This window comes from Aquarana catesbeiana, linkage group LG03, assembly GCF_042186555.1.
Source record: "Aquarana catesbeiana isolate 2022-GZ linkage group LG03, ASM4218655v1, whole genome shotgun sequence".
In the NCBI taxonomy this organism is placed as follows: domain Eukaryota; kingdom Metazoa; phylum Chordata; class Amphibia; order Anura; family Ranidae; genus Aquarana; species Aquarana catesbeiana.
In genome coordinates, this window is record NC_133326.1 from 687,654,161 (window position 1) to 687,798,339 (window position 144,179).

The window sequence follows — 144,179 nt, forward strand, 5'->3', positions numbered from 1 at the left end:
TGTGCTTCAGACTTTAGGGGGGCTGGACCGTGACCAGTAGGAGTAGAAAACATCCTGGTGTCAATGGGAATAAACAATGTCCCATCTTTGGTATTAGGGGAAATATTAGTGCCCCATCATTGGTGTTAGTGGGAGGAATAGTACCCCATCATTAGTATTGGTGGGAGAAATAACGCCCCATCATTGCATTGGTGGTATCAGTGGGAGGAATAGTGCCCCATCATTGCTTCGGTGATATCAGTGGGAGGAATAGTGTCCCATGGTTGGTGCCATTTGGGGGAATAGTGCCCCATTGTTGGTGTCAGTAGAAGTAATAGTGCCCCATTGTTGGTGTCAGTGCAGGAACTATTGCCCCACTGTTGGTGTCAGCAAGAGGAATAGTGCCCCAAGGACCAGATAAAGGTATGCAAAGGGTCACATTCACCCCCCTGGCGGCAGTTTGGATACCACTGGTCCATAGCAAAGCAAAAGAGAATGGTCATACGCCATGAAGCAACATCCACTTTGACCAAGACCACCTACCGGGGGCCGGTGGAATGCTATGCACACCACATTTCTCTTTTCAATCCCCTGAAGATTCTATTTCTAAATTTGTTGAAATTTTGACACCTATGGTTTATTTTTAAACCCACTGACACCAATCACAGGGCTGATTATTGCACACGCTGACCAGCAATTTAAGAAACACTGTTATATACACAGCAAAAAAAAAAAAAAAATATTGTCTGGTGCCACCTTTAGGAAAATGACAGGTTTTTGTAAAAAATTTTAACGCAAATCACAGGTCATACTCATTCTGTATGTATAAAATATTTTATTGTACATTTATATTTAATACAAATTAGATGAACACTTAATTACATAGAAAAAAGCAATTTTATTTAATATCTTAATCTTACACCATAGACACCAGTCTGAGTGTCCCTGTTATTAACATCCCAAAAACATCAGAAATGTGATGACAACATTCCTTAAAGGGTGACGGAAAAACAATAAGTCAGCAAATAGAGAGCTTGTAGTAAGCATGGCTAGTGATGGATGAATTTGCCCAGGTTTGATTTGCCAAGGTTTTGGCGAATCCTGTTCGAAATTTGGTGAACCCAAACTTGGCGAGGGCAAGTCATGTTGTTAATTTTTGGCCAATTTTATGGCTAATGGAGTAATAATTTTAAAAAAAGGCATGGGAAGTTGGGCACTGCAATGGGGGACAAAAATAATTTAGAAACATTTTGTAAAGGTGAAGGTCTTTTTATGTGGATCCGAGACCAAAATTGTAAAACACAAATCTTTTAAATAACGTACTTGGGGATGCCTTAAAGTATAAAAAAAAGGCAAAGGTTTTTTTTTTAAATTTTGGTGTGAAGAGTGTTGTCTGTGTCCCAGTTAAAGAGATTCACCCTCTTTATTTGTCCTGTTTGCCATTATCACAGAGTGAAGGAAAGTCCCACATTTTGGGTGGTCCCCAGAACAGTAATAGAGGAGAAATCTTCCAATGAGGACAACCAGGAATTTCCTCACTTTCCTGTTGCAGCTATGGGACAGGATGTGAAGGAAAATCTCCCCTTATGGGACACAGAGGGCAAAAAAAACTAACAGGGATAATAACCCTCCTTTACTCTATCCAAAAAAAAAAAAATGCCTTTAGTTCTACTTTAAAGCTGTAGGTGGTGTTACAGAACAGAACAATTTTTACAACCAGTCTCAGTGACAGCATACACTGGCAGCACATATTTGGCTGTGAAATTTTATTTATTGCGATACAATTAGTTTGGCTTACATACAGCAACAGCATCCCAATCTGAATCCTTTCAAAAACATTTTTTCCATGTAGTTTTAGCAGCAACACTTGCTGTTTTATTCAATGTTAATAGGCCTACCTTGACTGGTGTTCTGCCAAAAACTGCAACTCGCCAAAATCTCCAACCACGTCACTTCCGGTGACTCTCCAGCAACAATAATTGGAGATTTCGACGAGTTGGCTGTTTTGACAGAACACCGGCAGCGCATACACTATGGTACACAAAGAGTAGCCTTTTTTGACAGAACACCGGGTAAGGAGGAAAAAAGTTGTCACCGCCGTGCTGTTGGTTACTAGCGAGCGGACTAACAATATGCAGTCATTATATCATGTACCGCAGTGTATACGCTGCCGGTGTTCTGTGAAAACAGCCAAGTCGTCTAAATCTACAATTCCTCATGCTGGAGAGAACCGGAAGTGCCATGGTTGGAGATTTTGGCGAGTTGGAGTTTTTGGCAGAACAGAAAGAAATTGGCCAGAAATTCACTGTGTCCATGTTCTTGCTGATGGAAAACTTCTGCCACTGGCCAATTTCTATCATGTTCTCTCCTATCAAGACTGCAAATGGTACAGCAGTGTAAGATTTGTCAGCAGCAGGACATTTTTAATAAGGGAGAAAAGGCTCAAAATGTACTAGAGACAAAAAGTACAGGCAGGGGCTTTACTACAGATAATACAGTGGTATAAAATTGGCCAGCAGCAAGACCATTTTAAATAGCAAAGTTTGGCCCAAATTTACTAGAGACAAAAAGCACAGGCTGAGGTTCTACTACAAAAACTAAGACACGTCAAAGGATACCGCAGCAGGACAGTTTTTTTTATCAGGGATAATAGGTCTAACCAGTGTATGCCTAACTTTTTATTTATCTATGAAATAGGGAGGTGTGGTCAATGTGAGTGATACAATGTGAGGTGGTCTAGGTGCACCCTATTCTTGCACTTAGTTTTGTTTTTCTTTGAAATGGTACAGCAGTGTGCTGCGAACAATAGGCGGCTCAAGCTGCAGATGGTCATTAACAAGGGAATGCTGCCCTTTGAGCACCCCAAACTAAAGAAAAGACCCTTTCAACAAAAACAAAACTGTTTAACCTAAAATTAAAGGCCCTATCAACATGTATTAATAAAACAATAAACCCCCAAAGCAAAGGAAAACTCCAAAATATCACTCCCCAAATCCCCTTTTTTTAAAGGGAAGCCATACAACAAAAAAGTTTGCTATGGATAGGACAGCAACTGACATTTATCATTGACCTCCAACCACAAATTAAGATGGAGGACAAAAAAGAAGCAAAAAGGTTGATTGACCAAAGAGCTAACAATCAGAATTAAAGTATTGTTTCCTAACACTCCGTAATCTCTCTCTATGCGGTTTTTCAACTTTCCCCCCTATTCTTTCCCTAAAACAGCTTGACACAGCGCGGGAGATTTACTAAAACTGGAACACTCAGAATCTGGTGCAGCTGTGCATGGTAGCTAATCAGCTTCTAACTTCTGCTTGTTCAATTAAGTTCTGGCAATAAAACCTGGAAGCTGATTGGTTTCTACGCAGAGCTGCACTGGATTTTAAACTCCCCAGTTTTAGCAAATTATTATTATTATACACGATTTATATAGCGCCAACAGTTTACACAGTGCTTTACAATGTAGAGGGGGGGAGAGCACAATTATGCATTATTTCCACTGAGCGGATCGGTTCGGTACGGTACGCTATTTTGGGTGTTTCCATTATGAAAGCGGCCCATACAACCGAACCGAACCGTTCCATTCAGGGTCCTGCTTCAGATGTGGGGCCATAGAAAATGGAACGGTTCGGTTAGGGCGGAGCTACGGTCCATTCCACTGATTGGTGGACGTGTGACGCCATGCTAGGCATTTTTTCTAAACCCACGTCTGGCCCCTGTCGGTCCGACTTGCAGTGGAAACGCTCGCCTGAATAGGCCGGACCATTCTAGGCCTTCCAAACCGATCCGACCCAAAACGATCCGCTCGGTGGAAACGAGGCATTACAGTACAGTTCAATACAGAAGGGACAGGAGGGCCCTGCTCGTAGAGCTTCCATTCTAAAGGGAGGGGGTGGTGGTACAAAAGGTAATAGATGCGGAGAATGATTTGATGGGGGTGGCTTGGGGACAGTAGTTAGGTGGGTGTGGGATACACTTCCTTGAATAAGTGAGTTTTCAGGGATCTCCTAAAGCTGGACAGGTTAGGGGCTGATCAGATATACCGGGGCAGGGAGTTCAAGAGGATGGGAGAGGCTCTGGAGAAGTCCTGAAGGCGATCATGAGAAGAGGTAACAAGGGAGCTAGAGAGCAGGAGGTCCTGGGAGGAGCGGAGGGGGCGATTTGGGCGAGATATGCAGATGAGGTTGGTGATATAGCTGGGGGCGATGTTGTGGATGTCCTTGTATGTTGTGGTTAGCATTTTGAATTTTATATGGTTGGGTAGGGGAAGCCAGTGAAGGGATTGGCAGAGAGGAGCAGTAGTCACGGATCGATTAGTGAGGTGTATTAGTCTAGCAGCAGTATTTATAATAGCCTGAAGGGTGGATAGCCTGAGTAAGGGTAGGCCATTAAGGAGAGAGTTGCAGTAGTCAAGGCGGCAAATAATCAAGGAGTGAATAAGTTGCTTTGTGGTGTCATTAGTCAGGAAGGGTCAAATTTTGGAGATGTGGAGGAGATAAAGGCGGCAGGATTTAGCCAGTGATTGGATGTGGGGGCTGAAGGAGAGGTCAGAGTCACCCAGCGCCCTGGCATGTGTGGAGGGACCAATGGTTGATCTTAATGGTAAAGTCATGGGGGGGGGACCGGGAAGGAATAAATATAACAAGCTCAGTTTTAGAAACACTGAGTTTGAGAAAGTGATGTGACATGCATACCGGTATGTCATTCAGTAAGTTTGAGATCCGTGAGGAGATCGAGGGGGAAAGTTGAGGAGTGGAGAGATAGATCTGGGTGTCATCAGCGTAGAGGTGGTATTGGAAGCCATGGGAGGTTATCAACTGGCCCAGGGAAGAGATATAGAGCGAGAATAGGAGGGGCCCAAGGAGGAGCCTTGGGGTACCCCAACAGAGAGTGGAAGAGGAGCGGAGGAGATGGAGTTGTAAGTGACACTGAAAGTGCGCTGAGATAGGTAGGAGGAGAACCAGGATAAAGCAGAATCACAGAGGCCAAGGGAGTGTAGTTTGCAGAGGAGGAGCAGGTGGTCAACTGTGTCGAAGGCAGCAGAGAGATCTAAGAGTATGAGTATGGAGTAATGGCCATTCGTTTTAGCATTTATTAGGTCATTGGTGAGTTTTAGTAGGGCAGTTTCAGTGGAATGGTGTGGACGGAAATAGTAAATATTCCCCTATGGTTGCTTTCCTTTTATAATGAGAGATCTGGCTTAACTAATAGCCCCTTATTGCCCTTGCTAAGTCAGCTGGTCATAGTTCAAAGTACTTTGCCTCTGAGTACTAGTTGCCAGATTTGGAGTGCAATTTGATAATGCCACTAATGTGCTGCTCACTGTATTCCCTTGCTGGAGAGGAAGATGTACCTTAAGACCTGCAGTGCAAGGATCTCCCTGCTTCTGTTTTGTCCATTCTGTGGCTCTGTGATACTTCCACTCGCCTGCTGCTTCTTGATCACTACCCGACTAGTCATGCGATTGGCAGTCATCAGGCAGGCAGCTCCGATGTGAGGAAAAGAAAAGCCCTGCTCCTCTGCCAAGATGGCCACCTCCCCACAAAAGCACAGGGACAGATTAGCTACAACAGTAGTCTCCAAACTGCAGTCCAGGATGCAGATGCAGCCCTTTGCCTGCTTTTATCTGGCTCCTTGGGCATTCTTTCATTCACTGATATCAAAAATGGGGCACTCTGCCCACTGACACCAGTGAAGGGGCACAATTCCTCCAAATGACAACAATGATGGGGCACAATAAAAAATCTAAAAAGAAAGGCTTCTGCGCTACTACCTAAAACTAAGTGAAATAATGAAATGAAATAATAGTGGTGATGTATTCTTAGTGATGCTGCAAAATCAAATAGTGAACACCTTACACTACTAATAAACTAAAAAGGGCACAATCGTAATGGATTGTGTAAGTGATTCTGCGCAACACAAAATGAAGTAAATGAATAAATGCATAAACTACACACCTGTAAAATGAAATATCAATCCCCTAATGGGGTAAAGCAATATGTGCAGATTAAAAAACATGTAGCAGGTGTATCATAGTGACAAAGTGCTAATCAAAATAAGAATCACTCAATAAAAGCACAAAACATAACATAAACTGTGACTAGTGGGTGAACATGCGTTGCTAGGTGATCTGGTGACTGTTCGTGGTAACGGATACCCACTCGGGGCTCCCAGAACTCTCACCTCTATGGCACGATAAAAGTGCCTGTGTGCTTCCAATAGGTCTGTGGTCACTCTGGTGCAGTGATGACAATGGCGTCCTACTCCTTCCGGAGGGAGGGGGGCGTCACTTCCTCCACTTGGTAGGGCCTCTGTTCCACAGTAGGGGTGCCTATATACTTCCAATGGGTCTGTGGTCACTCTCGTGCAGTGGTGGTGATGGCGTCCTAATCCTTCTGGGGGAGGGGGCCGTCACTTCCTCCGACTGTTAAGCTCCATAAACGTAAACAAAAAACGCCAAACAGCGAAGGGAACAGCGTTATAGCAATACTCGCTACGTCACTTCCGGTCCGCAATGACGTATTTCCGGATGCGTGCCTACGCGTTGCGTCAAATCACGTGACTTCTTCAGGCCCTGAAGAAGTCACGTGATTTGACGCAACGCGTAGGCACGCATCCGGTAATACGTCATTGCGGACCGGAAGTGACGTAGCGAGTATTGCTATAACGCTGTTCCCTTCGCTGTTTGGCGTTTTTTGTTTACGTTTATGGAGCTTAACAGTCGGAGGAAGTGACGGCCCCCTCCCCCAGAAGGATTAGGACGCCATCACCACCACTGCACGAGAGTGACCACAGACCCATTGGAAGTATATAGGCACCCCTACTGTGGAACAGAGGCCCTACCAAGTGGAGGAAGTGACGCCCCCCTCCCTCCGGAAGGAGTAGGACGCCATTGTCATCACTGCACCAGAGTGACCACAGACCTATTGGAAGCACACAGGCACTTTTATCGTGCCATAGAGGTGAGAGTTCTGGGAGCCCCGAGTGGGTATCCGTTACCACGAACAGTCACCAGATCACCTAGCAACGCATGTTCACCCACTAGTCACAGTTTATGTTATGTTTTGTGCTTTTATTGAGTGATTCTTATTTTGATTAGCACTTTGTCACTATGATACACCTGCTACATGTTTTTTAATCTGCACATATTGCTTTACCCCATTAGGGGATTGATATTTCATTTTACAGGTGTGTAGTTTATGCATTTATTCATTTACTTCATTTTGTGTTGCGCAGAATCACTTACACAATCCATTACGATTGTGCCCTTTTTAATGATGGGGCACAATTTCTCCCAATGACACCATCAATGGGGCCCGATGACACCAGCCATGGGACACAGATCCTCCCACTGACACCAAAAGATAGGGGAGTTGTTTTTTTCCCACTGACGGCAAGACCTTTTCTACTCCCAACGGTCACAGTCAGGCCCCCCAAAAGTCTGAAGGACAACAAAATGGCCCTTTGTTTAGAAAGTTTGGAGACCACTGAGCTACAGGAGGCCTATGGGCAATTCTGGTGACTAGTCTTTTGACCTGTGCTTGTCTTTTTTTTTTTTGGTCACACCTCCCACTGCACCATCCCTCTTTAAGGACCACCACAGAAACTTGTTCTGCCATGAACAGATGATGATCTTTTCCAGAGACTAGGAAAGGATCTCTCTAACGCCTTGTGTATTGCAAGTGTGTTCCCGGATACAAACAAAAAGCAGCAACTACACTAAAAAGTATAATGCAGCATTCACCTGTGCCCCTACGTCAGCTCCATCAGCCGTTGAAAAATGAGGAACCCTCTTCTTGTGAAGATCACTTCACTATGTAACCAACTTATTTTTAGAAAACACAATGAATATTCATCACAGATAGAAAAAAACTGTGTGTCAGTAAATTTCCCATATATTAATTATCAATCGTCATTATGTAATTAAAAAAAAAAAATAGTAGACAAAGCAAACAAACTATCACAAACTATCAATACAATTTCTGGATCTATGACACATGTAATCCTTTTGACTGGCAAGTTCAATATGGAGGAACATGGGTGAACTGTATATGACCCCTGCCCCACACGTTCCTTGTTGGATGCTCGCCATCTGTTGTCATGATTTTGCCAAGAAAATTGATGCAATCATTCATTCCAGGACCAGCAGAATTACTGTGAAGATATCTGGATGGTGTCCCTGAGTAGAGGGCCAAATCTGTACAATATAATGTTGATTGATTTCACTTTAAGAAGCTTACCATGGAGTCTTTGTGTTCAGTCCATAAACAAATGTCTTCACAGCTAAACCGGTGCTCTACTAAAATGTACTTGCACAAACACCTAAAAAAACTGGACATCCTTTGCATTTGAATGTAAATAGCTAAATATCTATTCCCCAGGTAGGAGGATTTTGCCCCATTTTCAGGAGCAGGAAGAGGTCTTGTTGAATTACAGGTGGACATAATAGACGAGATGAGTTTTTTTTTTTGGCATCAAGCCACATTAACAGACATCGAAATGATAAAAGATTCCAGGAAAAACACTGTCTCCTTGGGGTTTGGTAAGTGCAGTGATGCGTTGACGCATGGTGGTTGAAAATGAAGGCGGACCAATGATGAAAAGTGAACCTTGAGATGAGTGGGCATGACGCAACGGCACATAATGGCAGAAATGTACATTCACTGCAGTAAAGTCTCAGAGCTGATAGCTAATGTTAGACGTAGGCGTTCTTGCCATATTTAGAGATGCTGTTACTTGACTCGTATCGCGGGAGGGCAGTTTGCGGTGCGGGCCTTGCTGATGACGCCGTGTTTGGAGCGCGGTAATTATAGGAGTACCCTCTGTAAAATAAATGAAATAATCAAAGATTTAATAATCAAACATTTATTAATTTAATGCCCTATACATTGCATATACAATACATATAACAAGCTCAGTGCTTACATTAACCAGTTGCCTACTGGGCACTTTTACCCCCTTCCTGCCCAGGCCAGTTTTCAGCTGTCAGTGCTGTCACACTTTGAATGACAATTGCGTGGTCATGCAACGCTGTACCAAAATTAGATTTTTGTATTTTTTTTTCACACAAACAGAGCTTTCTTTTGGTGGTAATTAATCACCACTATTTTTTTTTTTTTTTTGACAAACAAAAAAAGATGGCAAATTTTGATTAAAAAAAATAATTTTTCATAGTATGTTATAAAATTTTGTAAACAGGTAATTTTTCTCCTTCACTGATGTGTGCTGATGAGGCTGCACTGACGGGCACTGATAGGCTGCACTGGTGAGCACTGATGAGGTGGCATTGATATGCACTGATGAGGCGACACTGATGGGTACTGATAGGCGGCAATGAAGGGCACTGATAGGCAGCACTGATGGGCCACTTTAAGGGAATCCCTTGGGAACCGCCAGGTCACCAGAACTAGTGTCCACATTGGAAGATTTCCCTTCAATTCACTTTTCTTGGGACAACCCAAACTTTGAAATTTTCTTTTGCTTTCAATTTCAATGATAATGGTAAACAGGAGCAAAAAAATCACTTGCACATTCAGCAGAGGAACATTTTGGCAGAAAAAAAAACACTAGATGTACCTAAACACATGTAAACACTTCTAAATGCCCCTAAACTCTAGGCACATTTGGCGTTTGAGTGTTTATTCGTTCCAATAAATATAATAGATTAATATTCTGGTCAATCGAATGAATGAATGCCAAAACACATGATGCGCCTAAACCCGTAGGCATGTTTTTAATGCTGCTTTTTCCTCCCCTAGAGCAAAGGCATCCAGGGAGGAAAATAAATGTGTTGTATGCACGAGACCTAATAATGACATCTGCATATATATATAGAATATGTACACTATGTGGCCAAAAGTTAGGAGACACTTGATACTCACACATATACAAGCTGGACAAATGGACATCCCATTTTAAAACCACAGGCATTGATATGGTTTTCCCCCTGTCATGGACAGGTCAACCAAGGGTACAGGGAGACGATATGCAAGGGATAGCTGTAAGTCACGTGTCCTTGGAAATCGACCAGCAGGCTGTCAGATTTTCATGAGGACCCACACTCTCACAACTGCCACCAGATGTGAAGGACATGACTTGCTAACCAGAGAAAGCACTATGCTTGGTGGAGGAGGAATGAGCTGAGTGCTTACTTTGGGATATTGATCCCTAGGTGGTCCTGTAGAACCAGAACATACAATTTTTGCATCTGCAGGAAACTCACACTGTGTACTAGGGATGAGCTTCGTGTTCGAGTCGAACCCATGTTCGACTCGAACATCGGCTGTTCGATCGTTCGCCGAATTGCGAACGATATGGGCCGTTCGCACCAAATTCGTGTGGCGCGTCACGGCCCATAATTCACTGCGGCATTGCAGTGCATTGCTTGCTGATGATTGGCCAAGCATGCACTATGACCCGCATGCTTGGCCAATCACAGCGCCGCCTTAACAGAGAGCCATAATTGGCCAAAGCCAAGGAGGCTTTGGCCAATTATGGCTCAGGGGATTTAGTACACGCCCCACACTATATAAGGCCGCCTGCACGGCGGCCCTGTGCAGTGTGTTCCGGTGTGCTTAGAGAGAGAGAGAGACAGTGTCATTTCATTTGAGTTAGCTAGATTAGGCAGGACAGTCAGTCAGTTAGCTGCACTTAAAGTGTATTGTGTATATATATGCATCCCAGGTGTTGCATATATATATATATATACACTGTATTCAGTTTAGCTAGATCCGTTCCTGTTATCTTCTAGACTATTTACATTTAGTGCAGTGCGTCCTGCTCACAGTGTTCAGCTAGATCCGTTCCTGTTATATTCCTACTGACAGGCAGGCTTGTCTTGTTACAGTATTTTGAAGAAAATTACTGGTGTTCTTTTGATCCTATTAGTACCACAGTCAGGCAGCTAGACTATTTACATTTAGTGCAGTGCGTCCTGCTCACAGTGTTCAACTAGATCCGTTCCTGTTATCTTCTTACTGACAGGCAGGCTTGTCTTGTTACAGTATTTTAAAGAAAATTACTGGTGTTCTTTTGATCCTATTAGTACCACAGTCAGGCAGCTAGACTATTTACAGTTAGTGCAGTGCGTCCTGCCCACAGTGTTCTGCTAAACCTACAAGTAAGTGGGGTGCGTCCTGCTCACAGTGTTCAGCTAAACCTACAAGTTAGTGGGGTGCGTCCACCTCACAGTGTTCAGCTAAACCTACAAGCTAGTGGGGTGCGTCCTGCTCACAGTGTTCAGCTAGATCCGTTTCTGTTATCTTCTTACTAACAGGCAGGCTTGTCTTGTTACAGTAAATACAGCTACCTGAAGAAAATTGCTGGTGTTCTTTTGATCCTATTAGTACCACAGTCAGGCAGCTAGACTATTTACAGTTAGTGCAGTGCGTCCTGCTCACAGTGTTCTGCTAAACCTACAAGTTAGTGGAGTGCGTCCTGCTCACAGTGTTCAGCTAAACCTACAAGTTAGTGGGGTGCGTCCACCTCACAGTGTTCAGCTAAACCTACAAGCTAGTGGGGTGCGTCCTGCTCACAGTGTTCAGCTAGATCAGTTCCTGTTATCTTCTTACTGACAGGCAGGCTTGTCTTGTTACAGTAAATACAGCTACCTGAAGAAAATTGCTGGTGTTCTTTTGATCCTATTAGTACCACAGTCAGGCAGCTAGACTATTTACAGTTAGTGCAGTGCATCCTGCTCACAGTGTTCTGCTAAACCTACAAGTTAGTGGGGTGCGTCCACCTCACAGTGTTCAGCTAAACCTACAAGCTAGTGGGGTGCGTCCTGCTCACAGTGTTCAGCTAGATCCGTTCCTGTTATCTTCTTACTGACAGGCAGGCTTGTCTTGTTACAGTAAATACAGCTACCTGAAGAAAATTGCTGGTGTTCTTTTGATCCTATTAGTACCACAGTCAGGCAGCTAGACTATTTACAGTTAGTGCAGTGCGTCCTGCTCACAGTGTTCTGCTAAACCTACAAGTTAGTGGGGTGCGTCCTGCTCACAGTGTTCAGCTAAACCTACAAGTTAGTGGGGTGCGTCCACCTCACAGTGTTCAGCTAAACCTACAAGTTAGTGGGGTGCGTCCACCTCACAGTGTTCAGCTAAAGCTACCTGTAGAAGGTTGGTGGTGTTCTCATACTACAGGCAGGCAGTTGATTTTGCTAGCTGCAGTATCAGTACATATATATATATATATATATATATATATATATATATATCCCAGCTTAGTGCAGCTACAGGCCATTAGTATGTCTGGAAGGCCAAGAAGGAGAGGCAGACAGTCACAAGCCAATAAGAGAGGGCAAGCAGGCTCTGTGTCTAGTGCTGGTCGTGGAGACGGTGCATCCTCATCAGCACCTGGCCATGGGACACGCTTGGCCTTTTTTTCGGCAGCTGGCCATGTTGAGCCGCAACATGCGGAAGACTTGGTCGAGTGGATGACCAAGCCGTCCTCATCCTCCTCATCCTCTCTCACCCATGCCCAGGGTACTTTGTCTGGCAAAGCAGCGGCCTCTTCCCTTGGCTCAATGTCATCAGTGACTCCTTCCCTAGCCCCACCATGTCCTCCTGAGGAGTCCCTCGAACTGTTTGACCACAGTGTTGGGTACATGCTCCAGGAGGATGCCCAGCGTTTGGAAGGCTCTGATGATGATACTGAGCTCGATGAAGGCAGTAACACGAGCACGGACAGAGGGGGTGCCCAAGAAGGACAGCAATCTGGCAGTCATGCTCCCCCTGCTGCAGCATACTGCCAGGTTTGCTCCAGTGATGAGGAGGGAGGGGATGATGAGGTCACTGACTCAACGTGGGTGCCTGATAGGAGAGAGGAGGAGGAGGAGGAGGAGGAGGCGGCACATCACCAACGAGGCAGGATGCCCTTCAGGGGCCAGCCTAAGGGCAGCACATTGACTGCATCACACCCCAAAGCTCCACATGTGCAGGGCGCTGCAGTCTCTGCGCGTTATTCAAAAAGTTCTTTGGTGTGGGCCTTTTTTGAGACGAGTGCATCAGGTCGCACCGCTGCTATTTGCAACATATGTCTCAAGCGTATCTCGCGTGGCCAAAACATCTCCCGCTTGGGTACCACATGCTTGACCAGACATATGTTGACCTGCCATGCAGTTCGTTGGCAAGCGTATCTAAAAGACCCACACCAAAGAACAAAGAGGACCTCTGCTTGCTCCTCATCAGCTGAGATTTCCAACCCCACTAGACCTTCAGTCCTCTCTGAGACCTGCACTGAGAGGAATGAAGGTGTAGAATTAGGTGTGTCACAGCCACGTACTTGTGGGCAATCTGATTTTGGTACACCGACGTCAGATTGTACCAGGCAAATTTCCCTGCCCCAGCTGCTGCACCGCCGAAAGAAGTTTGCTCCCAGCCATCCACATGCCCAACGGTTGAATGCTAGCTTGGCAAAATTGCTAGCACTTCAACTGCTGCCTTTTCAGTTGGTAGACTCTGCCCCCTTCCGTGAGTTTGTGGAATGTGCGGTTCCTCAGTGGCAGGTACCCAAACGCCACTTTTTCTCACGGAAGGCAATTCCGGCTCTCTACCAGCATGTGGAAGGCAATGTCCATTCCTCGCTGGACAGGGCGGTCAGCGGTAAGGTGCATATTACCGCTGACTCATGGTCCAGCAGGCATGGACAGGGACGTTACCTAAGTTTCACGGCGCATTGGGTGACTCTGCTGGCAGCTGGGAAGGATGCAGGACAAGGTGCAGTAGTGTTGGAGGTTGTTCCGCCACCACGCCTCCAAAATGCTAATGATTGTGACACACCTCTCTCCTCCACCCCCTCCTCTTCTTCTTCCTCCATGGCCTCTTCCTCGGAACCAGCGGTGCTCCGTAGTCGTTCAAGGGGCTACGCAAGTACGCAGGCCAAAAGATGCCATGCGGTGCTTGAGCTGGTGTGCTTGGGGGACAGGAGCCACACTGGGGCAGAGGTTCTGTCAGCTCTGCAGGGGCAGGTTCAGAGGTGGTTGACGCCACGCCAACTTAAGGCAGGAATGGTGGTTTGCGACAATGGCACCAACCTCCTCTCTGCCCTCCGACAGGGACAAATGACCCATGTGCCCTGTTTGGCTCACGTCCTTAACTTGGTGGTGCAGCGGTTCTTGGGCAGGTACCCGGGCTTACAGCATGTCCTGAGGCAGGCCAGGAAAGTCTGTGTGCATTTCCGCCGGTCATATAATGCCAGTGCTCGGCTGACGGACCTCCAAAAGGAGTTTAACCTGCCCAAGAACCGCCTAATCTGTGACATCCCCACCAGGTGGAACTCAACGTTGGCCATGCTGCAGCGGCTGCACACGCAGCAGAGGGCCATCAATGAGTACCTGTGCGACTATGGCACCAGGACAGGGTCAGGGGAGCTTGGTTTTTTTTCCCCACGCCAGTGGGCCATGATCAGGGATGCATGCACTGTCCTGTCACCATTTGAGGAAGCCACGAGGATGGTGAGCAGTGACAGTGCATGCATCAGTGACACTGTCCCCCTTGTCCACCTGTTGGAGCACACGCTGCGTGGAATAATGGACAGGGCACTTGAGGCAGAACAGAGGCAGGAAGAGGAGGACTTCCTTAGCTCTCAAGGCCCCCTTTATCCAGACAGTGTTCCTGCGTGCCCGCCGATCACACAGGAAGAGGACGAGGAGGAAGAGGAGGAGGAGGAAGATTGTGTCAGTATGGAGGTGGAGCCTGGCACTCAGCATCAGCAGCAGTCTTTAAGGGATCAGTCCCAAGAAACACATGGACTTGTACGTGGCTGGGAGGAGGTGGCTGCGGACCATGTCGTCCTTAGTGACCCAGAGGACTCCGGACCGAATGCCTCAGCAAACCTACGCTGCATGGCCTCCCTGATCCTGCAAAGCCTGCGTAAGGATCCTCGTATTCGTGGTATCAAGGAGAAGGACCAATACTGGCTGGCAACCCTCCTTGATCCACGTTACAAGGGTAAGGTTGCGGACCTTATCTTGCCATCGCAGAGGGAGCAGAGGATGAAACATCTTCGGGAGGCCTTGCAGAAAGGTCTGTGCAACGCGTTCCCAGAGACTGGGAGGTTACAAACTCCTGTTTCTGGACAACGTGTTGCTGAGGCTTCGGTCAGTCAAAGAAGGAGCGGTGGAGAAGGTGGCCGTCTGACCGATGCGTTCAGACAATTTTTTGGTCCGCAGCCCCAAGGTATGATCGGTTCCAGCAACCATCGCCAGCGTCTGTTTTACATGGTGCAGGAATACCTAGGGGCAAGATCAGACTTGGACACCTTTCCCACCGAAAATCCTCTGGGTTACTGGGTCTTGAGGATGGATCACTGGCCAGAGCTTGCACAGTATGCAATTGAGCTACTGGCCTGTCCTGCATCCAGCGTTCTTTCGGAACGCACATTCAGTGCTGCTGGAGGCGTGGTAACCGATCACAGGGTGCGTCTGTCCACTGACTCGGTCGATCGACTGACCTTCATAAAAATGAATGAGTCTTGGATCACCACCAGCTACCAAGCACCTGATGCTGATGTAACCGAATAATTTTTTTTGAAATCTCAGATCCCTTCAAAGACTGCCTATGCTGATGCTGAGTGACTATCCCTGAGTAATTATCCTCTTCCTCCTCAATCATCACGCTGATAGCTTGTAAGAACATTTTTGGTTCTGGGTGCCACCACCAGTGCCTAAGGCACAATTTTTCAGCCCCTGTTTAACAGGGGCGTGTAATTACAATTTTTGATGCAATACTTTGCAGCAGGGCTCGTTCCTGCATTCCAACTAGAGTGTCTGTGAGGGGTTGCAGTGTTGTGGCACCAGCACCAGTGCCTAAGGCCTAATTTTTCAGCTCCTGTTCAACAGGGGCATGTAATTACAATTCTTGATCTAATATTTCACAGCAGAGCCCTGTGAGGGCTTACAGTGTTGTGGCCACAGCAACACCTAAGGCCCAAATTTCTGCTGAGTATATAGGGCAGGACCCTACTTTCAAACAACTAACTTACAAATGACTCCTACTTGCAAACGGAAGGAGACAACAGGAAGTGAAATCTACCCCTAGGAAGGGAAATTCTCTCCTGTAAGAGTTAATATGGGAAAAACATTTCTCCTTTCCACTGATGCTTTCCAATCCATTGGGACAAAAAGTGAGGTGAAATCTTCTGAAGAGGAGGAAAGACAGCAAAACAAATGTCACAGGGGTGATAACCCTTCCCTATGTTTTCCAAAAAGCTTAAAAAAGATTTTTTGGCTGGAGCTAAACACGTTAAAAATGTACCCGTTCAAAATTACAAAGAGATTCTACTTAACAACAAACCTACAGCCTGTATACTGCTGTTCAGAGTATATAGGGCCTGGTGGCCCCACACCTTTCCTTATTTTAATTTGGGTGCGGGGTTCCCCTTAATATCCATACAAGACCCAAAGGGCCTGGTAATGGACTGGGGGGTACCCATGCCGTTTGTCTCACTGATTTTCATCCATATTGCCAGGACCCGACATTACATTAAACCCGCAAGCAGTTTTAAATGAGATTTTTTCCTTTAAAAATGACATTTGGTGCAGGGACTGTTCTAAACACGGGAAACACGCGTCACTTTACAGGCATACTATAGACACCCCTCAGGTACGATATTTAAAGGAATATTTCACTTTTTTTTTTTTTACTTTAAGCATCATTAAAATCACTGCTCCCGAAAAAACGGCCGTTTTTAAACGTTTTTTTTGCATTGATACATGTCCCCTGGGGTAGGACCCGGGTCCCCAAACCCTTTTTAGGACAATACCATGCAAATTAGCCTTTAAAATGAGCACTTTTGATTTTGAACGTTCGAGTCCCATAGACGTCAATGGGGTTCTAACGTTCGTGCGAACTTTCGGTCCGTTCGCAGGTTCTGGTGCAAACCGAACCGGGGGGTGTTCGGCTCATCCCTACTGTGTACCATCGGAAACAATAGGATTCATCTCCCTGTTTCTAATATTTTGGATTTTTTTAATTAATATAAGTGTTTTTTTTTTTTCTCCGACGGAACTCCGATGGAATTCCACTCAAGCGGTCTTGCATACACACGGCCACACCAAAATCCGACCGTCCAGAACGAGGTGACGTAAAACACGTACGACGGGTAGGGCTGGGGAAAAAATTGATTTAAATCTTGAATCGAGTTGAGAGGTCAAATCGATTCAAAATTTAAGAAAATCGATTTTTAAAAATTTTTTTTTTTTTTCACCACACTGGTCCTGAGGCGCTGCGGGCATAAGTTTTTAGGCGAGGCCGCGGCTTCGGCCGGATGGCGCGGACTAGGCCGAAGCCGCGGCCTCGCCTAAAAACTCATGCCCGCAGCTTCTCAGGACCGGCGCTGACACCGCGCCGGCCCTGAGGAGCTGCGGGCAAGGAGTTTTATGGTGAGGCCACGGCTTCAGCCTAGTCCGCGAGGCCGGACGCCACTGACTAGGCCGAAGCCGCGGCCTCACCTAAAAGTTGTGCCAGCAGCGCCTCAGGACTGGCGCGGTTTCCAAAGAAAAAAAAATACTCGATTCGAATCGTGAATTGAGTGTTTTTAAAGAGAATCGAAGATTTTTTTTTTTTTTAAGAAAATCTCCCAGCCCTAACGACGGGACTAAAAAAAGGAAGTTCAATAGCCAGTAGCCAATAGCTTCCATCTCGCACTTGCTTCAGAGCATACGTCGTTTTTGGTCCATCGGAACAGCATACAGACGAGCGGTTTTCCCGATAGGAAATGGTTCCGTCGGAAATATTTAGAACATGTTCCACTTCTAGGTCCGTCAGAATTTTCGAAAAAAAAAAAGTCCAATGAGACATACACACGATCGGAATAGACGATGAAAAGCTTCCGTCTGACTTTTTCTATCGGACATTCTGCTCGTGTGTACGCGGCATTAGTATTGATGGGGGAATCCCTCCCACAGAGCTATTGTGTTCTTCCGGCAGGGGCACAGAGAGCCTTTCAGCCCAACAGAACGGCTTTAGCTAGTCAATGGATCAACTTCAATACAACTAGCCTGCCCATACATAGATCAAATCTCGACCGACCCCTGCTGAACCGACCGAGATTTGATCCATCAATGGTCAGCTTAAGAAATTGACATTGATTGTAGAAAGTCTGAAGTCTCTGTGTATACAGCCCAATTCTCTCCTGCTGGGTTTTGCAGCCAACAGGTTTAAAATTGTCCCCCATTATCTGCACACAAGCCTACAGGACCGGCCAGAGACTTGTTAGGAGCTGACTGTTCGTTTCTTCAATCCCCAGGCACAATCCCCCTATTCATATTCAATTTGTGGACATCTGCTTACTCTGTTTACCACTGAATGAATAAAATATGTGTAATATCACTGAAACAAGAGAATACCTGTGATATCATATCACTCGATATATATATTGTTACACCCCCCATTTTAACTGTGTGGCTATAACAGTTTCCATGCTTCTGGGAGGGTCTTAAAGAAGATTTTGGAGTGTGTGTAAGAATTTGCGTCCGTTCATAGAAAGAGCATTTCTGAGGTCAGGCACTGATGTTGGATGAGAAAACCTGGATTACAACAGGTGTTCAAGTTTATTTTAAAGCTACTGTGTTCAGTAGGGTTAAGGTCAACGCTCTCAAGGTAAGCTGCTCATGTTCCCCTACTCCAAAGCAGTCAAACCATGTCTTTCTGGAGCTGGGAACTAACAGAAAAAGTAAAGGAACACTAAGAACCAGACTGGTTAAGAGGACAAGGACATCCCAAATAAATGGTAAAACAAACCATCAGCCATCTCTTGAAATAATAGTAGAATGTCCCTGAAGATTGCTGGGAGATCTTCTCCCGTCCCTGAGAAGTGTTCCATATGTTTTCATTAACAAACCTTCACCACAGCTATTGCCTCTAACCCACTTTTGGCTTCTATGCACACTCCAGTCACTCAACTGCTCAACCTGTATAGCGCTACCCTGTAGCGGCCTCTGGTTTTAGCTGCTTCTTCCCCAAAACTGTACCCAAACAACAGTCAATTCACTCTGGCTCCAAAAAAAAACAGTCTAGGGGTTGTCTTTTTTGTAATTTATTTCTTGTAAAACAGGTAATGGGAGAGGGATTAGGGGATGGGATACTCCAAAATGTTTAGTAGCTGGCCATGGGAGGACAATTCTCTTCCTGAAAAAATGTGAATGATAGACACAGCTGAGGACCATGAGTCATGTCTCCGAGCAGTCTAAGGTTCCACAGCTGAGGACCACGAGGCATGTCTCTGAGGAGTCTAAGGCTCCACAGCTTATGACCCAGAAGCAAGTCTTTGGCAATTGGTTACCTTGCACATATGCACAGCAGCCGATACCCTGTGAAGTCTCCAGGAATCAGTAAAGGGACTTTACTCACAAGTCTCTAGGACATCTGCCATTTTCCAGCTTCCCCCGGACATAGCCCAGTGAGTAAGACAGTCTTTCTCAAGACCAGATCCTTTATGGTGAAGTCCTGCAGTCAGCCCTGATACTGCTGAGGCCTCCAGCACAGCTATACAACTGATGGCCTGCCTGGGAGCAGCAGCCCAACAGGCCCTGGATCCTCCCTGAGAAGAAGGAACCCAGCTCACCAACCCTCCGGACTGGACACTCTTTCTCTAGAGATTGGTTGGAGCATGATAAATATTCAGGCTAGTCAAATGATTGTCCTGCCCTAGACACTGGAAACCTCTTCCAAAGGCAGGGGAAGCAATCAAATTCCCAGCCTGTGAAACCCTGAACAGACCAGGACAAAAAAAATCACTGATCAATAGCAACCTATGCAAGACGGGTGCTACATGTGAAAGTTATGACTGGAGGAACGTAGGAATTATCCCAATGTATACCTGGAAATCTTTAACAGTTCAGTGAGGTACCAACTCAGCCTCAACCCAATATGCTGCTACGGCTGTCTGGCAGCTCAACCATTGCAGTGAACTATAGGAAATGTTGACTCCTTATAAATAGATGTTTATAATGGTATTAAAATGGATACCTACTTTTTGGCTTTGGCCACCTGAGATTTATATGAGCAGCACATGAGTGACCCACCAACCACATCTAGAAGAGCTCCTGACCAGCCCAGGTAAAGAGCCGGACCGATTTCATATCTAGTGAGGAAAGAATTGAGAAGTCATATTTGTCACTGCAATTTGTGTTTCATAGTTGTATTCCACCATTAATACTTAGCTATGGGAATCCATACGTACTTGGTTCCTGGATACAGTGGGTTGAAGAATTCCTTGGTGATATTGAATGCGTACCAAGAGACAGAAATTCCAGCACAGATACCTGAAGAAGAAGAAGATCATAAATTGAACAAGAGCCTTATATTACATAATAGGAAGTACTCATATCTACATCATAGGAAGTACTCATATACACATCATAGGGGGTATTCATAAGGAGCCTACTTGTAACAGGAAGCAGATATCGACACAACAAATGCTCTCAAGATGCATCTACAATCTCTATTTTCAGTCCACATTGCACCTACATTTACAAAAAAGTAATAAAATGTGGCTTCATTGTAGGGCCTGTGGCGTCCCACTGATTTCTCTCTACATAATGTAGGAGAGAAACTTCTGAGATTGGAAGAAAGGCTGATTACAATCGTCATAGGTCACATAACAAGGCTGACCTCCTCTTTTTTTTAATTCATTCATTAGAATGAATAGCGCTGTTGGGTAGGTGCAGCCTGGTGTGGTGGCAGTGAACATACAAAGGCCCAGAGTGCACTTGCAAACAGTACAACAACAAGGCGGGGGAGCTCACCTGACCGGGAACTTCAATCAGAAAGTCAATCAGTCAATGCAGCGAAAAGTCAGCAGTGGTAGGCCCGAATTGAAGACATTGCTTGCCAAGGGAGGTGGAATGCGGCCTTGCCGGTCCAACCCAAAAGGGAGCTTGCTGAAGTGCAGATGTAGGCCCTGAGCTTGAGCTATCCCTACACCTCCAGAACCTGTCCTTACCGCAAGTGCTGTTCCTGACAGTTGGGTATGCTCTCCCTACACTAGCCACTTTACAAATGCATGCCAAAACCTGGGGGCACAGACTTAAAAAGACTGTGTGACCCAAGATGGCCACTAGGGTCACCTGGATGCAGTGTAGCCAACCAGAACACTGCTCCAGGAAACCAAGGGAACCATAGAGAAACCAAGGTTCTCTAGACTTCCCCTCCCACTGCAGTACAGCTCTGGACAAGCGCCACCTGCAGTGAAGAAAATAGACTGCACCTGCCTACAGCTCCACTTGCTCTGTTCCTAGGCAAAAGAGTAGCTGCAAAATAGCTACTCTTCGAGGGATGTAGCAACCCATTACTCCTGAGAGGTGGATGAAGACCTCCAGGTGGCTTGGTGGGCCAGCATTTCAAACCTCACTTGACTCTTTACGGGGTAAAAAATAATTGCACCCGAAGTACTGGAGGCGGGATAGGAGCCCGTCAGTCATGGAGTGGAGAAATGAGGTTAACATAATAAAGGAAGCGGAGAGGTGGATTCATGTGGTCAAAAATCAAAAAGAGAAATTTGAAATTACATGGGCAAAATGGGAACAGTGCGCCAGGGAGATAATGGAATAGGGAAACACCAATGGATAATGGAAGTAGAAATGGTATAGTCATTAAGAATTAAGAAATAAGCCCAGAAAGAGAAAGCTAAATATTAACATGACTTCTCCAATGCCAATTAAGTAAAGGGGGTGGGGGGTAAGATAATGAATGGATGTATGGTCTCATTTTCCGAGGGGTGTTTTTTTTTTTTTTTTTCTTCCATTCACTCTGATTCCCCTAATTAACACTGAGTGGTGAGGGTGATGTGGGGTAGGGTGCTGTGTGTTTTTTTTTTTTTTTTTTTTTTTTTTTTTAGGAACTACAGTGATTTATGACACGAGTCAGAAGAAGGGGGAATTCACTTTATAATTAAGTTTCATCAGGTTTGTACATTGGGGGGAAAGAGTAGAGGTAAATTAATACTAAATATAGGGGGGGAGGGAAGAAGGCACAATTTATTAATTATGGATTATAGTGATTTATGACACGAATTAAATAAAGGGGAAATTCACTTCATAAATTTAGTTAAGCACGTTTGGATATGGGAGGGAGGAGTTGGGTAAATTGATATTAAAGATGGGGGGGGGGGGATCACAGAAGGGGTTTTTTTTTTTTTTTTTTCCTCACATATGCACAAAAAATATAATTATGAATTATAGGGGTTTATGATACGAATTAGAATAAGGGGGTATATTAATCTATAATCTCATTTAAGTATGAATACACAGGAGGTAGTGCCGGAAGCAAATTACATTAAGGAGGGGGGTGAGGGGTAACACGGATAGTTCTATAAAAAAAAAAAAAAAAAAAGATTTATTTTATTTATTTATTTTTTTTTTTTCCACATTATAGTTTGGGGAAGTCAATTATAATATTGTTAATCACGTTTGTACGTTGGGAAGAAGGAGTTGGAGTAATTAATACAAGGATAGGGGTGGAGGGAGGAACTTCAGATTTTGATAGAGAGGAAGAGGGAAGGAAAGAGAAGGAAAAAGAAGGGGAAAGGGAAAATAATTTTGTTTTAATTTTTTTTTTTTTTTTTGAAAAACCGGCTAAATGGGATACATGGGGTAATTGGTGTTCTGTTATTGGATTGAATGTAGGGGTATAGTATGTTGTATAAATGTAAATGCACTGTGTATTATATAAATGAATAAAAATTTTGATTATTAAAAAAAAAACAATTGCCCACCAGTTACTTGAGAACATTTAGGAAAGTTTTTTAAGGTACAAAAACTCAGGAGAAAGGTCAATACAGAGATAATGGGTAATGGCTTTTAAGCCAAAACTGGCAATCTGAACTCTTCAGACTGTAAAACACCACCAGGCAGCAAAAACACCTTCCGGGAACAAATAGAAGGGACCCCCTACAATGCCCACCAGCAGCAGCTTGTACAACTCTCCATGACTTTCTTTAGCAGGACACTTCTTCTTCAGATTCTCCAGCGTGGTAGCACAAACTCTTTCAGGCCACTGACCCTGGCCTCTCTTCCATTACAGGCCCTCCGCACTCAGCAGGTTTGGGAGGCACAAACCTTCAACCACTCTCTCCTTTCCAGGCAGGCGCCTAGAGTGTGAGGATAAAAGACCCTTCTGGAAGGTCACCGCAAATATTAATATCCTCTCCCAGCAGGCACCATTGGCAATAAACCTTCTAGTGACGTGCCAGGGAGATATAACCATTCAACTCAGCACTATTGTATCTTACTGATGTCTCCCCAGAAATAAGCAACAGTCTAAGCATAGGGTAAACTCAACGGAAGTAGAACTATAACAATTCAAGCTCAGGTTGACTACAACCTGGGTACAACGCTAATTTTGAGCTAGCGGCAACTTCTGCTTAGAACAGTGTCCCCTCAGTGATATAATTCACAACTGTTTTATCTGGCACTGTTTAAAGGATAAGGTTGTCTCAGTTTAGATCCAATGAAAGAAAACACTGTCACTTTGATCAGCAAGGCTTTCCGAGAAGGGGAACACCGGACCTCCTCTATGAGACTCTGCTCAAGCATGAGCATCCCTGAACACTGTTCGATGGGTAGGACCATGATGTCATCCCCTTGTTTAGGCTCCAACACCAAGCAACACTGGATCTTTGATAGAAGATACTGCAGTTGGGGGATGTGTAAGCATACATGCCTGTAGGGGTGGGGTTTGTTCAGATACAGGGCAGGAGTTTCCCTTTAAGCTTCTTCATGTTGGCACAAACTGACACCCATCTCTGTCAATACATCTAAATCCCTATTGTGGGGGCACAGTTCTGTGATAACAATAATTTAAAATCAGCAATTTTAATTATGATAAATCTATTATAATTCAAATCGCATAAGTCCCACTGTGATTCCTGTTCCTTGTGAACACGCTCAGTGCCACTTCATATACATCCACAATAAGTGCTAGAAAAGTGACAGCTTCCACATCAGTGTCTTCCACTCGGTGTGCCCAAGACCTCTCTCCCTACTTAACTGATAGGGTTGACTCCTCGAGTGAGGAAGAGGGTCACAATGCTCTCAGGGATATCCAATAAAAAGACTCTAACTGGCCCCCTGTTTCTTCTGATCTTTTAATTCTCACAAATAATGGTCATGAAACACATGGTCCATAAAGAGAAATGGAAATTAGCCTTTCATAGTGTAATATGGTTTCTTTTAACAAAAGATACAAAACCAATGCACTTGCATGTGTAGATATTGAGATCTCCCTTCAAAGCAGGAAGCGCCGCTGTATATATCCAGCATGTGCTCCAACAAGTGGATGTGAAGTCCCGCCCTACGTGTTTCGTCATCAATTCATGACATCTTCAAGAGCCCTCTCTCTGTACTAGAGTCCTCATCCATTTATCCGACAATTCAATGCCAAAACCTCAGTGATAGTAGAGGTAACCCGCTGGCACCGGCTGCATGCAAATATGCAGCCTCTTGGCGGTAGGCCTTGGCACTGAGTGGCTGCACATTTATGTAAATTGGTGAAATACAGCTGTGCCAAGAGCATGTGCCCTGTGCACTCCCATCAAAGCTGACAGCGGCTAATGGACGGATCAAGATTGCTGCTTGCGTTTGGGAGTTTTCCGATCATGTGACAGCCAATCACGGCGGTCACATGCTCATAAACCCCGCCCCGCCTCCCGGTCACTGGTTCGAATCCCAACCACAACACTACCTGCCTGGAATTTGCATGTTCTTGCTGTGCCTGTGCGGGTTTCCTCCGGGTACTCCTGCTTCCTCCCACACTCTAAAGACTTGTTGGTTGATTAATTGGATCCTGTCTAAATTGGCCCTGAGGTATGTATGTGAGTTAGGGACCTTAAATTGTAAGCTCCTTGAGGGCAGGGACTGATGTGAATGTACAATATATATGTAAAGCACTGCGTAAATTGACGGTGCTATATTATTATACAGGATTTATATAGTGCCAACAGTTTGCGCAGCCCTTTACAACATTAGGGCAGACAATACAGTTACAATATAATTCAATTCAGGAGGAATCAGAGGGCCCTGCTCGTTAGAGCTTACGATCTAGAAGGGAGGGTCAAGTGATACAAAATGTAATAACTGTGCTGATGGATAAAATAATGATGAGCTGATGGATAAATAATGATGAGCTGATGGATAAAATAAAAGTACAGTTGTTAGGTGAGGACAGGATAGGCTTCTCTGAAGAGGAAAACTTTCAGGGATCGCCTAAAAGTGGATAGAGTTGGAGATAGCCGGAGAGATTGGGGTAGGGAATTCCAGAGGATGGGAGGAGGCTCAGGAGAAGTCCTGGAGGCGAGTATGAGAGGAGGTGATGAGAGAGCTAGAGATCAGCAGGTCTTGGGAGGAACGACAAGGACGATTAGGTTGGTATTTTGAGACAAGGTTAGTGATGTTGCTGGGGGCAGAGTTGTAGATGGCTTTGTAAGTTATTGTAAGTATTTTGAATTTAATTTGTTGGGTGATATATAATTATCTGTAATAAATAATAAATAAATCAATGTAGCTAGAATCCAGATGCTTCACAAGGACATAGGAATTGAAAGAGGATACTTTACAGGAACCACAAGGTGGCAGCATTTTAGCAGCATTGTTGGCTTAGACCACCAAAAGGTTGACTTTAGTGGCACGCTATAGAAGATACACCAAGAAGTCCTTGTTTATTTTGGGGATGCCTACCTCCCAACATTTTGAGATGGGAATGAGGGACACCCACTAGCAAATGTATGTAGGCATAGCACACGCCCCACAGACACGCCCCCTGCCACACCCCCTTAAAGGAGAATTAACCCCAAAAAAGGTTAATTAAATCCACAAGTGCTTTTTTTTTACCACTACTATTCCTTTATATTGGCTTTTAAAATGTACAAATGCAGCATTTTTGAAATTGGATGAAAAGTTTAGCACTGGGAAACACTTTTTGAAAGATAAAAAGTGCATTTTATATACAACTATATAGATCAGACCAAAATGAGGGACAGATGAGGAGGAATGAGGGACAGAGGGACATTGCTCCAGGTCAGGGACAGTCCCTCAAAATCAGGGACAGTTGGGAGGTATGGGGATGGTATGTGCCGACCCAATCTGGTTTCTCAGAGACATTGCCAGACATCTCCCTATTGTACTCGGCACTCTACTTACATCAATTCATATATTGTAAAATCACAACTGACACCATAGTGGTGATGTGACCCACCATCATTGTTCACGGGGAGAGGTTCTAAGAAACAAACAATATGTAACTCACCTGCAAATATGGATAAAGCTCCGGCTATGGTTGCAAACTTGCCCTTCAGAACAGAATTCCCCTCAGCGACCTTCGTGCACTGCAGTCCGATCATCCCGCTCAGACATGCGAACAATCCGAAAACCAACGCTGAAATCATTAGGGCCCGGGAAGCCTGAAGGTAACCTGCAATGGCAGACGCACAAATGTATAAAATAATGCACCAAAACAGTGATTCTCTAAACAAATATGTCTACCATTGGTCAGGACTAGATGAAGCCAGCAGGGACTAGATATTTCTATTTACTGAAAACAATTCAGGCGATTTTAGTAGTCCTGCCCCTTCTAAGGGGTCTATATATACAACATTTGTTGTATAAATGTGGAAGTTAAACAAAATGCCCCATGTTTTTTCTAAAAGATAAAACATTTGCTGCATTAATGTCAGAAGCATTCATTCAAGTTGAGTGAAACGTCCCACAATTTTGTTAATGCCTGTATTATCAGCTCCACCTAGTGGCCAAAATGCAATATCGTTTTCTGAAATACCTCAGTGAGAAAAATATACTTGCATTTTGGCCACTAGATGGAGCTGATGATACAGGCATTAATCTCTTAATAAAATTGTGGGACATTTCACTCAACTTGAATGAATGCTTCTGACATTCATGCAGCAAAGGTTTTATAAACCGACTCCCTAAGTGTTTTCTCACTTTTATTCATATTAAAACTGTTTTGAATTTGCATTCGATTGTCTCTTTAATTTTCAGTCCTTTTTTTAAAATAGCGTTTTTCATTGATCCTTGTACAAGGGTATAAATATGGATTAAAAATTGATTCTGTCTTCTGTTAAACAAAAAAAATGGGTTCAAATTATACTGAAAAAAAATAAAAAAAAATAAAAAAATTGGCATCTTCTATCTATTTCCACTTACTACAATGTGTAAAAAAAAAAAGCAATACACTGATAAAGTAACATCTGCTGCCCTCTTGTGGCAATATTTCAGTATGCAGTTCAGAATCTTGTTTTATCTTGGGATATAATTCCCACATATGAAAGGAGTTTAGGAATATATAAGCAAAGTTGCTTATTAAATACATGCATATTATATTTGTAATGTTTTCCTCCTGACTGAAACCAGATTTCTGACATATATATATATATATATATTGTACAACACCATGCTGCAGCTTTAAGCCAGGAAAGAAAACACTAAGATTACACAGATTACTAATTAATTAATATGCGTAATGCTGTATTGATATAAATAAAATATATATATATATATATATATATATATATATATATATATATATATATATATATATATAAAATATATATATATATATATATATATATATATATATATATATATATAAAAAAGACTCCCATGAGCACATACTGTGATCTATTACAGGTGTAGTACTATATAGGGATTCTCCTCCACATTTTTCAGAGTACCCTTATGCCCCCCCCCCCCCCAATTATTATGTTCCAGACACTCTGGAGCTCTTCTCTGTGTCACAGTGTTATGTTGTCATTGTTATGACACCATCTCACCCCTAAGCCTTTACAAAAAAAAAAGCTCTCCTACTACTTCTGATTTTTTTTCCTGTGATAAAGATTCTTTTCACCATTTTATATTTTAAAAAAAATCATGCAGCAGATAACATTGATAAACTGTAGTTTACTGCTGTTATATTTCTAAACTTTTTTTGTATGTGTACAAATAGACTGTACATTCCAAGGAAAACAGACTCTAAACTGCATATTTAAAAGTTACCACAAGAGGGCAGCAGATGTTACTATATTGTTCTATTCCTATCTCAATGTTCTTTTGTAATGATTTCACAGGATCAAGGAAAGCTTTCAAGATATAAATAATAAGGGAACTGTTTGTTTTTGAAGTCGTATGCTTTGGGCTGGCATCCTGATCTTGCTTTTCTATTCAACAAATCATGGACTATCAGACTCCCTAAGGGGTCTATTTATAAAATGTTTAGGAAACAAACATCTCATACCTCCGAACATTTTGAGATGGGAAACGAGGGACACCTATTAGCAAAAGAATGTAGGCATAGGACACGCCCCCTGCCACTACACCCCTTAAAGGACAATTATACATAAAAAAGATTAGTTAAACCCACAAGTGCTTTTTTCTTAACCACTATTACTCATTGATACTGGCTTCTGACATTTACAAATGCAACAATTTAGAAATTGGATGAAAGTTTTAAAGCTTTTTGAAAGATGAATAGTCCATTTTGTATATAACTATAAAGATGAGGCCAAAATGAGGGACAAATGAGAAGGAAAGAGGGACAGAGGGACTTTATTTCAAATCAGCAACAGTCCCTCAAAATCAGTTGGGAGCTATGATGTCTGCACAATGTGTAAAATTGCTGTATTCTCTCTAGTATGTGTAGTTCCTATATCTTTGGCACCATCTAGTGGTCATAATGTGTTTTGTTTTTCTTTTTTCTTAAAAGGGAAAAGGGTATGGGATTTTTATTTTTTACCTTTTGAACCATACTTTACCTAGGTGGATGCAGCATTGGCAAAATACTGCATCTGTCCCCCGCCGGCTCTGAGGTCGAGAAATCAGCGATCAAACACAGCCGATTGCTCGGTTTTTAGAGCTCCCTGAGAAGAAAGCTGATGACTGTCAGTCACCGCCTCTCTGCTCTGCCCCCTGCGCTCACTGGAGTGCCAGGCTATAGAGTGGGTGGGAGTGGCGGGCTCAGGCTCTCAGTGGCACGCTGAGCTGGGTGCTGGTCCAGGCATGTGGGCGGATTTGGACCATATGGTCCCGATTTTTCCCGAGCCTGGACCGGCTCTGTGCAGCTGTATGCTGAGAACGGGTCACAGGAGTGCAGAACGAACTGTACTCCGGTGATCCACAGGAGAAGTAGAGCCAAACGAGATTCTTTAATCCAGAACAAAGATCTATTTTGGCCACTAGATAGTGCTAAAGATATAGAGACTGCACATATCAGAGAAACGACAGCACTTTACACCCTGATTGTGCAGATGTTTGTCATTTGAACATTTTAGACATAGACCCCTTAGTGAGTCACTAAGTCACATTAAATAGAGTAAGTACAGCAATTTTCATTCTGATATAAACCTTTTGTACATAGACACCTAAGTAAGGATGAAAGCCCCTATGTAAACCTGGGTTTTTAAAAAATCGTGTTTGACTTATTTTTTCCAGAGATTGCCCAGGCTTTTTTACCCCTTTTACAGCATTGCCCCTTCTCTGGGACAACTTGGAGAAGGGGTAATGCGGTGTGTCCACAATGCTATGGTGAAAAGTGTGCCTATCTACATATTACTCATTACCGGACTTGGTTTAAAGGGGTACGGTTAAAAAGAGGCTACACACAGTATAGATTGCACTTTTGTCACAGTCCTGTACTTATACTGGGCTACCTAGTGACCAGCAACTCTTTGGTCAGGAGTATGTAACATACAGCACAGCAAAAGATTAATGTTAAGATTATGTAACAGTGCTACCTTGAATTGCTGGTAAAATGGAAAGGAAAAACAATGTCCCACCGTTGGTGGTCAATAGGACCATCTGCCTGGCGTTACTGGACAGCGGAACAAAAATGCCCAAGCTTCAATGGCCAAAAAATGGGAAAAATGCCCCTAGTCATTGGTCAGTGGAAAAAACTGCCCAACATCATTGGTCAGTGGAAACCAGCCACCATTATTGGAAAGTGGAAGAAATTGGCCAACATCATTGGCCACTGGAAGAAACCAGCCAACATCATTGGCCAGTGGAAGAAACTGGCCAACATCATTGGCCAGTGGAAGAAACCGGCCAACATCATTGGACAGTGAAAGAAACCGGCCAGCGTCATTGGTCAGAAGAAGAAACCACCCAACATCATTGGCCAGTGGAAGAAACCGTAAAAACATGATTGGTCAGTGGAAGAAACCAGTCAACATCATTGGTCAGTGGAAGAAACCAGCCAACATTATTGGAAAGTGGAAGAAATTGGCCAACATCATTGGTCAGTGGAAAAAAACATACAACATCATTGGTCAGGGGAAGAAACCGGTCAATATTATTGGTCAGTGGAAGAAACCAGCCAACATTATTGGAAAGTGGAAGAAATTGGCCAACATCATTGGCCAGTGGAAGAAGCCGGTCAATATCATTGGTCAGTGGAAGAAACCAGCCAACATTATTGGAAAGTGGAAGAAATTGGCCAACATCATTGGTCAGTGGAAGAAACCAGCCAACATTATTGTTCAGTGAAAGAAACTGGCCAACATCATTAGTCAGGGGAAGAAACCACCCAACATCATTGGCCAGTGGAAGAAACTGCCCAACATCATTAGTGGAAGAAGCCATCCAGCATCATTGGTTAGTGGAAGTAAAAAATGCCCTGGCATCCATTGTAGTAAAAAAGCCTGACATCAGTGGAGGTGGCAGTGGTCAGTAACCCCCCTTAACATTCAGAGCCCAGATTGGCCTCTATTAATTTACTTTTCAGACACCTGGTCAGCCCACAGGCTCAGTGGTGAAGCTAATATACATGCACATTATGGTGACTCACACTCTTCTGGATAGCAGGAGAGGCTGAACACTCTAGCTACAAGGACAGATCTCCCAGCCAAACTGGTACTTGCAGTTCCTTTAGTGCTAAAGGTGGTCACAGCTTCATAAATATGACCTTTACAAGGAAATTATGTCTAGCACGCTTGTATCCCCACAGGGATGAAACACTGCTAAGTCATCCAGATCAAGGGTAGTTTTTAGATCTTCCAGAACAAAGATTTCTCTACATAATACTCATCACCATATATGGATCCATATGAAAGAGAAAAAAGGTAGTTAATAGAATTAGCTTTTTCTTGGAGTACACTCCCACTGTAGTTATGCCTTGGATCTGGACTAAGGGAAGACAGAATCTCTCTCCAAGCACAGCAAACTCTAATATATCTACCCATAGGCTCTACCCATAGGCTTTTTGATTTCCAAAATATGCTGGGACCCAATGCAGCTTTTATCCCTGATTCGGCCATTGTATGGTTCAGTAAGCACAAGGCGAAGAGCCCATTTCTATAGAGAAAAATATTGGACAAGCTGAATCACATGTCGACTTATAATATTTCTGAAGGAGTTGTGGCCAGCTTCCCACCAGAATTCCAATTTGACCATAACAAGGTCAATCGGTGGTGTCACACTTCCCTGGTAGATTGGGGAGTCCAGCTGACAGAATGATGACTTTGTAATGGTAGGAGATCTTGCCATTGGAGTCTTAAAGGTAAAGCCAGAAGATGATTTAGTCCTCCAATGCCCACTAATGACCAATCAAGAAAATCAAAGCTGAAGGCCCAGGTTACCCAGAAGCCAAAAGTATGCATGCTTCATCTGTAAAGGAACTGCTGTAGGTGAAGCTGCCATTTCTACTGCTCATACAGTACGTGCCGTCCCGTAAAAAAGAAGGATTAAGCGCCACTTATTCTGATGAATTGCCTCATTGAAAACCACTCCACTTTCAGAACTGCAAACCTCAGATATAATAAGATGTAAGTATACATTGGGACGGAGTGTCTCCATTTCTAACTGTGATTGACATCGCTGCTAATGGCCCGTGTAAAAACCCGTTACCACTTCATATCAATGTCTCAGCAGTCATAAAATCTGCCATCCTATTACGGCATTCTCTGGCCTTCATACCGTGGAGGACATAAAAATAGCCAGGAGTTCAATACGTTCAGTAAATTACACAAAAAAAAGCCTTAATTCTGACACCTGAGATGGGTTACATAATCGAGCACACATAGTGAAAGGCAAAACACACGTGCCTGGTAATTTGATATAAATCTTCAGTACACCTGTCATATATGGAGGGGGCTGCTATTGCTGATCTCGTCTTCTGCAAATGGTACTTGTCAGACTGATAATGCAAATTAAAAACCTTCTGAGAGTTTTGAATTCCCATCTTATTATTCACCCATAGAAAGGTTACTCTACTATAGTCAACCAGGTCCTAGATGAGCCGATATTAGCAGCTTTCATAAGTTTTTGTTTAGCTTCAAATGTTTCTGGGCTTTATTCGTGTTTTTGATGTTATATTCTTGCCTTTAGCAGTTCATTAAACCTAAGGCCGGAGCGGTCTGGCCGCCCGTTGCACAGAGAGATCCCATTTGGGGTGCGAGGGGCGGCAGGACGGTTCGCTGACAAAACGGCAATGAAGACTACATAATAAGATCTGTCGATCAAGGCTGATTGTTCACATATATCACAAAGCCTGTATTGTTCTGGATTGTCTCATGTCTGTATCTATGCATTTATTTAATAAAAACAATAAATAAAAAAAAAAAAAAAGAAACCTTCTGAGACAATGACCTACAACAATTAAAAGCAATGCAATGTTTGCTTGTGATGACAAAGGTGTCAGATCCCAGCCCCTGCCACGAATATATGTAAGGAATGCTGGGTCACTAACCTGCTGCCATACTCGGCCTCATCCTGCACAGAGGTTTTCCATCTTGCAGGACAACAATCTAAGTGGCAGCAGACTGAAGGCACTCGTCATTGGGGTCGGTTAACTGCGGAGTTAAAGAACTGTGGCCGACCTCCCCATTTTTTTTTTATGTGTGCCCTGCTTACCTAATGATGGTATCTGGACATTTCAGATACTCACCCATCCAGTGAATCCAGCGTTGACTCGCTGAGATCATCTCATGCCTGGCCACAGCTCCGTCCTGCGCTGCCTATATTTTCTCTGATGCCATCGAGAGGCTCGCCAACTCTTTTGGGTTTAGCGGGCGGGACTCTTGAGAGTGCGCCAATAGATTCGCCCCCTCCTCCTGTGCTTGAATGAAAGACTATGCCACCTGGGATATGTGACGTACAGCAGGCAGTGTGCCGTCATTCACCTAAGGCAAGGGACATTAATGGGGAGGCAGGGTGGACTTAACATTAAAAAAAAAAGAGGTGGGATAGTCTTCGGGATGGTGAAGGTCCACTTCAACCTTATAACGTATTTTATCGGAAACATACGCCGTTCACAGTGTCTGCTCTAGCAATTCTGCCTTCTAAGAAAAAGGCTGTAATACATGCTGTCACACCAGACAGGAATACCACAGAGGTAAATATACGGAAGCGCTCTTCAAACAGACAGGGATTTTTTACGTTTTGGTTTAGAGCCAGGGTGTCAAACTCAATTTCATTGTGGGCCACATAAGCACTACGTTTGCCCTCAAAGAGCCACTTGTATCTGTAAAACTGTCACGTACATGGTAGCAGAGCCTGATATGATAAGGAAGGCCATTCTTACACCTCTGACTCGGAGCCCCTGATAGTGTAAAAAGAAGGCGCAGGAGTACAGAGTGGCACAAGTGCCTGTAGGTCTTCCTAGCAGAGCAGGTATCCACAACAGGCAGGGTAGTGGCCAAAGGTCTTCATAAAAGCAGGCAGGCAGGGTGGCAGCTGGTGAACAGCAGACCAAAGCAGGCTGGTACTGGCAATATGAACAAAAAAAAGAGAAACAAGGGCCTTAACTTATAATATCCACGTAACACTGTTTACCGAGTGTTGTCTTGTGCTGTGTGTTGCCATATCTAGAGAAGTCTCTGGATATTTGTCATGTTATCAGTGTCATAACCATCATCTCCCATTGGGGAGAATAATGATATTTTAATTCATTAATAAATATATCATATTTTTCCCTACGATGTATGCTGTGTCACTCATTTGGTCTTCTGGTTCCTTACACTCTTGACAAGGACAACCCTGTTTTTTTTATACATGGTACTGGCAATAGCAGGCAGGCAAGGTGTACTGGTGGCAGACAGTGGGTAAGCAGCCACAGCCGATAGACAGGTAGGTCATGGTGACAGCAGGAGGAATAGTAGAGTCAGGCAAGCCGGGTCATACACTGGCAAGACAGATCAGGTACAAGGGCACAGGCAGGAACATGGTCAAGGTACAAGCAGGGTCAGAAGCCAATCAGCGGAACAGTAGCAAATGGAGCAGGCAGAAGTGGTGGTCAGGAGGCAAGCCGAGGTCCGTACAGGCAGAGTTCAGGGAGTAGTCAGGCGCACTGGGTTAGTATACTGGAAACAGAATACAGAATCACAAGTTCTCAGGACACAGAAGGCTAAAGCCAAAGCAACATTGATCCTGAGCACTGGTCAAGTCTAAATAGCCCGTTTGGTGCCAGCATCTATCACAGGTGCACGCAAGCACAAAAATGCGTGAGGGCACATACACGCGCAAGGACCTATACATTAGCCAGTGCCCGATTCCTGTGAGCAGGAAAGGAAACATGTTTTAGCCTGTGCACAAAAGTCTGTCCAGAGGAGTTATCTTGTCTACTGGCACGCCCATCCTGATAAAAGACTATATAAATGTATTTACTCTTTACCATATTAAATATTTGCCTCTGCATTTGATTATTACTGGGATTAGTAATAACTTAAGACCTAAGCTGTGAGGGGCAGATGATGCTGCAGTCTGAAATGGAGGGTCACGCACCACTGGTATCATCCACAAGAAACTTTATTGGAGACTGCTCAGACAGAACGTGGTTCTGCCATGACACCAGTGGTGTGCGACTCGCTTCTTCAACTGGCATATAATTGTATTATTCTCATTATAATTAAAGGCAGATGTCCAGAGCACCCCCCTTACATCAGATGTCTTCTGAATGCTAATACCATGGGCGGCAGAGACGAGGGGGTGACACGTATCTGGCAGAGGAGTTCTGTCCTCCTCTCTGCTACCGACTGCTAAGACAAAATGGGTGAGGAGATGAGGGGGCGCCGCAGCTGCAGGAGAGGTGTAAGGGCCATATAAAATAGCCTGGCAGGCCGGTTTTGGCTTGCGGGCCTTGTGTTTGACGCATGTGGTTTAGAGCTTTATAGATAAAGCTTAACAGATTAAAATATGGAGGAGAAAAAAATAGTGCAAGTAAAGTAATTACAGAAAACAATAATAAAAATAGACAATAAGCAACACAAAATAAATGGGAATTTAAAGGGAAAGTACTTGACAAGGTTTCTTTGATCTTTGTTTCTAGTCTAGTTCAATGTAGTCCAAGTCTGATCTGGTGTATCAGAATCATTTACTCTCAAAATACCATTTTAAATGAAAAAATGCCCCAGAGCTGCAATTGTGACAGTTTTTTTTTTCTGGAACTTCTAATGGCATCACTGAGCCCTCTCCCTACCCAATCAAAATAGCGGGTTTGAAGTAGGAGTACTTTGATTATACCTCACTGACCGGAAGTCAAGAGTGTACACTGCACTGTGCATGTACAACATGTAGACAAGTAAAGAGGTTTTTCTCATGTAGCACCCCCTAGCTAGTGTGCTAGAGTGCTAGGTTTTTGATAGTGTAGGTAAAATGTTCAGGCCAAACACAGGCAGCCAAGCCTGTGTTTTATCTGGGTCGGGGCATAGACTCGAGGAGGGCTGGACGACTCACAAGCAGCATCTCTAATACCTCCCCCTACTTCTAGAAACTTGGAGAAGACTCTAGAAGAATGGAAGCGGAGGTGAGGAGGAGCTGCCTGGAGTATTCATTAGGGCCCTGACCAATCCCCTATAGATGGGTTGGCCCCCTCAAATACTCAGGGCCAGCCCAGCTGGGGCAGTGGAGTTTGGGTGGAAGATGGAGATGGAGTGTTAGGAGGTTGTTGTAGATCCTTGAGGGTAACCCCCTAGTCTGAGGGGGTTGACCTTGGGGTTTGGGAGCTCGGATGCGGAAGGGACCCTCTTCATGACACACAGAGGTAGAGCAGGAGAAGGCCACAGGGGAATGTTGCCTGGCAAATCTCCAGGGAGAAAAACAACCGGCTGGCAGGTGAGTATTACAGTCAGGAGGACTGAGAGGCAGCCTGAGGAGACTGGGTGAGAACAGTTTGGGATGGATGCAGAGTAAGCCTTGGAGGACTGTGGAAGATTAGCCAGGAAGGCTAGTGAAAGGGGCAGCTGCAGCCAGGCGGGTTGGCAGTGTCTCAAGAGGTGGTGCTGGGATCAGTAGCCACAGAAGGACAGCTGGGACAACTAGGACTTTGCTGCACAAACAAGTCCTCGCCTGTAAAGGGCATTTGCTACCAATCTAACAGTGCCAGCTGGTGCTGGAAGTTGCAGTGCTTCAAGCAAGTGTTGTGCTGGAGGAAGCTGAGCAGTGTAAATAGTTGTACAGAAGAAACTGTCCCTGAAAATTTCTACTGAAGTCAAGTGGGCATCCCATATTACCCTTTTCCCCATCCAAGTTAAACCCCCTAATAAAAATACAAAACAAAGCATTGGACTGTTCCTTGCATCAAGTGTGCTGTGAAAATGTGGTGTGCCTGGCTGTGCAGGGTGGGGGATCCCTTTGTACTTGCGGCTCCTTAGGGAGGGAGGGTTGGCGCTACACTCAGAAGAGACATGGCTGCATACAAGAATATACATGAATCAGAATTAAAGTCCCAAACCAATATAGAGCCTTGCGCCCAAAAAAAAAAAAAAAAGAAACCATTTATATTGGAAAGAGCGAGGCCAGGGCTTTATTGGAGTTAAAAACACCGCAACGTATTTTCAACAGCAAAAAACAAAGATATTAACATTTGAACAAAAACTCATGTTAGTCATACAGATGGACTGTGAACTATATAATAAACTTGCTTAAATGCCTATCTTACCTATTAGTTCCAGACTGACAACCAAGGAACCAAAAGTCCAGATGGCATAAAAGAAATGATGTTATCATGATGATAAAGTAAAACCCACTGATAAAGCTGTCAGGATACTACAGGGAGCACAAGGAAAAGAGGTTTAACCTTAAACTGCGTAGAGGGTTCTTTACTGTAGTGTATCCATGAAATTTATTGTAAAAATGTAGCAACGCTTACATCCAAGAACACGGTAAAAGATAAAAACTTTCAAAACAGCCGCGGCTCAGACCAGCTGGGTGTTTGCGTGGTGACATTGAGGATTAGTGCTCCACCCGACGCGTTTCCCCATACAAGACATCGACTGGGAACAGAGGCTATCTATGTTTTGAAATTTTTATCTTTTACCGTGTTCTTGGATGTAAGCGTAATTTTTATAATAAATTTTGTGGATACACTACACCATGAAGTCCTTCTCTTTTATCCTTTACCAATGAGACCACCCAGTACCTTGGCTCCTAGGCTTGTGCACAGGCGTCTTTGATCCCTATAATATGAGATCCTATGAATATGGTAAGGGGCATTGATATCATCATTCCCTGACTTCAGAGCATTGGAAGATATACATTGTCTCACATCGTGGTCGTTTAAACTGTGGACTTTTAGTTCTATAAGATTTATGAGCACATGCCATATTTTTCTGATCACCTTTTTACATTGATCATTTATTAACTGCGTTATTTATGTGCTCTGTTTTGATCTCCTGCATTTTTCATGCATCTTTTCATTTTTGATATGACAAACTTAACCCTTAACCTTAACCCTTTTTTGGTATCACAATTTTTTCAATTATTATTTTTTTTAACTGATTAGCAGTGGCTGTGCGCCTGTTTTCACTACTTTAAATGTTTTCTAGCTTTAAGTGTTTTTAGGCTATTTTTGACCTGCAGCACCCTGTTTCATACACTCTGTAGGGGTTAGCGCAGATATTCACCCTCTTTATACATAGTTCAAAAGAGGTATCTCTTATGTGTTGGAGACCACGCTGGATTGACTGAATTGGTTGCTGGTCCTGGGTGGGTGGGTATGTGGGCGGATTGGAAGGATTAATTCTGGTAGGAATGTGACTTAAGGTGGAGAGTGGTCATAGACCCTCTTGGGTCTAGGGCTGCTGACTTTTTGGTATGACCTTAAGGTCCATTTCGCATGTAAGAAAAAAAAAAATTGAGGAGAGGAGGAGAGCCATGTATCCAAAAGAATTGAAGCTGGAAGCTGAATAACAACTACATCAAGGCAATGCATTTCGGGAGTAAGGATTCCCCCTTCTTCAGGGCTGTTGCAGGGACTAGCCTACTTCAGACAACCTCATAAACATACATCTGGCCTGAGGTTTACTCCCAGTCAACTAGCATGCAGCAACAGCCCTGATGAAGGGGGGAATCCTTTTTCCCGGAAAGCATTGGCTTGATGTACTTGTTGCAACTCTCAATAAAAATCCTTCAACTTCGACTTCCTTTCTTTTGGATACCGGGTCCTCCTTTTTTTCGACTTTCTGATCAGAAGTTCAGAACAAGACCTGGGATGGTACCAGAGAGCGTGCAGAGGACAAAAGACAGAACTGAATTTCTGACATGAACAACTTTTTTTTTAGTTTTTTTTTCAATCAGAATAAAAAAATGCTTCCAACTGTATATTAAAGCTGAACAAATAAAAAAAAAAAAAAAAAAAAAAAGAAGCTGAAGTTTAGGTTTTTACATAATTACATTGGTCCACCTTGGACCGATGTAAGTACGTATGTGCCCTACCTGGGGGTCTCTCCAGAAGCTGGAAATCACTGTAGTAGACACCACTTATCTAGTCTTCTCCACTGGCTCCTGAGTCCTGTGCCGAGCCGCCATCCTGCTGCATTGTGAACACAGGAGCTCACCTATTCCTCACATGTGCCATTTCCATTTTATCTGATAGTTTCTGTGATGTGTCATAAATTATCGACCAAAAGGATATAGAGAAGGACATCCAGTAAGGACAGCTGGAAAACCACAGATGTGGTATGTATAAAAAAACAAAAAGGAAAAGATGATCCATTATTTTGGGCCAGACAGACCTTTAGGGCGGTAGTCGCCAACCAGTGGTCCATGGACCACTGATGGTCCACGTGAAAATTTTGGTGGTCCTCAGGGGTGCTACCGCAAATCAACATTGTGGGAGATGTATATCGCCCAATGTTGTTTCCAGTGTTGTTCTCAATGCGAGCTTACAGTCAATACTGTTGCATTATTCCGGCTTCTGAGAACACAGAGGGAGGTGCTGGGATTAGTGCAGAGAGCGGGAGGTGAACAAGGGGGGGACTTTCAATGGCAGCACTGATCTCAGACTGAGAGGCAGCACAGAGCTCGAGCACATGGCTGAGTAAGGGGGTAAGTTCCAATATTGAGTCTGTGTAAGGCAGCAGTGTGAAACAGAGTGCGGGGTGGTGGGGGGGGGGGGGCAGGGAGCCAGAGCATTGTGTGTATAAGGCAGCAGTGTAATCCAGGGGTAAGGAGACAGAGAGCCAGAGCATTGTGTGTATAAGGCAGCATTGTGATCTAGGGGAAGGGGAAAGACGGAGCATTGTGTGTATAAGGAAGCAGTGTGATCTAGGTGGAAGGGGAAAGACGGAGCATTGCCTGTATAAGGAACCAGTGTGATCCAGGCTAAGGGAGGCAGAGAGCAGGAGCAGTGTGTGTATAAGGCAGCAGTGTGATCCAGGGAAAGGAGGGCAGAGAGCCTGAGCAGTGTGTGTATAGAGCAGCAGTGTGATCTAGGGGGAGAGGGCAGAGAGCCGGAGCATTGTGTGTGCATAAGGAAGGAGTGTGATCTAGGGGGAGGTGGAAAGATGGAGCATTGTGTGTATAAGGAAGCAGTGTGATCTAGGGGGAGGTGGAAAGATGGAGCATTGTGTGTATAAGGAAGCAGTGTGATCTAGGGGGAGAGGGGAAGATGGAGCATTGTGTGTATAAGGAAGGAGTGTGATCTAGGGGGAGGTGGGAAGATGGAGCGTTGTGTGTATAAGGAAGGAGTGTGATCTAGGGGGAGGTGGAAAGATGGAGCATTGTGTGTATAAGGAAGGAGTGTAATACAGGGGGAGGGGGAAAGATGGAGCATTGTGTGTATAAGGAAGGAGTGTGATCTAGGGGGAGAGGGGAAGATGGAGCATTGTGTGTATAAGGAAGGAGTGTGATCTAGGGGGAGGTGGAAAGATTGTGTGTATAAGGCAGCAGTGTGATCCAGGGAAAGGAGGGCAGAGAGCCTGAGCAGTGTGTGTATAGAGCAGCAGTGTGATCTAGGGGGAGAGGGCAGAGAGCCGGAGCATTGTGTGTGCATAAGGAAGGAGTGTGATCTAGGGGGAGGTGGAAAGATGGAGCATTGTGTGTATAAGGAAGCAGTGTGATCTAGGGGGAGGTGGAAAGATGGAGCATTGTGTGTATAAGGAAGCAGTGTGATCTAGGGGGAGAGGGGAAGATGGAGCATTGTGTGTATAAGGAAGGAGTGTGATCTAGGGGGAGGTGGAAAGATGGAGCATTGTGTGTATAAGGAAGGAGTGTAATACAGGGGGAGGGGGAAAGATGGAGCATTGTGTGTATAAGGAAGGAGTGTGATCTAGGGGGAGAGGGGAAGATGGAGCATTGTGTGTATAAGGAAGGAGTGTGATCTAGGGGGAGGTGGAAAGATGGAGCGTTGTGTGTATAAGGAAGGAGTGTGATCTAGGGGGAGGTGGAAAGATGGAACATTGTGTGTATAAGGAAGGAGTGTAATACAGGGGGAGGGGGAAAGATGGAGCATTGTGTGTATAAGGAAGCAGTGTGATCTAGGGGGAGAGGGGAAGATGGAGCATTGTGTGTATAAGGAAGGAGTGTGATCTAGGGGGAGGTGGAAAGATGGAGCGTTGTGTGTATAAGGAAGGAGTGTGATCTAGGGGGAGGGGGAAAGATGGAGCATTGTGTGTATAAGGAAGCAGTGTGATCTAGGGGGAGGGGGGAAGATGGAGCATTGTGTGTATAAGGAAGGAGTGTGATCTAGGGGGAGGTAGAAAGACAGAGCATTGTGTGTATAAGGAAGCAGTGGGATCCAGGGGGAGGGGGGCAGAGAGCCTGAGCAGTGTGTGTATAAGGGAGCAGTGTGATCTAGGGGGTGGGGGAAAGATGGAGCATTGTGTGTATAAGGAAGCAGTGTGATCTAGGGGGAGGGTGAAAGATGGAGCATTGTGTGTATAAGTAAGCAGTGTGATCCAGGGGGAGAGGGACAGAGAGCCGGAGCAGTGTAAAAGGCAAGTAAAAATTCATGTTAGTGGTACACGGGATTTAAAACTGTGAGTTTAGTGGTTCGTAAGGTCTGAAAGGTTGGCGACCACTGCTCTGGGGAGGCACATAAAGAATTCAAATTAAACTCTCTCCCTCTGCCTCAACCACATCGTAGCTCAAGGTGCTACGCTCCAAAATAACTGAACATCATCACAAAATACTCAACGTTAGGTAACAAATGTGTATACTAAAACATATATTTTTGGAAAACATCTAAATTGTGTTATTCAGGTGTGAAAATTTTTATTGTATTTAATTTTTCGGCTCTCAAGCTGTTTGGTGCACAGATGTAAAGCAACTACATTTCCAAGGCTGAAGATAAACCCAACTTTATCTTTGTCTTTGATCTCAGGGGACCGATGCTGCATCCTCCTAGGTAAATATAATTTTTTTTAATTTATTTTTAGGAATCCTGAATTTCTCTTTTAAATACTGAAAATGTTGATATTTGTTATCCATTTGCCAAAAGTCCCACACAGCTGGGACCCAACCATTGCCCCAGCTGTGTAGTGATTTATTACAGCTCAAGCTGATCAGTGGGTGCCAGCCAATAATTGACTGCCGGCACCCACTGATCGGCTCCGTCATTCAGGGAAGGGAGCTCTGTGTTGTAAAAAACACAGAGCTCCGAACACTGACAGGCGATCTTGCTGTTTTTTATTCCCAGCAAGGCAGGGGAAAAAAAACAACAAGATCACTTAGTAAATGCTCCACATTACACACAGTAAACATTGTCGGGCACTCATTTAACCCCTTGATCGCCCCTAGATTTTAACTCCTTCCCAGCCAGTGTCATTAGCACAGTGACAGTGTATAGTATTAGCACTGATCACTGTAGTAGTGCCACTATTGATGTCGGTGTCAGTTAGTCAGTTAGTGTACTACCCTGAGCCAGAGTCAGTTAGTGTCAGATTTTGTGCTGCACTATCACAGCCCCACTATAAGTCATTGATCACCGCCATTCCTAGTATATAAAAAAAAAAATTCTATCATCTATACCAGACCCTATAACTTTCACGCAAACCATATAATATACACTTACTGGGATTTTTTTTTTTACCAAAGACATGTAGCAGAATACATTTTGGCCTAACTTTACGAACAAATTAGATTTTTGATTTTTTTTTTAATTGGATGTGTTTTATAGCAGAAAATAAACAATGTTGCTTTTTTTAAAAAATTTTCCGTATTTTCATTTATATCTCAAAAAATAAAAAACGCAGTGCTAATCAAACACCACAAAAAGAAAGCTATTTGTGTGAAAAGAAAATGAAAATATCATTTGTGTACAGGGTTGCCTGACCGCGCAGTTGCCAGTTAAAGTAGACGCAGTGCCGAATAGCAAAAAAAAATGCCCTGGTCATGAAGAGGGTAAAATCTTCTGGATGTCAAGTGGTTTTTCAAGCAAATTTTGCCTAAACAGCTATATTTTTCCAAAGTCGTTTTTGGAATCTCATCTAGTTCTGAATCTCATACGATGTATCCAAAACCTAACTGGTTTCCCATCAACATTTCTTCTTTTAGGTGTGTTGAAGAGACATTCAACTGCCATGCTTTTTAGCACCACCACGTTCTCTGCCTTGACCTCTTCTAGAAAATGCTATGTAAGATGCCAGTCAGGTCACCAAGAACACAATCAGTGTGGAAATCTAATAGTCATTATTGCAAGATCGCAATGTTGCCCATCCAGCACTGGCATGCCAAGACTGCAATGAAGATAATTACATTAATAGGCTTAATTGAGCTCTGGAAAAGTGCCTCACTCTATACACAGATTGAGTCCTTTCTCAGAAACAAATTTGGAGCCCAAGCCAAGGTAGAGTTACATGGATTGGTCACTGCCAGTGTCGTTACCAGGGAAGGTACACTTTACTGCTCGTTGGCTAACAAACATCCACTTGACAAGACCAACAAAGTAATAAGTTGTGGCCTGCAATGGAATGTGCTGGAGAACTGCCACGTGTCCAGGCCAGTCCCTAATGATCTCCAGTAATCTTATGTCTACACGACCAGCGACAATAACACCTTCAACATAAATAGGGAACCACCATCCCCTGACAGGTATCCATACTACTTTAATACCCATAACCAATGGGATTACCACTTTTCCTCAGGTATAGCTATTGCCACTGTATCCAGGTAAGATGTCATGCTTGTAAAGTCTGGTGTTTGTAAGACATGTTGTAACTCTATCCTTGGCATCACCGCGTTGTCATGATTTGAACCTTAGAACCGCTGGCTAGGGACATCATATCCATTGTGGTGGTTTGACCAATGACAGTAGTTATCTGTTGTTTCGGCATAATTAACCTGCAAGTGAACCCCTAATGCTCCATACACACAATCAGAAATTCCGTCAGAAAAAACTTGGATGGTTTTTCCGACGGAATTCCGCTCAATCTTGCCTTGCATACACACGGTCAGACAAAAGTTCTCTGAACTTTCGACCATCAAGAACGCGGTGACGTACAACACTATGATGAGCCGAGAAAATGAAGTTCAATGCTTCTGAACATTCGTCGAATTGTTTCCGAGCATGTGTGATTTTTTTGCGCGTCCGAATTGCATACAGACGAACGCATTTTCGAATAGGAACTTTTTCCGACCGAAATATAGAGAACCTGCTCTCAATCTTTTGCTGGCTGGAATTCTTCCAGCAAAAGACCGATGGAGCATACACGCGGTCTGATTTTCTGGCCAAAAGCTCACATCCGACTTTTGCTTGCAGAATTTCTGATCGTGTGTATGGGGCATAAGTCACTTTACAGTGAAAGTTTTCATTTACAAATATTATGAAGTTGGAATTCTGTCCCTATAAGTATTGTTTTGTGTATTCAACCACACCTCCTGTTGTCACACATATTTTGTTCAAACTTAGATATTCACACTTTACACATGAAAACCCACTTTTGGTTAAACGTCCACCATGTGTCTTGTTTTCTTTTGCCCATCCAGCACTTGACTAGGGTGCCACAGATGTCCCCCAACCGTAGTGCACTTGTGCCACTACATATACCACTCCTCCCAATTTACTTTAAAAAAAAAAAAGGACGAAACAAACACAAATTTGGAGAAAAATTTGGCCATATTGGCATTTATTAACAAACATCCAAAGATAACATTCGTTAAAACAGAAACAATAAACATAATAAAGTAACATAATATAAAAGTTGCCAGTCTTGGGAAGCACTGAAAAACTAACATTAGGTTGTGTATCTGCATTAATATTTAACGATCCCCAGCCACACAACATCAGCTCGGGGACAAACCCAGTTCTCCGCAGATAGCTCCTTGTTATCACTTCCCATTTAACCCACCATTAACTGGGATCCCACACAGGACGCCACATACCTTAGATGGGTCCTTACTAACAGTTGTTACCAAAAATGTGAATGCCCTCGAAGACCCTAACCGCCAAGGCCCCATGGCCATCAGTAGAACAGATCCAATGCAGGGTGGGAAGATTCCTTCACATCCGTTGGCTCGAACTGATTTGCCACCTTACGTATCTCCACCCTGTATACCCCTTGCAGCCCATCTACTCTTCATAAACTAGCCAATCAAGGTAAGTAACCAGCCTCCTTGCTATTGCTAATTTAACCTTATCCTTCCTTGTGTCTCCTGCCCCCCTAGTCATGCAGCCCTTCACCTATTTCTTATTTTGCTTTGGGCTTATCTTTACTGACCTTTTACTAACTTGTCTACCTCTTCCACCTGCATCTCCACCCATCCTACCTCCTGAATTTGACTGAGAGCATAGCCCCACCTTCAGGAATCCATACTCAAGATGGCAGATGGCAAAAAGGAAATACTAGCTAGATTCTAGTTGACTAATGGTTGACTTTTGAACAACAATTCAGATTCACTTCTTTAGCGATAACTCCCTAGGGAGCCAATGGAAATAATTAGGCTCCTCTACCTTTGGCTACCTGCTCTGAATCTTTAATAAAGGGCTCACCAATAATCAAGCCCCAGTCAATAGGGTCTTTTTATCATTTATTGTAGTGCTTAAAACTGGAGAGAGGGTTTAAGGGTGCAGGATACCATAAGATGGTAGGATGGGTATACTGAATCAGCAACAGGTCCTACGAGAGCGACATCAAAAGGAGAGGCTGAGAGTCAGAGGACAGCCATATAAATCTGTGATTTCTGTCCCTCTATAAGCAGACAAAAATATCTCAGTCCAGGGGGGTCAAACTCAATTTCATCGAGGGCCGTATTAGCATTACGGTTGCTCTTAAAGGTTGTATCTGTATAGCGAGTGGTACAAATCTAAAAAGGAGGGATGCACACCGCTGGTATATCAATAGAAACTTTACTGGTGACTCCTCAGACAGAATATGGTTCTGCCACAGTGTTCTGTGTGAGAAATCTCCAATACATTTTCTTGTGGAATCTCTGGATGATACCAGTGGTGTGCAACCCTCCTTTTCAACTATTCTAATTATAATTCTAAGCAGATGTCCAGAGCACCCTCCTCCTTTTACATCAGATGTCAAGAGCCCCCCCACCCCTCCACCATCAGAAGTCAAGAGTCCCCCACCCACCCTTACATGAGAGTGGAACCCCCTTACCTTGTGCTGCAGCCAGGAAGAAGCAGGGGGCAGAGCTGAGAGGCAGAAAGTTCAGGGTCTGGACGAGGACTAGGGAGGGCTGGAATCAGCTGATAGAGTCTGAATGAATGCTGCGGCCGGTGTCTGTGAGCTGTTGCAGCTGCTCAGAGAGGCACAGGATCTGTAGAACGAGCTCTGTCCTCTCTGCTGCTGACTACAGAGACAGGGGGGGACCTCTTTGTGGTTGCACAGAGAAGTGCAGGATCTGGCAGAGTTCTGTCCTCCTCTCTGCTGCCGACTGCTGAGACAAGGTTGGGGCAGAGACAAGAGGGGTGCCACAGCTGCAGGAGATGTGCAGGAAATGGCCTGGTGGGCCGCATTCAGCCCACAAGCATTCTGTTTGACACATGTGCCCCAGTCCATCTGCAAAGATCCCTCTTCCAAGGTCCAAATGGAAGCTTCTACCCAGTTACCTTCAGACATGAACTTCAGCAAGTGGCTTGGTATCCAGGACCCTCAGCACATTGCTCATGCCGATGTTATGCCCTGGTTGCAATTCTTCATGCAGGCCTCCACCCAGGGAGAAGGCGCAGAGAGTTCTGGAAATGTACCCCAAAACAAATATCATCTGCCCAGGCCAGCTAATCTGCCCTCAAGGAGCTTACAATCGAAGGTCCCTAACTCACAATTATACACATACAAGGGCCAATTAACCTACCAGAATGCCTTTGGAGTGTGGGAGGAAATTAGAGTACCCACACAGGGAGAACATGCAAATTCTAATATCAACCGACGACCCTTGTTGTACAGCCTCTGATCAATTCCACACAACCCCAGTACCATTACTCCCAACACCCCCCACCCCCCCACCCACCATGGTTCCCAGGCTCTGCTGCCCCCACATGTCCCACATCCATTCACTCATCTCACCTACCTAGTAAGAACCCAGAAGAGTCATGTATTACATAGTTACAGTACATAGTTACATAGTAGTTCAGGTCGAAAAAAGACACAAATCCATCAAGTCCAACCCATGTGTGTGATTATATATCAGTATTACATTGTATATCCCTGTGTGTTGCGGTCATTTAGGTGCTTATCTAATCATTTCTTGAAACTATCGATGCCCCCGCTGAGACAACCGCCTGTGGAAGGGAATTCCACATCCTTGCCGCTCTTACAATAAAGAACCCTCTACGTAGTTTAAGGTTAAACCTCTTTTCTTCTAATTTAAATGAGTGGCCATGAGTCTTGTTAAACTCCCTTCCGCGAAAAAGTTTTATTCCTATATTGGGGTCACCAGTACGGTATTTGTAAATTGATATCTTATCCCCTCTAAAGCATCTCCAGAGAGAATAATTTCAGTGCTCGCAACCTTTCCTCATAACTAATATCCTCCAGACCCCCTATTACCTTTGTTGCCCTTCTTTGTACTCGCTCCATTTCCAGTACATCCTTCCTGAGGACTGGTGCCCAAAACTGGACAGCATACTCTAGGTGTAGCCATACCAGAGTCTTGTAGAGTGGGAGAATTATCGTTTTATCTCTGGAGTACATCCCCTTTTTAATGCATGCCAATATTCTGTTTGCTTTGTTAGCAGCAGCTTGGCATTGCATGCCATTGCTGAGCCTATCATCTACTAGGACCCCCAGGTCCTTTTCCATCCTAGATTCCCCCAGAGGTTCTCCCCCCAGTGTATAGCTTGCATTCATATTTTTTCCACCCAAATGCATTATTTTACATTTTTCTACATTGAGCCTCATTTGGCATGTAGTTGCCCACCCCATTAATTTGTTCAGATCTTTTTGCAAGGTTTCCACATCCTTAGCTTAGTATCGTCCATAAATACAGAGATTGAACTGTTTACCCAATCCTCCAGGTTGTTTATGAACAAATTAAATAGGATTGGTTCCAGCACAGAACCCTGGAGGACCCCACTACCCACCCCTGACCATTCTGAGTACTCCCCATTTATCACCACCCTCTGAACTTGCCCTTGTAGCCAGTTTTCAATCCATGTACTCACCCTATGGTCCATGCCAACGGACCTTATTTTGTACAGTAAACATTTATGGGGAACTGTGTCAAATGCTTTTGCAAAATCCAGATACACCACGTCTTTATTTAGATGGCAACTCATCTCCTCATAGAAGGTTAATAGATTGGTTTGGCAAGAGCGATTCTTCATGAATCCATGCTGATTACTGCTAATGATACCGTTTTCATTACTAAAATCTTGTATATAGTCCCTTATCATCCCCTCCAAGAGTTTACATACTATTGATGTTAGGCTAACTGGTCTGTAATTTCCAGGGATGTATTTTGGGCCCTTTTTAAATATTGGTGCTACATTGGCTTTTCTCCAATCAGCTGGTACCATTCCAGTTAGTAGACTGTGAGTAAAAATTAGGAACAATGGTCTGGCAATTACTTGACTGAGTTTCCTAAGTACTCTCGGGTGCAAGCCATCTGGTCTCGGTGATTTATTAATGTTAAGTTTCCCAAGTCTAATTTAAATTCTGTCCTCTGTTAACCATGGAGGTGCTTTCTGTGATGTGTCATGAGGATAAACACTGCAGTTTTGGTTACTGAAGCCCCCCGATTCCCGCATGAAGACTGAGGAGAAGAATAAATTCAATACCTACGCCATCTCCCCATCCTTTGTAACCAGATGTCCTTCCTCATTGTTTATGGGGCCTGTCCTCCCTTTTTTTACTGTTTACATACTTAAAGAATTTCTTGGGATTTATTTTCCTCTCCTCCGCTATGTGTCTTTTATGATCTACCTTAGCCGTCCTTATTGCACCCTTACATTTCTTGTTGCATTCTTTATAAAGTCTGAATGCTGATGATGATCCCTCAACCTTGTATTTTTTGAAGGCCTTCTCCTTTGCTTTTATATGCATTTTTACATTGGAGTTAAGCCATCCAGGACTTTTGTTTGCTCTTTTAAATGTATTACCCAATGGGATGCATTGGCTAATGCCCTTATTTAATATGCTCTTAAAGCAAACCCATCTCTTCTCCGTGTTCTTTGTTCCTAAGATTTTATCCCAATTTATGTCTTCTAGCAAGGTTCGTAGTTTAGGGAAGTTGGCTCTTTTGAATCACTTCCAGGTTCTGATTATTATTTTCTCCAGTAAGAAGAAGCTAATGGAGTGTGATACATTACCATACAAAATACATATAAAATACATTACCATACAGTCTTACTGCTTCCTGTAGACATTTTACTGGCAATTCCCACCAATAGTCCAACGTTGAGGGTCCATTCACTTCTCTGTGGTGTCCATTGAAAGTGAATAGGCTGCCAAAGCATAAATCCATAAATTACCTTTTTTTTGAAAGGCAATATACTATTGTGCATTGCCATATGTTGTGCGCTACAATGCAGGTGTGTTGCCCCAATATTAAAGTGTAAGTCTTCCCTAACACTAAAATGCCTGCATCTACAGACTTCCATGATCTAACACTTACCTTTCTTGCCCTGTAAAGAAGAAATCAGTATACATACCTTTTTTGAAGCCAATCTGGTCTCCAGCAGTGGAAGCTCTGCAGAGAACACAGCCGACAACGGCTGTGAAATGAATGGGAAGTGACGTCACCCATAGACTTACTATGGGGCTTCCATTGTCGGATGTGTTCTCTGCACCCACCTTCACAGCGACCTGCTGACAGCTCAGCATGAGATCATGTCGAATCGGCTTCAAAAAATGTATGTGCAGTATACTTATTTCTTCTTTACAGGGTTAGATAGGTTAGTGTTAGATTGTGGATGTCTGTAAATGCAGGGATTTTAGTGTTAGGGTGGACTTCTACTTATTTAGCACAGCAACATAGTAATGCATGTTACGTGCGTTACTCCTACATGGAACTGTAAATGAGCCCTCAATCTCATAGCTCCAACACCATATATAAAACCTAGGAGGTTACGTTTTTGTTTGCCCAAACCTTATGGTGGTCATACAAACTTTGACATATGATTGACTCCTTTTCCAGTTAATCTCTTCCGAATGCGGATTGCTCTTCAGAGAGCAAAGAAAGTGTGAGCGAGCCCTTGGTGTCCTTGACCGTGGAAAGATTATTGATTGCAAACCTCTCTGATCAAAGAATAGCATAAAGTAATCAAAAAGAAAACATAAATGGATACAGTAACAAATAAAATAAATTCCAGCAAAGGCCATAAGGAACAGAGCGCTGCATTACACGTGAGGAGCCCGGAACCTTTCTGAAAAGAATGGAGCTTATCTCAGACTGTTTAATTACCTTCTTGGCACGGTATATGCAGTGAAAAAAAAGATAGCATGACATCTGCAAAAATAAAACGCTAGCCAAGAATCACATGGACTCTGACATTTTAGGAAGTGTTTTGTTTTTCCTTGAGTTTGGTGACTTTATGCAGCGCTGGGGTCCCCAGCTTCAGTTATAACAATAAAGATCCAACACTCAACCATGTCCTCCAATAAAGAGGACCTGTTACATCATTTTTTTTGTAGAAACAGCGTTGGGTGAAGGCAGCCTAAGGGTAAAGCTGACTTCTAGGCAGATATAAAAGTCATACATTGATGCAACTTTGTATCTATCTGTTAAATTCAACTGATACTTGGAATTCAGACCCTTTATATTACATGTGCAGAAGCACTCAATCTGAGAGAAGTACATGGACTGACAAGGAACATACTTATAGGAGAAGAGAGCAGTATGAGCAGAGGGATGAAGCCATCGATCTGCTGTTGTTCTTCCAATTAGTAGGCTGGGAGATGCAAGGGTGACAACACAGAATCCTCTAACTGGCTGTGTAACTCTCAAGCTCCCTTTTAAAAATCAATTCATGTGTTTAGTTGTTTGCCAAACTGCTTATATTTTTCATGTAGTTGTAGCACCCCTCTGACACCCCAAAGGCAGGATAGCACCTCCAGAGGCAGGGGCAGGCTAGCATTTTACCCCAGAGCTGAGTCCATGGCTAAAATGGGGGGCCAAGAAAGAATATTGGGCGCCAGTCAAGTTTTATTGCAGAACGGTTAAAGAGGTGAGGGTTAGGGGTCCTAGATATTGTAGCAGATCAACTACAGACTTTCCAGATCAACATCCAGTTTCACTGTGTCAGAACCTTTAAGTCGACCCAGCAACACTGTAAGCAAGTTCCCAAATTTCAGTGCGTCCTCCAAGTGAGCCACTTGGCCATTCTGAGAGACCAGCCTTCTTTCTAGCTCTCTCAAGCAAGGGGCCTCCCCTGGGTCTCTTCCTTGGCACGTCTTCCTTCAGACCAGGCAGGACAGCTTCAGGACCACTTCAGCACACGTTAGGCCCCAAAACAGGCTATTGGGCCTAACAGCAGTGCTCCATCCAGCAGCAACTCCCTGGGCCTCAGCCCAGGCCTAGTCCCAAATATTTATATCGTCCCCCAGCATGCACCAGTAGCCTAAACCTACTAGTGGATTGGCTGAAGAAAATATAAATATTCATAATTTAGATTTTTTGGAGATCTCATTCTATGACCAGTGATAACAGCAACGTCTACTGGCAAAAGTGAGAAATCACAAGCCAACTTGAAGTGAAATTAATAAATATATATATAGCCTTGAAAAAGTATTCAGAACCCTTGAAATTTTCCACATTTTGTCATGTTACAACCAAAAACGTAAATGTATTTTATTGGCATTTTATGTAATGGACCAAAACAAAGTGGCACATAATTGTGAAGTGGAAGTGGCACAACTGCAAACCTACCAAGACGTGGCCATCCACCTAAACTAACATGCCGGGCAAAGAGAGCATTAATCAAAGAAGCAGCCAAGAGGCCCATGGTAACTCTGGAGAAGCTGCAGAGATCCACAGCTCAGGTGGGAGAATCTGTCCACAGGACAACTATTAGTCGTGTACTCCACAAATCTGGCCTTTATAGAAGAGTGGCAAGAAGAAAGACATTGTTGAAAGAAAGCCATAAGTCCCATCTGCAGTTTGCGAGAAGCCATGTGGGGAACATAGTAAACATGTGGAAGAAGGTGCTCTGGTCAGATGAGACCAAAATTTAACTTTTTGGCCTAAAAGCAAAACACTATGTGTGGTGGAAAACTGACACTGCACATAACCCTGAACACACCATCCCCACCGTGAAAAAATGGTGGTGGCAGCATCATGTTGTAGGGATGATTTTCTTCAGCAGGGACAGGGAAGCTGGTCAGAGTTGATAGAAAGATGGATGGAGCTAAATACAGGGCAATCTTAAAAGAAAACCAGTTAGAGTCTGAAAAAGACTTGAGACTGGGGTCGAGGTTCAATCCAATCTGACAGAGAGCTATTCTGCAAAGAAGAATGGGCAAAAATGTCTAGATCTGCAAAGCTGGTAGAGACATCCCCAAAAAGACTTGCCGCTGTAATTGCAGTGAAAGGAGGTTCTACAAAGTATTGACGCATACAAATGTGCACCACACTTTTCAAATATTGATTTGTAAAAAAATGTTGAAAACCATTTATCATTTTCCTTCCACTTCACAATTATGTGCCACTTTGTGTTGGTCTATCACATAAAATCCCAATAAAATACGTTTACGTTTTTGGTTGCAACATGACATAATGTGGAAAAGTTCAAGGGGTATGAATACTTTTTAAAGGCACTGTATATAAATAAATATATATATATATATATATATATATATATATATATATATATATATATATATATATATATATATATATATATATATATTAAATGACAAACGTGTTATACTTATGTAGCGCTGGTAGATTTTCATCTACCGCTTATAAGTAAATTTAGTGGGTTATCTATTTCATACATAGTTAGATTTAGCCTCTGTTCCAGTTTGGCTGTATTGCATGTAGTTTCACACTGTGCCTGTGGGTGTCGTTGTCGCCATGGGTCAGTGTTGGAAATGCAATGCACTGAAGCGTATAAGTGCTCCTCTGTCCCGGAGATAACTCGGTGGAGGTGGTCCTGGGAGAGGGTATTTATGGGACGCCATGTTTTAGGGTTCGTTCCACCTGCTGGCCCTCCTGGCCGAAAGGTATGTGTTAGGAGTACTACCGCGTGTTCTCCGACCGGGAGGACCACGTTGCTGCAACGTGTGGGTAGGCCCAGAAGCCTGTCTGGGGCCTACCACAGCAGCGAGGGAACGGTCCTGTGCTGTCTGTCCTGCGGGAAGAAGCTGGACAACTGAGAAGATCCCAGGGGAGGACCCGTCATGGAAAGATCATGCAGAGTGCTGGTCTGGAGAGGGGCCTGGTGACTCGGTTGGAGGACGCATCCTAAAGTTAACCTACCACATAGTACTGCAGGGTCGGCTTAAAGGTTCTAGTGCTGTGTTTGCTATCGTATCGTAAACCATTACATCCTGTGGCAGAGGATCGTATGAGTTTCTATTCCATTCAAATCTGTGGCAGAGATTTTTGTTCGTGCTGCATACTGGCTGCTAGGTTAGTGAGAGAAACCTATCCGGGCGAACAAAGATTCAACTCTAAAAGGAGAGTACATTCATCTACAAGATTCCAATTCATAATACTACATCAAGAAAAGGTATTTGAACTTCCCTGCAACTCTTCTTCTACCTCTTTCCTGCTACTTCCTTCAGTTACCCTTTATTAAAGCATTGGAAAAGATACTCAAGTGTCCGGTGCCTACATTGTCTGGTATTAAACTCAACGGGACCCTAGACCCGGTTCTGGTGAAATTGAGGTAACAAAGGTGATGGCAACAGCCTGCTTTAAACCAGCAGCTCCACCATGAGTTAGTGCTACACTTACCTGCTCTGGGTACTAGTTTTGCACAGAACAGGCCAGATCCTCTACTTCTCAGGTTCTCCGCTCCTGGCTCCTCCCACTTGACCAGTGCCCCCAATAGCAAGCTGCTTGCTACGGGGGCACTGGTGTGTGCTCACTCCCGAGCTTTGGCTTGGTCCCGCCCCCACTCTCTCCTCATTGGCTCACTGGCTGTGATTGACAGCAGTGGGAGTCAATGGCTCCTGCTACTGTGTCTCAATCAATGAAGAGAGAGAGAGACCCGGGACACCTGAGGTTCCCGTGCAAATCGCTTGATCAAGATTAGGCTCAGGTGAGTATTGGGGGGGACTGTGGGGTGGGAGCAGCACACAGAAGGTTTTTTACCTTCATGTATAGAATGCATGAAGGTAAAAAAAAGCTTTAGCCTTTACAAATACTAGGTGAAAAAACTATACAATTATGCCCCGTACACACGGTCGGACTTTGTTCGGACATTCCGACAACAAAATCCTAGGATTTTTTCCGACGGATGTTGGCTGAAACTTGTCTTGCATACACACGGTCACACAAAGTTGTCGGAAAATCCGATCGTTCTAAACACGGTGACGTAAAACACGTACGTCGAGACTATAAAACGGGGCAGTGGCCAATAGCTTTCATCTCTTTATTTATTCTGAGCATGCGTGGCACTTTGTCTGTCGGATTTGTGTACACACGATCGGAATTTCCGACAACGGATTTTGTTGTCGGAAAATTTTATATCCTGCTCTCAAACTTTGTGTGTCGGAAAATCTGATGGAAAATGTGTGATGGAGCCCACACACGGTCGGTATTTCCGACAACAAGGTCCTATCACACATTTTCCGTCGGAAAATCTGACCGTGTGTACGGGGCATAAGTCTGAGCTAACTACAGCCCAGCCAAAAAAAAAAAAATGGACATAATAGCATCTGTTTAGGACAAGGGGGCTACAATAACATAAGAAGTGTTGTTCTGCAGTCCACAGAGGGGAACTGGACAAGGATAACTGGATTTCTGGCAGATGAACAGGTATTTTCCTTCCACTTATCAAACAGATACAGCATAATAATAATACACTGACTCACACTAACATACTTATTATAAAGGAGAGAATAAAAGAAGATTGTAAAATACTGATAACTTAAAAACAGAGTGACTGTTAATAGGTAACGATGTTAACTTTAGATAATTGATTTATTCATCATTCCGTCTATAAAGATGAAGGCCCGGCAATTTATTGTAGTTTAGTTTACTGGATTTGTGTTTATTGCCCATGTTTGCTGGGACATGAGTCATGGTGTTATGTTTTTTATTTATCTGCTTATTGCAAAGAGTATTGCTAGAAGTTTTACTGATTGGACGGGCCATGAGCTCATTAATATGAAGTGCCAATGATGTCTCTGGTCTTAAGTGAACAGATGGGTAATGGATGGTTTGTATTTTCATAAATATGAAGTGTTGGTGATGTCACTGGTCTCTAGTGATTGGACAGTCTGTGTTCTCATGAATATGAAGTGTCGGTGATGTCACTGGTCTCTAGTGATTGGACGGGCTGTGTTCTTATGAATATGAAGTGTCGGTGATGTCACTGGTCTCTAGTGATTGGACAGTCTGTGTTCTCATAAATATGAAGTGTCGGTGATGTCACTGGTCTCTAGTGATTGGACGGACTGTGTTCTCATGAATATGAAGTGTCGGTGATGTCACTGGTCTCTAGTGATTGGACAGTCTGTGTTCTCATAAATATGAAGTGTCGGTGATGTCACTGGTCTCTAGTGATTGGATGGCTGTGTTCTCATGAATATGAAGTGTCGGTGATGTCACTGGTCTCTAGTGATTGGACGGACAGTGTTCTCATAAATATTAAGTGTCGGTGATGTCACTGGTCTCTAGTGATTGGATGGCTGTGTTCTCATGAATATGAAGTGTCAGTGATGTCACTGGTCTCTAGTGATTGGACGGGCTGTGGTTTCATGAATATGAAGTGTCGGTGATGTCTCTGGTCTCTAGTGATTGGACGGGCTGTGTTCTCATGAATATGAAGTGTCTGTGATGTCACTGGTCTCTAGTGATTGGACAGTCTGTGTTCTCATAAATATGAAGTGTCGGTGATGTCACTGGTCTCTAGTGATTGGATGGCTGTGTTCTCATGAATATGAAGTGTCGGTGATGTCTCTGGTCTCTAGTAATTGGACGGACAGTGTTCTCATAAATATTAAGTGTCGGTGATGTCACTGGTCTCTAGTGATTGGACGGGCTGTGGTTTCATGAATATGAAGTGTCGGTGATGTCACTGGTCTCTAGTGATTGGACGGGCTGTGTTCTCATGAATATGAAGTGTCGGTGATGTCTCTGGTCTCTAGTAATTGGACGGACAGTGTTCTCATAAATATTAAGTGTCGGTGATGTCACTGGTCTCTAGTGATTGGACGGGCTGTGGTTTCATGAATATGAAGTGTCGGTGATGTCACTGGTCTCTAGTGATTGGACGGACAGTGTTCTCATAAATATTAAGTGTCGTGATGCCACTGGTCTCTAGTGATTGGACGGGCTGTGTTCTCATGAATATGAAGTGTCGGTGATGTCACTGGTCTCTAGTGATTGGACAGTCTGTGTTCTCATAAATATGAAGTGTCGGTGATGTCACTGGTCTCTAGTGATTGGATGGCTGTGTTCTCATGAATATGAAGTGTCGGTGATGTCACTGGTCTCTAGTGATTGGACGGACAGTGTTCTCATAAATATTAAGTGTCGGTGATGTCACTGGTCTCTAGTGATTGGACGGGCTGTGTTCTCATGAATATGAAGTGTCGGTGATGTCACTGGTCTCTAGTGATTGGACGGACAATGTTCTCATAAATATTAAGTGTCGGTGATGTCACTGGTCTCTAGTGATTGGATGGCTGTGTTCTCATGAATATGAAGTGTCGGTGATGTCACTGGTCTCTAGTGATTGGACGGACAGTGTTCTCATAAATATTAAGTGTCGGTGATGTCACTGGTCTCTAGTGATTGGACGGGCTGTGTTCTCATGAATATGAAGTGTCGGTGATGTCACTGGTCTCTAGTGATTGGACGGACAATGTTCTCATAAATATTAAGTGTCGGTGATGTCACTGGTCTCTAGTGATTGGAAGGGCTGTGGTCTCATGAATATGAAGTGTCGGTGATGTCACTGGTCTCTAGTGATTGATTTGGGTCCTTTACTCCCAACAGCCTAGTTTGAGGCCTCAACCTCACTGACACCCCCCAGTTTACTTTTCTTTAAGCTTTAATGCGCATACAAGAATTATACTTACAACTCTATGGAAAACTGCAGGATTTATTGGCAAGTTAAAGTCAACCAACATAAGAATGAATACACAATCAGATTCACAGGGTTCATGGCAGTGATTTTAAACTCCAGCATATACTGCGGCCTTAACAGCGTAACTGTAGCTCTCCTCGTGAGATGAACTGCAACCAGTGAAAACAAAAGTATGAACAGGGTTAGGTTAGGTCACTTGAGAGCTCTCCTGACTAGAGAGCCAGGTTTAGGCTCAAGATTATGGATTTAAAGCCAAACTCAAATTTTCAGGATAAAAACTTCTGGATATAGTCATTAAGTCTTCTGTAAGTGTTGTAAGTCTTCTGCCGGCTAAATTGGGGCCCTTGAAAACGTTGGCGCGCTGGGATGGGGAACTTCTATGGTTTGATTAGAGAAGGGCTGCAGAAGACTGATGATGTCATCATTCTGGTAAACCTCCTTTTGTCGGGAGGCTCCTAGTGTTTGACTGACAGCAATGTGTAATACAGTACAGCCTCACTATTTCTCAACACTGGTCTCCCTCACTCAGTCCTTCTTTGCAGGGCATTGCATGAAGCTAATGCCCATGTAGAATGCATATACATATAATGGCTAGATTTGTTTAAAGGATTTTAATGCAAGAATTCATAGTATTTTTTAATATACCTGCCTGGAGTAAACTTTTGAGATTCTGTCATATAAAAGCAAGACCTGTGCTGTTGACCTATTTTGTATGCTCTTAAAGGTGCTGGAAGATCACCTGGATTAGACTACAAAGGAGACATTAAGATTGTAAGCCTTTTACCAAATGACTGCATTACACAAATTAAACACAACGACCTAAAACAAATATTGATCACCTTTTTCCAATGAGATGGCTTGCAGCAAGTCCATGCTGCGTGGAAAAAGGAAATATAACAAATGTTTTCATCTAGTGGAAAATTTCACAGTTATAAACCTTATCTAAATCATTTCATTATTGCGTTTGATATTATCTAAATGCTTTCAGTAAATAAAGTGTTTGATAAGTGAATAGTGCAAGTATAATGTTACAAATGACAAGACTCCCTGCTTCTGTCACTGGACAGTCCCATTTCCGAGACATCACTTTATATTCAGGAGGATACAGCAGTGGCGGCCCGTCCATAAGGGGCGCAGGGGCGCCCCCCCAATCCATGCGACAGGCCCCTAATCTACATGCAGGGCGCCGGACGCATGAATTTCAATGGGATGTTTTTTTAAGCACATGATTAGAGCCCGAGGCTCTAATTGGCTTCAATAAAGGTTCAGAGCACTGCGCCCTGAGCCCACCCAGTTGTGTGACAATAGCGAATTAATATTCGCTATTGTCTTCCTGATTTTCCACCCAGCCAATCAGGAAGCGGGTCCTAAAACCAGGGATTTTAGGACCAGGGATTGGCCAGGGAGTCTCAGGACACAGTTCCTGTTCGGCCAGGAGGCAACGGCCTGGCTCTTTCTTCCCCCTGCCTCCTAAGATAAGGCCTCTGACTGCCTTCCCGTCAGTCTCCTGTAGGGGGGTCGATCGCCACATTCCAGCCTGTCCCTCGCGGGGGGGTCGATCGCCGAATTTCTGTCCATTTCCTGTGGGAGGGGGGTGGGTCGATCGCCACATTCCTGTGCATCTCCCACGCGCGGGGGGGGGTTCAATTGCCACATTCCTGTCCGTCTCCCACAGGGGGGTGGGTCGATCGTCCTATTCATGTCTGTCTCCCTCTGGTATGTATTTTAAGGAGACGCCATGCACAAAAACCAGAAAAAACAAAACGAAAATGAATACCAAAACTTCTGTCCAAGTTTGAAGCCTGGTTGGCCAGGAAAGGTGTGTGTGTGTGTGTGTGTGGGGGGGGGTTATCGAGAGTGCGTGCCTCCCATTCTTCCCTAAATATACTAGAGCTCATGCCCTCAAATTGGGGAGAGTACCTTGCCAGGGGGGGTCTTATGTTGATGAGGACAAGGGCTTCTTCCCCACAACCTTGGCCTGGTGGTTGTAGGGGACTACTGGCGGGACCCTTATCAAAATATGAAAGGACCTGGAAGTAGGAGGTACATAGTACCCCTTGTTACTTACTCGGAAATAAAATGCAAAGTAAATAAACATATGGACACCTTTGACAAGTCCCTTATTAACCACTTCACCTCCGGAAGATTTTACTCCTTTCATGACCAGGCCATTTTTACGATTCGGCACTGTGCTATTTTAACTGGCAATTCCGCGATCATGTACCACTGTACGTAAATTAAATTTATGTCATTTTTTTCACACAAATAGAGCTTTTTTTTTTTGGTGGTATTTGATCACCACTGGGTTTTTTAGTTTTTTTTAATACTTAAAACGAAAAAAGAGCAAACATTTTGAAAAAAAAAAAACAATATTTTTTACTTTCTGGTGTAAAACATATACAATAATAAAACATTTTAAAAAATATTTTTTTTTCATAAACTTAAGCCAAAATAGATTCTGCTACATGTCTTGAGTAAACAAAAATCCCAATAAGGGTATATTGATTGGTTTGTGTGAAAGTTATAGCGTCTACAAATTATGGTATATATATATTAATTTTATAATTTTTTTTTATGCTAGTTATGGTGGTGATCAGCAACTTATAGTGGGACTGTGATAGTGCGGCAGGCAATCTGACTGGGTGTGAACTGACCATTTTTGGTCAATTATGTCTCCCGGGATGCCCACCAGCTTGTTTACAAGCCAGCAGGCAGTAGAATAGTGGTTTCACTATCCTAACAACCAATGACACTGTGCAGCCTGCACACCAGAAGTATTAATTTACTGGTGGTAGTAATACCGCCAATAAGAGAACTACTTCCTGCTGCATAAGCAGCAGGATGTTCGGTGCTGGCAAACTGGTCAAATGGTTTGGCTGATCAACGAACAAGCAAAGTTTGTGAAGAACCTTGCACTGGGCCTAACCCAAACCTCATCACTATTCCTTTGGTATTATCTATAATAAAAATAAAAAATCCACCATTAGGATTGAAAACTCCTTCTGATGACAATAGCAGCTGGCCTGAAAACTCAAGAGATTTCACTAATGTTGTCTCTTAAAAAAAATTTAAGAAACTTTCACATTTGTGAAAAACGTAAAATAAATGGTTTAGGTGGGCTGGGGCCAAACAAGACCTTCAAATCATGCTGCATGAGACGTAAAGTATCACTTAAATGTGTCCCGGGGATTATAGGAAGACTGATTGCGAACATTCTTTACAAACGTGCTCTGCAGACCTTTATCTTTTACCACTTTGCCCCTGCTAGATCTATTGAACTACTTTTACTCTTGTAAAGTGATAAACTCATATTTTAAGGCCACCATGAATATCACTCAAACACCTGCGATTGCCTCATAAACTTGTATAGCTTTTCTACTACAACCCTTCCCTCACAGGTCCAAAATACACAAGAACGCCATAAAAATTAGACATTTGTACACTTGTCATAATCTCCAAGCAATATGGCCTATGATCCGTCAGTCTCTTCACGTCACAGGCACAATTTCTGGAGGTAAATTACAATCAAGGTATTTCGCAAAAGTAACATTTTCCTGGTAAAACTTTACAGCAGATGTTCTTGGGATTAGGTGTTCGGGAGGATGTTTGACACCCAAGATGATGAAAGGTCTGACGTTGACAGAAGTGTGAAAGATCAAAAAAAGGATACATAAAGCAATAAAATGTGTCCTCGCAAAACAGAACTAACACAAAAAAAATTACCAATTGTGTTTTGAAGCATATTTTCATTTAAGTCCAATTCGAGGCCCATTAATTCTTATTGTGTTAGACCCCAGCAGATAGTACTAAGAGCATTGATTTGTAAAGATACTGTAACGGTAGTTATCTCTAGCAGCCTTTTTCACCATGTTCCCAGCCTCTGACTATCTCCTGCACCATGTCTCCAGTCTCCAATCACACCTGTAGCATGCCTGCAGTCCTAAACTCTCAATCATGTTCCTGCAATGTCATTCTGTCTCAAGGTCTTCTGATGAAGACTTTAAGTGGTGCCGCCCCACCCCCCAAAATAAAAATATAGCAAGCATTGATTTGTAAAGATACATTAATGGTAGTTATTTTTCTTCTACCATGTTCCCAATCTCTGACTATCTCCTGCACTATGTCTCAAATCTCCAACCACACCTGTAGCATGCCTGCAGTCATAAACAATCTCTCGTAGTATGGCAACGCTCTGTTCCTTGTCTTCGAATCATGTTCCTGCATTGTCACTCTGTCTCAAGGGCTTCCGAGGAAGACTTTAAGTGTTGACACCCCCCCCCCCCCCCCAAAAAAAAAGTAGTGGAAGCACTGATTTGTAAAGATACTATAATGGTAGTTTTTTCTCTTGTACCATGTTTCCAGCTTTTGACTGTCCCCTGTGCCATGTTTCCAGTCTCCAACCACACATGTGGCATGCCTGCAGTCTTACTCCATCTCCTTTAGCATGACAATGTTCTGTTCCGTGCCTCCCAATCATGTTCCTGCATTGTCATTCTGTCTCAAGGGCTTCTGATGAAGACTTTAAGTTGTCCCCAACCAAAAAAAAAAGTTGCAGAAGCATTGATTTGTAAACATACTATAATGGTAGCTATTTCTCTTGTACCATGTTCCCAGTCTCCAACCACACCTGTAGAATGTCTACAGACTTTAAAGATCTCCTGTAGTATGGCAACACCCTGTTCCTTGTCATCCTTTTGAGCTCCTGTGTTGTCACACTGCCTCACGGGCTTCCACTGAAGGCTTCACCAACCATCAATAACACATTATGCAAGCATGGTCCATGGGAGATGGTGTTTAAACAAACTATATGTTATGCAGTTGGGGTTTACATCTACTTTAAGAAGAGTCAAGTTAAAATAGGGAGCATTTTATGGAAAGTGTTATGATAATATCCATACTCTATACTTATGTATATATATACTGTACACAGGTGCATCTAAAAAAAATAGAATATCATCAAAAAGTTAATTTATTTCAGTAATTAAACTCAAAAAGTGAAACTCATATATTTTATATAGATTCATTACACACAGAGTGATATATTTCAAACATTTCTTTCTTTTCATTTTGATGATTATGGCTTACAGCTAGTGAAACCCCAAACTTCAGTATCTCAGAAAATTAGAATATTACATGAGACCAATAAAAAAAAGGATTTTTAATACAGAAATGTTGGCTTACTGAAAAGTATGTCCATGTACAGTATAGTATGCACTCAATACTTGGTCAGGGCTCCTTTTGCATGAATTACTGCATCAATGCAGTGTGACATGGAGGTGATCAGCCTGTCGCACTGCTGAGGTGTTATGGAAGCCCAGGTTGCTTTGATAGCGGCCTTCAGCTCAACTGCATTGTTGGGTCTGGTGTCTCTCATCTTCATTCCTCTTGCCAATACCCCACACATTCTCTATGGGGTTTAGGTCAGACGAGTTTGATACCATGATCATTAAACCAGGTATTGGTACATTTGGCAGTGTGAGCAGGTGCCAAGTCCTGCTGGAAAATGAAATCAGCATCTCCACAGATTCTCTATGGGGTTTAGGTCAGGCGAGTTTGCTGGCCAATCAAGCACAGTGATACCATGATCATTAAACCAGGTATTGGTACTCTTGGCAGTGTGTGCAGGTGATATCAATCTTCCTTCTGCTGATTTCATTTTCCAGCAGGACTTGGTACCTGCACACAAAGAAAAAGTCTCAACTATAACTTCCAAATCACTGTGGCATCCCCCCAGGAGTTCATGGAGCATCTGGTCCCATTCTGATCCATGGGCATTCTGTGTAATTTTAGCACGTCTTTCTTCTTCTGCTGTCTTTCAGCTCCACCCGAGGTTAAAGCCCAATTTATAACAATTTTTTTTTTTTGGGGGGGGGGGGCTACAGCAAAGCAGTGTAGCCATAAGCCCATAACTTTGAGTGCAGGAATAGTCTGTTGTAAATGCACCCCTTGTGGTGCCAATTGGATGAGGCAGACAAGTTTAGCCAGGGGCAGGTGAGACTGATACAACACTTTGTAGAGCTTTGCTCTTTTAATGCTGCCCATGATTCTGTGTATGTGTTCCCATATGAGCAGATACACAGGAGCATCATACCAATATCCCACCCCGTCCTGCTGTGTTAAACAATCGTGCATGTCTCCAGGGAGGGCAGAATGAATGGCACACTGCTCAGCAGCCACAGCATGGATCAAAACTGGACCAAATGCTCCATGTACTTGGTTCCCTGGGTGGGTGGGGGGGGGGATCAACAACCAACAACAGCACACTACAGCATACCTCCCAAATTTTTGAGATGGGAAAGAAAGACGCCTATTAGCAAAAGTATTTAGGCATAGGACACACCCCCTGCCGTATCCACTTAAAGGAAAATTATTTTAAAAAAAATGATTGGTTAAACCCACAAGTGCTTTTTTTTATTCCTTTATATTGGCTTTTGAATTTTACAGATGCAGCAATTTAGAAATTGAATAAAAAGTTTTGCTTCTTTGAAAGGTAAAAAGTGCATTTTATATACAACTATATAGATCAGACCAAAATGAGGGACACATTAGGAGGAAAGAGGGACAGAGGGACTTTGTTCCAAATCAGGGACAGTCCCTTGAAATCAGGGACAGTTGGGAGCTATGCACTGCAGAATAATGTGACTTTTTTTTACCATACAGTTTTCTAGATAGTAACCAAGAACCCTCTCCCCGCACCGAATTGCCTTTCCTTAGGAATTAATGGGTATTGCCGCATGTATGTGTGATACAAGTAGAATTTAGCTGAGAGGTTTTTTTAAAAAAGGAGCCTGTGTGGAGCAAAGATGGCTGCACAATGAAGATCCCAATAAACCTAATAAGGATAACTATTCTAAAAGTAAAGTCATCCTTTAAACATACTGGAACTGTTGACAATATCCAGCCTACAGAACAAGAGAAGTGGTACTGTGCAGAGTCCATATGTAGCACCGGCTGGCGGACCACTTAAGCCACTTAGCAATGAATTACACCATGGTGGTCACCCCGTTTTACCCCCTTTGGCTTTGATAAACAGTGAATAGAGGGGAGAGAACAGAGGAGAAGTTTATTTGTCTACCTGCACAGCCAAAGGTCTGTGCCCACCCCTGGCAGTGGGGGGCAGTGAGGAATCTGATTGGCCGCCAAAGCAGCTGCTGGTGACCCACCTATTGCTTTAAAGCTACAGGGTAGAATGGCCTGGAGTGGGTGTATATGCCCAGGAGCTGCTGTGAGCCATGAGCCTAGGAGGATACTGGAAAGTGAATGCGGCTGGTGGTGGACTGGAATGTGCGCCCAGAGCCTCTGCCAAGATTTGGAAGAACTGGGCTGCAGTGCCCAGAGAGAACTGCACACAAGATGGTGAGTGTGTGAAGTGCTAGGGACAAGTGCTATGGACCACATGCTGCATGAACTTCTACTGTATGAACCGCAGGGCAGGGGGCGTAGGGTGTGCTCAGCTCCAAAGGCAGAGGCTTGCTGAGGTCATATACTAAGAGACCCCAGAGACTATGCTGCTGTGCTGAGAGAGTGCTGGACCACTGTCCTGCTACAGGAGGACCACAAGGCTGCTACAGTTGTACTGAGAGCTGCTAGACCATGTGACTGTTGTTCTGCATCTGGGGAGTCAGCTGATCCAGTTTACTGCTGTTCCAGTGTTGTCCTGCCATGTGGTGCTGATAGACACCTGAATCAGGACTCCAGAGCTACTGGGAGGAGGCTACATACCTATCCATCACCACCTTGAGAGGTGGCCCCTCTTAGCTCCCACCTGGCCTACAAGGAACCACCTGAGACCAAGGATGAGAAGCTTCTTGGCTACTTGAGTTTATTATTTACTAATTGAACGCTCCACCAAAAGGATTGGGGCCCCAAGGCCAGCAGGACATTAGTTGTGTATTTTGCTGGCCAGTGATTTGGACAGAGATTGAGATTTCCAGTTAGACCATTCTCCTGTATATGATATTATGTTTAGAGATTGTTTGTGTCCATATTGTGTTCACTGCTTTTGCCCAACCGAACAGATAGCGAAAACTACACCCAGCATACAGGACAAGAGAAGTAGTACTGTGCAGAGGGTGTGGCTGCTTGTGGAGCAGCTGAAGTCTGTGTGGTGCTGAGCTGCTCTGATGTCTGGTACAAGCCCAGGGTTGGGCTCCTCTGGGCGGGGATCTCTCTCAGGAGAGTCCCAGGCTTTCCGGCCTACACAAGGACTGTCAGCTGAAGCTGTGGTTGGTGGTGAAGCAGGAGGACAGAGTTCTGGTAATGGGAAGCAATCTGCAGAGACTGTAAGTAGACATGGAAATGTTTGTATGAAAAGTACCGATAATACTGAGAAGAGGAAGTCTGGTGATGTTATTCAGCAAAAGAGTTCCCAGACCAGCCAGTCATTGCAGGCCCAGCAAGCCCAGCACAGTGCAGCTCAGTCTGTTCAGAGACATGTTATTATCGCTCAGCACAGTCCAAACTCTGGAAGTGCAACTCAAAGAACCCCTCAGAGTGGGGCTCATTCAGTCCAGGAATATACTAATACCACTCAGTACAGTCCAAGTTCTGGAAGCGTGATCCAATCCAGCCAGCCATTGCAAGCCCAGCACAGTGCAGCTCAGTCTGTTCAGAGACATGTTATTATCGCTCAGCACAGTCCAAACTCTGGAAGTGCAACTCAATCCAGCCAGTCATTACAATCAATGCAAACCCCGCAGAGTGGCGCTCATTCAGTCCAGCAACTTACTAATACCACCCAGTACAGTCCAAGTTCTGGAAGCGTGATCCAATCCAGCCAACCATTACAGTCAATGCAAACCCCTCAGAGTGGGGCTCATTCAGTCCAGGAACATACCAATACCACCCAGTACAGTCCAAGTTCTGGAAGCGTGATCCAATCCAGTCAGCCATTACAACCACAGCAAGCTCAGCAGAGTGCAGCTCATAGAGCTCAGAGTGGAGCAGAGACATCGGTTTCTCCCAGTACTCCTCGCAAATACACCAGAACTTCCTTAGAACAGAAAACCATTAAAGAGAACTTACAACAGTGTGTAATGGTGGGCAGCAGCCAGGGACGTTCATCACGCTCTAAGCTGCAGCAGAATAAAGAGGAGGGTGGTAATAATTTTCCACAATCCGGCCCAGTGAATCCATCTACACCCAGCAGAGACCCTCAGACCAGCACTGGTAATGGGAAGGTGGACAAGAATTTCAAGCGTCCTGCAGCCGCGAAGCCGAAAGTGTTAAAGTCTGAACCTGCGCTGCACCTGGCTGACAAGATTCCTTTCCTTGTAAAAAGAATGGCGTCCCTGAGAAAAGCCAAGACTAAGATCCAGAAGCAGATTGACTGTGTTTATAGACTTAAAGCTGCCAACCCCAAGAAGGAAATGTTATATGACAGCAAACTGAACTCCCTGGGCATTGAACTGGCCGGTGTGTCAAAGGACATTGATGCTGTTCTGGAAGAACTGGGACCAGTGGCGGAGGTGTACCACAATTGTGATCGATTTGAGGCGGGATTGAGTGAAAGGATTGAGACTTCTACAGAGTCAGACTCTGGGGATTCGGTCCAACGCACGCAGCCACCACATGTGTCTCCTGAAGGGAAGACTGTGCAGCCTCTGGAGGACAGTGAGGTTGGAGTAGATCCTCCTGCTGGACTTCCAGCTCTGGAGGGTGGTGGAAACATCAGTATAACCGAGCAGACATTCACAGTACAGGAGACTCAGAGGAGTGACATGGTGGACTCCCAGCACATGGATTGTGAGAACAGTGCTGCTGCCACTAGTACTCCTGGTGGGAGCCATGCTGGGGGGACTGGTGTTCATGGTGGGAGTAACACTGGGGTAACTAGTAATGATGCTGCTAGTAATGATGATATGAGGTGCAGTGATGATGTCGCTAATATTGATGTGGTGATTAATTCTGATGTTATCAATGCTGGTATATCTGAATGGGGTCATCAGCAGTCTGAGGGCTCTGAGAATGTAGCGATGGAGGAGTCAGTTCAGAATAACTCTCAGGATTTCCCCCCTTTGGTGGATCCACCACCTGCTCCACAAGGGAATGCTGGTCCATCTGGTCATGTCCCTCCTCGGAATGCCTGGAGCCGTGGGGCCCCTTCTTTTTCCACCAGTAACAGTTATACTGGTCAGGCCTTTAAGAGAAGGAATGTGGTCAGATTGAAGCATAGGGGTTCCAGAGAGGAGCTCCCTGATAGGAGGTTTGTAGTAAGGGAGTTGCTGTGTCATCAGATGGGGTTTGCTCCTGCAGACATACTGGCAGTCATCAATCTCCCTGACAGACAAGGTTATGATGTCAGCCTTAAGCTCATGTCTGACTTAGACCGGTTCTGGGCCAGTTTCAGTGGTTTGCGGGATAAAGAGGGTTGGAGGAATTTCATCTTTATTCCCATCTCCAAACCTGACACAGCAAATGTTACCATCATGTTCTGGAATGAGTCTGTGCCCCCCCAGGATGTTGTCCTCTGTGTTAGAAGACATTGTGAAATGGTTTCTGAGTTGACAAAAACTAAAGACAGTGATGGGATCTGGACGGGTGGTTGGAGGGTTCTTGTTAAGTTGAGGCAAAGTAACAATGTTACCCATCACCTGCCAAACTCCTTTTTCATTGGGCGGGAGAGAGGAGTTTGCTTCTATGCAGGTCAGCCCAGGTTATGTTATAAATGTGGTAAATCTGGCCATGTGGCGAATGTTTGTACGATCCTGAAGTGTAATCTTTTGTGGGGAGGTTGGCCACATCAGTTCTACCTGTGAGAAGGTTGAGTGCAATCTATGTGGTGGGCTTGGCCATTTCCATAGGGATTGCCCGGAGGCCTTCCATAATAAGGATGGGGAATCTGCAGACAATGAATTGTTGGCTGCAGCAGAACAACTAGAGGAGGAAGCCTTAATGAATGGAGCTGTATTGACTAGGGAGGAGGTGGTCCCGGAGGTCCAGGAGACTACTCCCGGGCGGACGGACAGTGTTCAGCAGGCTGAGGAGCAGCCGGCCCCACATTCCTCTTCTGTTCCAGTTCCTGTCTCTGTGAAGATCACTGGTCAGAAGAGGAGGAATAGGAAAAAAGATAAATCTACCCGTAAACCCGAAAGTGACTGGACATTAGTGCAGAAGCCAGCTAAAAAAGTGAAAGGGCCACCAGAAGTGGGTACGGCAGTTTCCACCAATAGGTATGAAGCCTTATCAGATTCAGATGCTGACTCCTATTCTCTGGGGGCCCAGGAACTGGAGCAGGAATTAAAAAGAGTGGAAAAGGAGTATGTGATTGGCTCAGAGGATGACCCGCCCACTAAAAGGCGTCTGCCCCCTGATCCTGGATCCGCAGAATCTGATATGGAAACTGGTAGTCAGCAGAGTGACTCCGATTCTGACTTATAATGGAATGTTGGAGAAGTATAGATTTATGGAAAGGAGTCTTATTGTCACATTTATTTCCTATTAATGCCCTTTAACTGCTAAGTTTTTGACCTAAACAACATGTCAGTAATTGTTGTATTTATGTTCTTTTCAGTCAGTTAGTTTGTTATTATGTATCTTGTTTGTTTTTTACAAATAAAAATCTCCATACATACAGAATAAGAACAGATACTGAGAATTACACCCAGCATAGAGGACAAGAGAAGTAGTACTGTGCAGAGGGTGTGGCTGCTTGTGGAGCAGCTGAAGTCTGTGTGGTGCTGAGCACCTCTGATGTCTGGTACAAGCCCAGGGTTGGGCTCCCCTGGGTGGGGATCTCAGGAGAGTCCCAGGCTTTCCGGCCTACACAAGGACTGTCTGGTGAAGCTGTGGTTGGTGGTGAAGCCAGAGGACAGAGCTCTGGGAATGGGAAGCAATCTGCAGAGACTGTAAGTAGACATGGAAATGTTTGTATGAAAAGTACCGATAATACTGATGAGAGGAAGTCTGTTGATGTTATTCAGCAAAAGAGTTCTCAGTCCAGCCAGTCATTGCAGGCCCAGCAAGCCCAGCACAGTGCAGCTCAGTCTGTTCAGAGACATGTTATTATCGCTCAGCACAGTCCAAACTCTGGAAGTGCAACTCAAAGAACCCGGCAGAGTGGGGCTCATTCAGTCCAGGAACATACTAATACCACCCAGTACAGTCCAAGTTCTGGAAGCATGATCCAATCCAGCCAGCCATTGCAAGCCCAGCACAGTGCAGCTCAGTCTGTTCAGAGACATGTTATTATCGCTCAGCACAGTCCAAGCTCTGGAAGTGCAACTCAATCCAGCCAGTCATTACAGTCAATGCAAACCCCGCAGAGTGGGGCTCATTCAGTCCAGCAACTTACTAATACCACCCAGTACAGTCCAAGTTCTGGAAGCGTGATCCAATCCAGTCAGCCATTACAACCACAGCAAGCTCAGCAGAGTGCAGCTCATAGAGCTCAGAGTGGAGCAGAGACATCGGTTTCTCCCAGTACTCCTCGCAAATACACCAGAACTTCCTTAGAACAGAAAACCATTAAAGAGAACTTACAACAGTGTGTAATGGTGGGCAGCAGCCAGAGACGTTCATCGCGTTCTAAGTTGCAGCAGAATAAAGAGGGGGGTGGTAATAATTTTCAACAATCTGCCCCAGTGAAACCATCTACACCCAGCAGAGACCCTCAGACCAGCACTGGTAATAGGAAGGTGGATCAGGATTTCAAGCGTCCTGCAGCCGCAAAGCCGAAAGTGTTAAAGTCTGAACCTGCGCTGCACCTGGCTGACAAGATTCCTTTCCTGGTAAAAAGAATGGAGTCCCTGAGGAAAGCCAAGACTAAGATCCAGAAGCAGATTGACTGTGTTTATAGACTTAAAGCTGCCAACCCCAAGAAGGAAATGTTATATGACAGCAAACTGAACTCCCTGGGCATTGAACTGGCCGGTGTGTCAAAGGACATTGATGCTGTTCTGGAAGAACTGGGACCAGTGGCGGAGGTGTACCACAATCGTGATCGATTTGAGGCGGGATTGAGTGGAAGGATTGAGTCTTCTACAGAGTCAGACTCTGGGGATCCGGTCCAACGCACGCAGCCACCACATGTGTCTCCTGAAGGGAAGACTGTGCAGCCTCTGGAGGACAGTGAGGTTGGAGTAGATCCTCCTGCTGGACTTCCAGCTCTGGAGGGTGGTGGGAACATCAGTATAACCCAGCAGACATTCACAGTACAGGAGACTCAGAGGAGTGACATGGTGGACTCCCAGCACATGGATTGTGAGAACAGTGCTGCTGCCACTAGTACTCCTGGTGGGAGCCATGCTGGGGGGACTGGTGTTCATGTGGGGAGCCATGCTGGGGGGACTGGTGTTCATGGGGGGAGTAACACTGGGGTAACTAGTAATGATGATATGAGGTGCAGTGATGATGTCACTAATATTGATGTGGTGAATAATCCTGATGTTATCAATGCTGGTATATCTGAATGGGGTCATCAGTAGTCTGAGGGCTCTGAGAATGTAGCGATGGAGGAGTCAGTTCAGAATAACTCTCAGGATTTCCCCCCTTTGGTGGATCCACCACCTGCTCCACAAGGGAATGCTGGTCCATCTGGTCATGTCCCTCCTCGGAATGCCTGGAGCCGTGGGGCCCCTTCTTTTTCCACCAGTAACAGTTATACTGGTCAGGCCTTTAAGAGAAGGAATGTGGTCAGATTGAAGCATAGGGGTTCCAGAGAGGAGCTCCCTGATAGGAGGTTTGTAGTAAGGGAGTTGCTGTGTCATCAGATGGGGTTTGCTCCTGCAGACATACTGGCAGTCATCAATCTCCCTGACAGACAAGGTTATGATGTCAGCTTTAAGCTCATGTCTGACTTAGACAGGTTCTGGGCCAGTTTCAGTGGTTTGCGGGACAAAGAGGGTTGGAGGAATTTCATCTTTATTCCCATCTCCAAACCTGACACAGCAAATGTTACCATCATGTTCTGGAATGAGTCTGTGCCCCCCCAGGATGTTGTCATCTGGCTCAGAAGACATTGTGAAATGGTTTCTGAGTTGACAAAAACTAAAGACAGTGATGGGATCTGGACGGGTGGTTGGAGGGTTCTTGTTAAGTTGAGGCAAAGTAACAATGTTACCCATCACCTGCCAAACTCTTTTTTCATTGGGCGGGAGAGAGGAGTTTGCTTCTATGCAGGTCAGCCCAGGTTATGTTATAAATGTGGTAAATCTGGCCATGTGGCGAATGTTTGTACGATCCTGAAGTGTAATCTTTGTGGGGAGGTTGGCCACATCAGTTCTACCTGTGAGAAGGTTAAGTGCAATCTATGTGGTGGGCTTGGCCATTTCCATAGGGATTGCCCGGAGGCCTTCCATAATAAGGATGGGGAATCTGCAGACAATGAATTGTTGGCTGTAGCAGAACAACTAGAGGAGGAAGCCTTAATGAATGGGGCTGTATTGACTAGGGAGGAGGTGGTCCCGGAGGTCCAGGAGACTACTCCCGGGCGGACGGACAGTGTTCAGCAGGCTGAGGAGCAGCCGGTCCCACATTCCTCTTCTGTTCCAGTTCCTGTCTCTGTGAAGATCACTGGTCAGAAGAGGAGGAATAGGAAAAAAGATAAATCTACCCGTAAACCCGAAAGTGACTGGACATTAGTGCAGAAGCCAGCTAAAAAAGTGAAAGGGGCACCAGAAGTGGGTACGGCAGTTTCCACCAATAGGTATGAAGCCTTATCAGATTTGGAGGCTGACTCCTATTCTCTGGAGGCCCAGGAACTGGAGCAGGAATTAAAAAGAGTGGAAAAGGAGTATGTGATTGGCTCAGAGGATGACCCGCCCACTAAAAGGCGTCCGCCCCCTGATCCTGGATCCGCAGAATCCGATATGGAAACTGGTAGTCAGCAGAGTGACTCCGATTCTGACTTATAATGGAATGTTGGAGAAGTATAGATTTATGGAAAGGAGTCTTATTGTCACATTTATTACTATTGATGCCCTTTAACTGCTAAGTTTTTGACCTAAACAACATGTCAGTAATTGTTGTATTTATGTTCTTTTCAGTCAGTTAGTTTGTTATTATGTATCTTGTTTGTTTTTTAAAAATAAAAATCTCCATACATACAGAATAAGAACAGATACTAAGAATTACACCCAGCATAGAGGACAAGAGAAGTGGTACTGTGCAGAGTCCATACATACAGAATAAGAACACATACTAAGAATTACACCCAGCATAGAGGACAAGAGAAGTAGTACTGTGCAGAGTCCATACATACAGAATAAGAACACATACTGAGAATTACACCCAGCTGTGCAAATTTGTCTTTCAGGTGATCTTTTTTCCTTGGCTCCCAGCACTATTCTAGTAAATAATGAACTTATAGCAGTCAATAAAGCTATTGGTTTTATGACGGGTAATAATAATAAGGCACAGCATATGACTGACTGGTTTTTATAACGGGGGGGGGGGGGGGGGGAGTATCGCTGAGATCTGCACATTCACAATGTCAAGGTCCTTCCTGGGAAGCCAACAGCTGGGGTGATAACAGCTGCGGGCCAAGCTTCAAACAATGTAACCCCACCGAACTCTATATGGTATGCAGAGTCCACCAATCACAGCTCTGCATTACACTGATGGTGACATCATGGATTATAAATCACTGTCAGGAGTTCATGACGATCATTTAACATTAGTCATATAATGCAGTTTGAGCTCACATGACTAAAATTAAAGAGAAAAATCGGTTAAAGGCCTAAAAATGTCGCATCCACTAAGATCATCGTAGACTTTCTGCCAGTACTTCACCCTCCTTATCTTATATCACCAAATTGGAAACCAGTGAAAGTGAGGTCACATTGCTGGACCATGTCCCAAAGCATCTAAGAATCTGGCAGCCATGGGTTGATAAATACTTGCCCTCTAACTTTGACCATTCTTTGCTGGAACCCTAGCCGCTTTTTGCAGAACTATTATACTTCATCTGATTGCTGAAGTATAGAGTGCTATCTGGCCTCTGAGGGACTCCGAACATCTCCCCCTTCTTTCTTTTCTCTGCGCTTTCCTCTCATTTCTTTCTACCTTTCTTTAGTTTCACATTTATTTTATGCTGCATTTTTTATGCTATAAGAGTTGTCAGTCACTCCGAAAACGGCAATGGAGCTTTTTGTACTTCACCTTCCCTGTAGGACAGGGTACTCATGCAAGTATTTTTCTATTTGTTTCAACACGCTCCATGTTCACTTATATGTTGCTGCATTATCAGATGCATAACAAATGAAACCTTTAATATGTTTCCAACTACTTCCGAGTGTACCAAATTATAATACAGTTCATGCTTTGTAATACGTAATACCTAAAAAATGTGAATAAAGAAACCAGTGAAAGTGACATCAGTATAGAAAAAAAATGACAAAAACGGGGCTGAAAGAAAACAGAGAAAGTTTGGAAAGAAAATCAAGATGAAGAAAAAAGAAAGAGAGAGAAGAAGGAAAAGGAAGTGACAAATAAAAGAAGAAGTAAAAATAAAAGGGAGCATGGGGGGTATAAAGGAGAGAAGGAAAAGGCAAGTAGAATAAATGGAAGGAAAGAGTAAAATGAAGCTAGGAATCAAAGAAAGAAAGAAAGAAAGAAAGAAAGAAAGAAAGAAAGAAAGAAAGAAAGAAAGAAAGAAAGAAAGAACGAACGAAAAAAGGGAGTAGGAAGAAAAGAAGGTTGGGAGAGAAGAACAGCGGAAGAAAGGAAATGAAGGGAGGTAGGAATGAGTGGAAAGAAAAAAAAGAGGGAAGAAAGGGATGAAGAACCGAAGAACGAAAGAACTGGAAAGAAAATGAAGAGGGGAAGAAAAGGAAGGAGGGAAGAATGGGAAGCAAGGAGAAACAGAAGGAAGAAAGTAATAAAGGAAGGATCAAGTGAAAATAAAAGGGTAAAAGAGAACGGGGGAGGGGAAGCCCCCGTTCCCTTTTACCCTTTTATTTTAGGGGGAAAGAAAAGAAGGTAGGAATGAGTGGAAAGAAAAAGAAGAGGGGGGAGAAAGGTAAGGAGTAAAGAAGTAGAAAAGGATGGGAGGAAAGGAGAGAGGGAAGGAAGAAAGTAATGAAGGAAGGAAGAATTAAAAAGGGGGGGATAGGATTGAGTGAAAAGAAAATAAGAGGGAAGAAAGGGATGAAGAAGGATGGCATTGAAAGAAAATGAAGATGGGCAGAAAGATAGAAAGAAAAAAAGGAAGGAAAGAAGAATGGGAGGGAAGGGAGAAAATAATGAAGGAACAAAAAGTCAAAAGAAAAGAGGGGGGTAGGAGGAAGGAACGAGTAGAAAGAAAAAGGAGGAGAAGAAGGGAGAAAGAAGGAAGGAGTGGAAAGAAAATGAAGAGGTGGGAATAAAGGTAGAGAGAAAAGAAGGAATGAGGGAAATAAGTATAGAAGAAAAATAAGGGGTAGAAGGAAGGTGGGCGGTGAGTGTGGGGAATGATCATGGTAGGAGATGTGTTATGAGCAATAGACAGCTTAGATGCAGCGTACAGCCTGTCATTGACTGGAATGTCTGTGTGCTGCACCTGAACATTCTTTGTTGCCTTCATTAGGTCAACTAATTTCACTCTAGCCCTTAAAATGTCATCGGATCTGCTATTTGAATGGAACCCCAGACATACAGTGCCCTGAAAAAGTATTCATACCCCTTAAAATTTTTCGCATTTTGTCATGTTACAACCAAAAATGGATTATATGTGATAGACCAACACAAAGTGGTACATAATTGTAAAGTGGAAGAAAAATGTTTTTCAAAATGTTTTACAAATAAATATTTGAAAAGTGTGGCGTGTATTTGTATTCAGCCCCCTTTACGATGATACCCCTAACTAAAATCTAGTGGAAACAATTGCCTTCAGAAGTCACCGAATTAGTAAATAGAGGCCACCTGTGTGTAATTTAATGTCAGTTATAAATACAGGCTGCTCTGCGAAGCCCTCAAAGGTTTGTTAGAGAACCTTAGTGAACAAACAGCATCATGAAGAACAAGCAACACACCAGACAGGTCAGGGATAAAGTTGTGGAGAAGTTTAAAGCAGGGTTAGGTTATAAAAAAATATCCCAAGCTTTGAACATCTCAAGGAGCACTGCTCAATCCATCATCCAAAAATGGAAAGAGTATGGCACAGCTGCAAACCTACCAAGACATGGCCATCCACCTAAACGGACAGGCCGGACAAGGAGAGCATTAATCGGAGAAGAAGCCAAGAGGCCCATGGTTACTGCAGAGGAGCTGCAGAGATCCACAGCTCAGCTGGTAAAATCTGTCCACAGGACAACTATTAGTCGTGCACTCCACAAATCTGGCCTTTATGCAAGAGTTGCAAGAAGAAAGCCATTATTGAAAGCAAGCCATAAAAAGTTCCATTTGCATTTTGTGAGAAGCCATGTGGGGGACACAGCAAACATGTAGAAGAAGGTGCTCTGGTCAGATGAGACCAAAACTGAACATTTTGGCCTAAAAGCAAAACGCTAAGTGTGGTGAAAAACTAACATTGCACATCACCCTGAACACACCATCCCCACCGTGAAACACGGTGGTGGCAGCATCATGTTGTGGGGATGCTTTCCTTCAGCAGGGCCAGAGAAGCTGGTCAGACTTGATGGGAAGATGGATGGAGCCACAGGGCAATCTTATGCCACGTGCACACGAGCGGAATATCCGACAGAAAAAGTCAGACAGAAGCTTTTCATCGTATATTCCGATCGTGTGTAGGCCTCATCTGACTTTTTTTTAGAAAATTCTGACGGACCTAGAAATAGAACATGTTCTAAATATTTCCGACGGAACCAATTCCTATCGGGAAAACCGCTCGTCTGTATGCTATTCTGACGGACCAAAAACGACGCATGCTCTGAAGCAAGTACGAGACGGAAGCTATTGGTTACTGGCTATTGAACTTCCTTTCTCTTGTCCCGTCGTAAGTGTTGTACGTCACTGCGTTCTTGACGGTCGGACTTTGGTAGGACTTTGGTTTGACCGTGTGTAGGCAAGACCGATGGAATGGAATTCCGTTGGAGTTCCGTCGGAGAAACCTTCAGAGTTTATTCCGACGGCAAAACCGGTCGTGTGTATAGGGCATTAGAAGGAAAACTTTTAGAGTCTGCAAAAGACTTGAGACTGGGGCGGAGGTTCACCTTCCAGCAGGACAACAACCCTAAACATACAGCCATAGCTACAATGGAATGGTTTAGATCAAAGAATATTCATGTGTTAGTATGGTCCAAAGTCCAGACCTAAATCCAATTGAGAATCTGTGGCAAGACTTGAAAATTACTGTTTACAGACGCTCTCCATCCAATCTGACAGAGCTTGATCTATTTTGCAAAGAAGAATGGGCAAAAAATTCACTCTCTAGATGTGCAAAGCTGGTAGAGACATCCCCAAAAAGACTTGCAGCTGTAATTGCAGCGAAAGGTGGTTCTACAAAGTATTGACTCAGGGGGGCTGAATACAAATGCATGCCACACTTTTCAGATATTTATTTGTAAAAAATTTTGAAAACCATTTATCATTTTCCTTCCACTTCACAATTATGTGCCACTTTGTGTTGATACATCACATAAAACCCCAATTAAATACATTTACATTTTTGGTTGTAACATGACAAAATGTGGAGCATTTCAAGGGGTATGAATACTTTTTCAAGTCACTGTATTAAACAGGTTTCATTACAATATGTATGACTTTTTTTCAAAAAACAAACATATTCTCTGTTCAAAATTCCTTATTTTCCATCCTGCTCAATTTTCTTGTGACTACTGTGGAAAGTGAATGTCGATTTGACCCCGCCAACCATTAGAAAATTGAACGACCATTCCAAAAACAAACAGTTTAAAACAAATATGGCGTTTCATACTAACAGTGGCTACAAAATGCACACTGAGACTGTATGGAGAGAGGCTGACCACTCTGTAACTGTGCACCTAGATCTGGAGACTACAAGAGAAGGGAAGACTGTTTATGTATCTTGCTAGCAGTTCTTTTTTAGGTGTATGACCTAAAGTGGGTAAGCACATGATACAAAACTCCACCAGCAAAAAAAATACACACTGAGCCAGGGCAGTAAAGGACCCAGATGGATTGCTCTGGCAAGCAAGGTGGCAGTTTGGAGCATTGGATTTTGCTTCTGACAGTTAGTAATATGATGTCAGGATGGCCATATTCTATACTGCCTATTGAGAAGTCCATTCGTAACTTAATTTTTGAAGTTATAAAAGATCAGTGCAGCACAAAATCAGTCATGTACAGTAAGAGAAGGAAAACATAAAACCATTGGGTTTGCAAACTCCAGCAGATGTCAACTTCGGCTAACTTGACTTTTACAAATCAGAGTAATGTTGCAGGTCCCCTGTCACATGTATAGTATGTTCAAGTCCCTTATCATATGTATTTTCAAGTCCCCTATCATATGTATCTTCAAGTTCCCTTTAATATGTATCTTCAAGTTTACTATCATACCCTGTTTCCCCAAAAATAAGACCTAGCGTGATTGTCGTTGATGGCTGCAATATAAGCCCTACCCCCCAAATAAGCCCTACCCTGTTTCCCCAAAAATAAGCCCTACCCTGAAAATAAGACCTACAAGGACTTTAATTAGGGCTTATTTGGGGGGTAGGGCTTATATTGCAGCCATCACCGACAATCATGCTAGGTCTTATTTTCGGGGAAACAGGGCATGTATCTTTAAGTCCTCTATCATATGTATCTTCAAGTCCTCTAACATATGTATCCTCAAGTCCCCTATCATATGTATCTTCAATCCCCTATCATATGTATCTTCAAGTCCTATATTATATGTATCTTCAAGTTCCCTATCATATGTATCTTCAAGTTCCCTATCATATGTATCTTCAAGTCCTCTACCATATGTATCTTCAAGTCCTTTATCATATGTATCTTCAAGTCCTCTATCATATTTATCCTCAAGTCCCCTATCATATGTATCTTCAATCCCCTATCATATGTATCTTCAAGTCCTATATTATATGTATCTTCAAGTTCCCTATCATATGTATCTTCAAGTTCCCTATCATATGTATGTTTAAGTTTCCTATCATATGTATCTTCAAGTCCTCTATCATATGTATCTTCAAGTCCTTTATCATATGTATCTTCAAGTCCTCTGTCATATGTATTTTCAAGTTCCCTATCATATTCATCTTCAAGTCCAATATCATATGTATCTTTAAGTCCCTTATCATATGTATCTTCAAGTCCTCCATCATATTTATCTTCAAGTCTTTTATCATATGTATTTTCAAGTCCCCTATCATATGTATCTTCAAGTCCTCTACACATCAGTCCTTGCCCTCAAGGAGCTTACAATCTAAGGCCCCTAACTCACATTTATACATACACATATACCGAAAGGGTTATTTACGACAGCAGCCAATAAACCTACCATCATGTCTTTGGAATGTGGGAGAAAATATGTATCTTCGAGTTCTCTTATGTCTTCATTCTATAGAACTTTGGAACATTCATCCCCTGGACCTTCTGTGATGTAGATTGATTCTATCCATGTTGGTCAATAGTTAGCAGTGGATTTGGAGGATCTGTTCACCAAAAATTATTATTTCAGTCTTTGGTGGGTGCTGGAGAGTTAAACCCTTCTACCGTTTCCTCTATCTCTCAGGTATTCTATTAGTGAGATTTTTGTTTTGCCCATTATAAGGAGCTCCCACCATCCACGCTGGATTTTTATTTATTTTATGTAATGGAGAATACAACAAAGGAGCTGCACACCCCAAGGTGAGTGGGTACACCCACAACTCCCAGGTAGACATGAACAGGCAGGAATTATGAGAGGTTAGAAAACACAAGGAGCTGGCAAAGTTTCTTGGTGATTAGCACCTATCCCTTGCAACAATGGGGTCCTTCAGATTTCCACCAGGACACAATCTACATGGAGTTTGCATGTTCTCCCCGTGTTTGTGTGGGTTTCTTCCAACACTCGAAGACAAGATATGCTGGTGGTAGCCAGGTCAATTGTCTCCTGCCTAAATTGGCCCTAGGATATGTGTTTTATTTGGCTATGCATATGTGTTATTACATTGTGCATGCCAGTTCCAAGCTAAGCAATTGAGGAGGGTTAGGGAAAGACTTGGCAACCTAACTCGTAAAGAATTCACCCAAAAAATTCTGTGGAAAAAGGCTTTCAAGCTTATCAGACTTGTGGCCCATAGAATTGGCAAGGGTTGGATATGACTAAACAGATACCTGCAACTAAAATATCACTTTAGGATGAACTGACCCTAAAGACTAGCTTCTGGCGTTAAAAAAATAAAATTAAAAATTAAAATTTCCTGCAGTTAAAGTAATTAAATTAAATGTGCCCCAACCCAGCAAAGTAAGAATGTAAAGCTCTTTTTTGGGGAGTGAATTAATAGAGAGTATTACTTATCTTAATACATAATCTTAATACATAATCCTACAATCCTCTTCCCCGCCAGTTCCAATTGTAACCAGTCCCTTAAAGCCTCTCCCCTTGTCATTCTCTGGAGGGTTGCCTTGTTAACATAATCACACAATATGCAGAGCCAGCAGCCACTGCTGGTCCTAGATTGTGTGCAAAGACAAAGAGCGTTCACCCACATTGCAGCGCTGGATAGAAGAGGATCAGAGCACTGAATGAATGAATAATTGTCTCTCCCTGGACACAGGGAGAGCCAATCAGCCACCGATCGTTCGGGAAATGAGAGGGGAATGTACTGATCCTGTGTTTCTGCTAAACAGGAACACGGATCTTTACCTTCCCCCAGTCAAAGCACCACCCCCACAGTTAGAAAGCACTCCCTAGGACAGGAGTGCCCAACCAGTGGCCCGTGGAGCCCTCTGATGTGGTCTGCGACCTCCTCCTCTGGGATGGCGGGTTGGCAAGCCCAGATTTTAGGTTGCCGACCTGCCATCCCAGAGCATCAGTGTTGTTAATGAAGCCGGCGGCTTCAGAGCCCGCATAAGCCGTTGCTTCCTATATAGCGCCGCCTCCTGTCACAGGCAGAGCGATACCAAATGCTCTCTGCCTGGGACAGCAACAGACGGCGATACCTGAATGGAAGACTGTTATTAAAGGTAAGTTTATTACTAACATCACAGTGTATTTATGGGCTTATCTGTTCTGCAGTGGTTACTGGGCTGCTTTCAAACTGATCCGCAAGGGCAGCCCAGAACACCTGCAGGTTATCCGCACTGAGCCATAAACTTCTGTTATTACCTGCGGGTTTGGTGAGCTTTCAGGAAATGCACCACGCCTGCAGGATATAATAGAAGTCTATGGCAAAGTGCAGCTAACCCGCAGGAAAGCAACAGGTGTACTGTGCTGTACCTGCGGTGTGGGTAAACTGCAGCGCATCAGTGTGAAAGTAGCCTTAGGCCCCTTTGGCATGATCGGTCCGACCCAAAAGGACTCTCCGTTCATCTCTACTGAGCCACAGATGTAAACGGGCTTGTGGCCGTATACACCCACTTACCTCCAATCCGATCCACTAAAAGGGGGGGGGTCCATCCCCTTCCAGCTGGGCACATCAGATCAGAGGGCCCATAGAGTAGGGCGAGCCATGTCCGTGTCCACTCTGTATATGCAGGGTGGACATGGACCTGTCATCCGCCCGCTCCATTCATTGTGGCCCGCGACTGGTTACTAAGTCGCTTAAGTGGCCCTCGCTCTTTAAAAGGTTGGGAACCCCTGCCCTGGGATGTTCTAATAAGACTGTATTAGAACATTCTCTGGTCCAAGCAAGCATTATATTCCTGTGCCAGGGGGGAACAGATTTTTGGAATTTTATGTCTCCTTCAACTCTTTTTTTCTATTCTAGACCTGTTCTTCAGCCTCATTGTTTTACAATTCTATCACAGATATAAAAAAAAAAAACTGTAAAAAAAAGTACCATTGAAAATGAAAAAAGGTTTCGAAACAAAAAAATGAAAAAGGAACAGTGCACCAATAAAGATCAAATACACAAAAAGAAACACAAATACACCAATTGAAAAAAAAGCGGAGCTACCTCAAATACACTCCTAAAAACACAATCTTTAATGCTTTCGCTGCCAGAACCTTGTTTTGCATTTTTTTTGCACACATGAAAAAAAAAAACTTTAGGCCTGAAGATTACATAAAACCCCCAAAAAGATCGCAGGTTCTAAAAACAACCTCTCTCGCATACTCATGGCTAAACCAGATGCCAAATAAAGAAAGTAATAAGCACAGAGAAAAAATGGGAACTAGACCTGGGAATTAAAATTAGTGCCGCACAATGTGAAAAGACCTGTACTCTAGCCCATAAATGCTCACTAAGTACAAAATTACAAGAAACATCATACAAAACCCTAATGTCGCGTACACGCGATCGGAAATTCGGCCAGCAAAAGACCGATGAGAGCTTTTGGTCAGAAAATGCGACCGTGTGTGTGCTCCGTCGGTCTTTTGTTGGCCGAATTCCAGCCAGCAAAAGATTGGGAGCATGTTCTCAATTTTTCGGTCGGAAAAAGTTCCTATCCGAAAATGGGATTGTCTGTATGCAATTTCGACGCACAAAATTCCTACGCATGCTCGGAAACAATTCAACGCATGCTCGGAAGCATCGAACTTCATTTTCTCGGCTCATCGTAGTGTTGTACGTCACCGCGTTCTTGATGGTCGAAAGTTCAGTGAACTTTTGCGTGACCGTGTGTATGCAAGGCAAGCTTGAGTGGAATCCAGTCGTAAAAACCATCATCAGGGCTTTTTTTCCGCAGAGAATAGGTACAGGAACTCCCCTTTTCTGAGCCACCCCTTTTCTCCACCCCCTACCCACCTCTGAGCAACATTCCTTGGTTCTGCCCTTTTAGACAATACAGAACCAAATATCAATTGGTGGTGGTAAGTAATCCGTAAGGAATTTGGTAGTTATAACAACAAAAGCAGTAAAATAGATCCCCTGCAGCCAGTAACAATAGAGCCCCCGCCAGCAACAATAGACCCCCCCCCGCACACAAAATCCCCCCCCAGCAACAATAGACTCCCGGCAGCAACAGCAGATCTCCCCACAATAAGTATCAATAGACTCTCTGGCAGTCAGCAACAATAGATGACTCCTTCAACAGTAGATTTCTCCCAGCAACAACTGACCCCCCCTGCAATATAAGACCCACCCCCAGCAACAGTAGGTCCCCCACCAGCAACAATAGACCTCCTCAGCAACAATAGACCCCCATGAAAAAAATAGATCACCTCCAGCTAGAATAGATCCCCCAGCAGTGAGCATCAATAGACCCTGCAGCACACCCCAGCAGCACTTGCCATTACATACAGTCGAGTGGTGAAGGTGCCGGAACTGCGTTCCCCCGCGTTCCCGCTGAAAAAAAGCCCTGGCCATCATATCTTTTTCTGACCAAAATCAACACCATGGTATGTGACACCACAAAAGGCCAGGAGATGGTTCCCTACTTCCACGGATTTATGGTGGAGATGTGGCACGGAAGCAGGTACCTTCTATCTGGTGGACATGTCCCCCAATTCTTGACCTTTGGAACAAAATAATATGCTGGATTAAACACATCACAGAAACTAAATTAAACCTAAACGCTGCTGCCTGCTTACTTCATATAAACTCTTACTCGCTGAGTAAATATAAGAAAACTCTTACGAGGAATTTATTAAATGCAGCAAAATCCTTCATTCCATTGCACTGGAAATCCACCAACACACCGAAGGTCAGAGATTGGCTGGACAAAGTACAATATATATATATAAAATGGAAGAGATATCAGCTATGAAAAGAGAAAACAACGCTGCATTTAATAAGATGTGGCAACCACACAATCAGATAAGTTCGCAATTGCGAATACATGAATGCATTACTTCACTGATACTCTTAACCTGGATTAACGATACCATAATAAGAATGATCCGCATATACTACCCTGACCTGTACATAATGGACAACCTGTACTGAATAATGATCCAAACCTAATGGATATGATAACGTCTATCTATATTCCCACCTTATTTCCTTTACTCCAGCTTTTAATTTTCCTTACCTATTTCTTACCCTCCCCTACCTCTCCCACCCCCTCCCCCCCACCATACCCCTTTTACTTACAGCCGAATTACCTGAATTCATTATAACAATAACCTACTCCCAATAATATATTATGCTCTTCAAAAAAAATGTAAACTGACGTATTTCACACTGTTGCTTTCTTATGTTAAATGTAATACCCTGTTTCCCCGAAAATAAGACCTAGCGTGATTGTCAGTGATGGCTGCAATATAATCCCTACCCCCCCAAATAAGCCCTACCTTGTTTCCCCGAAAATAAGCCCTACCCTGAAAATAAGACCTACAAGGACTTTACCTAGGGTTTATTTGGGGGGTAGGGATTATATTGCAGCCATCACCGACAATCACGCTAGGTCTTATTTTCGGGGGAACAGGGTATGTCTATTACCTGGTATGTACGTGGACTGGGGGCGAGCGGTCCGTGGAAGTCCAGTGGTGTGTCTTTTTATCCCCCCAACAAACCAAACCCCCCCCTTTCATTTGAGTGCTTCTTTGGATACAATGCAGTAATACATGGCTTCCAAGCAACATAATATGACATACCTCTGTGCTTGCTGATTCCTATCAGACACCCCTGAGGAAGAGTTTATCTCGAAACGCGTCGGGTACTCTCTGGGTGTGTGCTCCATACACACCTGGAGTCCCATGATTGTGGATCTTCTGCATCTTGTATTGCCATGTTTCCATGTTTGTAACTTGTATCCTGTACCTTATGCCTCATCTGTTGTACCCCCAATTTACCCGAATCCTTACCCTAATAAACACCTAAACTTTTGCAATCAAACCTACATCTATTACACTCCTTATTATACTCTATTACTCATGAGTAGGTGTCCCCTTTAAAGTCCCGTAAGAGGATCAAATTTCCATTTCTCTTATTACCTGGTATGTAAGCCTTTAATAAACTTTGATTGTGAAAAAAAAACAAAAACCCCAATGGTGGATTTTAAGTAATCTTCAGGAGAATAAAATGGTGGTAGTGCAAAATTTCAGCAAGAAACACACTTAATGGACCGCCCACCATACACACAGCCTCTCTGTCCCCGATCACTTACCTTGACTACGATCTGACACTTCCAGGTCTGGGGCGTGCACGCGCCGCTGGCGACCCGCTCCCCAACTGTGATTGGACACAGGGAGAGCCAATCAGCCACCGATCCTTCGGGAATCAGGCAGTCTGCCTATGTAAACACTGGCAGATCGGCGTTCTGTGAGAGGGGGATGTACTGATCCTGTGTTTTTGCTAAGCAGGAACACGGGTCTTTACCTTCCCCCCCAGTCAAAGCACCCCCCCCCACAGTTAGAAAGCACTCCCTAGGATCACATTTAACCCATTTAAACGCCACTGATGTTAACCCCTTCCCAGCCAGTGTCTTTAGTACAGTGACAGTGCATATTTTTTTGCACTGATCACTGTATTAGTGTCACTGGTCCCCAAAAAGTGTCAAACGTGGCAGTTAGGTGTCTGATTTGTCCGCCATAATATCGCAGTCCTGCTAAAAGTCGCTGATCGCCGCCATTACTTGTAAAACTAATAAATAGAGAAAAATGAAAGAAAAATATCCCATAGTTTGTAAACGTTATAACTTTTGCGCAAACCAATCAATATACGCTTATTGGGATATTTTTTTACCAAAAATATGTAGCAGAATACATACTGACCTAAATTGATGAAGACACTTGATTTTTATATTTTTATTGGATATGTTTTATAGCAGAAAGTAAAAAAAAATGTTTGTTTTTGTATATAGTGCAAAAAACAAAAACCGCAGAGGTGATCAAATACCACCAAAAGAAAGCTCAAATTTTTACCTGAGCCCAATCCGATTCAGTGATCAGCGGCTCCAGCAGCTGTCTCTCTCCTCGTTGGACAGATTGACAGCAGCGGGAGCCATTGGCTCCCGCTGCTGTCAATCGAATCCTGTGACACAAGAGCATGGGGCGAGATTGGGTCCTGCTGTCTGTGTCAATGGAAACAACAGGGGGACTCGGGAGCGAGTACACACAGGTGTCCCCACGGAAAGCAACTTTCTGTGGGGGCACCCGACGGAGAGGAGGGGCCTGGGGACCCCAGAAAAAAGAGGATCAGGGCTGCTCTGTGCAAAAGCATTGCAGAGAGCAGGTAAGTATAACATATTTGTTTAAAAAAAAAAATTAGAACCTCTTTAACTGTGAATAAAGGGCCTAGAATTATTGCTTTTGCTCCGGCGTGCCCAGAGGCACCACTGATGCATGTGTACACTCTTTTGTCCAGACATAAGGGATTGGGGTCTCAAATTTTTTTTTGGGGGGGGTGTAAGTGTTTGGATGTACTTTGTTTTCCACTAAGCTTTATTTTTTTCACATAAGGGACCTAAATTCTCTGTCAGACACCACTAAATGGTAGACCGCGGTCCGTATCTAGACTGAGTCACTGTCCTATCCGGACTGGCCACGGTCCCGACATTTAGGAGCCGGTGTCTTGCCGAGAAAGTTCCCCACGGCAGATAAGGACCCCCCTGTACTGCGCAGGCGCAGCGCTTGCGCAGTACGAACGACTAAGGAGCCGCCGAAAATAGCCGAAGCTCAAAACCTTCAATCAACTGTACACGGCGCCTGCGCCCTGGGTCCAGGTTCAAGCCCCACCATCCAAGTGGACCTAGAGGGAGAATAAAAAAGTGGCGAGCGAAGCGAGCCCGCGAGGGGCCCTCTTACAGGCGCCGTGTACAGCTGATTTCTATTCTATTCGGCTTCGGCTATTTCCACCGGCTCCTACTGCGCGGGCGTAATGCCTGCGCAGTAGAGGGGGGTCCTTATCCGCCGAGGGGAACTTTCTCGGCAGAACACCGGCTCTTTTGCTCAGCTGCCATCACTGCTGTCATCCTCTTCAAGATGACATTGGAAGCAGGACAGCTCCGGATGGACAGTGGGGGTGCACATCAGTCTAAAGCTGACTTGGGAGGCAGGACAGCTCCCGATTAACATTGTTAATGTGGTTGTAAAGGCAGAAGGTTTTCTATCTTAATGCATTCTATGCATTAAGATAAAAAGCCTTCTGTGTGCAGCAGCCCTCCTCAGCCCCCTCCTAACACGTACCTGAGGTCCCTCTCTGTCCAGCGATGTCCACGAATGTCTCAGCCGTCTTAGATTCTCCCTCCTGATTGTCAGCTAGCCAATCAGGAGAGAAAGGGGGTGGGACCGGGCGTAGCTCTGTGTCTGAATGGACACAGAGAGCTGTGACTCAGCCCGGGTGCCCCCATAGCAAGCTGCTTGATGTGGGGGGCACTCAACAGGAGGGAGGGGCCTCGATCACAGAAGAGGGACCCGAGAAGAGGAGGATCAGGGCTGCTATGCGCAAATCCACTGCAACAGAGCTGGTAAGTATAACATGTATGTTTTTTTTTTTTTTTATAGGAATAAAAAACAGACTTTACAATCACTTTAACTGCTAGCAACCAATCACAAGCTGGTTACCAAAAAACATTGTGCAGCGCCTGCCCTCCATCTGGAACTGTTCTGCCTCCGATGTTAGCTCTCGAATGATGTGCCACCCGCCTTCTGCCCTGTGTAGGTAGGACATGGTAGGATTATTGTGAAAGATGTGGAGGAAGCCGAGGATGATGTCAAGGGAGGCCAAGGACAGGAATCTGGAGGAAGGGGTGATACAAAAGGGGGGGGGGTGATGACGGGAATATAAAGAGGGGTCATATTAAGGGGCCGAAGAAAGTAATGTGAAGGAGGAGGGGGTGAAATAAAGGGGGGCTGAGGACAGGAATCTGAAGGAGGGGGTGATACAAGGGCAGAGGGGCTGAGGACAGGAATGTAAAGGGAGGGTGAGGACAGGAATGTGAATGAAGAGGGGGGTGATAAGGATAGGTATGTAAAAGGGGGCTGAGGACAGGAATGTGAAGGAGGAGGCTGAAAAAGGGGGGCAGAGGACATGAACCTGAAGGAAGAGGGAGGTGATAAAAAGGGGGGCAGAGGATAGGAATCTTAAAGAGGAGGGGGTGATATAAAGGGGGGATGAGGATAGCAATGTAAAGGTGGGTGAGGACAGAAATGTGAAGGAGAGGGGTGATGCAAAGGGGGGGGGGGCTGATGACAGGGATGTGAAGGAGGTTATATGAAGGGGGGCTGAAAACAGTAATGTGAAGGAGGAGGGGGCTCATATATATAAGGAGCAGAGGACAGGAATTTGAAGGAAAGGTGATATTAATGGGGGTAGTGATGTGATGGGGAGTTGAAGACACTGCTGTAAAGAGGGGGACTGTGATGTGAAGGGGTGATCTTAATGTAAAGGGGGGCTAAGATATAAAGGGGGGGTTGTAATGTGCAGGGGGGACTGAGAACACTGTTGTAATAATGGGATTGTGATGTGAAGGATCTGAGGCTAAGTTTACATGGGCAACTTAAACATTAAGTTTAAGTGGCCTATTCATTTCAATGGGCAGTCTTACATGTAGACACGCAGAAAAAGAAATCCCTGACCCTTTTTTTAAATTGTGCTGCACCAAACCGGTTTGGCACTCACCAAAACATGCAGCATTTGCCAATGCTCTGAGGTGCCTTTAAGAATAAAACATACGATTCGGACCTCTGCTGGAAGAACATTTTAGTGACTGGACCTCCAGGATCTTTAATTCAATACCCCTGCCCTATGTGATAAGATTTTTGGTGACAGGTTCTCTTTAATGATACATCAGGGGTCTTTTAGGGTTGTGGGGAAGAGGTCTTTGTCCTAATTAACATGGGGATGAGGTGCTTTGCCAGGGGTCTCCAAGGAACCTCCCACCCATGTTGAAGGCAAGTGGCCTGGTATGGTTCAAGAGGGCCTAATAGAGATAGAGAAGAGAAGATAAAGCAACCGAAGAGGAATGGACGATAATAGAGGAAAGGGGAGAGACAGAGAGAGAAGAGGAATGAAAGAGGAAAGATTGAAACTAATTGAGAGAGGAAAGAAGACACAGAGAGAGAAAGGGGAGAAAGGAGGGAGAGCGAGAGAAGAGGAATGAAAGAGAGAGAAAAGGAGAGAGAAATTAAAGTTATTTTTCATTTTCCTGGAGTTCTCTCCCAAACTGTAGATATCACACTCTGCCCCCATTACTCATGCTTTTCTTAGTGCCAGCAGTCGGTATTGTTCTCAGCAAATCGGATCAGTTCTGCTGTCAGTGTTTCTGGGTCAAGCACAGTTAATTGAATAATTGTTTGTGGGTTAATTAATGATTGCATTGTGCGCCCTGAGGAAATGTTTCTGCACGTGCAGCTTTCTCCGACCACAGAAGCAGCCCCGGGCAAATTATTGCTACAAGTGGTATTTTCCACAGGTAAAAAACTATGAACTTCTCTGGGTTGGGGTAAAGGAGGAAAGAGCATCTACACAGCTCTCCGTTCTCCTTATTTCAGCATCTGTGTGCATTTGTTACCTCCCAACATTCTGATATGAGCAGATCAAATTTCTAGAGTTAAAACACAAGTCATTTTTATTCTTCATCCCAGAGAATGCAAGCCAATTTTTTTTCAGTTTAAAGAGTAACTTTACCTCTATAAATAAAAAAAAAAGTGCAGTCAAGGCACTACAGTAGTTTCCAAATCATGGTGCAGTGTTGGAGAAACTGAGCTTCATTTAAAATACAAACCTTAAGAGAGGTCTCTGCAAAGTCTGGTGAAAAAAAAGTAGCATTCTGAGTGATACACGTTGTCCTGTGTATAAGTACAGACAACTAACTGTCTCCCAATCCTAACCACCAATTGTCTTCCAATCCTAACCATCAATTGTCTTCCAATCCTAACCACCAATTGTCTTCCAATCCTAACCACCAATTGTCTTCCAATCCTAACCACTATTTGTCTTCCAATCCTAACCACCATTTGTCTTCCAATCCTAACCACCAATTGTCTTCCAATCCTAACCACCATTTGTCTTCCAATCCTAACCACCAATTGTCTTCCAATCCTAACCACCAATTGTCTTCCAATCCTAACCACTATTTGTCTTCCAATCCTAACCACCAATTGACTTCCAATCCTAACCACCAATTGACTTCCAATCCTAACCACCAATTGCATTCCAATACAAACCACCAATTGTCTTCCAATCCTAACCACCTATTGTCTTCCAATCCAAACTGCCAGTTGACTTTCACTCCTAACTATCAGTTGCCTTCCAATCTTAACCATCAACTGTCTTTTAATCCTAACCACCAATTGACTTCCAATCCTAAACACCAATTGATTTCCAATCCTAACCATCAATTGTCTTCCAATCCTAACAACCAAGTGATTTCCAAGTCAAACCACCAATTGTCTTCCAATCCTAACCATGATTTGTCTTCCAACCGTAGCCACCTATTGTCTTCAAATCCAAACTACTGTATAAGTACAGACAACTAACTGTCTCCCAATCCTAACCACCAATTGTCTTCCAATCGTAACCATCAATTGTCTTCCAATCCTAACCACCAATTGTCTTCGAATCCTAACCACCATTTGTCTTCCAATCGTAACCACCTATTGTCTTCAAATCCAAACTGCCAGTTGACTTTCACTTCTAACATCAGTTGTCTTTCAATCTTGTCCATCAATTGTCTATCAATCCTAACCACCAATTAACTTCCAATGCCAACCACCAATTGACTTCCAATTCTAAACGTAAATTGACTTCCAACCCTAATCACCAATTGTCAGCCAATCCAAACCACCAATTGACTTTCACTCCTAACCATCAGTTGTCTTCCAATCTTAACCATCAATTGTCTTTCAGTCCTAACCAGCAATTGCCTTCCAATCTCAATTACCAAACGTCTTTTAATCCTAACCACCGTTTGACTTCCAATCCTAACCGCCAATTGTCTTCTAATCGAAACCACCCATTGGCTTCCAATCCTAACCACCATTTGTCTTCCAATCCTAACCACCAGTTGTGTTCGGCTCATAACATTCAATTGTCTTCCAATCTGATGCCATGTACACACGACCGGACTTTTCATCAGACTGAACTCCAAAGAACTTTTCAACGGAGATCCGACGGAGTTCCAACGAAACAGACTTGCCTACACTCGATCACACCAAAGTCCGATCGTTTCGAACGTAATGACGTACGACCGAACTAGAATAAGGAAGTTAATAGCCAGTAGCCAATAGCTGCCCTTGCGTCCTTTTTTGTCCGTCTGACTAGCATACAGAGGAACGGATTTTTCGATCGGACTCGAGTCCGTCGGAAAGATTTGAAACATGTTCTATATCTAAAGTCTGACAGATTTTTCGACAGAAAAGGTTCAATGAAGCCCACGCACGATCGAATTGTCTGACGGATTCGTTCCGTTGGACCAGTTCGGTCGAAAAGTCCGGTCGTGTGTACACGGCATGAGCCATCCCTTGTCTTCCAATCCCAGCCACTAATTGTCTTCCAATCTTGCTCGTTCATTCTCATCCTGTCGTATTATTCATTCATTGTGTAGGTATGATTCACTGTTTTCACCATCAGGAAATCCACCCTAAGAAAAGCCCCCTTCATCCTATTTCTCTTACTATCCATTCCTTCCTTTCTAGCTCCCTGTTATTTTTTGTGGAGAGAAAAGCATTGACTGTTCATAGTTTGTGATTTTAGTGGAAGCCTATTTTGAAACAATATCCCCAACTTACATTTGAGATAAGTTCACCTTTAACTATTTAGATCACAAATCACAGGTTTGATTGCGTCACTCACATTCTTGCTATTGGACGTGTCGCTGACTTTTTAAAAATAGATTCCGAATTTCACAATCTGCTTTTCAGAGTTAATACCCAGGATCTGAGGACAACATTGTAAACAGACAGAGGCTGCATTTAAAGGAACCCGTCAGTCTAGAATTATAGAAGCTGGCTTTGATGGCCTTATTTTATTTTATTAGAGCAATAAAATCAGGCACACATAAATTAAATCTGGTGATTCATTGACGACAATAATATATGAGGAAATACAAACACAGAAAAAAGCTGTGCAGGGATAATAAACCCAAAGGGAAGAAAGCCATTGTAAGTGAAGATGTAAAGAAGAAAGAAATGGCTGCACATCCAGAAATTCTGATTTCCTTTTATTTGCTTCACAAAGAAAACACCAAAGACACCAAACTGTGGTCACGTAGATGCGTTTCACACATACATCTTGTGCTTAATCATTATGATTAAGTACAAGATGTATGTGGGAAATGCATCTATGTGATCACAGTTTGGTGTCTTTGGTGTTATCTTTGTGAAGCAAATAAAAGGCAATCGGAAGTTCTGGATGTGCAGCCATTCCTTTCTTCTTTCCAAGTTTCCCACGGAGATGGGCTGGGGCTAGCACTCTGCAAAATACTCCAATCCGCCTTATCTTTATACACCTGGAGCAGCGGTTCTTTTTCTTGTATAAGTGAAGATGTAGGCTGCCATTGCTAGAGATACTCATTGGCTGGCTGCTATGTCGATCCAAAGGCTTCAACACATTTGGAGGCACTGATTTAGGATAAGGATAAAGATGAATCAGTTGTCACGATGGCCTCTCTGTCTGCAATACATGCTTGATGAGTTTGGTGTAGAGGAACTGGAGTGGTCTGAGCACAGAGCCCTGAACTCATGCCTACTGAACACCTTTAGGAGGAACTGAAGTTGGGTCTTCTCATCCATCATCAGTACCTGACCTCACAGATGGCCTTTTGGCTGAATGGATACACTCTAAGGCTACTTTCACACTGGGGCGGGGGGTCCGTTAGCGGTAAAGCGCCGCTTTAGCGACGCTTTACTTTTGTTTTAGCGGCGCTTTTGGCCACTAGCAGGGCGCTTTTAACCCCCACTAGCAGCCGAAGAAATGGTTAAAAGCGCCCATGTTGCGATGCTGCCAAAGCGCTTTGCAGGCGCTTTGGCAGCGCTTTGCAGGCGCTTTGGCAGCGCTGCCCATTCATTTCAATGGGCATGGGGTTTTGTTTGTATACACCGCTCCCAAACCACCCCAACGATGCTGCTTTCAGGACTTTTTTCCCATCCCGCAAGCGCACCGCCCTAGTGTGAAAGCACTCGGGCTTTCACACTGGGGAGGCATAAGAGGCGCTTTTCAGGTGCTATTTTTAGCGCTAAAACGCCTGAAAAGTGCCTCAGCGTGAAAGGGGTCTACATCTAAAATCTTGTGGAAGCCTTCCCAGAGGACTGGAAGCTGTTATAGCCACATAGGGGAGGGGACGGGGACTCGGTATTAATGGCCATGGTTTTGGAATGAACACCAAATCCAAATACATGTGATGGACAGGTGTCCATAAATGTTTGATCATGGAATGTATGTCACCTAAGGGTACAAGGTAACACTAATGGTAGATAGTTTGTGTGGTATGTCCACTTAGACCTAATCTTTACAAAAGAATACCCAAACCCAAATAGCCAATGAACAGTCATCTAGTTAAGACAGATCTTTCTGTAATATCTATGGTCAGAGAGGAACAATAAAGCACAATTGCTATACTGGCTGATAATCAGAATACATAATGTGCTTATGTCATAAGAGCAAATGTTACCCTATAACCAGAAGAACCTGAAGAAGGACATTTTTAGGGCAGGATCACCAGGGATTAATTTTAATGAAACGTCCAGATATAAAATACTAAAGGTGACTTTTAAATTTCATATAAAGCTTATATGAGATTTTAGGGATTTGGTTTACATATCGTCAACACCCAGATTTTGGTATGTGGAACAAATGCAAAAGGTTGTTTTGAAAATGCTTGATCAGTTGAATGATTTAAAGTTAAATTATGGCCTATCATAAAAAAAAAATACGTTCTGCAGCCACATAATTATTAGTACATCTGCACTTCCCCTTGCAGAGTCCCACACATACTGCACCTGTTGATCCTGTCAGCACACCAAATGCAGCTTCTTGTGATGGAGTGGCAATTCACAATTGTTAGTCTTACATGGTTGCCAACATTGAAAAAAAATTTTTAGGGACACTTTTTTGGCCGTAGGCGGAGTCTTGTTTTAATTAGGGGGCAGGGCATGCATTTGTGGGTGTGATAAAGGGAAAAAGTAAAAATACGGCGCGCAAAGCGAGCCGCGGCGGAAAATGGACGTGGTTTACGTGAAAGAGTGGCCGTGTCTTAAATGGGCGTGGCTCAAAGGGTGTATGGTTAGAGTCTGAGATGAATGAGGGCTGGAGAGGGAAAGGAGGAGAGAGGAATTGAGGGACAGCAGCCCCAGATCCTACACAATAGAAATATGTGTATTCCACAAAGTTTAACAATTAGCACATAAAGATACTCCAAACACCTGGTGTTAGCACTTCAATCATCCTGGCACCATGGTTGTTATGGTGTCAGGATGATTGAAGTGCATTATTTCTATTATTACATAATATACATAAATACGTAATATAAAATAAAATCATTCAACTCACCATAATGCCGAATCAGTGGGATCCCTGAGCGTGTCATCTGCCACGTCACTTGCCACCAGCCGTCCATCCTTGCATCAGGTGTCCCAGCAGAGTCCGTCCTTGCATCAGGTTCCCCCAGCGGAGCCCCCTCACACCAGGAGTCCCCAGCGGAGCCCCCCTCACATCAGGAGTCCCCAGTGGAGCCCCCTCACACCAGGAGTCCCCAGCGGAGCCCCCCTCACATCAGGAGTCCCCGGCGGAGCCCCTCTTACATCAGGAGTCCCCGGCAGAGCCCCCCCTCACATCAGGTGTCCTCAGTGGAGCCCCCCCACATTAGGTGTTCCCAGCGGAGCCCCCCTCACATCAGAAGTCCCCAGCGGAGCCCCCCTCACATCATGTGTCCCTAGCGGAGCCCCCCCTCACATCAGGTGTCCCCAGTGGAGCCCCCCCTCACATCAGGTGTCCCTAGCGGAGCCCCCCCTCACATCAGGTGTCCCCAGCGGAGCCCCCCTCACATCAGGAGTCCCCGGTGGAGCCCCCCCACACATCAGGTGTCCCCAGCGGAGCCCCCCTCACATCAGGTGTCCCCAATGGAGCCCCCCTCACATTAGGTGTCCCCAGCGGAGCCCCCCTCACATCAGGAGTCCCCGGCGGAGCCCCCCCTCACATCAGGTGTTCCCAGCGGAGCCCTACCTCACATCAGATGTCCCCAGCGGAGCCCCCCTCACATCAGGAGTCCCCGGCGGAGCCCCCCTCACATCAGGTGTCCCCAGTGGAGCCCCCCTTCACATCAGGTGTCCCCAGTGGAGACCCCCTCACATCAGGTGTCCCCAGTGGAGCCCCCCTCACATCAGGTGTCCCCAGTGGAGGCCCCCTTACATCAGATTCCCACAGCGGTGCGCCCCCCCACCTCAGGTTTCCTAGTAGTGTAGTAGACAGTGTATACTGTCTCCCTCCGCCGGCCACATGGCTAGAACCCCCGGCCCTTTCCATAACAGACTGGAAGCGGGGCGACGCAGGAGCTCCGTCTAGCCCCCCCAGCCATCTTCCTGATCTTCTTTAAAATGGCGGCCGCGGTGAAAATCCGCAAAGAACCGGATTTCTCGAGACATTTACCGGGAAACAACAAATTCGGGAATGGAGTCTAAATCCCGGGAATGTCCCGGGAAATCCGGGACAGTTGGCAACTATGCTCTTACAGTGCCTTGAAAAAGTATTCATACCCCTTGAAATTTTCCACATTTTGTCACGTTACCACCAAAAACATAAATGTATTTTATTGAGATTTTATGTGATAGACCAACACAAAGTGGCACATAATTGTGAAGTGGAAGGAAAATGATAAATGGTTTTCAAATTTATTTTACAAATAAAAAACTTAAAAGTGTGGGGTACATTTGTATTCAGCTCCCCTGAGTCATTAATTTGTAGAACCACCTTTCACTGCAATTACAGCTGTAAGTCTTTTTGGGGATGTCTCTACCAGCTTTGCACATCTAGAGAGTGACATTTTTGCCCATTCTTCTTTACAAAATATCTCAAGCTCTGTCAGATTGGATGGAGAGCGTCTGTGAACAGTAATTTTCATGTCTTGCCACAGATTCTCAATTGGATTTAGGTCTGGACTTTGACTGGGCCATTATGACACATGAATATGTTTTGATCTAAACTATTCAATTTTAGCTCTGGCTGTATGTTTAGGGTCGTTGTCCTGCTCCCCAGTCTAAAGTCTTTTGCAGACTCTAACAGGTTTTACTTCTAAGATTGCCCTGTATTGGGCTCCATCCATCTTCCCATCAACTCTGACCAGCTTCCCTATCCCTGCTGAAAAAAGCATCCCCACAACATGATGCTGCCACCACCATGTTTCACGGTGGAGATGGTGTGTTCAGGGTGATGTGCAGTGTTAGTTTTCCGCCACACAGACCGTTTTGCTTTTAGGCCAAAAATTTTGATTTTGGACTCATCTGACCAGAGCACCTTCTTCCACATGTTTGCTGTGTCCCCCACATGGCTTCTCGCAAACTGCAAACAAGACTTCTTATGGGTTTCTTTTAACAATGGCTTTCTTCTTGCCACTCTTCCATAAAGGCCAGATTTGTGGAGAGCACGACTAATAGTTGTCCTGTGGACAGATTCTCCCACCTGAGCTGTGGATCTCTGCAGCTCCTCCAGAGTTACCATGGACCTCTTGGCTGCTTCTCTGATCATTGCTCTCCTTGCCCGGCCTGTCAGTTTAGGTGGACGGCCATGTCTTGATAGGTTGCAGTTTACTAAGGTTCTCTAACAATCCTCTGAGGGCTTCACAGAACATCTGTATTTATACTGAGATTAAATTACACACAGGTGGTCTCTATTTACTAATTAGGTGCCTTATGAAGGCAATTGTTTCCACTAGATTTTAGTTAGGGGTATCAGAGTAAAGGGGAATACTTCTATAGGGAAAGGGGGGGATGACATTGGCTACAAAGATGTTGACAGAGCAGAGGCAGTCGGTATCTAAGAAGAAAAATCATAGGCTGAATAGTGGGCTATACCAGACCCCCTAACAGTGCCAGGTCACCTGAGACCAGTTGACAGATGCACTCCGTAGAAGTCGGAAGTGCACCGCTAAGATAGTGGACCCTAGGACTGACTGCAGTGGATAGTACCCAGGGAGGTTAAGGAAGCAGGTCTACTGGATCACTAACACAGATCCCAGTGGGAGCTAGAGCATAGATTCCCCAGTCTAAGAGCCAGCAGGTGTTCACCAGAGCCTCTAGTGGTGAGGATAGACTGCGCTGCAATCAGGCTCTAGGTTGCGGCCCCTAGGGTCTCACAGTTCACGCTCATGGTAGACTACAGGAGAAGGAAGCAGCAGGCTGGAACAGCAAGGATAGTAGGCAGAGGCCAGGGTGACTAGCAGACAGGAACAACAGAGTACATGCCAAAGGTTCAGGGTCACAGGCAGGGATGGACTGGCCATCGGGACTACCGGGAGGTTCCCGGTGGGCCGATGGCTCAGTCTGGGCCAGTTTCACTTCCAGCCGCATCTGCGGTGTGCGGCGATCTACCCGTCAACCGCCGACAGCTGGCGCCTGACGGGTAGATCGAGATTAGCCAGCATGCAGAGTAGCGCAGGGAGCTTCTGTAGTAGTAAGTTCTCTCTCTCTTGTGTCATCACGCTGTTCCCCGGCGGCCCCTCCTCTCTTCTTGTCTATACCAATTTGCTTGTAAGATCATCTGGTATAGACAAGAAGAGAGGAGGGGCCGCCGGGGAACAGCGTGATGACACGAGAGAGAGAGAACTTACTACTACAGAAGCTCCCTGCGCTACTCTGCATGCTGGCTGGTAAGATCCCACAATGTGCCATGTGCCCCACAATGTACCCTGATGATGTGCCCCGATGTGCTATGTGCCCCGATGTGCTATGTGCCCCATCATGTGCCGCGATGTGCTATGTGCCCCATCATGTGCCCCGATGTGCTATGTGCCCCATCATGTGCCCCATCATGTGCCGCAATGTGCTATGTGCCCCATCATGTGCCCCGATGTGCTATGTGCCCCATCATGTGCCGCGATGTGCTATGTGCCCCATCATGTGCCGCGATGTGCTATGTGCTCCATCATGTGCCCCGATGTGCTATGTGCCCCATCATGTGCCGCGATGTGCTATGTGCCCCATCATGTGCCGCGATGAGCTATGTGCCCCATCATGTTTCCCCCGATGTGCTATGTGCCCCATCATGTGCCCCGATGTGCTATGTGCCCCATCATGTGCCCTGATGTGCCACGTGCCCTAATGTGCCATGTAGCCTGATGTGCCCTAATGTGCTATGTGCCCTGATGTCCCCCGTGCCCTGATGTGCCATGTGCCACGTGCCCTAATGTGCCATGTAGCCTGATGTGCCCTAATGTGCTATGTGCCCTGATGTGCCCCATAATGTGCCCTGATGTGCCATAATGTGCCCTGATGTGCCATGTGCCCCTTGCCCTAATGTGCCACGTGGCCTGATGTGCCCCATGCCCTGATGTGCCCCTATGTGCCCTGATGTGCCCCATGCCCTGATGTGCGATGTGCCCCATAATGTGCCATGTGCCCCATCATGTGCCCTGGTGTCCCCCGTGCCCTGATGTGCCATGTGCCACGTGCCCTAATGTGCCATGTAGCCTGATGTGCCCTAAAGTGCTATGTGCCCTGATGTGCCCCATAATGTGCCCTGATGTGCCCCATCATGTGCCCTGATGTGCCATAATGTGCCCTGATGTGCCATGTGCCCCGTGCCCTAATGTGCCACGTGGCCTGGTGTGCCCCATGCCCTGATGTGCCCCTATGTGCCCTGATGTGCCCCATGCCCTGATGTGCGATGTGCCCCATAATGTGCCATGTGCCCCATCATGTGCCCTGATGTGCCCGTTCCCTGATGTGCCATGTGCCCTGATGTGCCATAATGTGCCCTGATGTGCCCTGTGCCCTGATGTGCCATGTGCCCTGATGTGCCCCGTGCCCTGATGTGCCCGTTCCCTGATGTGCCATGTGCCATGATGTGCTATGTGCCCCGATGTGCCACGTGCCCTGATGTGCTATGTGCCCTGATGCGCCCTGATGTGCTATGTGCCCTGATGTGCCCCGTGCCCTGATGTGCTGTGCCCCGATGTCCTATGCCCTGATGTGCCTTGTGCCCCGATGTGCTTTGCCCCGATGTCCTGTGCCCTGATGTGCCCCGGTGTGCTGTGCCTCAATGTCGTGTGTCCTGATGTTCTGTGCCCTGATGTGCTGTGTCCTGATGTGCTATACCCTGATGTGCTGTGCCCTGTACCCTGATGTGATGTACCCTGATGTACTGTGCCCTGACATGCCCTGATGTGTTGTGCCCTATTAGCTGATGTACTGGGCTCTGTACCCTGATGTGCTGTGCACTGTACCCTGATATGTTGTGCCCTGTACGCTGATGTACTGGGCACTGTACCCTGATATGTTGTGCCCTGTACGCTGATGTACTGGGCACTGTACCCTGATATGTTGTACCCTGTACACTGATGTGCTGGGCACTGTACCCTGATATGTTGTGCCCTGTATGCTGATGTACTGGGCACTGTACCCTGATATGTTGTGCCCTGTACGCTGATGTACTGGGCACTGTACCCTGATATGTTGTGCCCTGTACGCTGATGTACTGGGCTCTGTACCCTGATGTGCTGTGCCCTGTACCTTGATGTGGCCTGGTGTGCTGTACCCTGATGTGCTGTGTCCTGATGTGCTGGGCTCTGTACCCTGATGTGGCCTGATGTGTTGTGCCCAGATGTGCCTTGTGCCCTGTGCCCTGATGTGCTGGGCTCTGTACCCTGATGTGGCCTGATGTACCGTGCCCTGATGTGTTGTGCCCTGGGCCGGTCTGGATGAAGTCCAGGGCCACATTTTTGTCCCAGTCCAGCCCTGGTCACAGGCAAACAGGGATATCAGGGACACGCCAAAGGTCAGGGTCATGAGCAGACAGGAATAGTCGGGAACACGCCGAGGTCAGTAACAGAGACAAACGAAGAGCACATGGCAAGCAGGAAACAGGAAGCCAAACACACAATGAATACACAATGGTTGATCAGCACCGCTGGCTTGCAGTGCACAGGTTAATATAGGGTTCCCTGATAGGGCCTGGGGTGGAGCCATGATTAGAGGAGAGGTTAAAAAACAGCCAGTTGAGAGTGGCTGGCCTCTTAGTCTGAACACATGAGGAGGGGTAAGCTGACTGAGAAAGATTACTGCATAACCATGACAAACAGTTTTGGATTCCAGGGGTATAGCCTGCTATGCCACATATACATCTCACTACCCATCCTCCTAAAGTCTACCATAATTCTCACTACCCTTCCTCCCAAAGTCTACCATAATTCTCACTACCCATCCTCCCAAAGTCTACCATAATTCTCACTACCCTTCCTCCCAAAGTCCACCATAATTTTTACAACCCTTCCTCCCAAAGTCTACCGTAATTCTCATTACCCTGTCTCCTAAAGTCCACCATAGGTCTCACTACTCTTTCTTTCAAAGTCCACCATAGTTTTTACTAACCTTTCTCTTAAAGTCCATCCTAATTATCACAAATTTTCCTTTAAAGTCCATCATAAGTCTCACTGCCCTTCCTCTTAAATTCCACAATAATTCTCATTACCCTTCCCCTCAAAGTCCACTGAAAATCTCAATATCCTTCCTCTCAAACACCACCTATATCATTACGTAAACAGATCTGAGATTACAGTGAAGGGTAGAAAGATTTGTGCAGGGCATAGTGTGCTATACCCCCCAGGTTGCTGATCTGATGATGGGCCCACATAACCTGCTAAATGTGGTGCAACTGCTCCATTTTTATTATATGAAATTGTCCCCTTTAAAGTGGTTGTAAGCCTTATGCTGCGTACACACGAGCGGAATTTCCGTCCGAAAAATCTTGGATGATTTTTCTGACGGAATTCCGCTTAAGCTTGTCTTGCATACACACGGTCACACAAAACTTCTCTGAAATTTCGACCTTCAAGAACGCGGTGACGTACAACACTACGTCGAGCCGAGAAAATTAAGTTCAATGCTTCCGAGCATGCGTTGAATTGTTTCTGAGCATGCGTGATTTTTTGTGCATCCGAATTGCATACAGACGATCGCATTTTCGGATAGGAACTTTTCCCAACCGAAAAATAAAGAACATGCTCCCAATCTTTTGCTGGCTGGAATTCTGCCAGCAAAAGACCGATGTAGCATACACACGGTCACATTTTCCGACAAAAAGCTCTCATCAGAGTTTTGCTGGTGGCATTTCCGATCGTGTGTACGTGGCATTAGACCTGAAATATGAACAAAGCATATCCCATTATAGTGTGTATTTGTTTCAATTAAAAGCACTAATGTCCTGTACGCACGACCGGTTTTCCTGTCGGAATAAACTCTGAAGGTTTTTCCGACGGAGTTCCGACGGAATTCCGCTCAAGCTGTCTTGCATACACACGGTCACACCAAATTCCGACTGTCCAGAACGCGGTGACGTACAACACATAGAACGGGACTAGAAAACAGAAGTTCAATAGCCAGTAGCCAATAGCTTCCGTCTCGTACTTGCTTCAGAGCATGCGTCGTTTTTGGTCCGTCGGAATAGCTTACAGGTCCGTCAGAATTTTCGACATAAAAAGTCCGATGGGGCATGCACACAATCGGAATATACGATGAAAAGCTCCCGCCGGACTTTTACTGTCGGACATTCCACTCGTATGTACATGGCATAAGCCTAGATTCACACTGACTGCTGCCTCCTTCCTCTGCTATCAGCATAAGTCACTTCTGGGAAGGTTTCCTGACACCAAGAGAAAAAAGGTGACAGGGAAGGGAGCTCCAGCAGATTGACAGCCTCATCTCTGTTCCTGTGTGCTCTGTGGAGAGGGGGGAGTTGTCTCTTCCCTCCAATCAGTTCTCAGAGTTCTCCTTGTTGAGCTCTGCAATGTGTAACTTTAGCTCTCTGCCCCCTTTTTTTCTGAACTCTCAGACAAGCTTATAAATTCAGCACTTTGAACAGATGTAGAGAAGAGAAGACTGCAGATAGACAGATCCAACTTATGTAGGAGGATTTGTTTCATCTCTGTGTATCACCTGAGGATAACCACTTCACTGAGTATATGGAAGGGTTTACATCCACTTTAAGGAGGCATCTGACATAAGTACCCCGATGTGCTGTAGTGCAGTTGCCACTGAAAGTAGGCTTTCCCTTTGCTGTATGGCCCCCCCCTTGAAGTACAGGTAACATACTGTATATAACACTTATCTTAATAACACCAAACTTCGAAACAAAAGAATACCCAGCAGTTACCACTAATAAAATTAATAAAATACAAAATACCTGTTTGTGAATAAAGTGAAATTATAGATTTAAAATAATTATAAGAGATGAATTATTAAAAAAAAAAGACTCTTCAGCCTCAGGTGATCAGCGGAGACAATTAGAGAGAGAAAGCACTGAAACCGAATAGCTAAACATTCCAGCAGTTTGGATCAATAAAACTTTTAGACTGAGTAAACTTTGCTTTCCATTGTTAGCTCTGTGCTGTAAAGTAAACATTATCTAATAAGCTGAACTCCGTCCATGTAGCAATATTTTATACTGAAATACCTATCACAGGTGTATGTTTGGCCACCCGTTCAATCATGTGACCCAAATTGGTGCATCATACAGAGAAAAACTCAATAAAGCCTAACTGAGATTTACAATATCTATGGAGAATATACGGTATGTGGGAGTAGACACTAAAAACCATACACAAGATTAACAGCAAACAGCACTTTTTTAGTAGATAGGATAGCAAATCCCTGTTATAAAGTAATGAAGGTTTAAAGAAAATATTTTAAAAATCGAATAATATAAATATCACTGTAAAAATTCAAACTTATCCTATCTTTCCAGCTTCAGTAAGAAACTTGGCATTCGCTTTCATTCACGATGCAAGGATCAGGAATAAATAGCACAAATATCAGAGGTCAGTAGTATGTAACACAAAAACTCAGAGGTCAGTAGTATGTAACACAAAAGTCGGAGGTCTGTAGTATGTGAAACCAGGGCAAGGACCTCTCCAATTAGGTCCTGCCTCTTTCAGAAGGAATGGGACTATTACGGTACCAAGAGGGATGTGAAAAGGCTTTGTTTTTTAAAAAAAATAGTAAATTTATTTCAAAATAGTAATAAAAAGTCCTACATAGGACACATCATATACATCATCATGATTTAACATACACAAAAACAGTGATTATTACAGCATTGTTGACACTTGGTTAGCAAGGCTAATGCCCACACAAATGCATGGACAGAGGTTATATAGTATAATACTTGCAGACGTGACCTCTACAGTTTCGTGGTCACAGCCGCTTCTTCAGGAGGCGTCTGATAGTATATAATCTACAAAGATGCAGAAAACAATACAATATCAACACAACAAAAGAAAATATGAATAAACAAATGTCGTAGGAAGCACAGAATTAATATTGGAGAACATAATTGTAAATTTGAAAGTTGCACTCACCAAACTATAACCACAAGGGTTTTGGAGCGATACTGTGAGACGCCCTCAAAAAGGCCGGGGACGGGGCGGTGATGCATATTTCCCTGCCATGGACCCCTACATGTCCTAGCGCCGTTGATCTTGCATCCCTCCCCCTCTCAGTTTACTCTATGTTTCATTCTATTTGTATCCATTAACTACTGTTACTTGCACTCGCTCTCTTGACTTGGAGGGATGTGAGGAGTTAATTCTCCCCCTATGGGCGGGCTTGCGTTCCTCCGGCAGCAGGCGGGGCTCTAACGGAGCCCAGCCACTGCTGCCTATGATCGACGCTTCGGCACCGATCACTATTGAGCTTTGCGCCTGCGCTGGGTGACTTTCTTGCGCCTGCGCAACAGTGGAGGACCGGACCCGGAAGTAACAGCAGCTGTTGTCCTCAGCGCTGTTGAACTTCCGGGTTGGAGGCACTTAAGACGCCTAGACTCGACAGCTAACCTTCACAGGTGGACACCCAGCAATTCACCGGCGCCACTTGGAGCCCCTGTAAGTATCTGCCTAACGCTTTATAGGAAGGATAGGGATTACTGTTATGTTATCATGATACTTCCCCCCCCCCCCTCCCTTTTTTGTTCGGCGTGCCCTGCAGCTCATGCCGATCATTCAGACTACCCTCCTAATACTTTGCCCTGGCATTGCGGTTGGCCCACTGGCCACCAGCTCCATCACTTATTCTACTCTGGGTGCCAGTAGCTCTTGAGTCTAGCTTTTAATACTACAGCAACGGTGGGTAATTCCATTGACACTATTACCCCCCCTTTCTACTGCAGCTTCTTCCCCTCTACCCTCCCAAACAGGTGGCAGGTCTACCTCCTTTCCCCTCCAGTTTCTCTTCCTCCTCTTCCCTCTTTCCCCTTCTCCTCCTTTTCTCTCCCCCCCCTCCCCCCCCCTTCCCCTCGTTTCCTTGCTTTTTCCTTACCTGCCTGCCCTTGCCCCGTCTTTGCCCCCCTCTTCGTGATCCCTCTCTCTTTCCTCCCTCCCTCCGTCCTCCCCCCTCTCCCCCCCTTCCCCCCCCCTTCTCCCCCCCCTCCCCCCCTCACCCCTCACTTTTCCCTTACCTTCCCTTTCCCACTCCTCCTTTCCCATCTTGCGCCCCCTCCCCCTTTTTCTCTCCCCTCTCCTTTCTTTCCCCCTTTTCCCTTTTCTTCCCCCCCCTCCCCTCCTCCCCCCTTTTCCCCTTCTTTCTTTTCTCCTCCCCCTTCTTTTTCCCCTTCTCTTTCTTCACCTCCTGTTCTTTCTTTCTTCCTTTTCTTCTCACAATCATCCCTTTTCCTGTGTTCTGTCCTCCTCCCCCCTTTTTTTCTCTTTCTCTATTCTTTTCTTTTTCCTCCTTTTTCTCCCCACTATCACCCTTTCTCCTGAGATCTGTTCTCTTCCCTTTCCTTCTCCTTTCCCACTTTTCCTCATCTGTTAACTTGACACTCCCGGGTGGTTTCTCAAGTAGAACACACAGTTTATAATAAAAAAATTCTTAAATTTTAAATCCTCATCCATTGCATTTTTTCACAATAGTTTCACCCCAATTTGCCTCCCTGGCTCGCCCCCGGGGGCACGCCTTTTTGAGGGCGTCTCACAGTATCGCTCCAAAACCCTTGTGGTTATAGGTTGTGCAACTTTCAAATTTACAATTATGTTCTCCAATATTAATTCTGTGCTTCCTACGACATTTGTTCATTCATGTTTTCTTTTGTTGTGTTGATACTGTATTGTTTTCTTCATCTTTGTAGATTATATACTATCAGACGCCTCCTGAAGAAGCGGCTGTGACCGCGAAACTGTAGAGGTCACGTCTGCAAGTATTATACTATATAACCTCTGTCCATGCATTTGTGTGGGCATTAGCCTTGCTAACCAAGTGTCAACAATGCTGTAACAATCACTGTTTTTGTGTATGTTAAATCATGATGATGTATATGATGTGTCCTATGTAGGACTTTTTATTGCTATTTTGAAATAAATTTACTATTTTTTTAAAAAAACAAAGCCTTTTCACATCCCTCTTGGTACCGTAATAGTCCCATTCCTTCTGAAAGACGCAGGACCTAATTGGAGAGGTCCTTGCCCTGGTTTCTCTTTCAATCCTAATTTTCTGTCTTATTCATATTCAGGATGATGGTACCTATCAATGACACTATACCTTATTTTGTAAACTATGTGGCACACATTTGAATTCAGTAGTATGTAACACAAAAGTCGGAGGTCTGTAGTATGTAACAAAAAAGTCCGATGTCAGTAATATGTAACACAAAAGTCAGAGGTCAGAAGTATGTAACATATAGCTCAGAGGTCAGTAGTATGTAACACAAAAGTCCGATGTCAGTAATATGTAACACAAAAGTCAGAGGTCAGAAGTATGTAACATATAGCTCAGAGGTCAGTAGTATGTAATACAAAAGTCAGAGGTCAGAAGTATGTAACACAAAAGTCAGAGGGCATAAGTATGTAACACATAGCTCAGAGGTCAGTAGTATGTAACACATAAGTCAGAGGTCAGTAGTATGTAACAAAAAAGTCAGATGTCAGTAATATGTAACACAAAAGTCAGAGGTCAGAAGTATGTAACATATAGCTCAGAGGTCAGTAGTATGTAACACAAAAGTCCGATGTCAGTAAAATGTAACACAAAAGTCAGAGGTCAGAAGTATGTAACATATAGCTCAGAGGTCAGTAGTATGTAATACAAAAGTCAGAGGTCAGAAGTATGTAACACAAAAGTCAGAGGGCATAAGTATGTAACACATAGCTCAGAGGTCAGTAGTATGTAACACATAAGTCAGAGGTCAGTAGTATGTAACACATAAGTCAGAGGTCAGTAGTATGTAACACATAAGTCAGAGGTCAGTAGTATGTAACACAAAGCTCAGAGGTCAGCAGTGTGTAACACAAAAGTTAGAGGTTAGTAGTATGTAATGCAGAGTGCAGGGGTCAGGAGCAAGTAATGCAGCAAAATTCAGGGGTCAGGAGTGTAATGCAGAGTTCAGGAGAAAGTTATGCAGAGTTTAGAGGTGCAGAGTATGTAATTCGGGGTCAGTTGTAAATAAGGCAGAATTCAGGAGAAGGTAATACAGAGTTCGGAGGTGAGGATTTGGCAATGTAAAGTACAGGGGTCAGGATTAGGCAATGTAGAGTTCAGGGGTTAGGATTAAGTAAGGCAGAAGTCAGGAGTCTGTAATAAGTATTGCAGAATTCTAAAATAAGTAATGCAGATTTCAGGGATAAAGATTAGGTAATGCAGAGTTCAGGAGTCAGGATTAAGTATTGCAGAGTTCAGGGGGTCTGGATTAGGTATTGCAGAGTTCAGGGGTCAGAATTAATTAATGTAGAGTTGAGGGGTCAAGATTAGGTAAAGCAGAGTTCAGGAGTCAGGATTAAGCTATTCAGAGTTTGGGGGTCAGGATTAAGCAATGCAGCATTGATGGGCCAAAATGAAGTGATGAAGAGTACAGGTGTCAGGGTTAGTTAATGCAGAGATCATAGGTTAGTAGCAAGCAATGCAGATTTCAGGGGTCAGTAATATGTACTGCAGAATTTGGCATCAGGCAAGTAAAGCAGAGTTCATGGGTCAAGATAAAGTTAATGCAGGGTTCAGGGATCAGGATATGGTAATGCAGAGTTCTTAGGTCTGTCGTAAGTAATGCAGATTTCAGGGGTCAGTAGTATGTACCGCAGAGTTCAGATGTCTGGAGTAAGTAATAAAAAGTTTAGGCGTCAGGAGTAAGTAATGCACAGTTCTCGGGTCAGGATTAGATAAAGCAGAATTCAGGGGTCGGAGTTAAGTAATGAAGAGATCATGGGTCAATAGGGGGTCAGGAGTAAGTAATGGAGAGTGCAGGGGTAGGATCAGGTAATACAGCGTTCATAGGTCAGTGGTAAGTAATGCAGATTTCAGAGGTCAATAGTATGTTCAAAGGTCAGAATTAGATAATGAAGAATTCTTGGGTCAGTAGTAAGTAATACAGAGTTCATGCGTCAGTAGTTAGTAATGCAGATTTCAAGAGTCAGTAATATGTACTAGAGAGTTCAGGGGTCAGGATTAAGTAATGCACAGTTTGGGGTCAGAATGAAGTAAAGCACAGAGTTCAGGGGTCAGGAGTAAGTAATGTACAGTTCAGGGTCAGGATTAAGTAATGTAGAGTTCAGGGGTCAGGAGTAAGTAATGCAGACTTCAGGGTCAGGATTAAGTAATGTAGAGTTCAGGGCTCAGGAGTAAGTAATGCAGAGTTCAGGGCTCAGGAGTAAGTAATGCAGAGTTCAGGGGTCAGGAGTAAGTAATGCAGAGTTCAGGGGTCATAATCAAGTTAAGCACAGAGTTTGGGGTCAGAGTTATGTAAAGCAGAGAGCCCAGGAGTCAGGATTAAGTAATGCAGAGTTCAGGGGTCAGGAGTAAGTAATGCAGAATTCAGGGGTCAGGAGTAAGTAATGCAGAGTTCAGGGGTCATGAGTAAGTAATGTAGTGTTCAGGGGTCAGAATTTAGTGACGCACAAAGTTTGGGGTCAGAATTATGTAAAGCAGAGAGTTCAGGGGTCAGGAGTAAGTAATGCAGAATTCACATGTCAGGAGTAAGTAATGCAGAGTTCAGAGGTCATGAGTAAGTAATGCAGAGTTCAGAGGTCAGGAGTAAGTAACGCACAGAGTTTGGCCTCAGAATTATGTAAAGCAGAGAGTTCAGGGGTCAGGAGTAAGTAATTCAGAGTTCAGAGGTCAGGAGTAAGTAATGCAGAGTTCACAGGTCAGGAGTGAGTAATGCAGAGTTCAGAGGTAAGGCATAAGTAATGCAGAGTTCAGAGGTCAGGAGTAGGTAATGAAGAGTTCAGAGGTCAGGAGTAAGTAATGCACAGAGTTTGGCTTCAGAATTATGTAAAGCAGAGAGTTCAGGGGTCAGGAGTAAGTAATGCAGAGTTCAGGGGTCAGGAGTAAGTAATGCAGAGTTCAGAGGTCAGGAGTAAGTAATGCAGAGTTCACAGGTCAGGAGTAAGTAATGCAGAGTTCCCAGGTCAGGAGTAAGTAATGCAGAGTTCAGAGGTCATGAGTAAGTAATGCAGAGTTCAGAGGTCAGGAGTAAGTAACACAAAGAGTTTGGCCTCAGAATTATGTAAAGCAGAGAGTTCAGGGGTCAGGCGTACGTAATGCAGAATTCACAAGTGAGGAGTAAATAATGCAGAGTTCAGAGGTCAGGCATAAGTAATGCAGAGTTCAGAGGTCAGGAGTAAGTAATTCAGAGTTCACAGGTCAGGAGTAAGTAATGCAGAGTTCAGAGCTCAGGAGTAAATAATGCAGAATTCAGAGGTCAGGCGTAAGTAATGCAGAGTTCAGAGGTCAGGAGTAATTAACGCACAGAGTTTGGCCTCAGAATTATGTAAAGCAGAGAGTTCAGAGGTCAGGAGTAAGTAATGCAGAATTCAGGGGTCAGGAGTAAGTAATGCAGAATTCAGGGGTCAGGAGTAAGTAATGCAGAGTTCAGGGGTCATGAGTAAGTAATGTAGTGTTCAGGGGTCAGAATTTAGTGACGCACAAAGTTTGGGGTCAGAATTATGTAAAGCAGAGAGTTCAGGGGTCAGGAGTAAGTAATGCAGAATTCATATGTCAGGAGTAAGTAATGCAGAGTTCAGAGGTCAGGAGTAAGTAATGCAGAGTACACAGGTCAGGAGTAAGTAATGCAGAGTTCAGAGGTCATGAGTAAGTAATGCAGAGTTCAGAGGTCAGGAGTAAGTAACGCACAGAGTTTGGCCTCAGAATTATGTAAAGCAGAGTGTTCAGGGGTCAGGCGTAAGTAATTCAGAGTTCAGAGGTCAGGAGTAAGTAATGCAGAGTTCACAGGTCAGGAGTGAGTAATGCAGAGTTCAGAGGTAAGGCATAAGTAATGCAGAGTTCAGAGGTCAGGAGTAAGTAATGAAGAGTTCAGAGGTCAGGAGTAAGTAACGCACAGAGTTTGGCTTCAGAATTATGTAAAGCAGAGAGTTCAGGGGTCAGGAGTAAGTAATGCAGAGTTCAGGGGTCAGGAGTAGGTAATGCAGAGTTCAGGGGTCAGGAGTAAGTAATGCAGAGTTCAGAGGTCAGGAGTAAGTAATGCAGAGTTCACAGGTCAGGAGTAAGTAATGCAGAGTTCCCAGGTCAGGAGTAAGTAATGCAGAGTTCAGAGGTCATGAGTAAGTAATGCAGAGTTCAGAGGTCAGGAGTAAGTAACACAAAGAGTTTGGCCTCAGAATTATGTAAAGCAGAGAGTTCAGGGGTCAGGCGTAAGTAATGCAGAATTCACAGGTGAGGAGTAAATAATGCAGAGTTCAGAGGTCAGGCATAAGTAATGCAGAGTTCAGAGGTCAGGAGTAAGTAATTCAGAGTTCACAGGTCAGGAGTAAGTAATGCAGAGTTCAGAGCTCAGGAGTAAATAATGCAGAATTCAGAGGTCAGGCATAAGTAATGCAGAGTTCAGAGGTCAGGAGTAATTAACGCACAGAGTTTGGCCTCAGAATTATGTAAAGCAGAGAGTTCAGAGGTCAGGAGTAAGTAATGCAGAATTCAGGGGTCAGGAGTAAGTAATGCAGAGTTCAGAGATCAGGAGTAAGTAATGCAGAGTTCTGTACAGAGTTTGGGGTCAGAAGAAATGTACAGAGTTTGAGGTCAGAATTAAGTAATGTACAGAGTTTGGGGTCCGATTTAAATAAATCAGAGAATTCAGGGGTCAGAATTAGGTATTTCAATGTTCAGGGGTCAGGAATAGGTAATCCAGAGTTAATGGATCACGAATAAGTAGTGCAGAGTGCAGGGGTCAAAGAATTCTATACATGCTGTCAGTCATGTCAGAGTGTAACATGATGGCTGGTAATTGGCGCGCAAGGCAAGAAGGGCCCCCATAGTAAGCAAAGACCATCATCTTCACCTGGGTTCCTAAGAAACGGGGACAAATGGTAACCTTATTCTCATGTCCCCACCACAGTCGAACACTATTATTATTATAAATTTATATAGCTCTGACATATACCGCAGTGCTGTACAGAGAACACTAAACCAGTCACAGCAGTCTCAGTCTCAGGCTTCAGAGGAGCTTAGACTCTAATGTCCCCTCACAGTCAAACATTATTATTTTTTTACATTTATATAGCTCTGACATACTATATACTGCAGCGATGTACAGAGAACACTGAGCCAGTCACATCAGTCCCTGAACCTGAGGAGCTTACACTCCAATGTCCCCGCACAGTTAAGTCTTGTATTTGCACAAAAAAGTTTTTGTGACTTCAGGGTGCTAACCCCTTCTGGTGGCCATAGACTGGCCCATCTTCTTCCTTGATTCAAAGCCTAGGTGAGAAGCAGGTCACTTCCGGGTCGTAGCACACAGTCAGGACCGGTGACAGATAAGGACTTTCACGGTTCCACAATGCCCCACTGTCTTCTGTTCAGGCGCGGGGATTGGTTGTTGCAACATCTTGCACAAAAAAATAAATCCTTGAAGAGTGATACACAAGGCTGTTAACCCTGAAAGATCTCCGCTTACCCGTGTCGTTATTCCTGTTTGCTACAATTAATCATTTTTACAGACAGCTGCCCATTCACTACAATGTATCAAAGACTAGAACACGATTCAAGGACTGGAAGGCGTTTGGAAATGCAAACTTTTTTTTTACCTGTCCCTGTTTTCAAAAATGAGTCATTACAGGAAAAAATACACAATTTTTTTCATTTACAAGCCTGATTAGGGATGCAGCATCAGCATAAATAAGTGGTGGGGATCAGCCATGGCCAGGAAGCCTATACAGATCAAAGATAGGATGACCGGTGCTGCAGCTGATCATGGTTGTTTACATGTAACTGCACATTACACAGTTACATGTGAATGGGGACAGGTGGGCGGCAGGGGCTGTACATAGATTCCAGACGTCATCTCAGCACCCGACCTCATTACTCCTCTCCACAGCCCTCAGCCCTGATGGGCTGCTCTTGGGAGGCCTTAAACTGGTTGTAAACCCTTACATATACCCAGTGAAGGGACTATCCTCAGGTGATACGGAGAGATGAAACAAATCCTCCTACATAAGTTGTACCTGTTCATCTGCAGTCTTCTTTTCCCTGCATTAATTCAAATTGTTGAATTATAAAGCTTGTCTGAGAGTTCAGAAAAAAGGGGGCGGAGAGTTGACGTTACACTCTGCTCAGCGAGGAGAGAGCTGATTGGAGGGAAGGGACACACCACCCCATTCACACAGCGAACAGGAACAGGGCTGAGGCTGTCAATCAGCTGGAGGTCCCTCCCCTGTCACCACTTTTCTCTTGGTGTCAGGAAAACTCTTGTAAGAAGTAAAAACATGCTGATAGCAGAGGAAGGAAGCAGCAGACAGAAATGACATTTAGTGCTCTGGATAGAGACAAGTACACACTACAGAGGGTTATGCTTTGTACATATTTCATGTGTGAGGTCTACAACTACTTTAAAAAAATCGCAAATAATGTCCGAGGGTTCAGTCACACCAGATACGCTGCGGTGCGTTTGTGAGCGGATTGCCAAAGAATGGCAACCAAAAAAAAACAAAACAGTTACCTACGCATGCAGTTCACATGAGCGCATTATGTAACTTTTACCCGTCACTGGAAAAAAGTACAGAATACACTGCTTTTTTTAGCACAGCGCAATGCAACATGTTCAAATGCATAGAAACGTGCAAAAACACAATGCGCTGCAAGGCAAATCAAGGCAAGCAAGGCAAAAAGAAAAACCTGCAACGCATGTGAAATGCAACGCAACATGTTACAACACAAAAAACACAACACGCATGCATTGTGGTGCGAATAAGCCCTAAAAAGGACCACAAATGCACTGCAAGGGCAACAAAAATGTACTGCAAATGCAGCTCAAAAGCTCCACAAATTCATTACAAATGTCTGTAAATGCATGTGCGGAACTGAATACCAAACATGGGAATTGTGGTATAAATGAGTCCTGGGGGAAGGTTTACACTTGTGGTTGCAGTATGGTAAAACCACACAGTTGAGCCACGTTTTTAGTGCCCCTAAACACTCTTCCTTCAACATCGCAGCCATGGTTGGAATTATACCCCCTGTCTCATTGGGTGAGCGCTACCGCCTGCCAAAATTGACCCACTCAAGTGAACAGGGCCATGCTGCAACAGTCCCACAACCACGCGCTATGCATGCAGTTGTTGTCAGTAGTGTGACATTCAGGGTAGATAGATAGATTAGAAGCCATAGAATGTGTCACCTAGCCACAGATTGGTAGCCATAGACTGTTTCCCTTAGCCATAGATTAATAGCCATAGATTGTTTTCCCTAGCCATAGATTGGTAGCGATAGATTCATAGCCATAGTCTGCATGATCTACCTATAGATTGATAGCCATAGTCCATGTGACCTATCCATAGATTGGCAATAGAATGTGTCACCTAGCCATAGACTGCATAACCTTACCATAGATTGGAAGCCACAGACTGTGGCCTAGGCAAAGAATGGAAGCCATAGACGGTGTGATCTAGCTATAGATTGGTAGTCATAGACTGTGCAACCTAGCCATAGATTGGTAGTCATAAACTGTGTGACCTAGCTATAGAATGGAAGCCATAGAATAGAAGCCATAGACTGTGTGACCTAGCCATAGATTGGTAGTTATATACTGTGAAACCTAGCCATAGACTGGTAGTCATAGACTGCGTGACCTAGCCATAGATTGGTAGTTATATACTGTGAAACCTAGCCATAGACTGGTAGTCATAGACTGTGTGACCTAGCCATAGATTGGTAGTTATATACTGTGAAACCTAGCCATAGACTGGTAGTCATAGACTGCGTGACCTAGCCATAGATTGGTACCTTTAGACAATGTGATCTAGCCATAGATTGGTAGCCATGGACCCTGTGACCCAACAACAAATTGGTAGCTATAGACTGCGTGACCCAACCACAAATTGGTAGCCACAGACTGTGTGACCTAGTCATAGATTAGAAGCCATAAAGCGTGTGACCCATCCACAGATTGGTAGCCATAAACTGTGTAACTTAATTAGAGATTGGTAGCCATAGACCTTGTGACCCAACCATAGATTAGTATCCATAAACCTTGTGACCAAACCATAGACTGCTGCTAGCCATAGACTGTGTGACCTAGTCTGTATAGGTATGGATCTGTTCAACATCACTTTTTATTTGGAGCAGGAAAGAAGTCCTTTTTTTTCCTCTAGAAACTAACTCTAGAAACAAGATCATCTCTCAGCTGGCTCTCTCCTCATTGAGTCTCACTCCTTCTGCTGCAATCCCCATAATATCATATGAAAACCAGCGTGGGGATAATTCACCCTCGTAATGGACATAGAAGGCAACCAGTGGGCATAGACACCAGAAGAATCCTCACAATTAAGTGACTCATCCACCCGGTATCTATACAGAACAGTGGTAAGGGGACTGACCCTTTATTTTTAAGCCACAAATATTTTCTCTCCAAACTGAAAAAGTATTTTCATTAAGATAGGATTGAAAGTTGTGACATTTGTGTTTAAGAATACAAGCAAATGTCAAAGGTTTATGATTTGTGTAATAATTATTTTCAGTCCATCCTTAGCCAGCAGAAATAGCCCTGCAAGGGGTACTTGGTGGAAAAGAATTGATCTAGATCAGCCTCCTCAACTTTTGGAACCCTTCAAATAATTTTCAAGTCTCAGAGAACCCAATGCAAAAAAACAATTCATTGAGGGTCAGTGGGAAGAAAGCCTCCTCCTACTGACACCTAAAAAGAGCATTGGTGTCATGCACCTGGCTCTGCCAAGTGGTGTTGGCTCCAAAACAATGTAGACACCATCAGATGTGGAGCCAAACAGCCAACACTCAAGTAAACCCTTGCAACCTCTGGAGAAACCCTAGGCTTCAATGGAACCCTAGTTGGGAAAGGTTGCTTTAGACCCATAATGACTTCTGCCATCCATTACCACCTCCCAGAAAAAGACCCTTCTTACCTGAAAGCGCCAACAAGGATGGAAGGTCTCAGCAGTTGTACACTCCAGTAGAATCGGGGGCACTGCTTAAGTAGGCCCACGCAACCTCTGGAGGAACCCTGGGGTTTAACGGAACCCTGGTTGAGAAAGACTGCTTTAGACCCATAATAGACTTCCACTACCATCCTCCCCTCTCTCCGTAGAAGACCCTTCTTACCTGAAAGCGCCAACAAGGACGGGAAGTCTCAGCAGTTATACACCCCATTGGATTTGGTGGCACAGCTCAAGTAAGCCCTCGCAACCTCTGGTCAATACTAGGGTTCAATAGAACCCTGATAGAGAATGGCTGCTTTAGACCCATAATAGACTTCTGCCACCACTACCATCCTCCCACCTCCCATAGAAGACCCTTCTTACCTGAAAGTGCCAACAAGGACGGAAAGTCTCGGCAGTTGTACACTCCGGTGGAATCGGTGGCACAGCTCATCCACAGGTTCTCAAACAAAGTGGAGGTAGTGATCACATTTCCATCCACTGAAGACACCCTCCAGTTGGCGTTGAAGAGTGTGATGCCCAACATAATGGAACCTATGACACCGAAAAAGAATCCTGTTGTCTCCACGACCATTGACATTTTCAAAGGTGGTTGGAAGAGCAACACACGACTCAAACTTTTCTTACTTCTTCAGTTCTACAAAACTTTTTTTTCCTGTATGTTTTCGTCCTGGTTTCTGTCAACTCTTCACTGTTGGTAACCAATTTGTCCAAACTTTTGTTTTTTCCCACTGTATTTCCAGGTTTGTTTTGCAAACCTCTACTGAGAGGTTATCTAATACGGTTCACTGTCACCTTTCTGACAATGACCCCTGTACTGTAATTCTGAACCTACTGTCTACTGTCACGGTGTCGCCTCCTCCAGCTATTCAAAACTTGATGGCTGTTTTTCTCTTGGTCTTTTGATGACCACAGAACGGGTGGTCTGCTGATCTGTACAGGTTAATTAAGTGGTTCAGAAGTCCCAACGCTTGAATGCTTTTTTGATCTCCTGCTGGTAACTTTGGAGTAAGCGTGTTAGTAAGTATTTTGGGAGCCTGTGTGCAACTGCTGGCATCCAGGTAGACAGAGAGATGTGTGTGTTATGTTTGCCCTGCTGCACTGTCTGGTATACAGGGAACAGTGAAGGTGTGGAGGCATTCCCCTCCTCCCTCTCCTCCTCACCCTGCAGAGATCTGCCTACACACCTTATAGCCAGGGATAGGCGATACACAATGTACAGTGATAGGATGTATCTGTGCGCAGGCTCTTATGTAAAGCTCACAGCTGCAACTATATCTCATAAAAGCACACTAAACTCTTTACAAGTGGGGGTACAGGGGGGCACCACTGTTTTCCAGGGACAGTCCCAGGTTTTTTTCCTGAAGTTTTGTTGTTCCAATGTAATCAGATGTATTATAAAACCCATCCCTTTGCATGTTGTATTTTGTCATATATGACCAATTCAACTATAAAAACCCCATCCAAAGCTTTTTTCTTTCTGTTTTAGGCAAAAAAAGCTTAAAAAAAAAAAAAAGTGAGAACTTGATGGGGCATTTTTTTTTCTGCAGTTAACCTTCTTTATTTCTATGTCTTGAGTGGGAAAGGGTTCAATCCACTGTAAGGGTTTTATTGCTCTTAGGTTAGGAAGGTATCCCCTCATTTACTTTTCTAGTGACACCCTGTTATGGAGGGTGTCACATAGACAGGACATGAACACGCTTGGTGCACACACAACACAACTATAAAACTACAGATTTACAATAAAACACAGGAAGCCGCATGCATGAAATTCTTTCAAATAAGATATCAGACAAAATAAATAAATAAATAAATGAATTATTTAACTAATTAAAAAAAAAAAAAAAAAAAAAAAAAATATATATATATATATATATATATATATATATATATATATATATATATATATATATATATATACATACATACACAGTATCTGACAAAAGTGGGGGAGTCCCTCATATTTTTGTAAATATTTTATTATATCTTTTCATGTGACAACACTGAAGAAATGACACTTTGCTACAATATAAAGTAGTGAGTGTACAGCTTGTATAACAGTGTAAATTTGCTGTCCCCTCAAAATAACTCAACACACAGCCATTAATGTCTAAACTGCTGGCAACAAAAGTGAGCACACCCCTAAGTGAAAATGTCCAAATTGGGCCCAATTAGCCATTTTCCCTCCCCGGTGTCATGTGACTTGTTAGCGTTACAAGGTCTCAGGTGTGAATGAGGAGCAGGTGTGTTAAATTTGGTGTTATCGCTCTCACTCTCTCATACTGGTCACTAGAGATTCAACATGGCACTTCATGGCAAAGAACTCTCTGAGGACCTAAAAAAAAAAAGAATTGTTGCTCTACATAAAGATGGCCTAGACTACAAGAAGATTGCCAAGACCCTGAAACTGAGCTGCAGCACAGTGGCCAAGACCATACAGCGGTTTAACAGGACAGGTTCCACTCAGAACAGGCCTCACCAGGGTCGACCAAAGAATTTAAGTGCACGTGCTCAGCGTCATATCCAGAGGTTGTCTTTGGGAAATAGACGTATGAGTGCTGCCAGCATTGCTGCAGAGGCTGAGGGGTGGGGGGGTCAGCTTATCAGTGCTCAGACCATACGCCACACACTACATCAAATTGGTCTGCATGGCCGTCATACTAGAAGGTAGCCTCTTCTAAAGATGATGCACAAGAAAGCCCAGAAAACAGTTTGCTGAAGACAAGCTGGAACCATGTCCTGTGGTCTGATGAGACCAACATAAACTTATTTGGTTAAGATGGTGTCAAAAGTGTGTGGTGGCAACCAGGTGTGTAGTACAAAGATAAGTGTGTCTTGCCTACAGTCAAGCATGGTGGTGGGAGTGTCATGGTCTGCATGAGTGCTGCCGGCCCTGGGGAGCTACAGTTCATTGAGGGAACCATGAATGCCAACATGTACTGTGACATATTGAAGCAGAGTATGATCCCCTCCCTTTAGAGACTGGACCACAGGGCAGTATTCCAACATGATAACGACCCCAAACACACCTCCAAGACGACCACTGCCTTGCTAAAGAAGCTGAGGGTAACGGTGATGGACTGGCTAAGTATGTCTCCAGACCTAAACCCTATTGAGCATCTGTGGGATATACTCAAATGGAAGGTGCAGGAACGCAAGGTCTCTAACATCCACCAGCTCTGTGATGTGGGGTCATGGAGGAGTGGAAGAGGACTCCAGTGGCAACTTGTGAAGCTCTGGTGAACTCCATACCCAAGAGGGTTAAGGCAGTGCTGGAAAATAATGGTGGCCACACAAAATATTGTCACTTTGGGCCCAATTTTGCCATTTTTACTTAGGGGTGTACTCACTTTTGTTGCCAGCGGTTTAGACATTAATGGCTGTGTGTTGAGTTATTTTGAGGGGACAGCAAATTTACACTGTTATACAAGCTGTACACTCACTACTTTACATTGTAGCAAAGTGTCATTTCTTCAGTGTTGTCACAGGAAAAGATAGAATAAAATATTTACAAAAATGTGAGGGGTGTACTCACTTTTGTGAGATACTGTATATATATATATATATATATATATATATATATATATATTACAAGCCATGACGTTACAATAAAACACAAGAAACCGCATGCATCAAATACCTTCACATAGGATATCAGACAAAAAATATATATATAAAAATAATAACAAAAAAATACAAATAAAAAAAATACAAAAGTAAATGGTAAAAGCCTGACAGAGGATCTATCCTTTTTTAAACTATGCAAAATGTACCAAATAAAGTTTTGGCTGCAGTGAGCCGAGGTTCACACTGATGAGGGATTGAATCGTGCGAGTTCAGCTGAACTCACACAATTTTATACCCGCATATCAGTCCCGACCTCGGGGGCGATTTCAGAGACATCTGTGCGGGTTCCTGCACAGATGTCTATTGAAATTGCCCCCAGAAGTTGCCAAAAGCAATACAGAAACTACTTTTGGGAATCGGTGCGGCCCCGCAAAGTCAGCGTCGCACCGATTCAGACAGTGCTATCATATGTGATATAGAACAAAATAAAATTATATATATATATATATATATATATATATATATATATATATATATATATATATATATATATATATATATATATATATATATATATATATATATATATATAAATAATTAATAAAATAAAAGAAAAAAAATGTAAAAAGTAAATGGTAAAAGCCTGACATAGAATGTATCCTTTTTTTATAATCTGAAAAATATACCAAACTATGTTTTGCCTGCAGTCAGGTTATCATTTTTCTTGCATATTAAAAGAACACGTGAACATTTTTAATGGTTACAAAGTTACAGTAAAACACAGGAAGCCACATGCATCTATCTGTCTGATATAACATATCAGACAAATAAAAAAAAAAATATATATATATATAAATACATATATATATATATATATATATATATATATATATATATATATATATATATTGTGAGGTTATACAAGGTGAGATAATGGATAATCGGTATATTTCACCTCGCATGCGTTCTGTGGTAAGTGACTGAACCGGTTTTTCCAGCCTTTGTGGCAGGCTTGCTTCCAGTCCGGATGTTGTGGTCCACTTGAGTCCACGCTCAGGTGGACTTTAAATGAGCAGGAAGAGAGCACAGAAGAGCTCTGGCCTGAAACTCGGAAGGGAATCTGAGAGAGAGGAGCTCTGTTTGGACTTAAAAAGAAGGTTTTGCTTTATCACATATTTTGTGGGTGTCGGGGACCAGCCCCACACCGTATAGAGAGGAAGTCTGCTGTATAGTTTAGCGATGGACGGCAAGGATTTACTTTACTATTTTTTTGTTTGTTTTCATTATTGTCCAAACCGCTGCTAAATGAACCTGGCAACCCGCCAGATTTTAAAGAAATTTCCTGACCTTTTTTTCCCAGAAAAGGTGATCCCCACGAGCTAATCTCCCACATGTGGTGGAGAATGCGGGCAGTTTCTAAAGATGGAGGAAATGGTAAAGGCCCCGCTACAGGCCAATGCAGCTCAACGGGAAAGCAACCGCCAAGTCACAGAGGCCGCTGCAGTAAAACAGGCAGCTCAGCAGGAGATGAACCGCCAAGTCACAGAGGCCGGTGCAGCACAACAGGCAGCCCAGCAGAAGATGAACCGGCAGTTCGCAGAGGCTCTGGTGGAATTGAAAAAGGGGCTTGCACCTCCTGTGCCAGTGGAACCAAAATTGGTACGTGCCTCGTACCACTTACAGATGATGACACCTGCTGATGATGTCGAGACATACCTTGCGACTTTTGGGAGAGTCGATGTCCGTGAAGGATGGCCAAAAGAACAGTGGGTCTGTTGGCCCCATTTCTGACAGGGGAACCTCAAAAGGCCTACTTTGATCTGGAACCGGATAAGGCAAAGAACTATGAGACTCTGAAGAATGAGATCCTCGCAAGCTTGGGTGTCACTATGGCAGTCCAGGCCCAGCACGTGCATCAGTGGACCTACTGCAGCGACAAGCCACCCCGTTCTCAAATGTTCGACTTGGTCCACCTCACTAGGAAGTGGTTGCAGCCAGAGAATAATTGATTGTCCGCTATGCCTCTTTCACCTGACTGGGGTACACATCGCCTACCTATTAAATGCAGTGGACTCATCTTGACCTGTTCATTATGCTTTCTGTGGACATTTATCTTTTTCATCATATCACGTTTTTTTCATGCGATCAATTTTTTTTTTTTGTGTGTATATATCGGTCCATATTCCTACCCTTATGCATGCTTCTATGTAGACATCATGTTTCATGGTAGCTCTGTTTCTTTTCAGTGCTCAAATCAAATTTAATTTAAATTAAATTATATTAAAGTTAAATTTATTTTCATATTTTGATATGTACACTTGTTCATTCAGGCAAGATTTGTTTCAGTACACACATAGGTTACAAATTTATTTATGATAATTTAGTAATTGAGACATACTATGTGTGTGTGTTTTTTCTATTTTTGTTTCTTTGTCCGCATATCTTTTTCCTTTTCTCTTTTATACCAATTTTATGTTGACACATTTTTGTTTGTGGTTTTCCACAATATCATTTAATTCTACGCATTTAGCATTTTATTCAATAATTGTTTGCCTTTATCATATGTGTCCTTCTTCTTATTTCTGTCATTTATATAGAGTGTTTATAGGACCAGACAGGGACGTTAGATGGCATGTTTATTTAGATATATTAGACATAGATTGTCTTCTTTCGGTCCCTCCCACGTTCCCTTTTCCTTCTTTTGACTGGCTATGATGTCTGTGTATATCTATGTCGTTGTTGCTCTCAGCATGCCAAAGTTCTGATTGACTTCATGTGATTCCATTGTTCTAACAAGGTGCACAGCTGAGAGTAATTTTAGATGTTCCGCTGACGTCGTCCTCACCTGTGTTTTACACGAGGGGGGAGCCCTATTTAAGGGATGTCAGTGGAACATTTCAGGGTAATGAATAAGCGCAGCGTTGCCGTGTGAAACGCGTCTACCTGTACCTGTTTGCCTGCCCTGCGGTGTTTTTCATGTTATGGATTTTACAATAAAGAGATTCATCACTACCTCGGTGTGCAGCCATCCATTCCTTTTATCCATATTGCACGGCCGGCGAGCCTGGGCTAGCACCCCTGGGAGGAGTCCATTCCTCAGCCTACCTGGTTCCATCACTCACCTAGAGCAGCATTTTCTTTTCCTATAGCCAGAGACCTTGACAGGCCCTCAGATTGTGGAGCGTGTGGTAATGGACCGGTACCTGCGTGCGCTCCCTGCTGCTCTGAGGAAGTGGGTCAGATAGGGGGACCCCACAACTGCAACCCAATTGGTGGACATAGTGTAAAGGTGCACTGCTACTGAGGACTTGGTGAACCCATCCACGCCCCACTTAAGTGTTTCTAGCCGTGCAAGATCGTCCAGCAGTTCTGGTAAGACTGTTCCAGGGTTCAAGAGCATGGGAAAGTTAGATAAGATTGTTGTTACAGCTAATGAGACTGTGGGTCCTAGACATGGAGACTGGCCAAAGAAGCCAGGAAAAGATGCATATCTCTTTTTGCAGAGGTCGCATGCACTGCATCATGTCAGAGTCGCATTGAAAAACAGATGTGTGTTATTTCAGTGGATGGAAAGCCACTCACAGCCCTGCTAGACTCTGGTAGTGTGGTGACCTTAGTCAGAAATGATTGTGTAAACCCCACAAAACTATACCCCAGTACTGTCGGGGTCATTTGCATCCATGGGGACACTCGGGACTACCAGACAGCGGTGGTTGAGGGCAGTGTGACCCATTCAGTGGGGGTGGTGCTTTCACTGCTTCATGAAGCTTTAGTGGGGAGAGATTTTCCCCATTTTTGGAGTTTATGGGAGAGCAAAGGGAGGCTGGTAGATGGAGCTCCTCCTGCTGGGGAAACACGGAATTCTCACCAGACCCTTTTTGGCAAAGGGAAGGGGACGCTGTTGGAGGGGATGGAGGAAGCTGGAGATACTCTTCCTTTCCCTGTCAAGGCTGGGGAGCCGGAGGACTTGTAAGCTAGCTTCCAGCCTGAGGGTATCGAACAGGAGAACATCTCTGACCCTGACAATGACAATGAGAGTAGCCAGAATGTGGTACCCGACTTAGAGGTCAAGAGAGAGGGTTTCTGTACCGTACTACCGAGCAACTGCAAGATGTCACCCTCATGAGAGCCAGAGAAAATGTTAGGATCCACCGGTTCCCCATCCACCATCTTAACTGGGGGGTGTCTTTCCCCTACATGGCCCTTAAAAACAATTTACTGTATCAGGTGGTAAAACGCGGAGAAGACGAGGTAGAACAGCTACTGGTTCCCAAACCCTTCCATAGCGTGGTGCTAGACCTGGCCCATGGTCATGTAATGGGGGGAATCTCGGTATCGAAAAGACCAGGGAGAGAATCACCCAGAGATTTTTCTGGCCCGGGTTGTATGCAAATGTCAGGGAGTACTGTGAATCATGCCCCGTGTGCCAAATGTTGGCACCGTCACCCCATTTTTGCAGTCCCCTTGTCCCTCTACCAATAAACGAGGTCCCTTTTGAGAAGATTGGCATGGACCTGGTGGGGCTGGTAGTGAAGTCTGCCCGGGGTCACCAGCATATTTTGGTAATCCTGGACTATGCGACGCGCTATCCTGAGGCCATACTCTTGCGTAACATCTCTGCTAAGGCTATCGCCAAGGAGTTAGTTCAGGTGTTTAGTCGAGTGGGGGTCCCAAAAGGGGTCTTAACCGATCAGGGCACCCCATTTATGTAAATTGTGGACAAGGAAAGATTACTCCTGCGCTTGTGAGGGTCTGTTTGGGTTTGAAAAAAGTAGTATTGTGAAATTATAGCGAAGCTGAAAGAGATGGTGTTGCATGTCCTGCTGCCCAGAAAATGACCCCGGGGTGGTCAGGTAAGGCTATATGGAGAGTGATAGATGAAGGGCGCGTGATCAGTTGCTCACATCAAAAAGTATAACATTTATTCAAATGAAAAAGCCAATAAAGGCAAATAAAAGCGATTAAATAATGCCAATACTACGTATCAATACAAACAGGTAACAAAATATAAAAAACATGGAAATTTAAGGATAAAAATGGGTTAAAAGTATGAGCCCATATTGAGGCGGGTGTTTAGAGTTGGCTGACGCGTTTCGAGGATAACCTCTTCATCAGAGCCTTTGAGAACCAGGGCGCAGTCTCTATGGGCCAGTAGGCCAAAATCTGTACATCAACATAATGGCTGGTTGGAAAAAATGGCCTGAAATGGGGAATATGGTTTTCTGTGTTCCATACAAGTCCACGTATAAGCGTTCTGTCACTGGCTGGATGAAAAGGACATTATTCAGCCTGACTGCATCCTCCTGGGAAAGTGCTGTCCTGTATTGTAGAGGATGGAGGTGGGTGAAGGACTCTGGAGAGGTTACTGCAGCCAAGTGTGTCTGCAGCTGTCTCTCTGCCTCAGATACAAGAGTGATAGCAGCTGCCATTTTTTCCAACCAGCCATTATGTTGACGTACAGATTTGGGCCTACTGGTCCATAGAGACTGCGCCCTGGTTCTCAAAGGCTCTGATAAAGAGGTTATCCTCGAAACGCGTCAGCCAACTCTAAACACCCGCCTCAATATGGGCTCATGATACTTTTAACCCATTTTTATCTTTAAATTTCCATGTTTTTTATATTTTGTTACCTGTTTGTATTGATACGTAGTATTGGCATTATTTAATCGCTTTTATTTGCCTTTATTGGCTTTTTCATTTGAATAAATTTTATACTTTTTGATGTGAGCAACTGATCACGTGCCCTTCATCCATCACTCTCCATACACCCCATTTATGTCCAGGGCTACCAAGGGACTGTGCAAGCTATACAAAATCTCCCTTCTCCGTACCTCTGTCTACCACTCCCAAACGGATGGTCTTGTGGAAAGATTTAATTAAACCTATGAAAAGTATGCTAAAAAAAGTGGTCGACAAAGATGGGAGAAATTGGGATTTTTTGCTACCATATCTCATGTTTGCCATACGAGAGGTTCTGCAGGCATCCACGGTCTATTCCCCCTTTTGAGCTCCTGTATGTTAGACAGACATCCCAGGGGGCTGCTAGATGTCGCCAAAGAAACGTGGGAAGGAGAGGCCACCTCATATAGAAACATCATGGAGCATGTCTCCTTGATGCAGGATCGAATCGCAGCTGTCCTGCCCCTGGTACCAGAACATATGGAGCGAGCCCAGGAGGCCCAAAGGAGGGTCTATGATCAGGGTGCCAAGGTCCGTACATTCAGTCCCGGGGACAGAGTGTTGGTACTGGTTCCCACGGTGGAAAGTAAGTTCCTGGCAGGGTCCCTTTGAGATTGTTGAATCGGTAGGGGAGGTAAAATACAAACCAGGGTAAAGGAAACCACAATAAATGTATCATGTGAATCTCTTAAAGCCCTGGAAGGACAGAGAGACATTACTGGCCGCATCCCCGCCTCCAATAGACCGGGTAACAGTGACACCTGACATCCCCATGAGGGATTCCCTGTCTGTGGCACAACAAAGTGACGTAAGGGCATTTGTATACAAAAATAGAGGCTTTTTCTCCCCCTTACCTGGACTGATCAAGGTGATGCAGCATGATATAGTGACGGAACCCGGGGTTCGCGTCAATGTAAAGCCATATAGAATCCCAGAGGCCAGACGAGAGGCAGTCGCAAAGGAAATCAAAAATATGTTAGAGTTGGACGTGATAGAAGAGTCCCACAGTGATTGGTCAAGCCCCATAGTGCTGGTCCAAAAACCCGATGGCACTATCAGGTTTTGTAACGACTTTACTTACTTTTGTAACAACAGTGTGTCCAAGTTGGATGCATACCTGATGCCTCGGGTTGACGAACTCGTGGACAGGTTGGGACAGGCTCGATACATAAAAACCCTAGACCTAATGAAAGGCTATTGGCAAATACCCCTAACTGAATCGACCAAGGAGAAGACTGCCTTCTCCACTTCTGAGGGGTTGTTTTAGTACAAGCGGATGCCTTTTGGTATGCATGGGGCCCCTGCATCGTTCCAGCGAATCATGGACAAGACTTTGAGACCACATCGCCTGTATGCAGCCGCTTATTTGGACGATGTGGTCATCCACAGCCCAGATTGGGAATCGCACCTGCCCTGAGTAAAAGCAATGGTAGATTCCTCACACCCAACCCAAAAAAATGTGCCATATGCCTGGAGGATTCCAAATACCTTGGGTACGTTATTGGCCGGGGACTAGTCAGGCCGGGGACTAGATTGAAGCAATTCAAAAATGGCCCCAACCGGTAAACAAGAAACAAGTTTGGGCCTTCCTGGGCATTACGGGGTATTACAGATGGTTTATTCCCCGACTTTGCCACCATTGCCGCCCCTCTGACTGACCTGACGAAGGGTAGAGGGTCGGTCATTGTCAAATGGAATCCTGAAGCCGAGGAGAAATTAAAGCAGGCCCTTTGTGTGCTACTGGTGCTGGTGACCCTGGACTTCACAAAGGGGTTTGTGGTACAGACAGATGCCTCTGAGGTGGGCCTAGGGGCTGTACTATCCCAGAACAGAGATGGTGAGGATCACCCGGTTGTATACCTGAGCCAAACAATCATGAAAAAACTGAACAAGCATGAAAAAAATGAGAAGGAGTGTCTCGCTACCAAATGGGCCTTATGCCGCATACACACGAGCGGACTTTTCGACCGGACTGGTTTGACGGTCTATCCGACGGACTTTCGGCGGACTTCCGACGGACTTTCCCAACGAACAGACTTGCCTACACACAATCACACCAAAGTCCGACGGATTCGTATGTGATGAGGTACGACCGGACTAAAATAAGGACGTTGATAGCCAGTAGCCAATAGCTGCCCTAGCGTCGGTTTTCGTCCGTCGGACTAGCATACAGACGAGTGGACTTTTCGACCAGACTCAAGTCCGTCGGAAAGATTTGAAACATGTTCCAAATCTAAAGTCAGATTTTCGACCGAAAAAGTCTGCTGCAGGTCCGATGAAGCCCACACACGGTCGAATTGTTCGCCAGACTCAGTCCGCCGGACCAGTCCGGACGAAAAGTCCGCTCATGTGTGCGCGGCATTAGACTCCCTGAAGTATTACTTGTTGGGGAGGTCATTTAAGCTGGTCACAGACCATGCTCCCCTAAAGTGGATGTGTGACAACAGGGAGAAAAATGGCCACGTCAGATGGTTCCTGGCTTTACAGCCCTTTAAGCTTACAGTAGAGCATAGGCCGGGCAAGCTCCAAAACAATCCGGAAGCCCTCTCCCGCATGCACTGTATGCTTGGGACAATTGCTCAGCCACAGGGGCTTGAGCAGAGGATATGTGACAGTATGCAAGGTGAGGTAATAGATAATCAGTAAATTTCACCTCGCATGCGTTCTGTGGTAAGAGACTGAACCTGAATCCGGCCCGGGTTTTTCCAGCCTCTGTGGCAGGCTTGGTTCCGGTCCAGATGTTGTGGTCCACTTGAGTCCACGCTCAGGTGGACTTTAAATGAGCAGGGAACGAGCACAGGAGAGCTCTGGCCTGAGACTCAGAAGGGAATCTGAGAGAGAGGAGCTCTGTTTGGACTTAAAAAGAAGGTTTGCTTTACCACAGGTTTTGTGGGTGTCGGGGACCAGCCCCACACCGTATAGAGAGGAAGTCTGCTGTATACTTTAGTGCCGGACGGCAAGGATTTGTTTTACTATTTTTTTGTTTGCTTTCATTATTGTGCAAACCGCTGCTAAATAAACCTGGCAACCCGCCAGATTTTAAAGAAATTGCCTGCACGCTGACCTTTTTTTCCCAGAAAAGGTGATCTCCATGAGCTAATCTCCCACAATATATATATATACATACATACATACATAGATATATATATATATATATATATATATATATATATATATATATACAGTATCCCCTCACATTTTTGTAAATATTTTATTATATCTTTTCATGTGACAACACTGAAGAAATGACACTTTGCTACAATGTAAAGTAGTGAGTGTACAGCTTGTATAATAGTGTAAATTTGCTGTCCCCTGAAAATAACTCAACACACAGCCATTAACCACTTGACAACTGGGCACTTAAACCCCCTTCCTAACCAGACCAATTTTCAGCTTTCAGTGCTCTCACATTTTGAATGACAATTACTCAGTCATGCAACACTGTACCCATATGAAATTTTTGTCCTTTTTTTCACACAAATAGAGCTTTCTTTTGGTGGTATTTAATCACCGCTGGGTTCTTTATTTTTTGCGCTATAAAAGAAAAAAGACTGAAAATTCGGTAAAAAAATGAAATTTTCTTTGTTTCCGTTATAAAATTTAGCAAATTTAGTAATTTTTCTTCGTAAATTTTGGCCACAATTTATACTGCTACATATCTTTGGTAAAAATAAGTACAAATCGGTGTAAATTATTTGGTCTTTGTGAAAGTTATAGAGTCCAAAAGCTATGGTGCAAATATCTGAAAATTGATCATACCTAAATTACTGACGGACTATCTATATTCTTGAGACCCTAACATGCCAGAAAAGTACAAATGCCCCCCAAATGACCCCTTTTTGGAAAGAAGACATTCCAAGGTATTTAGTAAGAGGCAGGGTGAGTTTTTTGAAGTTGTCAATTTTTCCCACGATTCTTTGCAAAATCAAGATTTTTTTTTTCTTTTTTTTTTTTCCACAAAAATGTCATATTAGCAGGTTATTTCTCACACACCGCATATGCATACCACAAATTACACCCCAAAACACATTCTGCTATTACTCCCGAGTACGGCAATACCACATGTGTGAGACTTTTACACAGCGTGGCCACATACAAAGGCCCAACATGCAGGGGAGCACCTTCAGGCGTTCTGGAGCACCCAGGCCAATTCTGACATTTCTCTCCTAAATGTAAAAATCATCATTTATTTGCTAGAAAATTACATAGAACCCCAAAACATTATATATGTTTTTTTTAGCAAAGACCCTAGAGAATACAATGGTGGTTGTTGCAACTTTTTATCTTGCCAGGTATTTGCGCAGCAATTTTTTGAACGCTTTTTTGGGGGGAAAAAACAGTTTTGTGCTTTAAAAAAAAACAAAAACAGTAAAGTTGGCCCAATGTTTTTGCATAATGTGAAAGATGAAGTTACGCAGAGTAAATAGATACCTAACATGTCATTCTTCAAAATTGCAAACGCTCGTGGAATAGCGCCAAACGTCGCTACTTAAAAATCCCCATAGGCGACGCTTTAACATTTTTTACTGGTTACATGTTTTGAGTTACAGAGGAGGTCTAGGGCCAAAATGATTTCTCTCGCTCTAACGTTCGCACCGATACCTCACATGTGTGGTTTGAACACCGTTTTCATATGTGGGCGGGACTTACGTGTGCATTCCCTTCTGCATGCGAGCTCACGGGGACAGGGGCGCTTTAAAAAATTTTTTTTTTTTTATTGTTCATTTTACTTTATTTATTTTAGTTTGACACTTTTTTCCAAAAAAAAAAAAATTTTGATCACTTTTATTCCTATTACAAGGAATGTAAACATCCCTTGTAATAGGAATATGGCATGACAGGTCCTCTTTACAGTGAGATATGGGGTCAATAAGACCCCACATCTCACCTCTAGGCTGGGAAGCCTGAAATAAAAAAAAAAAAAAAAAAAAAACGATCCTGGCTTCGATCGTAGTGGTGAGGCGGTAGAAGCACCGGAGGGCGGCGGGAAGGGGGGGAGGTCCCCTCTCGCCTCCCATAAGAACGATCAAGCAGTGGAATAGCCGCTATGATCATTCTCATGGTGTAGGGAATCGCCGGCTGAAAAAGATGATATCTGAATGATGCCTGTAGCTGCACCCATCATTCAGATATCCCCACACAAAGTCAAGGACATCGTATGATGGCCGGCGGGCAGGAAGTGGTTAAAACACATTTTTTTTTTTTAACACAAAGTTGTCCATTTATACAATATTTCGAACACATAGCATGTACATACCAAAAATGACACCCCGAAATAGATTCTCCTACTTCTCCTGAGTACGGCGATACCCCATGTGTGAGACTTCCACAGCCTGGCCACATACAGAGGCCGAGTACAGCTGAATATGGCCGAGCATGGCTGAGCATGGCTGCGCATGGCAGGGTATCGCCGAGTATGGCTGGGTATTGCAGGGTGTTGCAGAGTATTGCGGGGTGTTGCAGAGTATTGCAGGGTGTTGCGGAGTAGTACAGAGTATTGCAGAGTATTGCGGGGTGTTGTGGAGTAGTGCAGAGTATTGTGGGGTATTGCAGGGTATTGAAGAGTATTGTGGGGTGTTGCGGAGTATTGTGGGGTGTTGCGGAGTATTGTGGGGTGTTGCGGAGTATTGTGGGGTATTGCGGGGTATTGCAGAGTATTGTGGGGTGTTGCAGAGTAGTGTGGGGTATTGTGGGGTGTTGTGGAGTATTGTGGGGTATTGCGGGGTATTGTGGGGTATTGCGGAGTATTGTGGGGTATTGCGGGGTATTGTGGGGTATTGCGGGGTATTGTGGGGTGTTGCGGAGTATTGTGGGGTATTGCGGGGTATTGTGGGGTGTTGCGGAGTATTGTGGGGTATTGCTGTTTATTGTGGGGTATTGCGGGGTATTGTGGGGTATTGCGGGGTGTTGCGGGGTATTGTGGGGTGTTGCAGAGTAGTGCGGGGTATTGTGGGGTATTGCGGGTTATTGTGGGGTGTTGCAGAGTAGTGCGGGGTATTGTGGGGTATTGCGGGGTATTGTGGGGTGTTGTAGAGTATTGCGGGGTATTGGGGAGTAGTGCAGAGTATTGCAGAGCATTGTGGGGTGTTGCAGAGTAGTGCAGAGTATTGTGGGGTATTATAGTATGGAGGGATGGCTGAGCATGGAGGGATGGATGGCTGGATGTGACTGTATTTGTCACAGAGCAGCGTTGTGGGCACTACACATGCAGCCCACAACGCTGCTACCATCCGATCCCTCCCCCGCTCCTCCCCTTCTGTACCGATCAGTACACAGAGGGGAGGGAGGAACCGGCGTCATGACATGACGCCGGTTTGTTTACATGTGATCGCTCCGTCATTTGACGGAGCGATCACATGGTAAACGGCCGCGATTAGCGGCCGTTCACCGTGATCCGTGATGCGCCGGGTCCTCAGGACCCGGCGGTCACGGAAGTTCTCGGGTGCGCGCCCCAGGGGGCGCGCGAGAGCAGTATTCTGGGAGGACGTCCATGGACGTCCTCCCAGGATAAGCCGACCGCGCTGTGGCCGTCTTTCGGCTATGGCCCGGTCGGTATGTGGTTAATGTCTAAACCTTTGGCAACAAAAGTGAGTACACCCCTAAGTGAAAATGTCCAAATTGGGCCCAAAGTGTCAATATTTTATGTGGCCACCATTATTTTCCAGCCCTGCCTTAACCCTCTTTGACATGGAGTTCACCGGAGTTCACCAGAGCTTCACAGGTTGCCACTGGAGTCCTCTTCCACTCCTCCATGACAACATCACTGGTGGATGTTAGAAACCTTGCGCTCCTCCATTTGAGGATGCCCCACAGATGCTCAATAGGGTTTAGGTCTGGAGACATGCTTGGCCAGTCCATCACCCTTACCCTCAGCTTCTTTAGCAAGGCAGTGGTCGTCTTGGAGGTGTGTTTGGGGTCGTTATCATATTGGAATACTGCCCTGTGGCCCAGTCTCCGCAGGGAGGGGATCATGCTCTGCTTCAGTATGTCACAGTACATGTTGGCATTCATGGTTCCCTCAATAAACTGTAGCTCCCCAGTGCCGGCAGCACTCATGCAACCCCAGACCATGACACTCCCACCACCATGCTTGAATGTAGGCAAGACACACTTGACACCATCTGAACCAAATAAGTTTATTTTGGTCTCATCGGACCACAGGACATGGTTCCAATAATCCATGATCTTAGTCTGCTTGTCTTCAGCAGACTGTTTGCCGGCTTTCTTGTGCATCATCTTTAGAAGAGGCTTCCTTCTGGGACGACAGCCATGCAAACCAATTTGATGCATGTGCACTCAGCTTCTTTGGTCGACCATGGCGAGGCCTGTTCTGAGTGGAACCTGTCTTGTTAAACCGCTGTATGGTCTTGGCCACCATGCTGCAGCTCAGTTTCAGGATCTTGGCAAACTTCTTATAGCCTAGGCCATCTTTATGTAGAACAACATTTTTTTTTTCAGATCCTCAGAGAGTTCTTTGCCATGAGGTGCCATGTTGAACTTCCAGTGACCAGTATGGAAGAGTGAGAGCGATAACACCAAATTTAACACACCTGCTCCCCATTCACACCTGAGACCTTGTAACACTAATGGCCCACGCAGCTTCCCTGTCACATTCTGTTTTACACTTGAACAGAAAGGGTGGTGGGGCGGCATATACAGGAACCGAGCCTCTCCATTTTCCTCCTGGTAAAAAAAACTGCTGGTAAATGTCCCGAGAAATCCGGTTCTTCACGGATTTTCGCTGCCTGCCGCCGCTAGAGGTCCGCGGCCTTAAGAAGACCAGGAAGACGGCTGGGGGGGCTAGACGGAGCTCCTGCGTCACCGCCCACCCTCCGCTCCGCCTCGCCCCGCCTACCCCCCCCCCACTGCCAGTCTGTTATGGAAAGGGGCGGGGGTTCTAGCCATGCAGCCGGCGGAGGGAGACAGTATCCTCCTACTAGGACACCGGAGGGGGATTCTGATGTAAGGGGGGCTCCACTGGGGACACCTGATGTGAGGGGGGCTCCACTGGGGACACCTGATGTGAGGGGGGCTCCACTGGGGACACTTGATGTGTAGGGGGGGCTCCACTGGGGACACTTGATGTGAGGGGGGCTCCACTGGGAACTCCTGATGTGAGGGGGGCTCCACTGGGGACTCCTGATGTGAGGGGGGGCTCTGCTGGGGACTCCTGGTGTGAGGGGGGGCTCCGCTGGGGACTCCTGATGTGAGGGGGCTCCGCTGGGGACACCTGATGTGAGGGGGGGCTCCGCTGGGGACACCTGAAGTGCGGGGGGCTCCGCTGGGGACTCCTGATGTGAGGGGGGCTCTGCTGGGGACTCCTGATGTGAGGGGGGGCTCCGCTGGGGACTCCTGATGTGAGGGGGGGCTCCGCTGGGGACTCCTGATGTGAGAGGGGTTCCACTGGGGACTCCTGATGTGAGGAGGGGCTCCGCTGGGGACTCCTGATGTGAGGGGGGGCTCCAATGGGGACTCCTGGTGTGAGGGGGGCTCCGCTGGGGACTCCTGATGTGAGGGGGGCTCTGCTGGGGACTCCTGATGTGAGGGAGGCTCCAATGGGGACTTCTGGTGTGAGGGGGGCTCCACTGGGGACTCCTGGTGTGAGGGGGGCTCCGCTGAGGACTCCTGGTGTGAGGGGGGCTCCGCTGGGGACTCCTGATGTGAGGGGGGTCTCCATTGGGGATTTCTGATGTGAGGGGGGGCTCTGCTGGGGACTCCTGATGCGAGGGGGGCTCTGCTGGGGACTCCTGAAGTGAGGAGGGGCTCCGCTGGGGACTCCTGGTGTGAGGGGGGGCTCCGCTGGGGACTCCTGGTGTGAGGGGGGGCTCCAATGGGGACTCCTGGTGTGAGGGGGGCTCCGCTGGGGACTCCTGGTGTGAGGGGGGCTCCGCTGGGGACTCCTGGTGTGAGGGGGGCTCCGCTGGGGACTCCTGGTGTGAGGGGGGGCTCCGCTGGGGAGTCCTGATGTGAGGGGGCTCTGCTGGGGACTACTGGTGTGAGGGGGGGCTCCGCTGGGGACTCCTGGTTTAAGGGGGGCTCCGCTGGGGACATCTGATGTAAGGAGGGGCTCCGCTGGGGACATCTGATGTAAGGGGGGGCTCCGCTGGGGACATCTGATGTAAGGGGGGCTCCGCTGGGGGCACCTGATGCAAGGACGGACTCTGCTGGGGGCACCTGATGCAAGCACAGACTCTGCTGGGACATCTGACGCAAGGACGGACAGCTGGTGGCAGGCGACGTGGCAGGTGACACGCTCAGGGATCCCACTGATTCAGCATTATGGTGAGTTGAATGATTTCATTTTATATTACAATGTAATAATAGAAGTAATGCACTTCAATCATCCTGACACCATTACAACCATGGTGCCAGGATGATTGAAGTGCTAACACCAGGTGTTTGGAGTATCTTTATCTGCTGATTGTTAAACTTTTTAGAATACACATATTTCCATTGTTGTGTAGGATCTGGGGCTGCTGTCCCTCCATCCCTCTCCCCCCCTTTCCCTCTCCATCCCTCATTCATCTCAGACTCTAACCACATCCCCTTTGAGCCACGCCCATTTAAGACACACCCACTATTCCACGTAAACCACGCCCATTTTTCGCATGCCACATTTTTGCTTCTCCCCTTTGTCATGCCCACAAATGCATGCCCCGCCCCCTAATTAAAACAAGACTCCGCCTACAGCCAAAAAAGTGTCCCTAAAATTTTTTTTTCAATGTTGGCAACGATGCAACGGGGGTTGGTCCCACAGGAAATGATGATCCTGACTGATGTTTAAAATCTTCATTAGACTTTTCAAAATAAAAAAATGTAAATCCTGAACCATTTCATTGTGGCCCACGACCGGTTACCAAATCACTTAAGTGGCTCGCAGTCTTCAAAAAGTTGAGCACCCAGGTTCTAAGAGCTACATTAACACCTGGAAAGGTATCAGCAAGCCCTTTATCATGATATGAAACTGCCTATTGGGATGAAGTGAGGCTGCAAACAAGGACCTTTCTCAACATTTTCAACACAGAAGAACCTTTGAAATAATTTTCTGGTTTCAGAAACCATTGCTACATAAATAAATAAATGATTTGGTGCACCTAGCATATTTGATGCAATTCAAATAATTTCTAACACTCCCATGCTCAAAGTAATTATGACATTACAGCAAAAAAAAAATAATAGTGACCACAAAGCAGACAGTGGAAATTGGCCGCTGGTGGTCAATAGGAAGGATTAAATAGGATAAAAAGGAATCACCCTTGTAACCTCTGACCATTCACCCTCTTACAACATTACCTGTGTCTCAAGACTGCTGCTTTCTGGATTTCTGGGAACAGTTAATCATATTTATAAATTAATACCTTATATTCTGAAGAAACAAGTATTTTTGTATGATCATTAATCATCACATCCTCTATTACTGGAATCGTACAGTATCCCATAGATGTTATCCTCTAATGGAAGCCTATTGCCTGGCAGAATTGGAAATACTGATAAAACTCTGCCTAGGTAAGAACTCTTCCCGCAACTGTTTGAAATGATTTTAGGGAACTGTTGCCAATTTTGCCACTCCGTAAAATTCCCCAAGGTCAGCTGGCTCTTTTCCCTGGATCAGAAGATTTATCTCTTTTTCTATAATGATACCTCTGGATATTATAAGCTGCAAGCACATGATCCAGTGTGGGATTTATACTGTGTTTATACTGAATAGCTTCCTGGGAACCTAATCATAAGTAAAACTACATAAAAAAGAATTTAGCTATATAGGAATGTTTAAAGCTGAACTCCAGCTTTACCTTCAGTCTTGCACATTTCTACAGGCTCCTCTCAAAATGTTCTTATCCAATTACAGGAACTACCTAAATTGGAAGCTTCAAGGTGGGAACACCAGGGATTATTTTAATGAAAGCTGAAGATTTACATTTTTTTTTTTAAATTACATTAAAGTTCATATTCAGTAAATTATGGGGGGATACAGCACCAAAACATTAGCTATCTGTAATGGTGCATATTCAGTAGGCTGCTTCGTGTAAAAATGCTTTCCTCATGCCGCCTGATAATACACAGAGTGGCAATCTTTCAGTGCTGAATGGGTCAACAGAATGAAGGACTTGCACCAATTGACCACCTCTTTCTGCCCCTTCTGCCATTTACACAGCTTGTACTATTTTTGTTGCACAATGCAACACATTCTGTGAATGGAAGAGAAGCAGATGAAAGACTGGATCTCTCCTGCACATTCAAAGACCACACAGGTGGTCTCTTTGAGTTAAGATGCCCTACAAAGTCTTCCCTATACAGTATCTCACAAAAGTGAGTACACCCCTCACATTTTTGTAAATATTTTATTATATCTTTTCATGTGACAACACTGAAGAAATGACACTTTGCTACAAAAGTATTGAGTGTACAGCTTGTATAACAGTGTAGATTTACCGTCCCCTCAAATAACTCAACACACAGCCATTAATGTCTAAACCACTGGCAACAAAAGTGGTACACCCCTAAGTGAAAATGTCTAAATTGGGTCCAATTAGCCATTTTCCCTCCCTGGTGTCATGTGAATCGTTAGTGTTACAAGGTCTCAGGTGTCAATGGGGATCAGGTGTGTTAAATTTGGTGTTATCGCTCTCACTCTCTCATACTGGTCACTGGAAGTTCAACTTGGCACCTCATGGCAAAGAACTCTTTGAGGATCTGAAAAAAAGAATTGTTGCTCTACATAAAGTTGGCCTAGGCTATAAGAAAATTGCCAAGACCCTGAAGCTGAGCTGCAGCACGGTGACCAAGACCATACAGCGGTTTAACAGGGCAGGTTCCACTCAGAACAGGCCTCGCCATGGTCGACCAAAGAAGTTGAGTGCATGTGCACAGCGTCATATCCAGAGGTTGTCTTTGGGAAATAGATGTATGAGTGCTGCCAGCATTGCTGCAGAGGTTGAAGGGGTGGGGGGTCAGCCTGTCAGTGCTCACACCATACGCCGCACACTGCATCAAATTGGTCTGCAAGGCTGTCATCCCAGAAGGAAGCCTCTTCTAAAGATGATGGACAAGAAAGCCTGCAAACAGTTTGCTGAAGACAAGCAGACTAAGGACATGGATTACTGGAACCACGTCCTGTGGTCTGATGAGACCAAGATAAACTTATTTGGTTCAGATGGTGTCAAGCGCGTGTGGCGGCAACCAGGTGAGGAGTACAAAGACAAGTGTGTCTTGCCTATAGTCAAGCATGGTGGTGGGAGTGTCATGGTCTGGGACTGCATGAGTGTTGCTGGCACTGGGGAGCTACAGTTCATTGAGGGAACCATGAATGCCAACATGTACTGTGACATACTGAAGCAGAGCATGATCTCCTCCCTTCAGAGACTGGGCCGCAGGGCAGTATTCCAACATGATAATGCCCCTAAGCACCCCTCCAAGATGACCCCTGCCTAACTAAAGAAGCTGAGGGTAAAGGTGGTGGACTGGCCAAGCATGTCTCCAGACCTAAACCCTATTGAGAATCTGTGGGGCATCCTCAAATGGAAGGTGGCAGAGCACAAGGTCTCCAACATCCACCAGCTCCGTGATGTTGTCATGGAGGAGTGGAAGAGGACTCCAGTGGCAATCTGTGACGCTCTAGTAAACTACATGCCCAAGAGGGTTAAGGCAGTGTTGGAAAATAATGGTGGACACACAAAATATTGACACTTTGGGCCCAATTTGGACATTTTCACTTAGGGGTGTACTCACTTTTGTTGCCAGCGGTTTAGACATTAATGGCTGTGTGTTGAGTTATTTTGAGGGGACAGCAAATTTACACTGTGATACAAGCTGTACACTCACTACTTTACATTGTAGCAAAGTGTCATTTCTTCAGTGTTGTCACATGAAAAGATATAATAAAATATTTACAAAAATGTGAGGGGTGTACTCATTTTTGTGAGATACTGTATAATGTTTATATAATTTATCAACCATTGTCTTATTTTGCTGGAAGGCTTCTCAACCCCATCAAATTGCAGGGATGCATTTCGGAATGTCTGCCTAAATCTGCATGTGGTGTTCTTTTTTTTGGTTTGCTGTAGAGCAAGTGTGAGAAGGTGTAGCATGGTATGGCACCAGTAAACAATCAGAGTCCAGTTGCAGAGATAGAACTCGTATTAACGTTAAAGTTCACAACAAGCCCAATGAGAAGGCACCCAGCCGGGAACACTCACAGGATGTAACAGCAATGTTTAGCAGAGCAGGTCTCGGATGTGCCAACAGTGTCTGTCTTGAGAAGACTGCACCTGCCTACACAGGGATTTCTCCAGTAGGGCTTGCTTAGGAGCTTCCCATGAAGTGTCATTTGCCAGACTCAATTGAAAGATCCTGAGTCCAAGATACAGCATGGGCTGACCTTACATGTTTGCTGGCCAGCCATTCACTGGCAGGCTTTTCTTCAATGGGCCAAGCTTTAACAGGCTACTGTAGTTTTGTTTTGGCTACACGCTGTTCCCTGATTTTAGAGTCCTGGGCTGGAGCCTCAGCCCTCTGGGGCCACCTGATGCTACCTGATACTAAAAGACCTAACCCATGCGAATCCTGCTCCTGAGAATAATAGAGCTGGTAATAATGGAGTCACACTTGAACCTCCACTGGCCTGATGTCACCTACTTGGTTCAGAGAAAACACAAGAAACTCTGTTGCATTGGATGCCACTTTTCTCTGTCATACACAGCAGAAGTTTGAACCCCACCCAGAGACTAGCAACTTCAAGAAATGCTACAGTTTGAGCATTGCACTCATTCCTGTCCCTACTGTTTGTGCAATAAACCTTTAAAAGACATCCATGGCTTGTAAGCTGTAAGGAGCCGGGCCCTATTAACCCTCTTTTCTTGATTTCTATAACTATACAGTCTCCCTTTATATTATTGCTAAGTGCTACAGAAACTGTTGGCACTGTATAACCCCAGTATGAATATAGTTATAAAACTAATGGACTGGACTGCCTTTACTATAAGATGTACAATGCCTGGGGACAAGGTTATTCCCCATTGGGAGTCCCACTTGCACTACACAACGCCTAACTGACTAAAGGCACTGGCAGGGGCAGTACGATGGTCCCATGCGCCCATCTTTGTGGAGGCTCAGCCTTGGGTTTACAATACAATTGTGTTTTAGCATCTAAGATTGTTTGCAGACACTGATAAAATTTAACATGGAACCAATGACCTAAGAATAATTGGGATGTGTAGTTTCTGTTGCCATTTTATGTGAAGAAATGTGACCAGGGATACATTTCTTTAACGGAAATATGTTGTATTTTTCATGCATCTGTTCTCATACTACTGAATGGATTTTGGACTTTGTACATAGTTTTGTGCAATGACGAATTACCTATATTAGAGGACCTTAACCTCATGACCCATGTGGAAGGAGAAGTTGGTGCTAGACCACACCCTGACATTCCTCCAGCACCAAAAGCGGTTTACTCTCAGCACATTTGTACATCCTGTACACCGTAGAGAGAAAGATAGGAACTACTTTCTGCATCTTGTCGAGACATCATGGCCTATGTCTAAAGATTCTTCCCCCTTTGTCTGCCAGTAGTGTTAAAGTGGGGTTCCGGCCGAAATTATACTTTTTAAATAAAAATACCCCTATAATACACAAGCTTAATGTATTCTAGTAAAGTTAGTCTGTAAACTAAGGTCTGTTTTGTTAGTTTATAGCAGTAGTTTGTTATTTTGTAAACTTACAGCAGGCCGTAGCCATCTTAAGTGTGGGCATCTGAAACCAGACTGTATTTCTTCCTGGATCACATCCTTGCAGATCTCGCACATGCTCAGTGCAGCAAAAGCAGTGTAATAGGTTTCAGGTCAGGTTTCCATAGCAACGGCAGTTTCAGAGGAAGTTGCCGCCCCTTCCCAGAAGGCACTGCAAACAGGAAATGATGCGATGGGCCGCGGCCAGGGAGGAGGAAGTGAAAAATGAATACAGCAGATATACAGTAGGTGCTGAGAAAAAAATTAAAAAATATCCAATTTGTTTACAGTGCACAGTTTGGTGAGGGATGCTGAAGAGTTGTAAAAGTGGGTGGAACTCCACTTTAAGGGAGATGTTTGGCTGAACTCTCCTAGAGTAACCATTGAAGTAACTGTAAAAGGCCACAATACCATTACAAGCCTTTAGGTAGGGTGCAATGAGGTGTGATGGCAATTATTCACACAGTTTGGTGCAATGGAAAACTTGTATTGAAATAGTAGAGCAACAGTTTACAACAAACCCAACTAGGTACACTCATAGTTTCCAGTAATTTGAAGAGAGCAGGTATAGGTCGAATTGGCAGTGTCTGTAAAAGAGTTTGGAGTGCAGTTTGGCCATCCAGATGTCCAAGAAATAGCAACCCTACGCTTTCCCTTCTCATCAAGAACTTTTCTCTTACCACTAGTACTGTCCCTAACTGGCAGGGTACGTGTCCCTACTCTACCAACTCACTAAATGTGCCTAAAACCCGGAAGCCAGGGACTTAAATAGGCTCTGTCTGACCCAAGATGGCCATCAGAGTCACATGGGGCAATACCATCCAATAGGCTAGCTTCCCCAGTGACCCAGGTAACCATAGAGGAACCCGTTCTTCTTGATTTCCTCTCCAACAACAGTGTCACTGCTGAGAGCTGCACTTGAAGTGGAGAATGTAGACTGCGCCTGCAAATGAAATCACAGTGACACCTTGCCTTGAATATGGTTGGACAATCTGAGTCAATTGGACTAACCTGCAGCAGCTGTAGGAGAATTTCTGGGTACATCCAGGCATTGAGCAGATGTGCAGAGTTAGTTTTCCGTCACACATAGCGTTTTGCTTTTAGGCCAAAAAGATCAATTTTGGTCAAATCTGACCAGAGCACCTTCTTCCACATGTTTGCTGTGTCCCCCACATGGCTTCTCATAAACTGCAATCAGGACTTCTTATGGCTTTCTTTCAACAATGGCTTTCTTCTTGCCACTTTTCCATAAAGGCCAGATTTGTGGAGAGCACGACTAATAGTTGTCCTGTGGACAGATTCTCCAACCTTAGCTGTGGATCTCTGAAGCTCCTCCAGAGTCACCATGGGCCTCTTGGCTGCTTCTCTAATGAATGCTCTCCTTGCCCGGCCTGTCAGTTTAGGTGGACGGCCATGTCTTAGTAGGTTTGCAGTTGTGTCATACTCTTTCCATTTTCAGATGATGGATTGAACAGTGCTCCGTGAGATGTTCAAAGCTTGGGATATTTTTTTATAACCTAACCCTGCTTTAAACTTCTCCACAACTTTATCCCTGACCTGTCTGGTGTGTAACTTGGCCTTCATGATGCTATTTGTTCACTAAGGTTCTCTAAAAAACCTCTGAGGGCTTCACAGAGATTAATGAGATTAAATTACACACAGGATTATTTCTGTTTTAAAAAAAAAAAAAATCACACAGGTGGACTCTATTTACTAATTAGGTGACTTCTGAAGGCAATTAGTTCCACTAGATTTTAGTTAGGGGTATCAGAGTAAAAGGGGGCTGAATACAAATGTACACCACACTTTTCACATATTTATTTGTAAAAAAAATTGAAAACCATTTATCATTTTCCTTCCACTTCACAATTATGTGCCACTTTGTGTTGGTCTATCACATAAAATCCCAATAAAATACATTTACAGTTCTAGTTGTAACATGACATGACATTTTTAAGGCACTCTATCTGTGCATACAGTCACGTGACCCTGGATGTGTTTTCATTAAAGTCAGACTTTCCGCCAACAAATGTTGGCTAGCAGGTTCTCAAATTTTCCGCCAACAAATTTTTGTTTTCGGACTTTCCGATCGTGTGTACACAAGTCAACACATGCTCGGAACCAAGTACAAGCCGGAAGCGATCGGTCTTGTAAAACTAGCGTTCGTAATGGAGATATCACGTAGTCCTGTACGTCACTACGTTCGTAATTGTTGGCCAACATTTGTGTGACCGTGTGTATGCAAGACAAGTTGGAGCCAACATCCTTTGAACAAAAATCCACGGTTTTGTTGACGGAAAGTCCGATCGTGTGTACGGGGCATTACTTTAGAAAAACAAAGTGCCCTTCCTGAGTCAGAGCTAGAGCTCTCCATTCAAAGTGAGCTTGTAGGCAGGTGCAGTCTGTTTTCTCCACTGCAGGTAGTGCTCAACCGCAGCGGCAGTGCAGAGGGAGAGGAAGTCAAGAGGAACATGGCTCCTCTGTGATTTCCTTGGTCACTGGGGCAGCGATCTGGTTGGATGCTGACAGCCCATGTGACTCTTGTGGCTATCTTGGGTCAAGTAGAATCTATTTAAGACCCTGGATTCTGGGTTTGGCACGCATTTAGGTAGTGTAGGGACCGGTCACCCATCCGTTAGGGACAATAATAGCGTTAGGGGTAGGTGCCAGAAGAGTTAGGAAAGAATAGGGATCCGCCACTTCTCCTGGAAACCTCCCCGCTTGGTCTCAGACCAACCAGTCCACATTCCACCCCTCAAGACAGGCGCTGTCAGTTCGGCTGAGATCTGCTCTACTAAAATCTGCTGTTCACCTGTGAGTGTTCCAGATTGAGCTGCCTTCCACCGGGCTTGTTGTGAATTGTTGTATTTTGACTACAATACAAGTACTTACTATTTGCAACTGGATCATGTGTCCCACAAGCTTGAGCTTTGCTTATTGGAGAGCTTTAGCTCCGATACAGCAAGGTGTGTGTTTGACCTCTGCAAAGAGACTACTGCATTCAACCAGAGAGCAAGTCCTTTTCTGCACATGCTATGACATGCCTATACATTACCATAATGGACTACGTACAGTACATTCCCAAAACAATGTAATTCATATTCCAACAACAATGGTAGCAGAATAACTGAGCAATCAGCCTACGCATTTCCCTGAAATGGTTTCAACTTCCTCAGAAGTACATGGTCAATGACAAGGTTGCAGACAACTATCTGTGGGTACCTACCAGATGGGTAGAGAAGGAGCTTAGATTGAACCCAACCAAGATCCCAGTTATACTAAGCAAGGCACAAGAGCCCAACGTATACTCCGACCTCTATGGGGTCTTCATTCAAATGACACCCGAGATATAAACTTTCTACAATAAATAATGAAGATAGAGCTAAAGTTGTTTTCAAATGTAACAAAGGCACAAAGTCCATCCCTTAGATGCACCAAACCATCGTGGTCACTCAACAACAATCCCCTCAAAGTAAAACAAATCACCTCCAATACAAGGTGCCTTCCCCATAGACAGGTAGAACCCCTGTGAGGTTCTACTGCTATTTGAGGCTCTATTAGAGAGACCCCCCATATTTCCTGTCCTGCTGGCTATGTTTTTCCAGACAGGAAGTGCCGGGAAAACTCCATCAGCCTCGCAGAAGTAAAATTCTTTTTTAAGGGCAGAGGTCTCAAAATGTTTCAGTATGAGGACCACCTTGTATATTTTACAAATAATCACAGGTTGAAAAAAATCCCCATCAGAGTTCCCCTACACATCAGGATCCCTATCAGCATTTCCCTTGCATCAGCATGCTCATCAGAGCCCCACTTACATCAGTGTCCCCATCAGAGCCCCCATATATCAGGGTCCCCATCAGAGTCCCCCCTTACATTAGCATCCCCATCAGAGCCCCCTTATATCAGAGTCCCCATAAGAGTTCCCTTACATCAGTGTTCCCATCAGAGCCCCCTTACATCGGCATCCTGATCAGAGCCCGCTTACATCATGGTCCCCAGCAGAGTTTTCCTTACATCAGTGTCCCCATCAAAGCCCTGTTACACCAGCATGCCCATCAGCCCCCCCCCCCCCCCTTTACATCAGAGTCTCCATCAGAGTTTCCTTTACATGAGCATCCCCATTAGAGTCTCCTTATATCAGGGTCCCCACCAGAGTTTCCCTTACATCAGTATCCCCATCTGAGTCCCCTCTTACATTGGTGTTCCCATCAGAGCCTTCTTATATGAGCATCCACATCAGAGCCCCCCCCCATATCAGGGTCCCCATGAGAGTTTCCCTTACATCAGCATCCCCATCAGAGTTCCCTCTTACATCAAGGTTCCCATCAGAGCCCTCTTACATCAGCATCACCATCAGAACCCCCCCCCTTACTTCAAGGTCCCCATGAGAGTTTCCCTTACATCAGAGTCCCCATCAGAGTCCCCTCTTACATCAGGGTTCCCATCAAAGCCCTTTTACATCAGCATCACCATCAGAGCCCCCCTTACATCAAGGTTCCCATCAGAGTTTCCCTTACATCAGGGTCCCCATTAGAGTCCAGGGGGGGTGAAGGGGGGGGTGGAGTGGAGACCATAGGCAGACTGACCTTAGCCACTGGCCAGAAAAAATCTTGTAGCGGGCCAGATGTGGTCCATCTGCCCAGAAGACCCCTGTTTTATGGGCAGGATAAACCCCTGTCTTGTCTGTTCAGCAAAAATAGGAACTGAAACACTAGTCCCAATAATATTCCAATAAGGGTCAATTCAAATATATCCAACGTGTTTTGGGGACCCAAAAACACACTCTTCACCAGGGCTTGCAACAGGAATCAGTGTACAAGGACTAAATATTTACTGGAACTTGAAGCGTGTTACTATATTCAATGTGATAGTCTACACAATTCTCATCAGTAGCTGGTTTGGCAGCAAAGCCAGCTGTTTACAAGATTTGTCCTCTTGTCCCTTACTGGAATAAAACTGCATCTGAACCAATGGTGTGCGCAGACCATTGCATTAGGGTGTGCACCCCAAAGCTCAAACACACATGTGTGCGTGTGTCTACATATATGGCCCTGACACATCGATATCCCTGCCAGCACAGTGAAAGAGAAGTGCATAAACACTTCTCTTATGGCAAAACTAGTAAGAGGGAGATCTTTCCTCCCTCTCCATGCTGCTACACAGAGTGATAATGCTAAGGCACACTAGGTGATTAGGGTGTGCCCAGGCACACCTGGCACACCCTGTGTGCGCGCCTTCTGAACTATTGAACAGAGGTGCAGTTTTTTAATTCTTATTTGTACTGTATTACACTACAAACCAAGGAAACTGTGCAGATCATCTTGGGTGTAGAAGCTGCCTGCCAAGTATCCAAATCATGTATACCAGGGGTCTTCAAACTATGGCCCTCCAGTTGTTCAGGAACTACAGTTCCCATCATGCCTAGTCATGTCTGTGAATGTCAGAGTTTTACAATGCCTCATGGGATGTGTAGTTCCGCAACAGCTGGAGGGCCGTAGTTTGAAGATCCCTGATGTTTACCAACGTCATTACAATACTAATGGAAGGTACAACCAATAAGATAACCTTTCAGTTCCAGCAATATTTATTACTTTCCCAAATTTGTATTCCTGTCCTTGTCCCTGTTGCAAATTTTCCCACAATTCCTGTCTGTCGAGACTGGTATCGGCCCTAAACCGGCAAGTATACTTCGACAGATGTTTGATCCTCCCCTAGACCCCTGGCGCCTTCAGCAACTGAGCCACCACCTTGACTTGGTGGCCACATTGGGACCTCTTTGTATCAAACTGACCTCATTAGAATTTTTGTTAAAGACTGAGCCCTCCTCTCACAATCTCAGCTGCATATAAACTTTAAACTAGGCCATCTGAAGACTTTAAGGCAAAGAGAAAAGTGGCGGCACTTCCAGCATTAAAAATCCATATTTATTGAAAAATGATTAAAGTCCTGGACAAGACATGCACAAACACAGCTCTAGGAGCAACAGAAAACGCGTTTCACACCACTGTGCTTAATCATTGCTAATTGCTATAGGGACCAGCACTCGCCTAAAAACACAGGGCTGCAGGTGGAACAAATTAAAAATCTATCCCACTCCCACAGTCCTGTCCTCCAGGGAGACCGCCCCAACTTCTCTGTATAGCAGAGAGTAAACACATATACAGAGATTAAAAATATATACAGATGTGTCCTATATCAATAATAAAACTTCAAAACAAATAATACAAAGAAAAAGAAATAATAAACACCTATTTGTGTATATAACAAGTAACCCCATATATACTAACACATGCATATTATTATTATAAAAGATCAAGAATGAGATAAATAAACAGTAAGAACATGTACGTATATTTCCTCAAACAACACATGGGGAAAAATAGTTTTAATCTTATCAATTCATAGGTACTGGCAGTAAAAAAGAAACCCCAATACAATTGGGGTGGGAAGAGCGAGCCAGCGCAACCTGCACTGTCACCCTCCCACCAACAGAGGGTGCCCGCTCCCTTCTTCTAGCAACACTACTTTCTTCCCACTCTGTGGTCATGAAGAAGAAGGGGAAGGAGGAAAGCCGGGGACAGGATCTCATAGAGCGCTAATGAGACCCAGGCTGCACCCCCCCCCCATGATGTGCCAGGTTGCACCCCCAACAATCCAACAACCCCCCCCCCCCCAAGGTGACAAGCTGCACCGCCCCTTCCCCAAGGTGACAGGCTTCAACCACACATCCCCCATGAGGCCACCCAACCCCCCCCCTGTTCTTGGAGGGGTTGACTTCTGCTTTGCTGGTCCCTGGTGCTGGGGAGGTTGGGGACTGCTGCTCTAAAGTGTCCATATAAAGTAAAGCAGCAGGCGCCACCCATTCATAAAGTGCCAATCAAAAGAGTCCTGTAGATCTCCCAAAATGTGAGCCATAAATAATAGAAAGTAGCAGGAAAGCATCAATATCCACCAACTGTAGACAAAGGATCACCAACAAAGTGTCCACCTCAGTGCATGTAGATATTTCTTATTT

The 144,179-nt window shown here is 44.5% G+C and overlaps 1 protein-coding gene across 1 annotated transcript; it reads right to left on the minus strand.

The window, feature by feature from the left end:
* Positions 1–7,215: 7,215 nt before the first annotated feature.
* Positions 7,216–114,348, minus strand: LOC141133569 (claudin-15-like). Its single transcript, XM_073623033.1, has 5 exons — positions 113,556–114,348; positions 26,223–26,387; positions 20,164–20,245; positions 19,954–20,064; positions 7,216–8,801 (listed from the first exon to the last, which is right to left on the minus strand). The coding sequence occupies exons 1-5, from the start codon at positions 113,770–113,772 to the stop codon at positions 8,675–8,677; spliced, it is 702 nt and encodes a 233-aa protein (XP_073479134.1). The 5' UTR covers positions 113,773–114,348; the 3' UTR covers positions 7,216–8,674.
* Between the last annotated feature and the right edge of the window lie 29,831 nt (positions 114,349–144,179).

Excerpts from the sequence above, each read along its gene's own strand:
- LOC141133569 (XM_073623033.1), bottom strand. The coding sequence starts at position 113,772 with ATGTCAATGGTCGTGGAGACAACAGGATTCTTTTTCGGTGTCATAGGT. Across the intron at positions 26,388-113,555 it reads GTCCTTGTTGGCACTTTCAG|GTTACCTTCAGGCTTCCCGG; the intron begins GTAAGAAGGGTC and ends CTGCCATTGCAG. Across the intron at positions 20,065-20,163 it reads CCACTGTATCCAGGAACCAA|ATATGAAATCGGTCCGGCTC; the intron begins GTACGTATGGAT and ends TTTCCTCACTAG.